Source organism: Candoia aspera, chromosome 3, assembly GCF_035149785.1.
Source record: "Candoia aspera isolate rCanAsp1 chromosome 3, rCanAsp1.hap2, whole genome shotgun sequence".
Taxonomy (NCBI): Eukaryota; Metazoa; Chordata; class Lepidosauria; order Squamata; family Boidae; genus Candoia; species Candoia aspera.
Genome location: NC_086155.1, coordinates 169,029,942 through 169,174,120, shown reverse-complemented (window position 1 = coordinate 169,174,120; position 144,179 = coordinate 169,029,942). Strand labels below are relative to the sequence as shown.

Sequence of the window (144,179 nt, the reverse complement as noted above, 5' to 3'; positions counted from 1 at the left end):
TATTCCTTTCTTCAGACAGCAAACTGTATTGGGCTAGGCCTGAAGAACAGGCACAAATTCTTCCATTGTAAAAAAACAGTTGCAAAAAATTGCTGGTTTTTATGTTGGCTAGACTGGGAAGATGAAAAGCAGGACAATATAACATAATGACAAATCATTTCCATTACACTGTCAAGAAAATTGCATGGTTACAGTCACCAAAAATTGAAGTATAATGGAGGAAGCAGATTTTGTTCTCAAGTCTCACTTGCAGGTTTCTTATGGGAGTCAGGCTGATGGTTATGAGAAACAGGATGCTTGACTAGGTAATTTCTGGTCTAATCCAGCAGGGATCTTTATATCTAGCCTAAAGAAGAGTCTTAGAGCACAAAACATCTTGGGATGTTTTATTAAGGGCTATTAAGCATCTGGTGGTCTTCTCTTCTCTTCTCTTCTCTTCTCTTCTCTTCTCTTCTCTTCTCTTCTCTTCTCTTCTCTTCTCTCATGACATTTTCATATTTTTATGATATTTCTGTGCATCAAATATTTCTTTGAAATATTTCCAGATTTGGAGAATTGATTATCAATTGAAAATCTTGTAAATCTCAGAAAAGGCATGAAGTTAAAAAGAGTATGTTGGATATAAGATGGAAGAAGTTACAATTGTCATTGTTAGGGAGAATTTCTGTGATTAAGATAAATGTTTTGCCCAGAATGTTATTTTTGTTTCAGACAATACCTGTTTTGACAACTGATGTACCAATTAAACAATGGCAGAAAGATATATCTAAATTTGTGTGGCAGGGGAAAAAAGCATGAGTTAAATATAAGGTGTTACAAGATGTAAAAGAAAAAGGATTTGGTTTACCTGATTTGAAATTACATTTTGTAGTTTGTTGTTTAGTTTGGATGAAAGACTTGATGTTGCTGAGAAATAGAAGGCTTTTGGAGCTAGAAGGACATGACTTTAGATTTGGGTGGCATGGGTATTTATGGTATGACAAAGCTTAGGTTAATATAGATTTTAAAAATCTTTTTGTGCCATACTGAGAATATGGAATAGATAAAAACCCAGGTTGTGGCCAAGAGTACCTTTGTGGCTCTCAGCACAAGAAGCGTATTATAGAAGAGAAATCATACGTAAACACAAATGGCTAACTTATTGTGACAAATTAGATTTTTGTCAAGGGGTGTAAAATAAAATCAAGAGAAGACCTGGTGGCAGAAGGATATGGTTCTCTTATGTACAATTATTAGAAAGATTTTAAGTAGATAAAAGAACTTTTAGTTTTGAGCACTGTAAGACTGAGTTTGAAATAGAATTGTGTTCAAATTAATAATTTGGTACTGCTACAATGTACAAACTTTTATTGAAATTTGAAACAGAAAAAGAACAAGTGAAAGAATGTATGATAAAATAGGCTAAAATTTTTGGTTACAATATACAAATGGAACAGTGGGAGAATATGTGATTGAAAGGACTGAAATTTACATTATGTTATAATCTTAAAGAGAATTTTTATAAAATGATGTATGATTGGTATATATCACCAATGATTGTCTAGAAGTTGTCTAGAATGTATAAAGGTACTTCAAATTTATGTTAGAAATGTGAACAACAAGAGGGGACATTTTACCATGCTTGGTGGATGTGCAAAAAAGCCAGAAAATTTTGGACTGAACTGCATGCACTAATTCTGACGATTTTAAAGATTAATATAGAATTGAAACCAGAAGCTTTTCTTTTGGGACTGATTGATAAACAGTTGGAAAAAAGTCATGGAATTTTGTTTTTATACATGGTAACTGCAGCAAGATTATTATATGCACAAAGGTGGAAAGATTTGACATTATCCACAATGGAGGAATGGATGGTGAAGATGATCGAACTTGCTGAGATGGGCAGATTGACTTCTTTGATAAAAGACATTATCTAAGTTTAATGCTGACTGGAAACCCCTTATAGACTTGTTGCATGAAACAGAAAAAAATGAACCTGTGAAATATGATTTTGATGATTAGAAAAAAAATAAATTATAGAAAAAAATGAAAGTCATGCTGTAACCGTAGAGTAAGAGGTTAATTTACATCTCTAATTATAACTGCTGTAACGGAAATCGGAAACTACTTCTTTATATTTTATTTTTTTCCCCCTGCACTTTGGGCTTGTCTTTTCTTTCTTCTTTCCTTTCTTTATTCTAAATACTAGTTTCAGTTATTTTTTATCTTTCTTCTTCAAAATTTTAATAAAGTTATATTTAAAAAAAAGAAAAGGCAAATTTGGCTATCCTGGGATTTTCTCACTGACATGATTTTAGTATTTTCATAGAATTAATTTAGTTGCCCAGGTTTGGAATGTTGGCATACAGCTTACAAGTGGTTTAGGACTAAAGCTAGTTGATTTTTTTAAAAAAGACATATTTGAACGAAGTTCTCAGAATGCTGCCAATGGTTGTTCACACCAGTTCTATGTGTCTCAGGGGCAAATTGCACAGTATGTTAAATATGATTATGTTGAATATACAAAATTCACCCACATGTCACGTTCAGAAAACACAAACACACATATGTTGAGTTATTTAAAAAAAATACTCAATTGAAGCATGATTTAAAGAAAATGTGTATGCAGATATGAGTATGCGTATCTTTATTTTCTTAAACAAGAAGTATGTGAGGATAATTAGACATCCCTGCTTGTACATAATGGTCTTGATATAGATCAGGCTACCTTTTTAACATTTTAAAGCTGAATAATGTTGAGTGGCCTTATACATTTATTTAATAAAATAAATAATGAATGTATTTGCTGCTGCAGGGGCAGGGTGTCTATTGTGTTTTTATGGTTTTTAATTTTGTAAGCTGCCCGGAGTCACCATGTGTGAGTTGGGTGGCCTTATAAATTTGTAAAACAAACAAACAAATCAGAATAAGAGTTGGCAACTACATATTTAAAGCACTGTGTGGCTTTCCTTTGGAATCCCACCTATTGTCCTATCAGCCATCTAGAGAAGGAGGTAAGGGACATGTGTACCAGAAGACAGGACTCTGTGGTATCCCAGCACTTTGGAACACTTAGCCCCAGAGGGGCACCTGACTCTCCTGTTACTGATGTTTTGCAAGGCTGAAAACACTTTTATTCATGTGGGCTTGTGAGGATTAATGGTGATTAGGCTGCTACTGTTACTTCGTATGTATGTACATATGTGTGTGTGTGTGTATGTGTGTGTGTATAAAGATATAAGATCGGTGGAGATACATATACATGCATGCATGCATACATACATACATATCTATATATATATATATATATATAAAATTAAATTTATATTAAATTTAGAGTTGAAACACAACTTTGAGTAGCTTACAACAATAAAAATGTACTCTGTGTTGAAGGGGATAGCTTTTATGATGTTTTATAGATTGATTTTATGGTTTTATATACTGCCTGGAGTCTGATGATAAGTGTGGTGAATGAATGAATGAATAAATAAATAAATAAATACAAACATAGAGACCTCAACAAGATATTGCCATCAGCAATGACTAAACACTTATAGGCACTCTTCCTGCCTTATCACTTCCTGATGTCTCTGATCTAAGCATATGTTACATCAAAGCCTTATTTATAGCTTTTGTAAACCTTATGCTTCCAAATAGACACTATTTCTTTGGTTTCAGGTTTCTGCTTGGACTTGCTGTTGCTTCTATTGCTTGGATTCCAGGTTTGATCTCAGAGAGCCTAGCAATGGGATCTGGGATCATTTGGGTGCTAGCTGTCAGGCTCTGCCTGCTACCCAGTAAAACCACAGGCACTAGTGTAGGCTTAGGTTCTGGTTTTATCTGAGTATAGAATGCATGCCCTTAGAAAGCTGAGAGTGAGGGGAGCGCACCGGAACGGGATTTAAATAGCCCGCGCCGGTCAGCACTCCACCCCCCCTCACCCCAGGTGCGCCCCACGAGCCCCAACAGTTCGTACTTGCCAGGTGAGAGGTCGTCCAGCCCCCTGCGCCCCAGGCATTGCCTCGATCGCCTTCCTGTGCGGTGATGATCCACTGCCGGGCGATCAGGCTTCTAATTCTTCGAAGACCAGGCGCGCCTCTCCTGTTTGGTTGTCATTCAATTTCTTGTCAGTTACCTTTTATTGTTGCTTCCTGGGTTGCCGGCCTTGGTCGTTACATTGTTTCTTTAGACCCATTACTGCTTTTTGTGTTTCTCTATTGCCCTTGCCTTATCAGCCAGGGACCCATATTCTTGTATTGTCATGCGAGCCGTTGCGATGTCACAAACATCGCAACGGCGATCATGACACTAGCATCCATAAATCTGTGGCCTCCTCAGGCAAGTCATCTCAGTGGTTTCAGAGTCCCTAGAAGGAGAAACTTCCACCCGTTGTGGGATTTTGAAGGGAAATACTATGACATTATTTTTTAAAAAATGTAAATGCTGGATTCCAGGCTAGTAGGATTTGTTTGCCTTGGAAAGGAGTCTGTTCTTTAAACGTGAAAATGTAGTGACATGATTCCAGTAGTGAGGGAAAGGTGCTTTGTACATGGTTATGGATAATGTTTCAGTATAAATTTTTCATGATTTCATGATTTTAAAGAAGTAATTGGAACATAGATAGATTGGATATTTATGGATTAGAAAGAGGAGATCAAGATGCAAAACTCTGGCCCTTTAGTTTTCCTTCTGTTAATTGCTGATAGATGACACTAGAATATCTACTCAAAAATAGGTCCAATTGGGTACAGTGTTTTTTTCTTTAAAAAAATGGGTAAAAGAGTGTAACTGTAGTTAATATTTGCTTCATTATTACCTGTGAAACCACAAAGCTAACTCATTACAGTTAGGATAGGCAGTGTCATTAACATACCCTGTCCCTCAATTTTTCGTTAAAATTATAACGAGGATTTCCACGCTAGCAATTTATAGCGTCACCTAGCCATTGCTGTAGTAATACTGTACATTGGTAACACAAATAGGATTTACTACTGCTACAGTAATGCTTGAGTGAGACTTTAAATCACTAATGCAGAAGTTCTAAAATGAAAAACAAAGCAGGATCAATTGGGAACTTGCCAAATAACTTTTCTATATTTTTTAATCAACAGTGCCAAAACCAGATTTTTTCCTAAATCATATTGCCTGAAATAGCCATGAATGTTGACTGGTAAATTTCCAAATGAATATCAAAATGGGGAGATCATCACTCAGGTTTGTTTTTCCAAGCAGAAGGTCTCATGTTCAGTCTGATTACAAGGATTAGGTAACAGGTTGTTTGAAAGTTGTAGCTAAGATCCTGGAACTGAAGGGAGATTTCTGAGATAAATGTACATATGGTCAGACGAACTTAATAGATTTCTCTGAAATAAACCACAGACTCTTTTATATTTAGCTGAGGTGTCATTTGGTTGTGGTCTCTTAGGAGAAAATGTTTGTTAATGGGTCATAGAAATCACAAAACCATAGATTTGGAAGGGCTATTCAGGTCACAGAATTCACGGCCTCCCTCAGTACAGGAATTCATATTTAAGCATCCACAATAGATGGTTGTACAATCTCTGACTGGATATATCCTGGGAAGTGGGGCCCACTGCCCTTCTGGGTACTGCTTTCCACATGAATGTGCTCCTACTGTTAAGATAAATGTCTTATTTTTTTAACTGGCATCTGCCTTCCACAATTTAAATCCATTATGCCATATCCTGCCATCCCAGATGGACAGAACAGATCTCTGTCTTCTTCTGTTGATATTATTTCAGGCACTTGAATAATACTATCATATACCATCTCAGTGTCTTTTTCTCAGTGAAGTAGACTGCCTCAGGAATCTGGTGGAATCTCAGTACATTCTGTAGGAATACATTCCTGCACTGGCGAGCAGATTGGACTAGGAGATCACCAAGGTCACTTGCAACCCTTACATTCTACCACTCTCAAGGCTAAACATTTCCAGATTCTTCAGTCCCTTTTCCAAGGGCTTGTTCTATTCCCCAGATATCCTCATTCTTGGAACCTGTTTCTCTGAATCTTTCTTAGTGCAAGAGCAGAATTGACACAATAATCAAGGCAATGTCTGACCTATATAGAATAATATGGAATAATCACTCCCCATGATTTAGATACTATAGATTATTTGCTTTTACCCATTTTTGTAGTTGCAACACAGTACTGACTCATATTCTGTTTGTAATCCACTACTACTTCAAGATTTTTTTCACACGTATTATTGCTGAACCAAGTATCCCCACTTTGTATTTGATTTCTGTTTTTTTAAATTCATAATTGAGATTAAATCTTGACTAGATGGCATTTTTGTAAGCCAATGATTCCCAGGTATAGCATATGTAAAATGTATCTGTTCTTGGTGAGTTTGCACTTATACCTAGACTCATCAATGTGTAATCACCAAAGCTGGTAATAGGTGCTTCTGGCCAAAGAAATCACTTGGATTTCTAATGACCAAGTGCTATCTCTGGTTAGAAGCACCTCTTACCAGCTTTGGTGATTAGACCAACTGTGCCCCTTTTTGGACTATTAACTACAGCTACTATTGTCCATGCACTGATAGCTTCACACATAGATTACTATAATGGACTTTATCTAGGGTTACCCTTGTACGTTGTCCAGAAGCTACAGCTGCTCCAGAATGTAGCATCCAGTTTGCTAACAAGGGTATATGGCTGTACAGACATTATACATTTGTTTAAGCAATGGCTCTGGCTACCCATTAGCTACCAAGCCAGGTTGAAGGATTTCTTTATGACATGTAAGACACTGAAGAATATTGGATAGGATACTTGATGGATTGCTTTCCCTGTTACAGGCCTGGTCGCTTAGTAAGATTGTTGGGAGAAATGCTTCTGTGGTGTCTATATCCATATCTTGTAGTTACATTAAGGCAGATTTTCTCACTGGTGATGCTTATACTCTGGAATATTCCCTTTCTTGAAATTCCTGAGACACAACTCATTTGTTTTTTTGGGGGGAGGGGCACCTGCTGAATATCTAGCTCTTCAAGTCCTTTTCTGTATGAATGGCTTTGTTTGCTTGTTTGCCTTTCCCCTCCTTTTTAGTATGTGCATGTCTGTATGCTATATCATTGTGTATCTTACACAAGAGTACAATACTGTATATTGTGTATTTTGCTTTAAAAATATCTTATATTGGGTACAATATAAATATATGATAATTATAAATAATTATAACTTCATATTTGTCTTTCTTTCATGCTGGTATTTTAAGTCCATTTCTCTAATCATTTTTCTGTCATTTAGGGTGGTAGCTATTCCACTCAATTTTGTATAACCTACAGATTTGAAGAATATTCCCTCCCTTTCTTCAGTTGAGTAATTAATAACAATGTTGAGGACTATAGGACTCTTAATGGACAAGATGGCCATTAAGTAGATAGGTGGAGTGAATGGCCTTCCAACTCAAAGTAAGTAGAGATTATGCTCTAGCCAATATGCAAATTGATATCAAGGACATATTATATTAATTCTGTACTGGCCCTCTCCAAACCTTATGAAATGAAGTACTGGACAAAAAAGCTATAGTGTGAAAGATCTAATTCAATGCCTTTTTTTGCCAAGAGTAGAACTATTGTAAAGGAACAAGGAGGCAAAACAAAAACAATAAACCCTAGTTTAATATCAATTTTGTCAAAGGTGATCAAGCCTCATGTATCGAGGCAAGTCTTAAATTGAATATTGAATATTGAAGCAACACAGGATTGAAAAGTAATTCTCATATACTTTAGTGCCTTGGTTTCTTCTGCAGCAATATTATTTATTTTCCAGCAGGGAATGTGACCGGCAAACCTTTTGGAGAAAACCACTTTTGTTGTTTATTCGTTTAGTCGCTTCCAACTCTTCGTGACTTCATGGACCAGCCCACGCCAGAGCTTCCTGTCGGTCGTCAACACCCCCAGCTCCCCCAGGGACGAGTCCATCACCTCTAGAATATCATCCATCCACCTTGCCCTTGGTCGGCTCCTCTTCCTTTTGCCCTCCACTCTCCCTAGCATCAGCATCTTGTCCAGGGTGTCCTGTCTTCTCATTATGTGGCCAAAGTATTTCAGTTTTGCCTTTAATATCATTCCCTCAAGTGAGCAGTCTGGCTTTATTTCCTGGAGGATGGACTGGTTGGATCTTCTTGCAGTCCAAGGCACTGTCAGAATTTTCCTCCAACACCACAGTTCAAAAGCATCGATCTTCCTTCTCTCAGCCTTCCTTATGGTCCAGCTCTCGCAGCCATATGTTACTATGGGGAACACCATTCCTTTAACTATGCGGGCCTTTGTTGTCAGTGTGATGCCTCTGCTCTTAACTATTTTATCGAGATTTGTCATTGCTCTTCTCCCAAGGATTAAGCGTCTTCTGATTTCCTGACTGCAGTCAGCATCTGCAGTAATCTTCGCACCTAGAAATACAAAGTCTTTCACTGCTTCGACATTTTCTCCCTCTATTTGCCGGTTATCAATCAAGCTGGCAATATAGAACAGCCTTTCTCAACCTTTTGACTCTGGAGGAACCCTCGCAATATTTTTCTAATCTCAGAGAACCCCTGCACATTCAGACTCAAATATAGGCCAGAACTTACAAAATTATTATATTTGTTTCATGTGTCGGCCTATATAGATGCATCAACTGTAGTCTTAAACTAAAAATAAAGAATGAAACTTATCTCTTTAATGTGGAGTTGCCCAAATTTGAAGTAATTTTTTAAATAAATTGTGATGCCCCAGGGAACCCCTAATGACCTCTCATGGAAACCTAGGGGTCCACAGAACCCTGGTTGAGAAACCCTGATGTAGAAGAAAACTAAAATAGATTTATTAGCCAGTTTGGGAGAAAGCAATTCATAGTTTTCCAAAGTTTGGGTTATGGAATTAATACTGAAGTTAAAAAGGAGAGGTGCTAGAACACAATCTTGCTTCATTGCTTTTCAGATAGGAATTAGTACAGAGAAAGACATTCCAGTATATTTCTAACTTGTGTTGAAGAGGTTTTCATAACGTTTCATGGTCTAAAATAGGTGTTTTAGGGTTACTGACTAGATGTTAGCTCTGCTCCAAGCCTATCCCTGGGAATTAAATCAAAATGCTATATTTTAAATCAATAAAGGTGACATGTAAAGCACCTCTTGGATAGCTAGTATATTTGTCCACTAAATGATACAGTACTACATAGGGGTCAAATGTGGGTCAACTGGGCTAAATCTAGCCTGTGTTGTATACAGTTTAGTAAGTATCCTTAGAAACTTAGAACTATCCTTATTAGTATCCTTAGAAGAGTAACTGCATAAGTAGCCAGATCAAATTTAGGGTTATATTTAAAGGAACTGCTATTGACTAGGACCAGTTCAGCAGAATTACTTATCAGTAGAATTACTTTTTAAAAATTCACATCCATCCCAACTGTAACAATTTCCTGCTCACTGAAAAATGTTCAGGTCTGTTCCCCAGAATGTAACTACCTGTCCCAAACCCTGAAGTCAAAAAATTGTTTGGGACTTAGCACTTCTGTGTCTTATTCAGTAATGGGTTAAATGACTCAATTTTTCCTGAGTTGTCTAAATTACCTTCCAGATTCCCCCTGCCCCCAGCCCACTCCATCTGGGTCAGCTGGAAAAAGAAAGGCATTGGGAAAGGATTTGGTTTCAGCTGAACTACTGAAGATAAATTCTGACTGGTGGGACCCTATTTTGCCTCCTTACTCATACTGACTATGCTTGCCTGATACTTGAAAACAGGGACTATCAAGTTCAGGCTTTAATTCTGCTCTTTCATCTTGGTCTTCTTAATTACCTGGGAAAACATATATCTGTCTTTTCTTTGTTTCCTGGTAGTACTTTACCATCCTCACTGGCCAATTGATTTTCTTTTCTCTTCCTTTTATTTTGAATATGGTATATTTAAGAGAAGAAGACCATTTTGCTATTATTAAGGATCTTTTGCAAACCTCAGCTTATCCCAAGCTTTAGCTTTTCTGACACTATCTCTATAGTTCCAGGCTACTTCTTCCATAAAATAATAAAATAATAAAATAATAAAATAAAAATAAACCATTAGTTTAAAAATTATTGGAATGGAGGAAAGAGTATGTTATGACAAATACTGCCAAGCAATACCAACTCTGCATCCAACACAGGAACTGTGAAGGATATACCTCAGTTATTCTGCATGATGTACTCAGTGACAACATTGCAGTATGTTATTAAACTTAGATTAAGAAATTGCTAGACATTTAACTGGATGTTATTATTTCCAACCCAGTGGAAATGTTTACACAAAGTAAACTGTGTAAAAGGGCTTAAGACTTGTCTGTCTCTGTAATCTGTCTCTGTCCATCAGCAAGATAACTCTGCAAACTCAACAGAACTGGACAAATTTTGGGGGCAGGGGCACAGACAAGCCAGAAAAAGAAAGAATAAGTTTAAAAATGACCAGATCAGGATGGGGCCTATGGAGAAAAAAAGTCAAGGAAATATATCTCCCAGTACACCCTTATAAAAAAGAGAGTTGGATGTTGACTCAGAATGTATCTGACACCTCCATTCTATGGTTTCCTTTCTCCTTCTTGTTTACATGCCTTGGAGCACAGTTATTATCAAGGAGTTGAAAAGAATTCCAGAAGCCATGATCTGCATGTTTTCCATAACTTGTTTATTCCTTCTAACCCAATGGGATTTTTGAAAGAAGTTGGGTCAATGGGTTCTGGACTCTGTCTGTACATCAACATGATAACTCTCCAACCGCTGAACAAAATGGGGCCAAATTCCTTGTGGAGTTAAAAAACAGCAAAAGAAATTTTGAATTAAAAATGGGTCATATCTAGCTGGGGACTGCAGAGAAAAAAGTCCAGGAAAAAAATCCAGTGCATCCGATGAGAGACGCTGTTGGGCAGTGGCTTGTAATATATCTGACTCCTCCATTCTAAGCCTCCTTCTTTTGTCCTTCCTGCTTATATCACCCAGAGCACAGCTCTTAAAAGCTTCAAAAGACTACCAAAAGCCTTGATCTGCACACCTTTCCTACATTTGTTTTCTTTATTTTGAACATCTCCTAAAAATGCAGTTATTGAAATAATGTTTTGATAAAAAGGTAATGTTACTGGCTTCTAAGATAACTACTGAAAATATTCTTACAGAACTATTCCTTTATGGTTTTGTTTTGTAATAATTATTTTCTAATACTTTAAACTGTAACTCATTTTGAATACCTTAACAGAAGGTCTGGATTTTTGTATGTTGTTGTTTATTCGTTTAGTCGCTTCCGACTCTTCGTGACTTCATGGACCAGCCCACGCCAGAGCTTCCTGTCGGTTGTCACCATCCCCAGCTCCCCCAAGGATGAGTCTATCACCTCTAGAATATCATCTATCCATCTTGCCCTTGGTCGGCCCCTCTTCCTTTTGCCTTCCACTCTCCCTAGCATCAGCATCTTCTCCAAGGTGTCCTGTTTTCTCATTATGTGGCCAAAGTATTTCAGTTTTGACTTTAATATCATTCCCTCAAGTGAGCAGTCTGGCTTTATTTCCTGGAGTATGGACTGGTTTGATCTTCTTGCAGTCTAAGGCACTCTCCGAATTTTCCTCCAGCACCACAGTTCCAAAGCATCTATCTTCCTTCTCTCAGCCTTCCTTATGGTCCAGCTCTCTCAGCCATATGTTACTATGGGGAACACCATTGCTTTAACTATGCGGACCTTTGTTGTCAATATGATGTCTCTGCTCTTAACTATTTTATCAAGATTTGTCATTGCTCTTCTCCCAAGGATTAAACGTCTTCTGATTTCCTGCCTGCAGTCAGCATCTGCAGTAATCTTTGCACCTAGGAATACAAAGTCTTTCACTGCTTCTACATTTTCTCCCTCTATTTGCCAGTTATCAATCAAGCTGGTTGCCATAATCTTGGTTTTTTTGAGGTTTAGTTGCAAGCCAGCTTTTGCACTTTCTTCTTTCACCTTCATCATAAGGCTCCTCAGTTCCTCTTCACTTTCAGCCATCAAAGTGGTATCATCTGCATATCTGAGATTGTTAATGTTTCTTCCAGCAATTTTAACCCCAGCCTTGGATTCCTCAAGCCCAGCACATCGCATGATGTGTTCTGCATACAAGTTGAATAGGTAGCGTGAGAGTATACAGCCCTGCCATACTCCGTTCCCAATCTTAAACCAGTCCGTTGTTCTGTGGTCTGTTCTTACCGTTGCTACTTGGTTATTATACAGATTCTTCAGGAGGCAGACAAGATGACTTGGTATTCCCATACCACTAAGAACTTGCCACAATTTGTTATGGTCCAATAATAAATAATGGCTTTGAACCAGTGGAAGCCTTCTATCAGTGGAAGGGATCATACAATATTCTTTGGGACTCTGATCCATATAAATATTTTGTGTGGTATACAGGCTTAAAAAATTAATTCATTGCTTGTCTTAAGTCAAAGGTGGGCAACCTGCAGCCTTCAATTATGGCTTTTAGCTTAATTTCATGGCAGAATGGAAATAATGCAGATATCTTTCCCTTTCACTGCTCTGCCCCCTCACTTTCCATAATCTGAAGCTGAGAAATAAAATTTATTTGCTGAATTGCATTTGTCAGTTCTAAATGGAGCATGCTGACATCATGAAATACTGTATTTTCAACAATTGAGAGAGTTGGGGAAAATGAATTCTAAATTGTTTATGTTTGTGTGTGTGTGTGTGTGTGTGTGTGAATGATATAACTAAAATGTAAAGTAATCCACTTTTCTGGATAAATTACAAGATTTTTTCATTCATGACAATCAATTGTCAGAGGATTAAGTCTTTGAGCTTTAGTCTATTTGCTTTTGAAATAATATATTATTTCTATTAATTTTCTTTCTTTTCAAATTCTGTTCCATGTCTGATATATTGTACACATCAAATTAGTCCTGACTGTATATGGCACATGGTATAGGTCAAAATCATATCCACTGGTCCAGTTTGTATGTTCTGTTTAATATTGCCATCTTATATTTTATATTTATATTTAAGAAGTATGGGTTTGTAGTGTATTTTAATCTATTTATTTTTAGTTTATTGTAAACTGCCCAGAGTCGCTTTGAGTGAGATGAGTGTTGACGAAATTTGAAATATAAATAAATAAATGAATGAATGAATAAATGAATGAATGAATTAATGAATCCTTGGTTGGATTCCAGGGTTGGAGCTAGATGGCATGCAAACACACACACACACACACACAAACCCATTGAGAGAGGAGAGGTTCAGTTTTAACCCCAAACAGCATTTTTTTTGATAACTTATCCTTATCTGAAACAAAAAAGATTAGACAGGATCATCTCTCTCCTCTGCCTACTGGACAAAAAACCAAAAACGTGGAGTAGTCGGGCAAAATATGATTTTTTGAGGAACTCTATAGTTCTTTTTTTCCCCCCAACATTCTCTCTCCTTTTCCCCACCCACAAATTCCAACCAATCTGTGGTGACTCTGACCTGCTCAAATCACAAAAGATTCTTTCTTCATTAAAAACAAAAAGTATAAAAAAGAGGCAGCTGTTCATTTGCTGAAATTGAAACTAGGATGCTGGCAACAGTGACTACTCCTCATTTAACAAGAACAGCTTTGCTTTTCACTAATCATTTGCAAGATAAAATTAACATTCTTGGGATATTGTGGAACCACTTCTACCATTTCATAGGAATCCAGGTATTGAGTCCGCCAATCCACCTCCATGCATTTGTTGGTAATTATGAAGATGGACACATACATACATTCCACACTACATATGGAATGTTAAATGAATTCACAGAAGTTGGGAATGGGATCAAGGAATGCAGTCCTGATGTCTCTTACACATACTTCATTTTACAATGTTGGCCATCCTCAAAGGCTTATTGCAATTCTGGAGCTTGGTACCTCAGGAGTGCAATAAGCGAGATATAAAATTATGCATGAAGTAGAAACAATAGACAAAGAGAAATCATTTTCTTCTTCTCATTGTATGAGAACTCAAGTTCAACCAATGAATAGTGTGGGATTCTGGTAGATAAAAGACAACACATAGTTTTAAACTATGAAATCTGCTATCTCAGAAATGTGGTGTGTATCACCAGCTTAGATGTCTTTCAGTGGGATTAAACAATTCAAGGAGGCTGAAACTATTAAGGGATACTTGATATGTTGGCTTTTTTAAAACATAAGATTTTTAAATTGCTTCATTTAAATAGGTTCTTAATAATCTACAAATTAAATTAACAGTTCAGTACAATAATAATACAGTGACTACTTTCTGCCCCTGATATAGGGAACATTACTAATACAAGAAAATGTTTGTGGCCATTCCCATAATGCCTGTTATAATAATAAAATTCCTGGCTTTTCCATTCTGAGGGCAGGGGGTCAAAGGTCTTGAAGATGCATGGCTATTGAACACGGACTGGGAACCATTCAAAGTTATTTCAGAGAAGCAACCCATACCATTTTTCCATTCTGACCCTGTTTCAAATATGAGAAACATGTATGTATGCATGTATTCATTCATTCAATTTGCATAGCTACCAATTTCACACTGTGACTCGAGCTCACATTAAAACAACCACACACAACCACAAAATAAACAGAATACAGATAAAACAACAAGAACAAATAAAACCAAATTAAAAAGCGGTAAAACATAATCCGTGGGAAAGTACAAGTCATGCATCAGCCAAGTGGATCCCCAAGCACAAAGACACAGCCATGTCTTCAGAGCCTTCTGAAAGGGTCGAGGCAAATCTAACCATCAGGAGGAGGATGTTCCAAAGAGTGGATGCCATGGCAGAAAAGGCTCTCTTCCTGGGTCCTGCCAGATGACACCCCTTAATAGATAGGACCTGTAATATACCTCTTCTGCCAGACCTGATGGGATGGGTAGATGTAACCGGGGAGAGGCAGTCCCACAAACAAACACACACACATAAACATAAATATGCATATAAATAAATATATGGCTCCTAAGATAACTACTGCCCATATTCTTACAGAACTATTTATTTGGTTGTTGTTGTTGTTTTTGCTTTGTAATATTTATTTTCTAATACTTTAAACTGTAACTCATTTTGTAAATAACAACATGAATTTTAACAAGACTGTGATTTTGCCATCTTGGGTTTTATATTTTATATTTTAGAGTTTTTATTATATTTGTATATTTATATTTTTATAATGTATCTTTTAAATTGATATTTAATCCCTACTGTTTTAATTTCTTTGTAAACTGATGATGTAAAAATACGATAAATAAATAAATAAAGTCTTCAACCCTAAAAGCTTTTACTAAGGAGCAAGCACCATTCAACATAGCAGGGCTAATTCTAATCCATTGTAATTTAAACCCATTGTTTCTTGTCCTCTGTTCTAGAATAATTCTTGGGGACAGCTGGCACCCTAAAATGGCCCTCATATATACACCATAAATTCATACCTATTGACAGTGATCCAAATTTATGGTACTATTCAACTGAATATATACACTAAGACAAAATTCTCTTCAATCCCTCAGATGCTTAAGACTTTTCAAATTCCTTTTGTTCCATCCTGAAGGATCATACAGCAAAAGAAGCCTTTTTACCTAGTATGATAATTTCTGTATGTAGGATTAAACAGTATATATTTATCAAATATTACCCCAATAAGTTAAGATGTAATTCAGACTTGCTCACAGGACAACATAAATTAATTCTAGTCATGCTCACCAGGGTAGGATGAGGAGACAGACATGTCACCTTGCTGGCTCCATAACTGAGATCCAGGCCTTCAATTCATTAACTATCTGGCCAAAACTCCAGATGAAATTTCAGAGAATAAAAAAATGATATACCCCAAGCTCCTTTAAAAACAGAGAAATCAGTCTAAATCAGCCTTTTTCAACCTTCTGACCCTGGAGGAACCCTTAAAATATTTTTCAGGCCTTGGGGAACCCCTGCACATTCCGGCTGAAATATAGGACAGAAATAACAAGATTATATTTGTTTCATGTGTAGGTCTGCATATATGCACTAACAGTGTTCTTAAACTAAAAATAAAAAAATGACACCTCTTTAATGTGAAGTTGTCCACATTTGAAATAATTTTTTAAATAAATAAATCATGATCTCTCAGGGAACCCCTACTGACCTCTCATGGAACTCTAGGGTTCCATAGAACCCTGGTTGAGAAACCCTGCTCTATAGTAAAGGGAGACGGGACTGATCCTCAAATCAGCTGTGTCTGTGCAGGTGATCCAGTGAGAACCTCCAGACTCATCAGGTACCCACTCTTAGAAATTAATGTGATTCATAAAAAAAAAAAAAATAGTGGCACTTTTTTTCTCCAGGCTCAAGCATAAGCCTGAAAAAAGGCAGGCTATTTTAATAAATAGCAGAGAAGTGATATACTTGCTCAAGGTCTGAAGTACTTCTGAATAAAGTGTCACAGCCCTGATACGTGACCTTTTGCAGAACCCTAGGGTTCCCTGGAACCCTGGTTGAGAAACCCTGATCAAAATGTACAAGCACTAATCTGCCAAATTATAATGGAAAGAAGCTGAGGTTTCATTGCTGTACCCAGTAAGAAAAACCACAGCTCAAAGTTACACTACTCCATGCCAGCTGTCATATTCCCCCCTCCCACCTACCCACCCACCTACCCACCCACCTATCTATCAATCTTGGCAAAATATTCCAAAAACGATTAGATGACGAAAGTTTGCATCATATCAAGCATAGGTAAAAATGAAGGAAGAAAGGAGAACATTTGCCTTTCTCTTGGGATGGGATATTTGTCCGCTCCTGTCTCCCTGAAAATGCACATTTCACATGTATTTCCATTAAATGAAAGGGAGACTGTGGTTCTTTTTCTTTGTAAAACCTCTGCACAACAAATATCACCAGTGTTCTGTGTTTGTCCACAGCCTGAGTTTGAGCTGAGCACAGTGTAGTTCTGTGATGACAGGAACAGCTGACTCATTAGCAGAGAGCAGCGAAAGGTAATTAACCCTGGGAAAAGTACAGCTGCCATGCGAGCTGTTCCTTTCTGTAGGATCTGATTAGAAATTAGTGTTAAACCACTGATTCTTTTTAAAAATGTCATTGATGGTTCACTTTTGCTTTCAGGTGTGGCCCCCTAAAAAGGGGCCTCAAATGATATTTAGGTGCTTTTTTAAAGGTCTGCCTTAAAATGAAAAGGTTGCTTGAGTGAATGGTACACACCTGTTTGGCTCCCAACACAGTTTTCTCATTATGATTACTTGACTGTTTTGAGGACACCCTTAAACTCTGGAGAACAGTTGAAATAAACAAATAGGTAGATATTAAGTTAGGGGCTTTTTATCTGAAAAGAAGAAACGGGCACACTTTAAAAAATGTTGATTGTATATATTGATTTTTAGCATCCACTGAGATTCATTTGGATAGTTGTCATTGGCTTATCTGGACAAACAACCCAGATTTATTTTTGGGGGGTTGTGGTGGAAGAAATTGCTAAGAACAGTAAAGGTACATCATGGGGAAAAAAGACCTCAACTTGGAATGAGAAAGGTATATGTTTTTGATATGGCATCAAAATCTTAGGCCATATGACTTATGTAAAAGTTATCCTAGCTTCTAATAAAATGTAATATAACTGAAGGGCTGTGGAAATCCATTGAAAGAGAAGCTTTGGACTGCTTCTGCTAAATAAAGTACCTCTTTCTGAATCCTTAAAACATATCATGTCATTTCCCAGACTTTTGCAACTGCTTTGGAAGCTGATTTCAGGTCTCTCTTCATGCACACTTTTCAAGCATCTGGGTGGACTTGGGGGAAGAAAAACCCTGATTCCCAAGGGATTTAAAAAGAAGTTGTGAACTGTCTGGAGTATTTTGGAGGTCAGTGGTTTCTTCTTCATCATCATCCTCACCACTGCCATCTGCACTCAGGTGTGTTCCAAAGTACAAATTTTCCAAGATTTGCCCAGCCCTAATCACTTGCTCTTGAATTTTGATGTATGGTAGTTGAAAACATCAGGTACCACTTTCAAATAAACCAGATTACTTGCAGAATTGTTCTTAATCCACAGCTTCTAGAATAGCAAGAGAGTTCCTAAAGAAATTAGTGGTTTAAAGTCACTAAGCAAGTATTTTCAAAATTGGCAAAAATGTTCTTGAAATATCATCAAGGAGTGGATGACGTCTCAGACAAATCTTTCATATATTCAGCTGGCATAGCATGGTAACTTTGATGGTGACAAATGCTGTATGTATAGGTCACTGGGTGTTTAATGTGTTGACTGGTACCTCATAAACAATTGATAGAAAACATGTTCATTCTGAATTATGCCTAAATATGATGATCCTCAATCTCAGTATGAGACTGGCACTTCAAACTGGCCAGTCATGTTACTTTAAGGAAGTAGCTCAAAGTCATATGAAACTCTTATAGTGTTATTCCAGGATTGCATCTATAATAACGCACCCCTGCACAGGGTCAGCATTATCATCAGTGATTGTTCACAATCACAGTCCAGTAAGTAGCTTGTGGGTATAACTATTAGGGCGGTTGCAAATCTTTTAGAGGCAGCAGACTGCTTTTCACAAGGCCCTGTTGAATTTAATGAACATATGTGATTTGCATGCTCAAAGATGGCACACTTCTTTCTTTTGTGTGACTACCCCCCCCCTCCTTGGGGTATGTCTGTCATGCCTATTGAAGGGAGAATCCTTTGTTCATAAAGAAGAGAAAGACTGTGTCTGAGGGCTGAATGGAATAGCTCTTTCTTCATGTTGTAATTGTTGATTTGAAAGTACTTCTAGTGTGCAAAATGCTTTATCATGCTTATATTTTCTTTTAAGACATTTGCCTAGTAAGATCTAAAGTTGGAAGACAGAGTTAAAGCCCCCCTGAAATAATTTAAAAAAAAAAGAAGCAAAGAATTCTTTTAGACTGAGTGCAAATTCTGCTTTAACTTTCCTCCCCTATTTAAGCTGTAACAAACCAAGTTTCAAGTCTTTTCCTGAAGAAGTTGTGTCTTTCATGCTAATGGTGTGAGGATCAGTGTACAAAATACATTTACAACTTTTGCACACTGCAAAATGAAATGTACTTATCAGGATTTGGGACTCCCCTAAAATTTCTTACACTTTGCTTCTAAGTAAGTATATTGTCTTGTCTTTTAGAGGAAGAATATAGACTACACCATCCTATGCAGACACCATGGTTCAATGTAGAATTCCAGTGCAATTCTGGAACTGATAGTTCAGCATCATTTTCCCTCTTTTTCTTATTGAAGGTGTCACCTTCTTGCCCTGTTTTAGTGGCAATATCATAGCTGTAAGGGGTCACTGTGGTAAAGCTGTTATTAATGAGGAGGAACCCTCTTCTCCTTTCTTACATATGGTTGCAGAATGATAGTCCAAAAGACAGTAAAGCTTCTCCCTTTCCCCATCCCATCTTTCCCCCATCTCTGTAGAGGTAACTGGTGGTTACATAACTACCACAGTTACCTCTACAGAGTACAAGTTGCAGTTTGGCTAATTCTCTGCCCAGTCCATCATGATCAAGTGGGTATTGGCTCCAGTTCTGTTTTTGAGTGCTGCTTTATTTTGATGTATACCTGTATACATGCAGCTGATCTATATAACTGTCCATTTCAGTGATATTTGTACTGGGCAGACTTGGTGGGGTGGCCTCAGTCCCTTCTTACTGGTCTGTGCCAGGAATTTGTCTTAACCTTCTCCAGACTAATAGGACTGCATGAAAATTCGCATCTCTGCTATTTTATTTTTTGGGGAAAAAAATCATGAAAACTCCTAGTCTTCAGTTTTATTTTTTTAAAAGATTGTGTATTTTAACTAAAAAAAATCTATATTTTGTGAGCACTTCAACTAAAATATGAATTACATTTACATTTCCGTTTGAACGAAGTTTGGAAAGCACAAAAACTGTAAGAAATTCCAATCTGTCCTTTTTTCAGGAATGCACATCTGATTTGTTAATTCATAAATGAAAAACTGAACAAAATGTTTATCTCTGTTCTTGTTAGAGGAAGACTAGGAACTTTAAGGAGTCCTATGATATTATAGCTACTTATGAACAAATCACTTACCTATGTAGAATTTTTATACATGTATATGTATCTATGAATATTTGCCTTATATATCTCTATTTCTTTTCCTTTTTAGTTGTGTTAATATTCTTTTTCTTTTGTTTCTCCTTTTAATAGACAAAAATAATTTTGTCTATAGTCTATTTTTATTTGTTGTTGTAATCAATCAATAACAACAAATAATAGTAAGGCTATCAGATCTGGGTACAAAAAAGTATGGACTGTGTTACTGTGTTCTACTTAGTGGTTGTCCAGATTTTTGCAGCCCAGATCTGGTAGCCAGTTATCTGATACTTTCCAAAATATTATTTGTTTTGATAAAGGTGCTCAAACACTTGGAACTTATTTTCACTTACTTTGCTATAAAGGACACTTTGATTAAAAATGAACTTTGAATTTTTATATTTTGCTATTTAAAATAAATTGCTTTGAAATTATAAGGCTGTTGTGGCACAGCTGTATTACAAATATTGTATATAGTTCTAACCCAGGCCTTGAAGTTAAGTGGTTAATTCATTAGCACAGAGTTGCCATAGCTACCCTTGGAGAACAGACAACAACTTTTCTTTCTTTTATAGTATTCCTTTAAATTAGAGACAGAAAAACAAACAAGCATATCAAAGGGTGCATTTTTTTAAAAAAATGTGGCTTCATAAGAATTGACATGGAAATAACAGTCCTCAGATTTTGTCACATTAACATTTTAGCTCTGGTGTACTGAACCGGTTAAAAAATGTCAAAGTCTGCTTCAACTATTTGCTTCTTCAAAACATGACAGAAAATAACTTCTAAAAAAAGGTGTGTGTTTTAACATGCAATTAATAAAGTTCTTGAGGATATGAGTTATTCAACATACAATCAACAATAAGGAAAGGGAAAAAAAAAAAAGACAGACTTGATTATGCCTAACACCTCATCCACTCCAAGACCCAACTTTATTCATTACAAACATTCTCTTGAAAGGCCTGTTGGGAGTAAAATTCAATTAATCACCCCAAATATGTCTTCTAGCATAAGTATCACTAGGTTTCTTTTTCTTTTTTAAGCCTGTTTAGTATCGAGATGTATTCTCCCCAAAGTGTTAATGGAGGTCATTCCTGTTGCCTCCTTTTGCTGTGTACAGCCAAAAGAGTTTTTGCCTGGTTGATAGTTGCAGAGAGGGAAAAAAAATGATGCACTTCTGTCGATTTCACCTTCAGCTTGAAAGCAGCAGTGATTAACAGGACTTTTGCAAAGTTTCTGTGTAGTTACAAGGACAGCTTCAATCTTCTGTCATTTTTTTGCATTACCTATGATTATGCTTTTACCACCAAAATGCATTTATTTTAAAGGTAACAATACTGACTCGGAGAATAGCTTATGTTTCATCTATATTTATCAGCACTCACTGTACATTTGTGTCTTCATTACCAGGAAATATTAAGGCACATTGTGCCATCTATTCCTGTTTACAGTTTATTATGCAGAGATAGGAAACACTTAGCATGTAAAATGAATGTAGAAATTATTCCTGGATAGAAACACGGACATTTCCCACTCGTTGGCTCTTTCTCCTCCATCACCGGATCAGAGTGTAATTGTCAGTAATCAGGCCTGCTTGCTGCTGATAAAACCACTCTGAATGCTAGCAGCCTTCTTTGTGTGATGACTCAATTATTCCAGAAGTGCCTCATCAAATCTGCCCCATCAGCTGGGCTAATAAATAAGGAGAAGAAACTGGCCCCCCAAAGCAAATTATAAATCCATTTGCATTAACCATTTCGCTGGTCCATGATCTAGGCAGAAATAAGCATGGCAGATTGTGTTAAGCTTATTTGAATATGTTTATAATGTTTACAGCAGGCACCCCTCCCTCCCTCTCTTAAAGCACAAGGTATTGGAACTATCATCCATGAACAGTATCTAAATGCAGTTGTGTTAATTAACATAAGGAGTTGGGCATCTTTGTAACAGATTTTGTAGTTAAATCAGGTGAAAGTTAAACCTTTCTGCTAAGCAAATGAGCTTACACAAGGCAATACAGGCTACTGCTATATATTAGAAAAAGAAAAAGAAAGAAAGGAAGCGCAAAGGTGAGGTGAAGAGAACTATAGAGGTGAAAAGGCTTTTTGTACAGGCACCAGCTTACCTGTTCTCATTGTGCCATGCCAATAACTCAAGCAAAGTTAAACCAGGAATCTTAAAACCCCATGGATTATTGTATATTCAATTCAGTGTGTCTGTTACAGTGTAAAAGCTAGAAGGAAACATTTCTCTGCCTCCAGTGTTTTGGCTTGATCCCAAACTATGTTTCAAGACCCAATAACGTTTGACTCATTTGTGCTTTTGGTTTGCAGAGCCCTTTATGGCTGTGGGCCATAGTAGAATACTGGGTCTACTGGGAAGGTGATAGCATAAAGAGGCAAGTGTCAGTAATTGTGGAGGCAAAGCTTGATTGAGAAATGCCTATAAAAGAGACAGGAGGGAGAGCCACTTGGCATAGGAAGCCACTTTGCAAATAAAAGATTCAGTCTTGCCCTCACCAACATCATTTGGAAAGCAAAGAACAGAGAAGGTTGGTATATTTGCAGAGGTCCCTCTGCCACAAAGCTATTTGGGAGGTGGTGCAACAAGCATCTCAACTAGCTAACTGGCCCTTCAACAAGATGGACTATATTTAATTTGTACTGCTAGTTACTTACTAGAGTGACTAGTTGCTCTTAAAGAAAGGTTAAGATGTTAGTCATTTGGCCATGCACTCACTATGAGTCAAATACATTTTGATAGCATTCAAGGAACTGGTTACTTACAGCTAAGGTGGCCACAGAAGTAATGTATAGCTTCTGCCTGGCTGTTCTCAGAAGTGGACTACTATGGTCTGCATCTTACAGCAAGGATGGAAAGCCCATGGCCTTCCACTGTTGAACATCTTCCCCCAGCAGCCCTGGCCAGAATGCCCTATAAAATTGAGATTCTGACCGTATGTACATTCCCTATCCCATTTTAAGAGCTTGGTATATTGGGAAGTCCTATTCATATGCTATAGGCCATAAGGTAATCAAGGTTAGGTTAGCCAGGCCATTAGCCAGGCCAACCCCCTCCCCCGCCCCAGCAAATACAGTATCATGTTCATTTGGTAGATGTGCAAGCAGTTGCAGTTCATATAGACAGCTTCTTCCTGGTTTGTAGCAGCCAAATAGAAATGGATTCCTGTGCTACCTGCGGGTAGTGCAGTCCAGCATAGATTGCAGCAAGACTTTGCAAAGGTTTACAGTTTCCACTCAGGAGAGACAGATGGTGGCCTACAAATATTTAATGAACTGTAAATAGTAGAAATAAGTAGCTACGGATAGTCTAAAACTGGTGAATCAGAATACATACAAGCCACAAGTTAGAGGAGGTATGTAAATAATTTTGAAAGCAGAATGCTTTTAGGTAATATCTAGATCTGGTGTAGAAATGAAATGAGCCAACTGAAACTGCCCTGAGTGCACAAGTCACTCTATTTAGGAATAACTAATTAAGGCAGGGCTACTATATTGGGGCTGTAAAATTCAGACAACTGCTAGATGACAGCAAATAGTTTAATTTTTATGTATCTCCTCTCTGCTATCTAGTGATGTTGATATATTTTACAATTTAGATATAGTAGTCCTAAATCTAGAGAACAGTAAAATTGCAACTCCCTTGATGTGATGGCAGCAAATTAAAATCTTGCAAGACTTTTGGGAACTCCCTGGGCTGTGCAAGTCCTTTTCCTTTGTTCTGAGGGCATCAGATAACAATGCATGATTGTATGCCCCCCCATTCAACCTTTCAGAGGTCTTAGTAAAATGAAAGAAAACTAGCTTACCTGGGCTACAAAATTAGAATTTTCTATACTCTTTTGCTACCATCTAGTGGTCATCTGGATTTTTGCAACCCCAAATACGATAATCTTAGCCCAGCACAAATGAGTAGAACAGTTATAACAGTCACTGGTCCAGATTTCATCTTTCTGAAATATTTGAGATACTGAAATCCACTTCAGACTATTTTCTGATCATTTAAACATTTTGTTGTACTAAACTTTATAACAAGTTGTAAAATTCTTAATAAAAATAGAGTCAGAATAAACACTCTAAATCTGTGTACCAGCACTTCATTGATACTAATTATAATAGCATTACATGAGACCCAAACTTGATGATGATAATGATGATGATATAAACAGGAATTGTCCTAACACCCAGGAAACACACTGAGACAAGGAACTGGTCTCTAATATTTATTGCTAGTACTTAACAGGAATCCTAACAAACTGAGGAAGCGTGGGAAAACCCAGGCAGATAACCCCCAAGGGTTAAGGTGGTCCCGATCTGTGTCTCTTTGAATGGCTGCCCAATTCCTCAGTGCTACGCATGCGCTTGACAGTCTGGATGGGAGCCCCTTGCTCGCCATCCTTACTCATGACAGGAATATGCAATTTCTGTTTATGACCCCAAAGCTTTATAATGTTCAATAGTGAATTGGCCTTAACAGAAAACTAAAGAGGAAGTGGAATAATAATGCCATATATGCTATGTTATAACAATAATTTCTTCGAGAACATGTTGTATTACACTATCTGTAGCAGCCTCCTTGAACCTGCACCCTTCAGATGTGCTTATTTATTTACATTCCTCCTCTAACTTGCGGCTTGTATGTATTCTGATTCAGATGGGATGGAATTTCAACTCCTGGAAGTCCCCAAATCCCCAGCCAGCTTTGCCTTTGGTGTCATATTGTAAAGACCGCTACTGTGATAGCAACACTGTCATTTCCTAGCTACAGCTTAAAGCAGTGTTCCTCAACCTTGGAATGTTATGCTGGCTTGGGAATTCTGGGAATTGAAGTCCACACATCTTAAAGTTCCCAAGGTTGAGGAACAGTGGCTTAAAGAAATAAACATTCCATAATCTTGCAATTCATTTGCTTGTTTTTTAATTGATTTATATGCTACCTTTTCTCCAGGAGCTTAAGGTACTTTGAATAGCACTATTTCCTCTCATTTTATTTGCACCGTGACAACCCCATGGGGTAGGTTGAAATAAGAGACTGAACTAAGGCGAGCTTCCAGGGTAGGATGTGGATTTGAACCTGGGTCTCACTGGTTTTAGCCCAAACCCCAAAGGCTACCCTACATGGTTTCCTAACCAGTGGGGCATTGATGAGTTCACAGCAAAGCCAATACATTTAATTCTCTACAAAGTGCTATTGTACATAGTGAACTTTCAATGCAAGGGCATGCAGTTATGAGGCTGTTTTATTTCACGTTTAAAGCACCTGTACAGCACCAGTAATGAAGCATTGCTTTTCACTTATTATGCATTTGGTTGACCTAAAGGCACTGCTACAGATTATATATAGGCATATGAATTAAAGATGTTGAGTAGAGGTAGAGAAGGTCTGAGGAAGGATTCTTTCTTTAATTGCCAAAAGAGTGTCCTTTTTTTCATTGTGCTAAATAGTTATCAATAAATTAGAGATAAAGGTAAAAATAAACTTATCCTTGTGTGAGCATGGCTCCTGGTGACTGCATGGACACATCTATGTGGTTTTCTTGGCAACCAGCACTGTCCATGGATGTGTGTTGAGATCTGTAAGACAGCAGGTGTGATGTTGCAACCAAAGCCTCATCCTTTTCACGTATCTCATCATCTTGCAGATTTTGAATCCCCTTGCAGATATCCATGGTAGCAACTATACAGAAGTTATTTCTAACAACCCAGTAAATACTGTCCTGGTATTTCCTCATGGTCTCCCATCCAGGCCTACTCTATACTGTTCATAATTAAAAACTGAATGCTGAATATATGCCCATCACAGTTTGGGATGGAAAGACAACCACATAGGATAATTCCACCATTCCTGTTCAGACAAATGTGTTCACGGTAGTTCTGCAAAAACAAACTATATACATGTTCTTTAAAATAAACAGATCAGTTTTGAATGGGTTCCCACTACTCCACCAGACCACAGCTTTTTACCATTCTTTCTTCCCCATTCCTTTCCTTCCTTGGCTAAAATCCTGGCAAGCAATTAGGCCAGTTGTGGCTGATATAAGGTCTAAGCAGGAAAACTATAGTCCCCAAAAGGGATTTTTTTTTAAACTGCGTAAAAATACCTGGGATATCATATGGCAGTCATCAAGGGGTGGCATGCAGATGTGAACTCCACTTTTAATTAGGCTACAGCCTGAGATGCAGAGCTTTCCTAAAATGTTTACACACAGCTTGCAGACTTTATCAGCACACAATTTCCTCTGAGGGCTTTTGATCTAGATTTCTTTCTCATGGGCAAGCAGCAGTGCCATTCTGATTGTTTGTGCTGTACTCTGGCCAGCCCACTAACACCCAAGACAGCAATAAGAGAGTGCATGTTAAAGTGCTCTGTGAGATAGATATAAACAGCTTAGGAACATTTAGCAGTGAATAGTAGCCCAGATCAATTTGACTTTGACTCCTCTAATTGTAACTCAACTAATAGCCAATATACAGCCAGAGCACAAAGTGTAGCATTTCTTTATCAACTCATTCAGGGGAGGAATTTCGATGTCTCTCTCATTAATAGAAATATTTACATATAAGAAATTAACAAGTTGTAGAAGCTGATCCTAGGGTAACCTTCTTCTGATTATGTTGTTACATGCATTGCTTGTTTTCATTAGAGAGTATTCAAACATGTGATGCCCAACTGGAAGTTCATAGAAAACTTCCACGGGTAAAATATAAGAGCATGTGAGGAAAGTTATCTTGGGAGAAAGCTTTGTCTCCAAACTACATGATAGCATGTGAATTCCTATAAGCATTGGTAACGAACTGGTGCAAAGAGGTGTATGTTTGAACAAGAGCAGTAGACATCATATTATTTATTAGATTTTTATCCCACCTTTATTTTGGTCAACTCAAGGGGGCATACAAACACAACAACAACCCTGTCAGGTCTGTAGGACTGAAAGAGGGTGACTGGCCCAAAGTCAGCCAGCTTCATTTATGTCTAAGGAAGGTCTAGAGCTCTCCTGGTTTCTAGCCTGGTACCTTTAACCACTACACCAAGCTCTCTCTCTATTAATATATTAAAATATCAAACATCTAGTATCTAAAATATTTTCCTTCCTTCCATTATTACTACATCTAAAATCTTCACCTCATAATTCCTATTGTGAAAAATACAAGCATGAATCAGATGGCCAAGTTTCCCCCAGTGATCATAAATGTTTTCAATTACCACATGGTGGGAAAGAGCTGAACAGAATGAAGTTGTAGAAAAGATTCTGGAGAGAATTGGCTTATTAGGAGGAAAATAAATTTCAAGGGAAGGTATTCCCAAATTTTCATAGAGCAGCAAAAGAGCAATAGTGTAATGGACAACATGTGAATGAAAGCATAAAGAACCATCATTGGATATATACATAGTATGACTGGATCTTGAACAATCTAATATTGGTGAAATTATATGGAGTACAAGAAAGTATTGTAATAAACTTAAACTTAATTTATTCCAGTCTAAGCTTTTAACTGTTCAACTAGAGGCTGGTCATTCCATCAGTTTCACTGGAATATAATGATGATGATACATACAATAATAAAAGGATCCTGGTGTAGCTAGTTAATGGGTGAAATAAGTTGAATTTTTTTGGTAATTGAAGTTCAGTAATTATTCTGATCTATTGGGCAGTGTTGGGCTTCAGTGTTTAGTGACCGAGGTCTAGAGAACAGATTTCCTGACGTTTTGCCAGCAACTGTGGCTGGCATCATCAGAGGCAAAGTGATCTGCATAGCAACTGAGCAGGGACTGACTGAACTCTTCTCTCTATAAGACCAGTTCAGTTGCCTGTGGTCTGCATGAGTCTGAAGATGCCAGCCACAGTTGCTGGCAAAACATCAGGAAATCTGTTGTCTAGATCTCAGTCACTAAACCCTGAAGCCCATACCTGCCCAACAGATACCAGCCTTAAAAGCCTACACCAGTATATTCTGATCTACAGCAAAATAGTGATGACAAATCATTCATTTTCAAATTTTCCTACATTAGTTTTTTTTTTAAAAAATGCTCTAGTTATGCCCCATGTTGTATCCAGTTGTGTCCCACGTTGCATCTTCCTACCATCTAAAATGTTCAAGATGAGGAGCTTCTCAGAAATAGAAATGGCCACCCACATTTACCAGCACAGATGTGGCTAAAACACAGAGCACTCAGTGACTTGTGTGAGGATGGCTGAAACTAATAGTTTTTGCTTTCCACATGCTAGCGTTTTTACATCTCAAGTTCTTTCTGTACCATTGTTAAAAAAAAATGTGTGAAATTTGGTGAGCCCTTATTAAAAAAAAACAAGTTAAATGTAATTCTTATCCATCAATATTTTGAAAGAACTTTATCAGTCAGTCCTTCATTAATGAAAATAATCCACTGCGGCACCCTCCCTCCCTTCTGGATTATTTATAGTTTAGTAGTAGAATACATGCTTCACATACAGAAGATCTTAGGTTCAATCCTTGGCATTTTCAAATACAACTTTTGCCAGGCAGTATAGACAATAATTAAATAAATGGATTATTAGTCTAACCAGGTAGAGGCTAGATCCTTACGTTACTTTTTAAAATAAATGGATCAGTAGTTTGCAGTACATTAACATACCTACTTTAAAAATATTAATTAACTAAAACTAACCAGCTTGAAAGTCAGAGCACTTTTCCAGGGGTGTATTGCTAAAATGGCAAGAGAGGGGAAATTCCATCTTCTGCTAAACAAAGTTCCCCAACTCATTTCTTAACAAGTTTACTGCTGACAAGATATTGGTCCTTATGTCTCTGATAAGAAGCCAAACAATTTGAAATGGCTGAGACTTCTGATCTGTTTGAAACCCAACTCCTGATGTTTGGTGATGTATAGGGCTTAGAAAATCCCAGTAATTCCTTGATATTTTCCCAAGCTCTTTTTGCAACATCTCTACTTCAGTCAGACATCTAGTGCGTTGTGCAGGCAATCTGCAAAGTTGCACCCTCCCCAGTGCAGCTTCCTAAGTAGATCTCAGCTGTGCTGCCTTAACTCTTGGTCCCTTAGGAAGCAAGAGGCAGCAGATGGGATTAGGGCAGAGGGCTGATGCTTCTGACAGTAAACGGCCTGGTTCTTGAGTTGAAGCTGTGAGCGTTGGGAAGCACCTTGTCCCTGGAGGACCAGCCATTGAAGAAAGTTAAAAATGAGCCTTTTGAGAAATGCTATTAAAAGTAGTAAAATTCACAATTGTGCAGATGATGTGCTGCCATGTGGTTATTCGGATGCTAATGAGTTTGACATTAGGGAACTCCAAGGGTTTGGAGCTACTCCCTCATGTGATTTAGAGCTTTATTGGCAATCTTTGGGAAAATAAGTGGAAACTGTATTGCTAATAAATATAGAACTTGATGGAGCATTAGAGAGTAAGGAAGTGGGGTTGGGGGGGGAGCGGAAGACTGCTAAATTTGAGGATGTTGAAAGAGTTCCTTTCAGTAATCTTTTGTTTTAGGATAATGTATTACAAACAAAAGGACTGAGGCAGGTGCAAAGTGCCTCTTGTAAGAAACTAGATTAGTAAATTAAAATCTTATCAGGGTACACAACCTACTTTTCTAGTAGTGTGTCTTTTATAAGATTAACATGCTTTTAGTTATTGGGTTCATTTCTTTCCTGTCATCCATAATGGCATTTTCTTTCTTTGCTGTAAATACTTACTTTACTCTGTCTGACATAGTCAAATTTGGAAGCCTTAGAGAAGAAGGCCCTATGCCTCTGTCTGTGTGCCTCTACCTCTCAGCAATATAAATATTACAAACAGTATTTCAACAGGAGATACTCAATTTATTAAGAAGTGATATGCATTAAAATAATATGCATTAAAACTAATCATATACCATGAAGAAGTTGGTGGTAGGTTAGAGGTCTTCAGATGTGCCATAGGACAGTTTTCCAAAGTGATGGTAGTGCTGGGAGGGTTACTAATTTCCACCAGTTGTGCTTCCCCAGCTGCTGCCCTTATTGTAGCCCTGCCTTTCATTCAAGTTCAAAAGTATTCAAAAGTAGCTTTTCCAGAATAGATGAGGAGCTAAAATGGGATATGGATAGATAAAGGAATTAAATGCCTTCTCCTTCTCCTTCTCCTTCTGTTTGTTTGTTTGTTTTTAACAAAGGATTAAAGAAAAAATCATGGGTACCTAGATTTATAATTGGATATCTTGCCAAAAGATAACTTTGTTCATCGAAAATACCAAAATACCATTTCCAGATCAGATCTGAATATTCTTTCTAAATGGTGTGATAAAAGGCTTTTTGCAGACTAGGAAGTGCAAAGGCATAGAAGTGTTTTCATTTCTTTCAGTGAAGAGCAGTCAAAATACAGCTTAAGCATCTAAGGTATTTTGAAAATAAGAGTAAATGGACACAACCCATTACAAGCTTTTCTTGTACAGTTGAAATGTTCTAATGTTTCTCACTGAAGTTTTGGGAATGCCTGCAGGCCCTTGGATGCAGTGATACTCTCATCCAACCAAGATCACCCACAAAGTGTTTAAGAGAAGGAGGCAGTGGTTGAAGATTTATATTATCAAACTCCAATAATTTCAAGAAATCAATCAATGAGTGCACCTTTTCAGACTGTGGGAATCCCAGTAATACCTGAACAAGCATCTTTTGCTCTGTTTATGCATTAGGTAGCTACAGCAGTTTGGATGCAAAGAGAAAAACATGCTTTGGAGCTCTGGAAAGCAGCTGTGCCTTTTCCTTTCCACAACTGCCCTTGAATGGATTGCATATGGATGACTAAACTAATTCTATGAATCAACTTAAGTTGCAGTGACAGAAATACTGATGTATGGGAGAAGTAGGTAGGCAGGCCAACAGGCAGGCAGGCAGGCAGGACTGTCTCCTATTTCTGGGGAATGAGGCCACCTAGCTGGCCCTGACTATCCAACTATAATATTCCTCACTTTTCATCCCCTCTACATTCTTTCTCTCATGCTGAAACTGCAACTGTGTAGCAATCTAGACTACATACTGTTCAAGGCTGAGTAGCATTCAAGACTATACACTTGTTCCTGTGTAAATTGCCAAGACATATCAGACCAGTGTTTCTCAACTTTGGCAATTTTAAGATGTGTGGACTTCAACTCCCAGAATTCCCCAACCAACATCAGGAGATATATTTTTCTCATACACTTTTATTTCCACAAATAATAACGAACCAAGTAACACTCCAATGCAAACTCCACCCTTTTTTTACTTGCTTCATGATATCACATGCAAAAATTAAGGGGTGTACCCTGTATCATGACATAATGTCACATGTTTTGTTATTTTGACAAAAGCTTTATTTGCTATGGATGCCCATGTTTGTTTACTGAAGATAACTTTTTTATGATATGGCACATGATGTGCCTGAGAACATAAATATAACCCGGATTTGTTTTCAGTTGAATCCTCTTATCTTTAGTCCACACTCTCTATATTATGTTAGATTTTCTCAGTCTTAAGTGAAACTACAAATTCTAAAGGAAGATCTGTGTAATTCATCTCCAGATAAATTTGTCTATTTACTGCATTTATTTTCCTATATATTTATTATAGGAAAATGTTATAATTCATAACATATATTTGGTACAGTTTTATTTGAATTTTCAGTGCTAACACCAAATGATAAAAATATGTATTTTCGTTTTGAAAGAGCAAGTTTCTAACTTACTTTGGTATAAAGTTTCACTGACATGAAAGCCAACCCCATTAATAAGTGCAGGTGAGATTTTTCATAAGTAGCTTTGCTAACTGCAAAAGGGGAGCAGAGATATAGCTCAATTTCATCCTGTTGTCATCAGTGGGTTTTGCTCATTTACTTTGCATTCTTTCTTACAGAGAATGAATTTTGGGATTATCTGTTAAGTCAGACAAGACATTTTGGTCCCAGAGACGGATTTGGTCATTTGGAATTTGCACATAATTTTACTCCGAAGCAAACAAAGGTGGGATAATGATTTCAGTCTTTAGTTTTGAGTGGAAAGTATGTCATCCCATTATTTGTCAGACTTGTTTCATTTGGACATTTCATTTGGATATCAAAACTTTTGATTTATTTAGATAATACAATTAGATAGTTCCCAAAGCATCTTTTAAATGACAGACTGGTGCTCCCATTTCTTTTCCTTCCAGATGGGGCAAGCGGCAATGATATTTTCAGATCCACATGTATGCCTTCCTATTAAAAATAAATATTTCCATATACATCAGTATTGTGCAAAGCACGCATTTCACATTTCTATCACAGTACATGGAAGCTTTGATTCTATAAGACTAAAAGCACTTTTATTCTATTTATATTCTGCCATTGTATTAATAATCAGGTTTCATTCTCTTTATATTTTGTGGCTGTAATGAACTATCCAGAAAACTGATATCCTTGTAAAAGAAATCCCAAAGACATTTATTTCTTTAAAAAAAAATCAGTTTTTACTGACCTATCTTTTATATAGCATAATATTTGTGCATATTTATTCTGAAAATATAAAGTTGGCACCTGCCCCCATTTCATAAAGCTGCGACTTTACCCTCTGATGCCTTGGTAAAGCAGACTAATAGAAATCCTTGGCACACATGAGTTACCTAAGGGAATAATAGAACTATTTGCTGTAATCGTTTGGCAAAAGGACATAAACATATGGCTTTGGTTTATATTCAGCCCTGCCAGTTGTGCAAAGTTGCGTGGATGAGGTATACAACAGCAGTGACAACTCCAAAATCAGAAGTGAGAATCAGAATAAATCATCCTCATTAAAGAACCATCCAAGCTTGTCTCTGGTATAACATGTATTCCACAGTCACCCAGTTTTCAATATTAGAACCCTTTTCAAAAATAGACATACCATTTTACCATGCTATCATAGAATGGATTACATGGCGCGTAGTCTCAAATTGAAACTCTTTCTGATTTAGGTTTAGTATTAGACTCCTTTATTCTAGTTTGGGAGAACAGGAATATCAGTATAGTAGTCAGATTCACATCATTCATTTTTCATTTTGAGGGTGCAACAGCATTAATGATGCCATGGATAATACTGTGTGCAAAAGAAGCTTTCAAAATCCTGAAAGCTATAAAGCATCAGAGAAAAGATTCTAATTACAGCTTTGATGTTGTTGATACAAAGCTGATTCTTTAAAAAAAAAACACCTTAAAATATAGGTAATATTCCAAAATAACATTCAGTATTATTACTTTCTTTCATTATCAATAAGAATCTGCTGTCTTATGATATTATTCTTTTCTTAACCTCAAAACTGTTAAGTATTATCCACATTTTACAGTAATTCTATAACATGGTATGTATGTGTGTGTGTGTATATACTGTATATACTGTATATGAAATTTAATATTCATCCAATTTTAATTAGTTTAATTAGTTTAAGAGTTAAACAAATAAAATTTGTTTAATCAGCTTTATTCTTCTCTGCTGGTAATAATTTTCTTTCAATCTACATTTTATAAGCATAATGAAATTGACATCTTGGTTACAAACAAGACCAATAGGAGTCGGCAAATTTATTCACAACCTAGAAAGCTCCTAGGAATTTGATTTATACTGAGTTGCAGTGTGATCCTTGTGTGGACATGGACTTATTATTCTAATGTTATGATCTGCTGTAAACATAATCTAGGACCTTTGCAATTGCCTCCTTTGTGATCTGAAGAGTCATTCGAGATTGCTATTCATCAACTATCTGATTTTCTTCCTTTCCAAGTCCAAATGGATACCAGATTATCATCTTTCATATAGTAAAGTAGCAGGTAGAGCTATAATATCAAGTGAAAATATTATATGTGAAGGAGAAAAAAATCAAGAGAGGGATTGTGATCAGACATTTATTTATTAATTTCCTTCAGCAGTTTTATACATTTTCATATTTTTAGGTTACACAGAAGAGTAAGTTGCATTGTCCTTAAATAATTCTTATCTGCACCAGTCAGTCAAGTTACATGTTGTCTTTTCTTTCCTTCATTTTTTTTTCTTTTGCATAGGTGAATTAATCATCACATTAGTCACCACGCAAAAAATGTTGTATCATCTCAAACCCATTCAGGCACAAGATTTATTTTTAAAAAATGGAGCCCACATTTGAATGATGGTGAAACTAGATGATATATTAAATGCAAGCTTTTTAAGAAGCTACAGCCACCCCATCCAAATCAGCACCATAGTAGGGAACTTTACCCAAAGCTGCTTTTTCCCTTGGAGGAAAAATTACAGGTAACATTTTTATTCCCAGATCAAGTTGCAGCTATGCTCAGAGGTGGTAGAGGGAAAGATTAAAATCACTGCATTCAGACACACACACACACACACATATTCATAGAAAAGGGCATATTCTGTATTTCAGATCTGGAGAAAAGGAATGGAATCAGCAACTACCTGTTTTATTTTGCTGTTGTTCTCTTTTAAAAAAACTAAATTATTATGAAATATAGTTGAGGAACTTTCATAATGCCTCTGAAATCAAATGGAAGTTTCAGAAGGGAAAAGGTCCCTACTTTTGACTTTATTTAATTCTCTAGAAATATTTTGGGAGGCAATGCATTCTTCTACACTTAGTCCTCACTTAACAACTGCAATTGGGACTGGCAACTCTGTCACTAAGTGATGTGGTCATTAAGTGAAACATCACATGCCCATGCCTGATTTACAATGTCAATTCCACTGTAGTCATTAAGTGAATCACCCGCAGTCATTAAGTGCAACATCATGTGACCATGACTTGTAATGTACTGCTGGATTTCCCATTGACTTTGCTTGTTGGAAGCTGGCTGTGAAGGTTGCAAGTGGCAATTATGTGACCAAGGGATGCTGCAACTGTTATAAATGCATGCCTGGTGCCAAGCACCCAAAGAGCAATAGTGTGATGGTGGAGACACTGCGACCATCATAAGTTTGAAGATCAGTTGTAAGCCTACATTTTCAGTGCTGTTGTAAATTTGAATGGTCACTAAACAGGGCAGTTATTAACCAAGGACTACCTGGTATCATTAAAGATCCTCTATCTTTGTATGAAATCACTGAGCTGATCCAAACTTAGCAATATTTAGATTAAATCAACTTCAGTCAATGAAGCATTTATCATAATTACTTAATTCAATATATTTCAGGAGATCAGATTACTCAGTTATCCAGATGATGGTTTCTGAATTGTCTCAGATGATAATTTATGAGAATGCAGCAGATCCCAGATAGACTGAAATCAAACTGAAAAGCTAATGATATGAACTTTATCTCTATGTGGTTTCTGTGTTTTAGCTCCAACAAGCCTACATCTTTATAAAAATTATTAAAGTTGTCAGGATTACCCAAAGCTTCAAAATAGCTATATGTGAACTGAAGATTGAAAGCATTTTGGCCCAAGTACTGGGTAATAAAGAAAATCTGAGAAACCAAGTACCATTCCTACATACTAGTCCTAAACATATTCTGAACTTTATTTAAGGCCCTTTTATTCATGAAAGTTCTTCATTGCTAAGGAAACATGGGTTCCATTAGTTTTATCAATTAAAAACAAAGCCTTCAAGTTGCAAAATCCATTTTACAGCTCCCATCATAATCTTCATTTTATAAAATCAACCTATTTAAGTTGAGAACATGATGCAGGACAGGGGACAGTCTGAACTCCTTTGTTTTTAGACATGGAGAACAAAACATTCAGCTGAAATATGATGCTTGCAAAATCTCCTTAGAATGTCTAACAGCTACTCCAATAAGATTGGCATTACAGGATGGGAAAAAGTTTGGAGATTCACCTTCACTGCATCAATATCCCAGTCCCAATCATATATGTACTCACATACTATATGTGCTTCTATAAAATGCATATTAGAAATAGAAATCTAAACAAGAGCTCAATCATAGTGGGTAGTTTACTTGGGTTTTGATGATGCAGGTTAAAACTGAGACAGACAGAAAACTGGCAGGTGTTTTAGGATTTAAAAGTTGGACAATTAAATTCAGTGGTACCAAAATCATGTATATTTAATTCTGTTGAGTTAAAATGAATTTAGCATTGAAGTTTAAAAGGGGTATGTCAAAAGCTACTTGTAGACAAAACCGTGAGTGTATATATCTACTCATATACTCACACATACAGTATATACATAGAGAAACACTTAGTGTCTATTATGAAAATATTGGTTACTTTACAGAATTTATGGGGGGTTTGCTTTGCTATATACTTTTTGTACCCAAAGTCCTTAATTGCATATGATCTCATTGCATTTTACTCCAAAATATTACAAATGTTACTCCCAGAAACTAAGGGCAAAGCATAATATTTTCATTTTAAGATCACATAAAACACTGCCTGTCACTAGTGAATATAAAAGCTCTTTGAAGGCGTTATTAAAATGAAAATCATTAGTCAAATGAACTCTAATGCTCTATTGTGTGAACACGTACTTAGAGGAACTCTTGATTAAATCACATATTTTATGTCTGTGGGTGAAATATGCATCCCAATAAGTGTACTTAAGATGGCAGCTTTTAGTAGGATATTGGGAATTACAATGTAAACTCTGCATAAAAGTAATATATAAGCAATAGTGCTTCTTACTTATCTTTTAAGCTTAACAAAATTCCTTTCTCCCACAGTTCTACTTTTCAAATTTCAAGTTTGTTATTTTTAATGATCTGAAAAGCTTTTTTTAAAAAAAAAAATGGTAAAGTTCATGCCATTAAATTAGAAATAACAGATCTTTATCTTTTTTCAGCTTGTGGCTCAGATGACATAGTTCGGCTTATTTTAGCTTTTTTTTCCTACAATTTTTAACATGCAGTTCAAAAGAATGCAGATTCAAACTATTGCATATTCTACAACATTTGGTGTGATTGAGGAAATAGTCGGGACATTCGCTTCTTTACGAAACATTATTCCAACTCAGCATCCAGGACAGTCAGCAAAACATTACACTGACTTAGAAGATGAGTTTAATAAAGCAACTTTGCATTACAGGCACTTTACCTCATATAAGGACTACTCTGGTGAATGATTTCACATGTTAAAAAAGCATGTGGTAGGGCCATGAGGCAACCCATCCCATCACACCACAAATTTTCTTAAGCTGGCTTAAGAAAAGGCTTTATAAATATTTATCTGAAGAGCTGCTCTACTTAAGAATATATTCCGTACATACATTCACACACTTAACACTATTTCCTTTCAGGGTAAGCAACGTTGTGCCAAAAGAAGAAAAAGAACAAGCAGAAGCCAAAATAAATTAAAAGCAAGAAAAAGGATAAGAAAATAGGAAGCTAGACATTGTTTATGCCAACACCATTCATTTCTATCCGCATGACGGGGTGAGCTCCCGTTGCTAGTCCCAGCTGCTGCCAACCTAGCAGTTCGAAAACATGCAAATGTGAGTAGATGAATAGGTATTGCTTTGGTGGGCAGGTAATGGCGTTCTGTTTAGTCATGCCAGCCACATGACCACGGAAATGTCTATGGACAAACGCCGGCTCTTCGGCTTTGAAATGGAGATGAGCACAGCCCCCTAGAGTCGGACACGACTGGACTTAATGTCAAGGGAAAACTTTACCTTTACTATCTAAACTCAAGGACATTTAAGGGCTACAGGCAAGGAACACAATGGAGCAACAACTCTGCAAGTGTTTAGGTGGTGGATCTAAATGTGGATTTAGAATGCAGAATAAAGAAATCAGTAATTTGATACTATAGTATAAAATAAAACTTTATTGTGATTCCTGACTACATGACTGTATTCAGATTGTCTAAAGAAGGCATGCTGTCAAAAGACAATTTAGTCAAATGTTTTTTTGAAAATAGGAAATAAGAAAATAGGAAACTAGACATTGTTTATGCCAACACCATTCATTTCTTGCAAACTATCTTTCTGCTATGTCCATACACTGCTTTCATATATTGCCTTTTGTTTTTAAACTTCTCAGGTCTCCATTCTTGAGACTCTTATCAAGTCCCTCCAACCATACATTTGTTTTGTGATTCATTCCTAATTCATTCTCTCTATATGACCAAACTACCTCAGTGTGTTTCTTTCATGTTTGTTGGTCACTCTTGTATTTAATCTATATTCATTTAGGACCCATTCTTTTTTTAGTCTAGCTCTTTTTTTTTACCATACCAATGTCTGGGTAACCCATTCTTCCTGTATTCAACTTACTTTATGTTTCAACTGACATATCCAATGCACACTCCCATATAAAAAGTAGGCAGGAACCCACCTAATACGTGGACCATTTTTGTTCCTTTCAATGGACATTAATTCCATGCAAATTATATCTTTCTACCAACATTTGAATGTCTTAACTTCCCATTTTTCCATCTTTAGTAACTACCCAAGTGCACAAATGTATCTGTCTGCTATAGTTTTTAAACATTTGTGTATAACTTGAAACCATTTACTTTATTTACCCTGTCAAACACAACTACCTTGGTCTTTGACACATTAATATTACCGCAGATCATATGAATTTTCCCCAAACATAGCATTGTCTTCATGGAAAACTACAAACACCTTCACACCTGAACCAATACACCTCTAACTTCGCTGCAAGTATTCCTTGTATCTTTATCCCTAAATACATTAAACAACTGAAAGGACATCACATATCCTTTTCTTAATCCCTGATCATTGTTGATCAATTTGCAAAGCATTCCATTTATTCACAAACATGCTTTACTGCCATCATAGCAACCAACTGCCAGATTCAGCAATCAACCTTCAACTTCATATATGTGCAAAAATAAATAAATAAATTAACATCATTCAAACTATTGATCCCAAATTCTGCCCCAGATGGGGAAAAATGTGCATTTCTCAACAGATGGGCAGGGCCCGTTTTCAGGTTTTCTGAATGTAGGGATATACTGGCATGCATATCAGCAAAGGTAACCATGATCCTGTTTCCCCCTTACATTTGAGGGATGTTTGTTGGAAGACAATACTGAATAGCATCCCCCCAAGAGATTTAGATGACCCCAATCCTGTTAGCCTTTTGTAAGGAATTAAAGACCTGGCTGTTCCCTCAGGCATTTGGGCTGGATGGTTAGGTGAGCTGTGCTGTTAATGTTGTCTTTTTATGAGCTGGGATTGTAGTTGTGATCTTGGGTGTTATGGTTTGTTTCTAGCCTTTGTATGCCATTCAGAATCACTTTTGTGCAATGGGTAACCATATGCATTGTATGTATTTTTATTTATTTTATTATTCAAATTTCTATCACCACCCATCTCCCTGCAAACAGGGAAGAGATGGGTGTATGTACGTATGTATGTACAAAGCAGGCAGGCAAGCAAGCAAGCAAGCTTTCGATGGACTATTATATGGAGCAAAGAGGCATGAGAAAAACAAAGGATGGAATTGCACTGGCATAACTGTATAGCCTTATTGTCACCAAACTACTATACTTGTATCTTTGCAAACTGCAGGTGTTTGAAGTTCTCCCAGAGTGAATTAATCAAACACTCTGCACATGGAAAACTAAATACCAAGAATAGGAATAGGCTGCAACCTCACTAAATGAGTCCTTAATCTATACCATTGGTGTAGTACAGAAAGGGTATCTGTTCTCTAAGGTCTGATGAACTTAAAACATACACAGGGCATTTGTTGATCTGATGATATAAAAAAATTTAGGCAGGACTTTGGGGAAAGTATGAAAGAACTATTAAGAAGGGACTTGCAAAAAAGATTACATAGTCTAGAGCAGCCTTTCTCAACCTTTTGATCGTGGAGGAACCCTTGAAATATTTTTCAGGCCTCAAGGAACCCCTACACATTCAGGCTCAAATATAGGCCAGAAGTTATGAAAGTATTATATTTGTTTCATGTGTAGGCCTGTACGTTAACAGTGTTCTTAAAATAAAAATAAAGAATGAAAATTATCTCTTTAATGTGAAGTTGCCTGAATTTGAAATAATTTTTTAAATAAATCATGATCTCTCAGGGAACCCCTAGTGACCTCTTATGGTTCCACAGAACCCTGGTTGATAAACTCTGGTCTAGGGATTGAAGCAAATATAAGAAAGAAACTCAAATAATTCTGCCTTGATTTTGTTTTATATAAGGTGGGACAGAGAGAAACTTGGACAGGTTTTCATGATTTTGTTACAATAGCTATAACAATAAAATAGCATTGCTGGAATTCCTGCAGGGTCTCTCTGTGTGTGTCTGTGTGTCTGTGTGTCTGTGCGTCTGTGCATGGACACCTTTGAATCAGTTTCTGACTCCTAGTGACCACCTGGACAAGTCCCTGCAGTTTTCTTGGCAAGGTTTTTCAGAAGTGGTTTGCCATTGCCTCCTTCCTAGGGCTGAGAGAGAGTGACTGGCCCAAGGTCATCCAGCTGGCTTTGTGCCTAAGGCAGGACTAGAACACACAAACTCCTGGTCTCTAGCCTGGTGCCTTAATCCTTACACCAAACTGACTCTCTACTCAGGTCTGTTTGGCCTATCTCAAAGGGCTGACAGGTGGGTATTTGAGCATACTTACAATTTGCAGTTGAGAGCATGTTATACAAATCATTATAAAATGACTCCAGTGGAACTGAAGGAACTTATCTATTCACTAAATGGCTGCCATATTTGGTGTAGCCACTCACACCTACACTCCAGCATAGAAGGGAAACAGATGAGTTTGCATTCTGACAAGCCCCTCAAGATTTCTACTACCACTTTAGCTGGTCTTTGCCTTCTTTCTGGGTAATGAGCAGATTTCTGGCTGAAGGCACCCATCAGTCTTGCTCCTACAGCAAATGTTACAAGGCCTATGAGGATCTAAAGGCATTTTGGTAAATAAAGGCGAGGCTAGAAATGAGTTATTTGTTGTACAGCTTTCCATTATCATTTTTTAATTATAAATTTGAAAGTAAAGGTAGGGCAGGGGAACACAGACATTAAGGTGGGGTGTCTATGGGTACTATACTGCCTCCTGCTTCCAAGTTAAAGTCATATTGCAAAAGACAGCCAGTTTGGTCTAGTGGTTAAGGCAACGGGCTAGAAAGAAGGATACCGAGAGTTCTAGTCCTGCCTTAGGCATGAAAACCGGCTGGGTGACCTTGGGCCAGTCACTCCCTTCCAGCCCAACCCACCTCACAGGGTTGCTATTGTGGGGAAAATAGGAGGAGGAGGAAGGAGTATTAGGTATGTGCCCGCCTTGAGTTATTTATAAAAATAATAAAGGCAGGATAAAAATCTAAAAAAAAGAGATTTATTTATTTATTTATATAATTTATATGGTTGCCTGTCTCATGCAGGTGACTCTGGATGGTGTACAAGGATTAAAATTGAAAACTACAACGTACAATAACTGGCACCCAAGGATAAAACAATAATCTTACTCAACCCCCGCCCTCAAAAAAAAAAAAAAGGAAGAAAAAAAGAAAAGAAAACAAAGAAAACAAAAAAGAATCAATGCTTACTTAACCTCTTGACCCAGGTGTCTGGGGAAGCTAGGTCTTCAGTACCTTGCAAAAGGCTAACAAGGTTGGGACAGTCTGAATTTCCAGGGGTATGCTGTTCCATAGGACAGATGCTATTGCTGTTTCATTGGTCATTTTATCTGTACAATCAACATATAAATGTTATTATTTTTCTTACATTTACAGATCACTATTCTAGGTATGTCCATTTCAGTGGTGCTTCAAATTATTCTCTGAAAACTTAAAATATGTACAAGTTATGGAATGCAAAATTTATTTATTTTATTTATCAAACTTGTCACCGCCCATCTCCTCCCATCAGAGGGACTCTGGGCAGTTAAAGTTAAATAAAAATAATGAAATAATCCATTCAGATAATAGCATTTGTATTGCTATGAATAGAAACTGGTCATTTCTTCAGTATATACTATATTCTGAAGAAATTAAATGTTTTTCTATCTAGTAACGTCAATGCTGCTAGGGTTGACTGATTTCTCAATTGGTTGCTCTCCAGATTTGTTGTGACTTCTAAATTTCCAAACATCACACTGACTGGTGTTATTGTTGTTAAAATTTGTCTGATACCCCATGTAAGATTGGTTGTGAATGGCTTTACAAGAAAAGACAATGCATAATAATACTATAATGAAGGCACCACATTTCAGAGTAGTCCCAGAACATCTGGCTGGCCTCAGGTTGAGAAAGTTGAACTAGGTAGCTGTTGGCAAACAAGTAGAAATAAGCAAGGATTTGATAGTAATTATCTGTTAGTGGTCAGCGATTGAGAGAAAATGCATCTTTGGGTAATACCATCAGTGCTGGATTATGGTGGTATCCTGCTGCTTCTTATTTGTTGTTGCTGCATAATGAAAAAATTGGGTGTCTTTCAATGGAGGGAGGATGATATATTATTTTATATGCATATTTTAAAATGAAGTATTGCTTGAGTTAATGAAAGGCTGATGTGGCACTCAAGGTCCAAAGCAGGGGGGTCCACAAGGTGTGATTAAAAATGTCAAGATGGTGGCTGTGGTAAACTTTTGAAGATAATGGAAGTGATTGCCCAAGTTTGCATCACAGCTCTTTAAAATACATAACTGAATGAATGAAAACTGCACTGCATTGGGGCTATGTGAATAACTCCAGCTTTTTGAGGAAGTTGGGGGGAAGTGAAGGGTGATTTGAGTGTTCTGTGGGCTGCTCTATATGCAACAGACACCCTCAGCCCATGATGATGGGTTTACAGTGCTATGTTCATCATACTAAATAGGCCTAGCCAGATTAATCTTAATCTGTTTAAACATCTGTCATAAATTCAAATGATTTTCCTAAAGAAAGAAAATCAATAGAAAAAAAATCACCTATATTGATTTGGCTAGTGCTTTGCACCCACTGTGTGGTATTTAAATATTCATGACAAAATAAAAACTCAAATAACTGCTGCTTAAAAAGAGCCAGAATTCCCTCCACATTTTTGTTTGTCTGTTTGTTTCACAATTAAAAAAGAACCGCAGTGATTGGTGTGGCATTTATTATGAAATGATGAGGATGGAATTCTAACTGCTTAAAAAAAAAAAATAGTTTTAGCTTACAGGAGTGGCTGTTAATTTTTTCAGCAGAGTTGCAGGTGAAATAATGCACATTGGATAAATAGTCTGTATTGGTTTAACTGTGCATAATATATAGTGTGATCTGGAGTTGTTTGTCTCAATAGACTATAGTAATCAAAAGTAATGAACCTATTATGTGCAGGACCTTGGAGAGCATGGAATGGCAGTAAAAGTGTGGCACATAAAAGGTTTATTAAAGGAAATTAAAGTCCATCATTGCCACACCTGCTCCCCTATTATAAGTCTATGGCAGGTCAGTGCCTTCAATCACGACTCAGCATCAGAGAACAGAGCCACATTTCCCATTACTATTGCAATCACACTGCAACCCACCCCGTCTAAGGTTTGAATGGCAGCAAGCAACAGAGAAGTTTTCTTTCTGATCAAACACTTTATCTTTAATTATCTACATTGATAGCTGTTTTCTATGGAACATTTTCTATTATCCTCCATTGCTAAAACACACCCACACACATACCCACCCCCCATTTCTAATTTCAGATTATGCAAGACCAAAATAAAATAAACAGACTTATTTGAGTATTTGCATAACATTTACAAAAATCTGTTCAACCATTTGACTGCTTGTTTATTCCTATAAAGAGCTATTTAGGTCATATGTCATGTACCATATGTTACATGTCTCTTATAGCCTTCTGTAATATTAGCTGTCGGGGGAACAGAGAAGCTCACAATTTTTGGTTCATTTGAAGTTGGTTAAATTAACCCTCTTACCATTTTTAGTCATAGTACTGAAAAAGGCTGAATAATATTGATACATGTGGTTTAAATGACAAAAGTACCATGTAATTCTTTAATATTTGATTGAAGAAAATATACACTTAAAAAAAGATTGGTAGAAATGGAAATACAGGAGCAAGATTAATGAGTAAATTCTGTTCACATTGTTTATTAGCTCAGCAGAAGTTACCTTCTTCTTGAGTTAATGGACTGAACCTGTTGTGAAACATTATCTATTTTGGATCATATAATGCTTTGACTCCCTCTCAAGTCCTGCTGTGTAGACTTCATCATGGCACTATGTGTGTGCATGTGTGTGTATGTTCCTGGGAAGGATAACAAAGAATGGTGGATTGTATGCCAAAAGCTTATAATCCCAACCAGGTCACCCAAGGCATGAAGGTCATCCTAGCTAAAGGAAGCTGGCACCTATATTGGGCAGCAGAAATATAGGAAGATGATGGAGGTGGATTTTCACTTGTGACATTGGCAAAGGCATCATTTCATGTGCTGGAGAAAGCAGTGGTCAATCACTTTCATACTTTACCAAGAAAAAAACACAAATATAATATAAAATTATTGATGATATAGTGCTGAATGATGGGCTCTCAACATACTATTGAGGAACTGTTGAGAATCTTTTGGAGTACTGTATTGGTGTTTATAACATAGCTACATTTGCTTTTGGGCTATATAATAGCTGCTGATGTCACCACACAGGAAAAGAAAATCCAAAGTTGCAAAGACAGAGAATTAGAGTTGGAGCATAGAATACAAGAAGCATGAATATAGGCAAGCTCAGCACTTCGAAAGATGAAATGGATTGACTACACTTTGACAACTTCACCATCAGAAAACTGAACTGACTGGAACTGGAGACTTTCAGTCAGAAAATCATACTGGTTACCATTCAGGACATGTTAAAGAAGGAATGGCATTGCTTTTATGGTCAGGAAGCGTTAGCAAGGGCAGTGCTTGACTACAATGCAAACAGTGACCAGATAATATCAATTATAACAGCAAAGGTATGGTCAGGAGCTGATTGTGGAACAGATCACAAATTGCTCATGTGCAGGTTCCAAGTCAAGCTAAAGAAGTTGGAAGAAGAAAGCCACTCAGTTCCCTCAATATGATTTTGAGCATACCATTTTTAAGAAGGCCATCAGGAATTGCTTTGAAGTCTTGAATTTCACTGATAGGGAATCAGAGGAAGTGTGGAATGAAATCAAAGACTTTGTTAAGGATGGATGTGAAAAGAAACTGCCAAAGACCAAGAAACAGAAGAAGGCAGACTGGACGTCAGAGCAAACTTTGGACATTTCCAAAATAAGAAGAGAAGCCAAAGCCAAGAAATACAAAGCTGTCAGAAAGGTACAGCAAAGAATTGTTAGGTCAGGTCACATGGCTATAAACACAGGAGCCCAATCAGTCCCTGATCAGCCGCCTGTGGTCTGCATAGCAGACCTCCTTGCCTCTGAAGATGCCAGCCACAATTGCCAGCAAAACATCAGGAAATCTGTTGTCAAGATTACAGTCACCAAACCCTGAAGCTCAACAGATACCGGCCGTGAAAGCATAATCAGAATAAGCCAATATATGCTCAAATGCTTATAGAAAAGCCTTCAACTGTGTTGACCATGTCAAGTCATGTACTGCGCTTAGGAAAATGGGAATCCCAGAACATCTCATTGTCCTCATATGAAATCTATTCACAGAACAGGAAGTTGCAGTCTGAATGAACATAGTAAAACAGACTGGCTCCAGGTCAACAAGGGAATGAGACAAGGCAGTATTCTCTCCCCTTATTTATTCAACCTATATGCTGAATATATGCTGAGGGAAGCTAGATTGGAAGATGAGTGTGATTTTAAAATTGGAAGAAGAAATATCAATAACCTGCACTACGCTGATGATACTACTGACAGCTGAAAATGCAAATGATCTGCAAGCTCTAGTAATGAGAGTCAAGGAATACACATGAAAAAAATGGGACTATGATTAAATGTAAAGAAGACCAAACTAATGACAACAGGTAAAGTAACCAACCTTTGAATTAACAATGAAGAAATTGAATGATGGATACCTTCTGCTTTTAAGAATCAAATAAAAGAAGTGGCAGTCAACTGGCACCACAGGCTAGTACTTGGTATAATAGCAATGAAGGTCTTGGAAAAATAACTGTATATGTCCATAAAAATCAGAATTGTGCAGGTATTGGTTTTCTCTGCAACACTCTATGAAAGTGAAAGTCAGACTTTGAAAAAGAAGAATAGAAAGATTGATGATTTTGAATTTTGGTGTTGGAGAACACTTCTGAGAATACCATGGATTGGAAAGGAAACAAATTAAAGCATCATGTAACAAATGAATCCAGAGTTCTCACTTAAGGCACAATTTACCATGCTCAAATTATTATGTTTAGGAGACATTATGCAAAGATCTAGCTCTCTTGAGAAATCTATAATGCTGGGAAAGGGAAAAAAGATGATGACCAGCAGCAGGGTGGATGGACTCAATTAGAGTGGCGATGGGTACATTATTGGAAAACCAGAAGAACTAGGTTGAGGACATATCATCCTGGAGAAAATCTATCTATATTGTCCCTAAGAGTTGATACCAACTTGATGGCATGTAATCATCAATACTTTGACTGTTCCAATGAAAGTGAAATGCACCGTCAATACTTAGATTAGAAATAATCTCACAACATTATCACAGTGTCTCATATTTCCGAAACAAATGATGACCATAGATTTGATTTGCTAGGAGTGTCTGTTGCTGAATGCTATAATTAGGGTGTTAGACACTCCACCATGGAACGTCACCTAGTTACTTTGGTCTAGTCATTATCTTTCAACCTTTTCTCAGGGCTGTATATGATGTTTTTAGGTCCTTAAAAAAACAAAACGAAACAGGATATACATCTAAAAAGAAATAAAGAATAGAGAAGATTTTGAATCTTCTTTTTCAGTCAGTGGCAATAAAAGCTAGGGTAGCACAGCAAATACAGGGCAACCTCCCAAATGCTAAATCAGATGGTTACTTCTGATAACTGACATAAGGCTAATCACCGGAAGTTAAACTCCTTCACTTCCAATGTGACTTCCAAGTCAGGGTAACAAATAATGGTATTATTACAGTCCAGAGTGGGAGTGGGGGAGGGGGTATAAAAAAATCAGAACCCCTGTCAAGCCCACTGATTCTGCTTCCTCTCTTTTAGACCTCATAGTGAACCTGGGAGTGAGAAGAAAAGACCCATATGTGATCTGCATGAAAGGGGGAGAGAGAAAAAACATTATGTGTATGTGTGCATCTGCATAAAACATTTTAGGAGACAGGAATGGAGGGGAGAGAAACTGGGGTGCATCACTGGAGCATGTGGGTCCTTCTCAAGGATACAATATTCAGGAGTCCCTTAATCCTAGAAGCATGACACCGTTCCCATTGTTATGGTCCCACAGAAAACTGTTTGTGCTTTGCATCTTTTACCATAGTTCGTGCCATAGTAAAACAGGTATTTTTCAGGCAAAATGGGAAACTCCAGGATGAGGTTTCACTTTTCCTCTGCTCAAGCATTAAAGTTAGCCAATTGGTACAGTAAATACTCATGATGGCTGGGAAAATCCAGCTTCAAGCCCACAACTGTCGAAACTCAGGGGTGGTTTTGGCCAGTCACTCTCTCTCAGTCCACCACACTTCACAGTGCTCTTGTTATGGGGATAAAATACAGGATAATACCCATGTAAACCACCTTGAGCTTCTGGAGAAAAGGTATGGGATAAAAATCAAATTGAATAATAACACATAATAAGAAATCCAAACTAGATAGTATGTATGATTTGGCTAGGTTTGGGCAATACCTAAGGTTGTTGTTGAAGTTAATGAGTCTTCTTCTTAAAAGAGACCAAGCAGTACACAAAGCACAATTATTCAAAATCAGGATTATCGCAAACTGCAATAGTTTTAAAATCCAAAACCCAAATTAACTCCCTTAGTTATGTTTAGTTGCAAACTTTATAGGCTACAATCCAATAATAATAAAATAAGTGAATAATTTGAGAACACAAAATCTCTTAGCTTTGGAATTATGACTCGGTGAAGAAGATAAATGTAAGAAGTTTCCTCCAACCTTTCACTTCTGTTGGGATTAAATTGAAGATTATAATCCCAACACATCTGGAGACACTAGCCTTCTCTTATAATCCAGAATACTTCATAACAAATAATATACAACACATAAATTCTAGAGCAAAATATCTGTCTGTGTTTCTAGAGTAGCAACATATCACAATGATCCACAGAGTAAAGAGAGGTTTCTGTGCTTCATGGCAGTATGTGGGCATAGTCATGTGGTCTTGGCAGGCTGGATGAGATCATAGGATTAAAGCTTCCAGCATCTTTATTCTATTCTACTAAATCCTCTTTATAAGTATAAAACTATTACTGGCAAACTAAAAAAGTGCTTAGTTCTAAATGAAACATCATGAAAATTGTGCAGAATTTTATTTTTACCAAGGGAACAATGAACAGGGTGGTTGCCCTTGAGATATTCTGAGTTTTTCAAAGAAAAAAAATTGTCATAGTGAATAAATCAGTCACGTATGTGCCTAATTTACTGATTTCAAAATTTATACCCTCAGATCTTAATTCAATAAGCAAACTATCATTTCATCACCTCAAAAATGTAGTTCCTTTATATTTTTCAGAGGGTTTAATTAGCTCTCTTGCTGAAAACCTGCCACTACCGTTTTGTCTCTTCCTCTGTTTAAGACCCAGGATCAAAGCTATCACATTTTTCCTCCTCTTGTTTGAATGGAACACACACACACACAGACAAAATTTAAGAACATCTGCTCCTCTTGTTTCCCACATTGTCAGCCTGAAATTTTGTTTATCACCATTAATGATGGAGGAAAGATCTTCCATTCCTAGCTGGATAGTGGATTTCTTCACTATAAAAGCTAATGATTTTATTTTACAGAACAATGTTGTTAAGAGTTTTCAAATTTAATGAAATGGTAATACAGATAATTGACAGAGTGATTTTATGTATAACTTCATGGGTAACTTTGGGAAGGCAGTAGGAACAAAACCTGCCCTATTTGGTTGTGGTTTCGTTGTCGTTCCATCCAAAAAAATTGCTAGCAGATAATATGTTGAATTATATAGCTTGAATATATTTGTTTTAGTTGGAGCTATGATTCTTAAAACTATATTGATGAGATGCCACAAGAAGCCTGACCAATTTCATGGCATAATTCTACTATCAGATACAATGCTTTGTTAGAATTTTGTGTACAAATCATAGAAAAGAAAGTCATGATGGATTTAATGCTTATATTCTATGTGTAATAAGAGTGTCAAGATGTGTTCCAAATTCACAACATACCACCAGAATGTTAATAGTGATTGTAACAATAGTGGCCTCAGAGATTTAGCATCTCTCCCACAAGGCAAGTCCAAAATCTATGACATGTAGTAGCTAAAGTGGTGGTCTAGGACCTAGGTTCAAGTCCATACCCATGAAAGAACACTGGATGATTAGGAGCCAATCACGATCTTGTTTATTTTGCAGGGTTGTTATTGCGGGAATAAAAGGAACTAGAACGTCATACAATATCTTGAATTCCTAGAGAAAAAAAGCAGGACATAAATTTAGTATATAAATGATAGAGTAGTCTTGAAAAAAAAGGAGAAGATGAAAGAGCTTATAAAACTGTGTGCATTACATAGCGGTTTAAGTTACTTTCTCAAATTTCATTCTTTAAAAGGTTTATTTAAAATACTTGTTTACTCTTTGTCAGCTCAGTATTCCCAGAGGGTATACAGTAATACAAAAATGAATTAATTACAATATGATAAATATTAAAACATAACAACATAAAATAATTAATCAATGGTTTATCTAGTAGTATGGACAAGATTTTCATATGCTGTGTTAAATTTACAAACTTTTCAGCATGTTTCCAAACTGTAATAACAGACAGTACATGTTTCTAGGGAGAAGATGTGCCAGACAGTAGCTGCTGCATCTCATAAAGCCCTTTTCCTAGTTGATACCAAGAACATATCGAACAATACACAGCACAGCTGGGAAAGACTCTTATTATTTTTTTCTCCTTTAACTTTAAACTTAAAATTGATAGGCAGTAAATTTAGGGCAGACATAAGAATGGCCTTCTCCAGACAACAGAAATGTATGGAATTTGTTGCTGCACAATTAATCCCTGCATGAATTTAAAAGGACATTGGACAAATTCATGTAGTGATACATCTCTTAGTAATAATGACTATGACAGATAAATGGAACTTCAATATATGCAGGCTGTTTGTTACTGTATGCCAGTTCCTGGAAGGCATCAATAGAGGGAAGCAATTGCCTTCATGCCCTGCTTGGATCTTCATGGAAACATTTGGTGGGGAAGGAAGGAAGGCTAGATAGGGCTTTTATCTGAATACATACACATATATGCACAATTTCTTAATTGGGAGTAGAATGGAAATCCCTAAATCACTAGTCACTTGTAGATCATTGGCAGTTATTCTGAGAGCATATTAAGGAAATACCATTTTTGTTAGAAAAAGCTTCTGAACTGTCACTGAAAGTCATTCATGGATGGCTTTTTAACTCAGTTACATCAGATTAATAAATTCTTCGTTTGTGGAATTTGTAAGACATAAAAAATGTCTTCAGTGGTGAATAGATTTAATTGAATGCTTCCTGTTTTCTTGCAGATGGATGCCGATGGAGAAGATAAAAAGCTATGTACTCGTTCAAGAGGAATCAAGGGTGAGTCAGCTTAAAAGACCCCTTTCTCTGACCCTGTACCCATCATACCATGAAGCATAATGATCTCTGCACATGCTCCCAAATGTGTCGTCACTGCGTCGACACCTTCCTTAGGGCTCATTTTAATCAAGCCAGGACACAGACTGCAGGCATTATGAGGTGAAATGTTATTACATACATTGGGGAATGAAAGAGGAAAGACAATCTTTCTAATGCATGATAAATTTCACATAGACAATTTAAAAAATCCCAACAGAAGCTCTCCGATGTTTTGACATTAAATGGCTTTTGCCGTGCAAGCAATGATTTTGGAACAGAATCTAAACTCCTCAGTGAGAATGATCCTTTTCAAATTATATGCTAACTTTGTTAAACCAGGGACATGCATTTTAGTGAATTTCTGCTTCCTGTTGAACAAACTCTGCTGTAAGCATTTTTAAAAAAATCCTTTCCAATTGGATCTATGTCTACCTGAAAACACTGCTATGTTGCTAAGCTTTTTTAAAAAATCTTTTCAAATGTTTGCTAGAAAATTCCACTTTCTGATTCTCATTGGGTAAGGATTGGAACAGATGGCAATGCAATATTGAGATTAAAAGGCCCCTTAATGATCTAAACATCTGGAAAACATGATTGACTAGTAAAACAACCCCTTAAGGAAAATAACTTTTTATTATAATTGGTAATGTTCTTTGTGACCCTTCATTGAGAATGGGATATGGGCATATATAAAAGTAAATAAATGGGGATATTTTACTTTCATTTGAAGCAGATTTTAGTTGAAAAGTTTGTGGCAGAACTTCAGTGACTAAATGTAATGCTAATAAATCTAATTTGCTACAATCCATTACTTTAAGGGCACTTTAAGGGTACTTTGACACATGACTCTATGAAGGACCTTTGAAGCATCTGTTTATTTATATCATGTTTGAATATGCTGGTGCAAGGAGATTACGCATATAATGAACAATTCAGAGCAGATAATCTGATTCAAGCATTAGTTGTTGAAATGCCCTAAAAGCTTGTAACATACAGCTAGAAGACACCTTTTTCTTCCTGTTAGATACCATCCCACTACCACTGCTGTTACAGCTACATGGGAGACCACCAGAGACTAGAAATATTGAAATACGTAGAATATGGTTTAAAGTCCCACCCAAGCAGTCTCTGCCTTGATTCTTCTTACTGTTCTCTTGAAGGTGCAGAAAGAATCTCCCTTACAGTAAGGGATAGAAGATAGAGAAGGCTTCCAGTAGCAAAAAGAGAAGCAAAAAAGTATCAGCTGTTCCTGTGATGGGAATGGATTACAAGCTCTATTATCCCCAGTGGAAAATGATCCTCTAACCAATTCTAGCCAAAGGTAGTGGCCTAACTGGGGGGTGGCCTCTAGATTTGAGTATTCAAGCACCCAAGGTTCCAAATATTTTGTCTGAAAGCTGAGAGAACTGCTTTCAGTTTCTGAACAACAGCCTGCTTGTCCATCTCTGATTTGAATGTATTTCCATAATGCACTGAATTCAAAATAAGCTCAGTGTCAACATGTATACCCGCAATAAAGTATTTTATTAAAGACTGACCATATGGCAATTTTCTTCTTTCTCATTGCAAGCAAGGATTTTGAAATATTAAGGCTGTGAAAAGCATTTGAAATATGTAATCTGCAATGCAAGGGAGTGGGTATGAAACATCCCTTTTTGAATCATTAAAGCAGCTACATCATCTGCAAGGTTTTGGTGCTGCTCTGAGGCTGCTCCCTACTGTCTCCACATGCATATGCACATATGACTACTTCACATTTGTCAAGATGGCCAAAAGCAGCTTCTCTAATAGCCACCTGAGGCTTGTAACCAATGCAGCTGCTTTAACAATTCAAATAGATTTGCTTCATATTTGTTTTCTAGCATTGTGGGACCTCTTGTTTCCATGCTTTGCATAGCCCTATAAAATATTTGATTTGTTTTAAAAGATGCAGAGCTGCTTAACTCAGGAATCAGCAGTTATCAAATTTTGTGGAGCTGGGACCCTCTAAAAAGATAACTTTCACGTTCACCTAACTAATGAGCTCTTCTCTGAACTTGCTTTTCTTCTTACAGATATTTAATAACCAGGCTAGGTAACTTCATCAATGTGTAGAGGAGTGAAGTTTTCTAACTGTTTAAAAATGGTAGCTTGTCCCATCAGCCTTGACTGCAGCATTGTTTTCATTGACTGCTCTTTGAATGGGGTATTGTTTCTTCCTTGATTGTTCCTGTTTATCTGGTGCTGGTTCCTGTTTATCTGGATGTGGGTTAATAGGTGTGTGATGAGGAACAATGTGCTTAAGGCTGTTTGCTCCTTTCTGTGACCTTTGATTGCTTCCTTTTTTGAATGTTTCTAGATAGAGCTTATCTGTGTTTCTGTTAATGGCTGATTTGTCAGAGTGCCAAGTTGCTAGGAATTCTCATGTATTTTTGGATCTGCCTTGATTAAGTCTACAATTTTCCAGTTGAAATTGTGCTTGAACTCGTCAGTGTGTTGTGAAATTAAGGAGTTTTCATTATGTCTTCTGACTGCCATGTTCATGGATATGTTCTGCCAGTTTACTACCTGCCAGTCTTCTACCTGTTTGCAATCAAGAGAGTAATCAAGGAAGAAATAATACCCCAATCAAGACTGCTAGGACATTCTGCCATATATAAACAGCCAGAAAATTTTACTCTCCTATGCACTGATGCTGTTATCTGGCCAGTAATGAAATGTCTGCAAAATGAAAAGCAAGTGTAGAAAAATCAAGAACCAAACAATTCAAATTTGAGCTACATATATTTTCCATCATGGTCATGAGCTCTTTCCTGATAGTACTGAGAGTGCCAGCTAGCTTCAAATGTGTTCCTAATTGAAGTGCTATAGCCCTGTGCATGTACAAAGTCAGAGCCCGGTAGGAACTCAGTTTCACTGCTGACTTGTCCAGGGAGAGTGGGAATGAGTTCTCACAGGCTCCAGGAACACTGAATAGAGCTTTTGGGTGCTGTATTCCCCAGAAGTAGATGCAGATATGCATCAGCAGACCAAAATAATGTGTACACATAGGTGTGTAATGATGAATTAATGGAGAAAAATAGATTGGAGGAGAAGACTGGTTCCTGGAAGCCCATATGGAGTTTGGGAGAAGTCCATGTAGAAACATCTGGAACCTACCTAGCTTTTTTTTTAACTAATAAAACAAAAATTCCTTCCTGACCTTCCTGCCATGGGATCAGGGCTTCTTGACTACAGTTCTGCTACCTTGTGAGAAGTCTAACAGAGTAAGAAAAGCTGTAAAAAAGGGTTATTACTCCATCAATATCCAGCCTTTCAAGCCTTCAGCCTTGCTATCAAGCTGCTTCATAGCTTTTGTTTGGTTCCTGCTCCAAACTTCAGCTAAAAGGACCTCAGGGATGACAATATTTAATATTGTTATTTTATGATTTGATTGTATGCTGTCCAGAGTCATGTTCTGTGAGATGGGCAGTAATATAAATATGATGGATGGATGGATGGATGGATGGATGGATGGATGGATCTGGAAAAGAGCCCCCTCCTGAACACTGATCAAGAGCTTCTGGCTCTTTTGGAAGGTGTTCAGTTTGGCCCAGTTGATAGAAAATGGAGAGAAAAGCTACAAAGTGGAGGCAGAGCAGGACTGAGCCAAAGGAGAAGACCCAGCAGAAAAAGGCCAAGAATGCCCGGCATTAAGCCTGCTGGGTAGCTGGTCCATAATGGGAGGGAACAAAATTCTGGAAATGATCTGGTTTTGCCTAGCAGGGATTGCAAAGTTCAGGGGGATCCCATATCCTGTTCTGCCTGGGCAAGTCAGCAGTTGCATCATGGTATATCTTCCCATGGACTTGTAACTTTTTCCTGGTGTTCAGCTTGCTGGACAGAAGCAGCATTCCTGCAAGACATTTGGCAGCTCCAAAATTCTTCTTCAAGATCAGTTTCTGGAGTCTTCCTGTCCTGTTTTCCTCCATCTTACCCACAGACTCCTGCTCCTATTCCTAGGCCATGCGGTTGCTGCTAATTCTGGGTCTAATGACTGCCATTTCCAAGTCCTGCAACCCACACTCCTCTTGCTGACAGTGATCTGGCCTTCTCAAATTTATTTGTGAACCCCCAGGAGCACATAGCCCACCATTTGAGAACTGCTGCATTATAACAGTCCAATATGAAAGAGGTCCATGCATGTAGAAATTAATGTGCAAACCATGAGTTGATCCTCATCCCATAAAATTACCTTAAGTTCCTATTTCAGTCTAAGAAGTGACTCCTTGAGAAACAACTGTGTCCATAGATCACATGTTAATTATACAGTTATGCCTAATGTGTTTAAATTGTATAACTTATATTCTATTATTACAAATCCTAATAACATGGTAGATGTTCAGTTAGACAGTAGCAGTAGTCAGCAATAGCACCTAACACATTTTCCCTTGAAAAGTTTAGCCATTGGCAGAAACACAGTTTCTCATTCGATAAGAAAACAGAGTAAATGATACAATCCCAACATTTCCAATTTTAGGTTAGTCTTTTTTTAAGCAATACTGCCTGGAATTTTGTAAAGGACTTCGAAAAATTCCACACAAATTGCTACAAAACTAATCTCTGTATGTGTGCAAATGCTGGCATTCATTTTAGTGAGGGCAAAGAATAGGGTTATCATACAGTATCTGGGCTACACCAATCCAAACAACCAGTAGATGGTAGCAAAGAGATACAAACAAGTTTGACCACTTGCTGCCCTCTTGCAGTCACCCAGAGGTTATCAACCCATATATCTTAGCCCTTGCAAAACAACTAGTTAGAATTATATCAGTCTAGGTCTATACATTTCTTTAAAAAGCTGCCTTTACCCTCAGTTGAGATCAGTGACAGCAGTTCCATTTAGATCAGCAGGATGAAGACCAATCCCCAAATGAGGTGATTAATTGCAATGGCATAATGAAGCTACTGCTGCATATCTGAACATGGTTGTGAGCTTTCATTTGACTTAGTCTGCAGGGAGCTACAGGCTAACGGGCTAGGTTTCATTTAGTAGTTTCATTTAGTAGTTTATTACTCAGAGTTAATGCACTGCCATACTTCCTTTAAACATTTGAAAGGTGGTCTCTCTCATTTAGCAAGCTAGTTAAATGTATTTAGGACTCAAAATGCTTCTCTCTTGCACACAGACGCTTATAAGAGTAACAGCATTTCCCCCAAGGTGGGGTGAAAGATGTTATTGCCTTTGCTACTTGAGTAATCTTTGAAATCACCTGTTGGCTTTTCCAATAGACTACCTAGCCTTTTTCTGGCAGGTAATAAGTAAGTAAACACCAGAGTTCTTCATTCCCAAATCAAATTATCACTAGAAAAGTAATGGTTTTTCACTGTACAATCAGTACTGCAACTGTTATTAGTAGCAGTTGTATTTATTTTAAAAGGAAAAGTATGTGGTAAATTTTCTCCATTGTACAGTGGTTTTTCATCTTTCAGTATTGTAGAAAACCATCTGCATCTTTTTTTTTTAGTCATCATAGAAGTTGCTCATTCAGTTTAATAGTTACTACTCAGAGTAATAATCCTGTGGTTAGGGGGAAAATTAGACCAACCCTCCTTTTCCAAGGGTAACTTCTTTTATCAGAAGCAAGTAGGTTCAGAGAATAGCCAAGTAAGCTGACTCAGTCTTCCCTTCTTTTACAGCCCACGTGGATTCAATAGCGCAGGAGCTCAGGTAAGATTTTAAAGAGTACCTCTTGGCTTCGTCACCGGCCACCAATATGAGGCATTTATTACATCATGCTATCATAACAACCAGGACAAGTGGGTGTGTTCAAATGATTCTAGTTATTTCTTTAGAAGAAATGCTGGTGAAACAAACAAAGTTGGTTATTACAAACCACTCAGGACTTCTAGGTGTGTGAGAAACTTCCACTAGGTAGCTCTGGGGAGTAGAAAGATGGGCAGGCATTTCTTTTTCCTTTATGTTCCCCCCAACTTTTCCAATAATCTTACTATACTGTACATTATACCTTAATATATCCAGTGTAACAATATTCAGTTCAGATATAGAAACACTCTTCATTATCTTCTTAGATTCCAAAATTGTAGCTTTGTACCGTGGTCCTTCTTTCTTAATAAAGTTTGAGATGAATAAACGCTCAATAAACGCAAAAGTTATCTACATCTCATATTTTCTTGTCCTCTCTCTGTCACTACAAGTACAGTGGGTAGAGTTGCATGGAATTATACCTGGCAACATATATTTCCTGTTATCTTGCAAGGTGGCATTAGATCTAACAAAAACTCTGGAATGATCATGGCTTATGTAGCAATTAGGCCATGTGAAAAGAAGATGAGCAGGACTTCTGTTTTTCATTACTGGCACTGTTCAGCCTGTTTACTTCTTCCCCTATTTAGCATTTTACTGAAGCCAAAGGTGGAGATACATTCAATAATTGTAAAATTACTGCATATTTTTCTCTAATCACATTCTTATCGATCACTGAAATGTTAAGTAAATACTATATAAGCACATTGTGTAAATGAAAAAGGTCCAGCGGTTTTTCAATGGGGAAAAAATAAATTGAAAAGCCAATTTTTCATATTCTATCTCTAAATCATTAAATCAGTTGAACAGCAACTGAAGATAGTCTTTTTTCAAATATGGATATGACAAAGGTTTGAGGATTGTTTTTTTTTAAATAATCACCTACAATTCTAAAATAAGAGTATATTATCTCTGATATAAGGGACGTGGTGGCGCTGCAGGTTAAACCGCTGAGCTGCTGAGCTTGCCGATCAGAAGGTCGGCGGTTCGAATCCGCGTGACGGGGTGAGCTCCCGTTGCTAGTTTCAGCTCCTGCCAACCTAGCAGTTCAAAAACATGCAAATGTGAGTATATTAACAGGTACCGCTTCAGCGGGCAGGTAACGGCATTCCGTGTAGTCATGCCGGCCACATGACCACAGAAGTGTCTATAGACAAACGCCGGCTCTTCGGCTTTGAAACGGAGATGAGCACCGCCCCCTAGAGTCGGACACGACTGGACTTAATGTCAAGGGAAACCTTTACCCTTTACCTATCTCTGATATAAGATCAACAACCTTACATTTTTATTAAGTGGTATACCATACTATATCTAGTATAAAGATATTCAGTCCAACGATAGAAACACTTTTCATGTATCTTCTCAGATTCCAAATTCATAGCTTTTATTATGGTATTTCTTTATTAATAAAGTTTTCAATAGTAATAAAACCAGAAACCTAACACTTTGAAATGGTGAATGCTTAAGGTTATTTTTTTCCCCCCAAAGTTATTAGCTTCCATAATTGTGGCATACATAGTGCTGCTTCTTGTTTTATTTTGTGATATTTTTTTTAAAAAAGCATTAGGGTGATGTGAGGACATGAAGATATGTTTGCTTAAACCACAGGCACTTTTTTTCCCCCATCCAGTAGTTACCCTTTATCTATTTGAGGGGCTTCAAGGGCCACAGAAGGCATAACGATGCAGTGACATCTTTGAAGAATGCAGGAGTAACAATAGGTGAATGAGGAGAGAAGATTGGGTGATTTCACTCAAAATAGGCTATCAGAGGCTAAAGGTACCTATTCTGAAGAAAATCTGGATCCCAGTCCTTCCCCACAAAGCACCATAAACAATCAGTAATGTGCTGTGATTTTTAGCGGTAAATCTGTGGGGAAAAGTTCAGGGCCACAAAAATGGGGCTTAAGGCTGCATCTCGTTCTCATGCCACAGTAATATAAATAACTTGAATGGGATAATTCCTTTCTTAGGGCCATCTTTCAATTTGGCAAAACCTTCTACTGATTTTTAATTAAAGCCCCATACACAATGTACCAAACTGAATCTGTTTGATGATAAGGGTCACACTTTCTAGAATGATGGAGACTCTCCTTTAAACTCTCTTAATTTTTAAAAAAAGTTGGCATAATTATTGTACTACTAGATACAAAGTGAAAAAAAACTTGGATCAGATATCAAATGCAGACTAGTTAATGTGATTGTATTTCCAATAGCTACGTATGGTTGTGAAACTTGGACTTTGAGGAAGGCAGACAGGAGAAAGATAGATGCATTTGAATTGTGGTGCTGGAGACGACTACTATGCAACTCATGGACAGTGAAGATTACCAACAAGGAAGTCCTAGACAAGGTCAAACCAAAAATATTCCTGGAAGCCAAGATCACCAAACAAAAACTGTCATACTTCGGTCATGTTATGCGAGCCGACTCCCTCAAAAAGACAATTATGCTGGGACTGGTCAGTGGTAAAAGAAGAAGGGGCCGCCCTAGGACTCACTGGCTTGACACCATCAGAAGGGACACTGGAATGTCTTTGATGGAACTAAAGGAAGCTGTAAGAGATAGAAAGGCATGGAGAGCATTGATCCACAAAGTGACCAAGAGTCAGACTCGACTGAACAGATAGACAGACAGAGATACATTGAGGAGTAAAGTTTTCTCTATTTTGTGCATGTGATGGTGCAACATATAAGAATGTAGGGCTTTTAAAAACTTTTATAAAGCTAGAACAGATTTTATTGACTACCTCATCACATTTAGGAAGTAAATGCAATCCTAATTTACTCCTGTGGTAATTTTTTCTGAGTAAGGATGAAGTAACTAGTTTTCATTCTCCTAGGAGAATCCATGGTGGATTCTTTTCAGTCTCTGTCTCCATTAGCCAGCCAGATACCTCTGAAAAGTCCTAAAGATAACACCATCTTGATTGCGTTCCCCAATGATTGATATTTAGTAGTACTGTACATTGTCTCAAATCTTGCAGTCTTTATATAACATCACGATTAGCACCAATGATCATAAACATAGATATCAGTCATGCTATCACAGAATGTAATATAGTTCTGTAGCTTAAGTATGACATTAATTGAATCTCTCCACTCTAAGCTACTCAGTAAATTGTTTATAGTGTTGTTTTCTGCCCTATTGTCCTTTTCTACAGGATACATAGATTTATAAACTTCAATCAAGTCCACCAATACTTACTCTTTTTCTGAGATAAATAACCTCAGGTATAATCTTTCCTTCTAAAGGATTTGTTCAGTCTCCTTGCTTTGGAAGCCATATTTCAAAGAATATACACTTTGAAATATGGTTTCCAGAGCTGCACAAAATATTCCAAATATTATCATACCCATAAAACAACACACCAGTCAAATGAGTCAATAAAAAAGTGTAAAAAAATTGGCCATCAAACCAAGATTTATTTTCCAGTGTCCATAACAATTATAATAATTATATTTATATTTAAACCCCAAGTGCCCAGAGGAACAAAGCCATCTTCAGAGCCTTCCTGATGGGTGACAAAGCTAATGCTGTCTACACTTTTCCACAAGGTCATGAGAAGGCCTGCCTCCAAACTCCTATCCTCCCATCCCCTTCATAGGATCCCAGGTTGAATGCATGGGATGGTGCTAATTTTTTTGAGGCTGGCATACTCAGGAAACAGCAATAACTCAAACAACTCTGGAATGTTTTTTATTGTTAGTTAGATAATGTAACAGAATCTTGAGAGCCTGCCAGAGCAATTATCCAGATCAACTTAGATCTGGTGTAATTAAAGTGGAGTTACTCTGAAACTCCTTTTCATGCTTCCCCCTCCTCTGGAGTAAGAGATCTATTCTGTAATGGTCTTCCCTTCCCCCTCTCCCTAGGATCTGCAAGACATTCCATCACAGATGGACAGATTCAGTTTGAAGGTGATGGTCACAAAACATGTACAGTTTGATAAAACAAGCACTCTGAATTCTACTTGGAAAGCTATCTGTATCCAATGCAGCAACTGGAAAACCAATATTATATTGCTAAAGTGGCTCTAATACACCAGAAAGTAGACTGTTGCATTCTCCAGCAATTGCAATTTCTGGGTAGCCTTTAAAGGCAGCCCAAGTAAAGCAAGTTGTGGCAATCTAACTCTGAAGTGTTGATGGCATGAATAACTCTCCCAAAGCCTTTTGCAAGTGGTACACCAGGTGATGATGGACAAAGGTCTCTTGGCCAAGACTCCATCAGCTAGTCAAGCAATAGCCATGAATGCAGGATAAACCCCAGGTTGGAGACCTGGTCCTTTGGGGAAATGGAACCCTATCCTGTTTTGCTTTCTTTCTTTCCTATTAATACCTAAATGGAATTTGCCTTCTTGACAAATATTGGCTCAGTGTTTAATTTTACTTCCCAGGCAATACAGTTGCAAATTCTTTTTTAAACTTTCTCACAAGCAACTAAAAACGTATCAGTGAAATGAGAATTTATGCCCAGTATGGGCAATTTTGCACTTGCTACATTGAACATTACTATTTTAATGCCTTGCCATTCATTTGAAAGACCATTTTGAAACTCTTTCTTGACTCCTTATTTGATGTTATTAACAGATTTGACCATTTTAATGCCAGATCAGATGTAAACAATCTTAAAATTACCTGATCCCAAACAGCTGTTTAGGTGATTCTATTTATTTATTAATGTTTTCTTGATATTGGTTTTTACATTGCTTTTAATCTATTGTTAGCCACCCAGAGTTGCATCTGCAAGATAGGTGGCCATATAAATTGATTAAATAAATAAATGCACACATTCAGACAACATGTTCCTTTGTTAAAGAGAAGAGACTACAGACAGGTTCTATGACCATTCCTGGTAAAAGGAATGGAAAGAATTCCAGAAGTCATGCTCTGCATGCTTTCCCTACCTTGTTATTCTTTCCAATCCAACAGAATGTTGGAAACAAAGCATTAAAGGGACCTAGGACTTTGTTTGTACATCTGTCTGTCAGCATAACAGTCTAAAAGCTGAACAGAATGGGATCAAATTTGTTGTTTATTCATTCAGTCGCTTCCGACTCTTCGTGACTTCATGGACCAGCCCACGCCAGAGCTTCCTGTCGGTCGTCACCACCCCCAGCTCCCCCAAGGACGAGTCCGACACCTCTAGAATATCATCCATCCATCTTGTCCTTGGTCGACCCCTCTTCCTTTTGCCTTCCACTTTCCCTAGCATCAGCACCTTCTTCAGGGTATCAGGGACCAAATTTATTATGGAGAAAAAAGCCAGCAAAAGAAAAACTGTGTTAAAAATTGCTGGATCTGGATGGGGGCTTTGGAGGAAAAATCTCCCAGTGCTTCTCTAAGGGAAAGGAAGTTGGGCAATGGCTTGGAATGCTGCCATCCATTTTATTCTTAAGCTCCATCCTTCCTGGTCATATGACCCAGAGCAGAACTTTTGCACCCTGCCATGTACTTCCCATTGTAACATATACACAGAGAGAGATACAGTACAAAGGGACAGCACAAACATACAGAAAGATGTAACATGTTATTTTGTTATGCAGAAGAAGATACTGACACCTATGGCTACTGCTGATAAATAATTTGGAAACAATATAAGAAGCCATGCTCTGCTTGATTTCACTACACCATTCTCATGAAAAGGAAATACTGTATGCTGTTCTGTGATCTTGAAAAGTGTTGTTGAAATCTCGCTCTGCTTTTCTTGTTATTTGAATGCATTTATTTTGAATAAGTTCTTATTATTCTTTGGGCAAGACTTTTGTTTACTAAAAGAAGGCATCTTTTCTTTAATGTAATTGACACTGCTTGTTAGTAAGTATAGCAATGGTCTTGTGGGCTGGGCCACAAGATACATTCTAGCTGAGCACATTATGGTTTTGAGTAACCATACTCAATATTTGAATAACCAATGCAAATAACCGTATTTGTGTGTGCGTGTGCGTGTGTGCATTGAAGAAATATTGAGTAACACAGATATATTTGTCTCTTTTAAACTTTTCCTTTCATTTCTTTTTAAACCAAGTCTTTTATCTTTGGAAGATTTCTTCTTTTGAAAACTGATATAACTTTTTTAAATGGTGTTGTTTCACCTATTTCTTACGATCTCTCCATCTTTTAGAAGTTGGCCTTTAAAAAGAAAACATATTTTTTCAGAATTACATGGTGTCAGAGGAAAGTGTCTGTGATAGGTATAGTAATCTTTCAGATCGATCCATCTGCTTTGCAGCTACCTAATGTCTGCGTATCATGAACACATTCATGAAAACTGATAAATGACAGGGTTTTTTTTTTTTTTGGAACTCTCAGGGTGAGGATGAGTAGTGTTTGCCTATTGCTCTTTGTACAATCAACCAAACAGAAGGAACAGGGCAACTGGCCAACAACTTCATCAGTCATGTTGAAGGATGCCAAGAGTTTTTCAGCACTAGCACGAACATCCAACCATATTCCACAGTTTTAGGGGGTAGATCTGAGAAATATTTTATCTCTGATACCAATATCTTAAATCACTTCCCTTTTTTCAAACATATAGACTACTTCTATGTAAAAGCTCTTGACTGGGAAGACATATGATTAGCACAGCCTACTGGTAACATGGAATGGTATGGCTCAGCAAAACCTTTACTGCTTGATTCTGTTGATTAGATAAATTGGTTTAATGTAGGTTGCAAGTGTTTCTTGCAAAAAGTAGGTCTACAAGTAATTTTAGTCACACTTGTGGAAAACAGATTTCATATGGGCTTGACACTAAAACTATTTTGTGATGGCTCAAGGGAAGAGAGGGGCTTACCAAAGTGTTGATGCAGGCTACATATTTTAAATGTCTTTTTTTTTATTCCACCTTTATTATTTTTATAAATAACTCAAGGTGGCGAACATATTTAATACTCCTTCCTCCTCCTATTTTTCCATTTGGGGACAATAAGTAAACAACAAACAGTAAACAACTTGCAATGTGGTTCAAAGTTGCCCCCTGTTGAGTGTTAACTCTGAGGACACATTTAGTTGGACTAATTGTTGCTTTAAAATATCGGGGGGACATGTAAAGAGTATGAGAAGAGCTCTGGCCAAGAAGACAAGCTTCCCGACAGTTATTAGGTAAAATCCAATTAGCATGCTTTATATACAGATTTAGAAAGAAGGAAATAGCTGGTGCAGTTGCAGGTGAGTTCCAGACTTTGGACATTATCAAACTTCTGTGCAAAAATATTTCTTCCCATTTCGCTGGTAGTAACAAAGGTAGAAGAGATGTCTCTCATTAGAAGCTCTTTTCTTGACTTCTTGGGATAAGACAATATTTACCAAGGTTGCCTGTGATTCAACTGCTGACCATTACAAGTACATTAGGGGGCTGAGTTTTAATCCAAAGTAGAGTAGAATCTTCTATGGAAATGCTGTTGCTCATAAAGCATTACAGTCTGGAGGGATTTCTATTAAAAATCAAGTAACTGCAGTTTGGGAATTCAGCAACCACTCAAAATAATTTTAATCTCTTACCAACAAGATAACTCAGTGTGTGTGTGTATACACATTTGCTTATTTATAGTACACTGAAATTATATCACTATAAAGCATGAGGCTAGCTTCTATATTGGATTATGCTGAAGTTCACTTACTATCATTATTACCTCCTGTCTGTCAAGCATTCACACACAGTTACATATTATAAATGTAAGCCATTATTAAAATAACTTTTATATGCTTATGGTCTTTAGGAGGCTTCAGTGTTTCTCCAATCTTTCAGAGCGCTCATTAATTAACTATATTTTAAACTCAGGGCTGCATCTCTTATAATGCCTGGTAATTCTAACAGTTATAACCTCATAAATTTTGCAAAGACTTCTTCTCCTGGTATTGTCAAAAGAATAGAATGCCATTCTGCTGGATTCTTTTATAAACAGATTTGGTTTATATGGAATAGGACTCTTCCAGACACAATGGCCACTTGTTTATACTGATGACACACTGTCACTACCATGAATAAAGATGCCTCTGTGACAGTAGCATAATCACTTTGAGTTTTTGGATGCTTCCAGATTCGCCCTTTATGTACAACTGCCCTTCCCTATTTACAGATGACAGTCCATTTGATGTTGTCTTCTACTTTTAGCTTCATAGTCTTGTGGGGGTTTAATTAATATACTACTAGATAGATCCTATATTCTCTTCAATTGAATATTAAAGTGCATGAAGCTCAGAGTTCAGTTCTGTGACGTTGGAATGGAGATGGATAACAAAACCAGATACTCGTCCTATCTCCTAAGTGAATGGAATAATGTGAAAGGATGTGAATACAATCAACACTGTTGTTTACTGTACATGCTGTTATCTAGGCTTGGATTCTAATAGTGTGAAAAGTAACATGGAGGTCATCCCAATAGTTTATCTATCAAAAACATTTCTGTATAAGGGTTGTATTTTGTTTATAATATTCCTTTATCTATTCTTTATGGTGTAACAAACCAAATATATATAATCTGTAGAGTTCTTTTATTCAGGGCTCTCTCTCCAGCTGTTTGTTGGTGGGGAGCCTGGTGATCACTGTAGCACATTCCAATAAATATACACTTGGTGGCATCTATCTCCAAACGTTTTGGTTTCTCACTTAATGTGAACATTTTCCCCAGTCTTTTCCAAGCACTGCTACCATAATTTTTATTTCCATTTTCAGCCCCCTTCCCCCCACAAAAGGAAAAATAAGGAAGGAAAGAGAATAGCTGTATAATTTCTGTTTACTGGTGATGCTAAGAGTCCTTTATCTGGAAGAACCTTAAACATACACATGGAAAGTTTCTGTTGAATTAATTTGTGCATCTGCTCAATAACTCTAGGTACAGTATGTCATGGCAGTGATGGTTTGGTACCAATCTATGCTGTAATTAACAATAAAGTGGAAAGAAAATGTATGAAGAATAGCCCTCTTACATCAATGGAGCAATTTGGGCTTTTTTTGAAATTCAGATTTTCCATACCATCAGACTTCATTTAGGATGATGATAATAAGGAGAAGGAAGAGTACTTCAAATATCAATAACAATAGGGCATCTTATAGCTGGGATAAGCCAGGAAGTATATCATTTAAGAATATAAACTTATTTTAAGGCAAGAAATAAACATTGCTAATATGTTCTCTTCAAAAAATGCAGTTCTTACTAAATATTTTTCATATCAGTTGGATTTTTCATGATTACAGACAACTTATGACTTCTCAGTTCAGCTTCTGCCTGCAAACTAAATACAACCTGAGTGAGTTCTGTCCAAAATATATTCTTCACTCATGACTTAAGTGATTCTGAAAGCTTCAGAAGCAGTCTTGATCTGTTCCTGGAAATTTCTGTTTAGTTTTACCATGTATCTGTCCCCTAATTAATTGTATCTTTAAAATCCTTATTTCTTAGGGATAAAAAAATCTGCTAATCTTTAATTATCAATATGCATAATACTTTACCTCTTTGGACTTTCACAACTTCCTGTAAAGAGCAGAAATATTTATATGGCATTATGTAATAGATAGCTGAGAGCCAGCTTGGTGTAGTGGTTAAGGCACCAGGCTAGAAACATGAAGACTGTGAGCTCTAGTCCTGCCTTAGGCACAAAGCCAGCTGGGTGACCTTGGGCCAGTCACTTTCTCTCAGTCCTAGGAAGGAGGCAATGGCAAACCACTTCTGAAAACCTTGCCAAGAAAACTGCAGGGATTTGTCCAGGCAGTCTCCAAGAATTGGACATGATTGAACAGATTTTAAAAAAAGATAGACCTAGATGTGTGGTAACCCTAGATTCATTAGACAGCTACTCTAAAGATCACTTTAAGTAATGCGTGTACAGATATCTTGACTAGTGTCAGGAAAAGGAAAGTTTGTTTAAATGAGCCTTTAGCTTGGTTCAAATCAAGTAAAACTATGAGGATTTCCCCACTAGTAATTATAGTGTCACCAGCTATCAATGTAGCAATACAATCTGTAATGCAGTAAGACTTTACATCACTAAAATAATGGCTGCATGACACTATAAATTAGGTGGAAATGCTTTTACTTTCTGAGAAGTTCTCCTCACTTTACAGTCATTTTAACTGAAATTAATTTAAAATAAGGAGGCAACATCAGTATGAAAATATTGCCATCTCTAAAGTGACATTCAATTTTCTTTACTATTTTAATAAACATGATTATCTCTTCCAATAGGAACTTAAAAAGGAAAAAAAAAAGCCTCAGGAGGAACTGGTGCCTTTGCTCCTTATGTAAAATGACCTTTCCCCCAAGAAACTATCAAGCTTGAACATAGTATTCCAAGTTTTATAAGCATAAGCAACGCTAAGGAGATGGTCAAAGATTTTAATTTGAGAAGTGGAAAAAATTGAGTTCCTGCCCCTTTGTTGTCTGTCCAAGGACATTTGGTCTCCTGCCCCCCACCCCTTTCAAAAAGACCTCAAGCACACACAGATGTCTTTACAGTTGCAGACCTTATCCAGGTTTATAATCAACTTTCTATCATTTTGGGCCTTTTTCACGTTCCTTTTGCATTTCCTGATGTCATTTCACAGTCCAATTGTTCATCTTAGTCAGGTGTCTTATAACATTAGTTTACTGTCTGAAAAATCTACAGCCTCCAAGCATGAGTCGACAGCACTATCCATTCCTCCCCAGGCTTATATCAGAAGAACTAATAAATTCCCTATCCCCAACAAGGCTACACCATCTTCTCTGCTCCTTATTTTATTTTCTTAAAGAAATTATCCTTTGATATTGAAATTGCACCCCGATTCCAGTTAAATCATAATGTATTTGTCTTTTAACTTATTATACATATCCTGGTCTCAGCACTATCTCACTTTCTTCTTTGCCAACCCACTTATTAGTATATTTGGACTTGCATACTTTAATAACTTCCATGTTATTTTTCTCTAAGACTGCTGCTCATCAATTCTGATTCTTCTTTTATCTTCATTGCCTGTTAAACCTTTTTGTGTACTGCTTTCATCTTTCTTTGGTCAGTATGCCTTTTTCTGACATCATAAAATGTAAATTAAATTGAACTCCACTTCTGAATTTTAATTAGTATTAGTAAGGGAATAGCATTCATATGTCTTATTGCGAAGAACACTATACATCCTTTCTGCCATGGATCCAGATCATTTTGTATAGCTCTGATGTATAATCTAGATAGCACAACTGATCAACTTATTCTGCTACTGAAGGAAGCTTGGTGCATCCACAGAAACAAAAATCACAGATGTCAACCCTAAAGATGACTTCATGTTGCTATAAGGAGAATAACAAGTAGAAAAACTTTAGTATTAAACACAGTATCCTGGGATCGGTATCTGAACATGCAATGTTATTGGCAAATCAATAATGTTATCAATAATTTTATTGTATATATATGACTGCTACTGTTTGATCTACAAGTCTTTATCTGGGAAAACCTGATTAGGAAAAGTAACATACAAATTTTAAAATCAACGTACAAAATGTTTAAATTTTAAAGTTTCAGCAGGGACTTTGGTAGAAAAATGTATGCATGTGAGGTTGAAATGGTTTGCTGTTATGCAGTTGTCTCACAGATTTCCCTGTGCTTCCACAAATGTTTTTTATACAAATAGTTAATGAGCAACAGCATAAGCAGGTGTGATATGAATCCTCCATAGTGGAATGAATGAATGAATGAACAAATATGTGTGTGTGTGTATGTGTGTGTGTGTGTGTGTCTGACAAGAAAAAAAAATAATGCAAAGATACAATATCAGTAAGTGGATGAAAAAATGGCAAAAGTTGTACAGTTGGTGCTCAGTATATTGTTGATGAACGATTAAGCATAAAAAGCAGAAGACATTGAGTTATTTTAAACAAAAATGGAAAGGATTTTAAAGGACTTTTTAAATTTCTGAGCTGAATGTCAATATCTCTGCTGTTTGATTATTTAAAGATAAATAAATTAACAAGAAAAAGCAAAAAAGGAAATCTACCTAAAACATGATTCAGTAAATATTTAACTTCTTGCCTTTTATTGTATTCTGATTGATATATAACTTTCATATATTTTTAACTTGGTTTCTTTAATCAATTCTTTTTCCCCTTAAACATCATATTCAAAATGCTTAAATTTGTTTTGCTGCAACACACACACACACACACAAACATACACACACACAAATACATACATACACATACACATACACACACACAAATACATACATACACAGACACAGACACAGACATACATACACACACACACATAGGATATATATGTGCCATTTTTGCTTGAATTTAGTTGAACTTCTGTTGTGAATATATGTTGTTAACGTTGTCATTAATGACCCTGCTGTGAAATCATCAAAACTGTAAGAACAAATGAACCTTTGGTTTGTATTTTGAGGGCAGGAAAAAAATGCTGTCTGATTTTTCTGTAGTCTTAAGTACACTTATATAAGTTTTTAGTCAGAATGTTTCCTTTTATGCGTATTTCATCAAAATTCCCATATCAGATACAGGAATGAAATTATAGTAGCTCCTAACTCATAAAAAAAAAATCCCTTCTATGAGTCTCAAATCATCCAGTAACCTTGACAGCTGAACCAGTGTTCCATGGCAACAAGTGGACCATTGATAAATAGCAACAAAACTATTCATGACTGAAACTATGACATGAGTAATAGAGATGTTAAATTACAGACTTATTCTTAGCAAACTACAATCTGACATAACTTTGCAAATGCATAGATGCATCACAGAAAGAAAAAAGAAACGTTATTGACATGCTGATTTGTTATATTGAGAAGAAGTCAAAAAGAAGCTTTCTATAGAAGTCTTCTACACCATATTTTTAAGGTTTAAGAATTTTCTAAGGAAAAAAGGGATTTGACTTATTATTTTAAAATTATGAGGAAAATACATTCTTAGTTTTCAGTGTTAGAAATGGTTTAATACATTTAAGGAGAATGAGAATTCATATCATAAGTGGTTGTGTATTGGTATTTTTTTTCTAAATTATTTGGCTAATAAAAATATAATTTGAATAGATGGGCCATTTACATGGAGAATTACTATAATGAGAGCTATACAGTTTGCATATTGAATAATCAGAATTTTGATTATGGTCAAAATTGTTCTAAATGTGGAAATTTCAGTTTTTAGAATAATGCTCAGTTTGGTTTATGAAACAAGAATTAAATGAATGCTGAAAGAACTGGGCTCACATGTAGATTGAAAATTTCTTCTGTAGTATCTTTGAGTAGAAAATTTTGAATTAATTTTTGATTAAACCTATTTCTATTATTCTAGAATTTTCAGATATAAATTTTGCTAAATGTTACCTTTTTGCCCCAGAATCTTGCCTTGCCTTGCCTTGCCTTATTACCTGCCATCAAGTTGTTGTCAACTCTTAGTGACCACATAGATTTTCTCCAGGATGATCTGTCCTTAACCTGGTCCTTCAGCACTTCCAATGGCACCCCCATCATCACTGTAACTGAGTCCCTCCATCTTGCTGCTGGTTCTCCTCTTTTCTCTTTCCTTCTACCTTTCCCAGCATTAGATGGTTCCTTTCCTTTCCTTTTTTTTTTTACCCTGTTCAGTCATGTCCAATTCTTGAAGACTACCTGGACAAGTCCCTGCAGTTTTCTTGGCAAGGTTTTTCAGAAGTGGTTTGCCATTGCCTCCTTTGTAGGGCTGAGAGAAAGTGACTGGCCCAGGGTCACCCAGCTGGCTTTGTGCCTAAAGCGGGACTAGAACTCCTGGTCTCCCAGTTTCTAGCCTGATGCCTTAACCACTATACCAAACTTAGTCTTATCTGAGACTCAGAAAGAATTCTGAAGAATTAGAAAAGTTACAGAAGGAATTAATCAGAATTATTCAAAGCAAAGGATCAATAAAGTACATAACACTGAAGTACATAACATTTGGGTTTTTTTTTAAAGCAATAAAATGGAGTCATGGTAGATTTTTGTAAAGTAATGTATGGAGTAGAAAATGTAGATTTAGAACTTGGAATCAACCAAGAAGTGAAAGGAGATTCAGGACAATTACAGATTGCCTGATTATCATAGCATTTGCAGCACATAATACATAAACCAGTTCTACCTGGTTTTAATGAGGGATGGTACCTGCTCAGAGGATTGTATCAATGGCTACTAATCTTGATAGTTAATTGAAACTTCTGGGTTCAGAAGAAAAAAAGCCATTTAAATCAGTTGTTTGTAAGCAACTTGGAGACCTAATGTCCTGTGTTTAGCAAGGATCTTCTTCATCATTTTGATACTTAAAGGCATTGAATGATATGCATCTTGCTTTCTTCAACAAATTTCTTTTGATGAAATGTGCTGTATTGACTAAAAAAATAAAATGGTACTTATAGAATGCAGCTAAAAGAAAGATGACCAATGTAACAGTTTTAAATCAGATGAAAAATATATCAACTAGACTCATACAGTTAGTCCTTGGTTAACGACCACTCGTTCAACAACCATTCAAAGTTACAACAGCACTGAACAAGTGGTGCTTATGACCGGTCCTTGAAGTTCTGACTGTCTCAGCACTGCTGTGGTCACATGATTGCAATCTGGGCACTTGGCAACCAGCTCACACTTTACCGTTGCAGCATCCCACGGTCATGTGATCGCCATTTGCAACCTTTCCTGCTGGCTTCAAACAAGTCAATGGGTAAGCTGGCAGGGAAAGTCACAAGTCACTCTGGTAAATCTCCCCCACCTGGTAGCAATCACCCCCAGCCCTGCTGTGCTTGCGCCATGCTGTGCCAGCCACCCCTGCACCCTTGTGTGCTCTCCCCCACCTGGAAGCAGCCACCCCCACTGCACTCACACTGCACCAGCCACCTGCACAACCTCCCCCATACAGCACCAGCCACTTACCTGCCCATTGGCCTGCTTGCAAGCCACCTGGGACTTGCAACTTCCTGCCGGCTTCTCTACTGACTTTGGTTGTTGGAAGCCAGCAGGAAGTTGTGAGGAGGTCCTCACTAAACGACCCACATTCCTCACTGAATGATGGAAATGGGGACTGCCAGGATTGCCATCACTAAGTATGTGGTTACATGATGTTTCACTTTATGACTGCATCACTTAGCGATGGAAATTCCGCATCCAATTACTATTGTTGACCGAGGACTACCTATATAACACAAAATTGTTATTTACTCTTTTATTTAATAAGTTATGAAGGCTGGATTTGCACTTTGTGTTAAGTCCTGAACAGTTTACAAACCACAGTGGTTGGATTCCAGCAGCATAGCAAGTCAAAACAAAACAAACCAGCCTTACAAGGTGGACCAGACAGGAAACATGCCCAGATGAGCTAATTCTACTTTATTGTAAGATTACATTAACAGAATCTTGCAAGTCTGAAAGTACTTATCTCTCCCCATCCCCTTTACAGTCCAAGAAACTAGGGAGGGTCCCTTCTGAGCCTCTTGCCCTGCACACATTCCTTCTGCAGGCTAAACTGCCTTTTATCTGACTGTTCCCTTGGCTGTGTCTCATTGCCCTGTCTCCCAAGGTCATTCCCACATTCCATTACATCAGGACATGGTAAAAGACAACATACAAACCTTCTAGCTGAGCTAGAAATTAATCAGTTCAGCTTATGAAGGCCTTTTAGCATTGTATCAATCAGACTGGCATAGGCTTGACTTTGTAAAGACGATTGAAAACAACTTCTGATACAACTTCAAATTCTTGACACTCTTAAAAAGCAGTGATGTGAGATAGCACAGTTCAAGCCATTCCCTGAAATAGCTTCAGCTATTAACTGCAAAGCTTAACTTCTTCTTCTTCCTCCTCCTCCTCCTTGTCCTGTCCCCACCTGTCTGGCATGTCCTTTTATGGAGAGCTTGGGGGAGATTCAGAAAAAGCATAAAAAATCTGAAAATAAATTGTAGTAAAATAGTTTTGATGTATATTCCAAGCTCTGGGAAAAGACAGTTTTGCTATGGATCAATTTGGACAAAGTTTCCTCTGCTATGCAGGAGGTATGGATATACGTCACTAAACCTCATAGACAAAGGGAGATACCCAAGGTAAGATCTCTTTATTGAAGTTAATTAATTAATTCCCTAGTAGAAGGCAACACTATGGCAGATTTTGTAGAAAGAGTACATTACAATCAGAAAATTTGGCATCATAATAAATATATTATATGACATGTTTGGTACTAACAGAATATACTGCAACATTTTTTAAATAAGCAAAGTATTGATTAAAAATTCTTTCATTCTTTTTGTATATGTATAGACTTAGACTTTATTCTCATTATGTTATTAATTACTACAGGAATGCAAATAAGAGTTACAAGAACAGCTGAAACAGCCATCTTTCTTTGAAAAGTATGAATACATATGGTTGGTTTCCCATTTTTTGTGTGTTCTTGGTAGGAAATGATCAAATGACAGTAGGAACATAAATGACTTCCCACTTCAAAGTAGAAAGATTAAATACATGTTTGTCATATGCTAGGTGAGGAATCACATATTGATAACTGGGTTATATGAAAGCAAGACCCAAAAGTATTTAATCCAGTTGCAGTTGGAAACCACAGCTTCAGATTTAAACTGACAGATTAGGATCAAACTAATTTGAAGGAATAAGATTGCATACGAAATCAAAAAGAATGGAAGAAACAGGAGGTGGGAAAGGAAAGGTCAGAAAATGGAAGCAAAATGGAAATCTCAAGGGTTGAATTCTAGATAAATATACAAGAAGCAAATCCACCTGTAGTATTTACACCATTCCTATAAACCTGTGATCTCATACCATTATTCCCACTGAAGAACTGAGCCAATTTACTTTTCAGCTCACCTACATTGCAAAAGGAACCACTTTGAAGCCAGTTTACAATTAGAAATGCTGCAGGCCGTATAGAGCTTGGAGAATGTGTGTTTTCCCATTGGTAGAAATTCTTGTCTTCCTTACTTCTGGGCTATTCGGCACTCCTTCCCACCTACAGAGTGATTTCATTATTTGACTGACACAGTTGGATGTGCCACATGATTAACACCCACACAAACAAACATGCATGCAAATTTCTTATCTATTACTGTATTGTGAAACATTTCCAACTTCTTTACCTTTGTTATTATCTTTATATCAATTAAAAAAAATAAAGGACATCTTAAAGGTTTCAGTTAGTTATCAAAAACACATTCAATCTTTTCCACCAGTTTAGGAAAAAAGATAATTTAGAATACTATATAGAACACTGTCACATCCTTACCAAGGTGGACTCCTGGTACCATCCAGCAGAGAGGAATTTGAAATTAATAGTCATATAATTCTTCCATCACCACCTGCTGCCCACCAGTCATCAGTATGAGATAGCTATAGTTTTGCCCGTGGAATATTAATCTGGATAAGCAAGAAAGTAGATCAAAGAGAACAAAAAGTAATTATTTCCAAGTTCTTGCAGTCATGCCTAGCATAAATGACAATATAAAACTAGTCTATTTTCCTTTGGATTGTAGAGATCCTTCTATTCATAAGAAAATTAACATGAGTAGGAACTAACATGTTCAAGCTTTCATAAATAGATCTAATATCAACGTTCATGGGCAGCCACATGGATGCATAAATGGGAGCCCAACAGATTTTTATGTTATTATAATAACAGTAGAATAAAGGATTAAAAACCATGAGATCATGAATTATAAATGCAGTGAATATTTCTCTTTTACTTTCCATTGAAAATAATATATTTGTTGTATATGCATACAGTCTGCATATGCAAGCTGAAAAAAGCTTTTTTTTAATTCCTAATCTAACTAGCAGAGCCTAATTGGGAAAAAAAAATTAAAGTTACATGAAGGGAAAAAAAAACAACTTGATGCACAATTTTAATTATTCCAATACACCCAGTTACAATTCTTCACATGTATGCTATGTACTCCTAGAATGATGTACACTGAAAACATCATTACAATTTTGTGGTATTTACTTTGCCGTGGCAGATAAATATGCCACATAAACCATAGTAATTTTAAATAGAGGGACTGGAATGTATCCATTATTTTGGTTTCTTGCTTTGTGCAGCATTGTGACAGACCAAAAGAATTTACAATTTAAGATGCATATTGGTTGTGCTTTAACTTTTGCCGCAGTGAAGATCTTCACATTTGTTTCCTTGTCCTTCATATTTGTAATGATGGGTTGCCAAGAAGAAGCCTTGCCAACTTGGATTTAAAAAAAAAAGTAAAAAGCTTAAGTTAGTCATATGTCACCATCCAAAACAATCCAAACTGGAGCCAGTTTAATGTACTAAGTTAAAGATGAATTTATGCTGTTGAGCCTTATAATATGTGTAACCAACAGGGAGCTGTCTAGAGACAGGGATTTTTGCAAATCTTTCTGCTAGATCAATGAGCCAACTGCAAAATCTAACAACCAGTGGTATCAGGTAGAATTGTGATACTCCCTAGGGGAGTTGGGGCCCAGCAACCAATGAGTGGATTACACTGATCCATAAATGCAATTTTTCATCTGTGACAGATATAATGCTATTATTCATATTGCATAACTGAGAAAGAACAACAGATAATGAATCTTGCTGCTTCTTTTTTTTAACAGAGTAAATGTAGAATTTTCAGCAGGTCACACTGGGCTTTTCAAAGAACATGTAAATCAAATTTGAATATTTTTTTTCCAAATCTTTTAATGGCCTCATAGACTGACAGATACTCATTTTCAGCCATTCAATTTTGTTAACATATAATAAAAGATTGTTACACTTTTGTAAAATGTAGTACATATGTTTTTTTAAAAAAATCAGTCCTGGGGAACACCCCCTTATGCTTCATTAGATGAGAAATGCATCTAACTCTTTTTGGAAGTTGCTGACTGAATTTGATCTTTGGATGGAGTGTCGTTACCACAATACAGAAAGTGAGGCCAAAATAAAGAAGCAAATGAGACCAAGATACATGTGGTTTCATTTTCATTTAAACTGAATAAAATTCAATTCAATTCAATTCCCATGTTTACTTCCTGCATATTGCTGTTAAGTTTTGAAAGAGTTGTGGGGGTTACTTCCAAATCTTTCATAGCAGCTTGTGACTCTGTGGCCTCAGGTTGTGTATTTCTACATTATAAAGACAGAGAAGGGACTCTGTAGCATATTATAATTGAATATGCAGAATAAATCTATTTAGTCCCCAAAACAATTCTCTTGAGATCTGATGTGTATAGCCATAATATAGATCAGAACAGGTCTAGAAAAGGATAGTCAGAACCCTAGAAACCCGAGCCTATGAAAAACAAATTGCAAGAACTGAGCATATTGAGCAAAGAAGAGGAGGTTAAGTAGATTGTTACACTGATCTTTAAATGTCTTAGAGAATGTCAAATATAAGATGGAATAGTGAGTGAGTATGTGTCTGTGTGTTAATTTCTTCTCTACGGGGCAGTGTTAGAACCCAGTGACTGAAAACTACAGGAAAGGAAACAAACTTTGGACAACTGTTTAGAGTGGTTTCCTAACCATGACAGTAAGACATCATGCCTTACAGGTATGGAATACAGCTCAGGAATGCTACAGCAGTATCTTGCATTCCAGATGTGTGCTGAGTGGACAATTGGTTCTATCTTCTGATTTAGATCAGAGTCCAAATGTATCTTTGCTATGAAGCTCTATCATTTCAACTCTTTGTCCATTTCTAAACCTTAGTACATTGATTCTCACATATGAGGAAAAGAACAAACCATTCAAACTGTTATATTTCAATTCTACTCATCTGAGTAAAACAAAGAAATTTGATGCATTCAGCTGGAAGCATAATTTTCATATTAGCTCTTTCTAGGGATTAGCAAATCATTACTGATCTCTCCTTATCTGCTCCTGGACAGATATAATCTAGTCAAGAGCTGAGATTATATCAACATATGTTCTATTCAGGATTAAAGATGGTTTAATATTATTTTTTCTTAAAACATATATATTATGCTTTTGTAGACTTTTGGTTGCATTAGAAAATAAAACATTCTGAAAAGATTCTTCATCTTTAGTTCCATCCATTAAACTAAGCATGCACACATATGTCCATGGAAATTCATGCACACGCTTGTACTCGACCCATTAGTTTACAACTTTAGTTATAATATATTCTCTTGTGCAATGTCTTTCATGTTGCTTTCTTCCATTATTAAAAGCTTTTGTATAAATGCAGTGCCTACAAAAGCTCCATGGCTAAGAAGAGAAAAGCTGAAGAGCAGATTTTGGAAGTTCCAGTCAATAAAAGGAAATCTCTGTTAATGAAGCCTCGTCACTACAATCCCAGTGTGGAAGGCAAAGGAGAGAATGAGGGCAAGACACACCTTCAGGACAATAGTAATGTCCTTCAAACAGGTATGAAGAAGCATGGACTCTAACTTAATCTAAACCTAACACTTCCCAAAGAACAGAAATGAAATCCTGTCACTAGGCAAATCTATCAGGTGGAAACTGATAGAATGATCTGGATTATATCAGGAAGCCAATGTGGTATGGTTCTTAGGATATAAGAGAATTGGCGACATAGCCAGATTTAAGTCCATCTTCAGCATAAAAGCTCACTAGGTGACCTTGGACCAGTCATTCATATTAGTCCAATTGACCTGACATGTGGAGGAAGGATGGTATGATGGTGATGGTGATAATGATAAATTTAGAAATGGATCAGGTTTAGGATTAGGGTGTTCAAAATGTTCTAAACTAGAACCATTCTGAGCTGAAAACAGCCATTCCAAGTGTTTGGTGCTCTAAGCAAAACATGCTGAGGGTTGCAAATACCAGTGTGGAATGTTCTAGACTCTACTTGTTTGTGATTAGGTTGTTGTTTAAAAATAAATATCCCAGCCCAGCCAGTAGAGCAGGAGTTATGGGTCATACCCATGGTACTATTGGCTTACTGAATGGGATGAAATGGTGGGTGGGGTGCCTGGTACAAATAGCAGTTACTGCATGCCTGAAGAACCACTCTAGGTTCTGTTTTTGCTGCCTGCCTGCCCGCCTGCATAAATAAATGTTGCTAATATGACTGAAATTGTAAGTTACAAAATGGGAAAACTGCTAAAATTATGTTGCCTTGAATTTGTGCGTTTATATGTGCTCATGCATGCTCATGTCTCCTGCTGATGTTGAGCTTTTAGTGTGCATTTAAAAAAGTAATATCTGGATGTTGGTTATGTTGTTTGCTGAACTTTGGTGCATATGTGCACTATATGCCCTATATGCATGCATTTGTGTCTTTCAGTATTTTTTGTTTTATTGAAAGTGTTAAGCATCAGCATCCCCTCTCTTTTTTTTTTTTTTTGCATTCAAGTCCAACAAACACTTTTTTTTTTTTTTTTAACTGGCCTTGGGTTAGAGTTAAGCAGGCAGGCTACCAAAAGAAATGCTGAAATTGTTGTTTGACCTTGCTAAGAAAAAACTGTTACCTATTTGGATATTTAAAAAAAACATACATTTGGCCAAATTTTGTATAGGTTGGATGGCTGGTAGCAGTCACCATGGATTGCTGTCCCATCTAATTTTATAATGCTGGGGGAAAAATGGGAACATGGATTAGTTTCAAATTTCTGGAACACTCAAATATGCTTTGAGTTTTATTTCATTATTACATGGAACCCTCAAGTCATTTTTAGTTTGTTCTATCAGAACACTTCCAACTTAAACAACAGAACAGTTTGTGTAAAAGTGTTGCATTCCAAGTTCAAAACAAAGCATGTTTTCTGCTTTCAGTCTAACAACCTCACAGGGTTGTTGTTGTGGAAAATAGGAGGCAGGAGTATAAGGTATGTTCTCTGACTTGAGTTGATGATAGTTAGATAGATAGGTAGATAGAAATAATAATAATAATATAATATAGTTGTATTAGCACTCCATTAAGAAAAAGAGAGAGAGAGAGAGAAAGGCATAGGTTTATGCATACTACTAAATACAGAAAAAGGGGGGGAAGATACAGTAGTTTGTTTCATGGTTCATTTCATTTATTAAATTTATACTTTAGCGGTTATGATTTATGTGGGGGAATTCAAAGCAAAGAACAGAAGGCTGAAGCACAAGTTCTGTTCCTGGAGTAAACATTGTGGAATAAACTTGTTTCAAGAACAAACTGAATATGCATGGAATTAAAGATATGTTTCTGTATTGAAATCAGAAAAAAATGTTGCACATGTAGTTCACCTATTTGCAGAGAGCTTGTTAAGAAAAATGGGTGGGGGATCTACCCAGTCCCTACAACTGAAATAAAATATGAATTTTGAAAAGTCCAGGATATTTCCATTGTTATCAAATACATATCTAGAGAGGAAGGAGAAAAGGTATTCATTTGTCTGCTTGTCTCTGAACATTCCGTAAATTTAATTACATGCCCTCCCTCACTGGCACAAGTTAATAGTCTAGCTATAGTATTCTAAACCCAAATGGTATTGGATTTCTGAAACACTCTTCAGAGGTCACCCCATACAGAATTCAGATAAGATGTACATAAGGCACATGTACTCCTGGCTAAGTCTGACATAACAGTCTAAAACCTATATTATATGAGTAGTGTAGGACTGGCCAGCAAACTTTAGACTCATTCAGGGTCATTACTGACAACTGCATATCAAGGGTCATGGCAGATTCCAAGAATAAGTCCAAACTGTAAAAGTAAGACACACTGGTTTTTTTTCCTCTGATCTATCTTTTAACTGATCATCTCTGTCTTACATGGATTAAACTTCTGTCCCCCCCCCCCCCACCACACACATACTATTGTCTTCAAATATGGTTTGGACCTTAAAGTTCTCCTTGGATTTGAATAATAGACAGTATCTGAATTAGGTGTCATGAACATCCTAGTATACTATCAAGATCAAGACCTCAGGAACAGGCAAATAACTCTTTCTCCTATGTGATTCTACCATACTGATCTGTCTGAAGAGGCATATTCATGGCAGAACAGAGGTGTAGCCATTGGCAGACCTTTTGGCCTCAGTTCCAGAATTCTCTGTGAGCCTTAGAATGAAGAATTGCATCAGTTCATAAGTGAGAAGGCTTCTCTGAAGTCATTATCATTCTATATGTAGGCTAACATTTATAGGATTAATCAACTTTTCTTCTGGCTCTGTCACTAACATTTCATCTGACTGACTCATCTTTTCAGGCACCTAGCACAGGTCTGAAGGGAGGTAATTTACACTCATGCTAGTTCTACATAACAGTGATCCTGTTTTATTGTAAACTGCCCAGAGTACCCCTTTCTTGGGGGAGGTGAGCGGTAATAGAAGTTCGAATAATAATAATAAAAAAAATCCTGTGCAGGCAGATTTTTTGGATGTACTGAGGAGATTCCATGAAATAAGCTGGCATCCCATTCTCAAATAAAATTGGAATGATGCAAGGGGTATCATTCAGTTCCCTTTAATTCATACAGTAGTACTTCACGTAGAGCTTTTATCTGACTATTGATGGTCAAGTCATAATGTTATTCTGCCTGTTTACAGGAGTGTGTGGGTGTGAATGCATGTGTTCATGCTCAGAACTTACTGATGACTGTATTTGCCCATCTGGATAAATCATCTTTGGATATGGTTCAGAGTCCATTCTAGAAACAGATTTAAGCAATGCCAATGCTAGGAGACTGCCTTACATAAGTCTCATGAATGTAATGGGCATTTGTAGACCAAAAGGTGATATCATATTGGTATCTAGCAAGTTTCATGTTGTCTAAGCCCCTCAGTCATAAATTCTGGTGATTATTAGTGACATACTTCCTCCTTCTATAGGAGAAGACGAGTGTCTTGCTAGAATAAATCATATACCGGCTTCCTATTTCTGAATAGCTATTAGAGTAGTTATGATCCTTTCTGAATAACCTCAGATTGGTTTCAAATGACAGAAACTGCAATTCATACATCTCTCTACAAAGAAAGTAGCTCCATAGGAGAACATTTCTGTACTATTGACTCATGAAGGTTAGTTTGACTTTTGGAATATTTCGTGCTAAAATGTACAACATTTAATACAGTTTCGGTAACCATTTTTCTCTATTTATTATAATTTGATTATTTTAAATGGAGAAAAAGAGGGAAATTATGAACCTTATTCAGACTTTATTTGTCTGTACTTGATTATACCATCCATTAATAAGTCTTTGGATATTTGTTACCTTGCCTGCTGCTCTTGATTGTTTGCTTTTAGCTCCTTCTATCCCATCAGGGTAAAACATCTACAAATAAAGTTGCTCTGGAGTTTCCAAGTCAGGCAATAACGGCAACAATAACAGCAGCAGCAACAACAAATGCCTGAGAAATAGTTCAAAAAGGGCCCCATCTTTTGGTATGGGGCCCGGTTTCTGGAAGAAAATGTGTAAGAAACAATTAATAAATATTTTTCTTTTAATGTATAACAAACAGTTGAACCAAACAATTATGTAAACTGGAAATGACCCAACATGCTAACAGTTTGGCAGCTATAAAGTGAAATGCATTGTAGAGGCACATGTGCACTTCTATCCTCCTCCCCCCTTTCACAATAATCTGCACTTAATAGGAATATTTTAAACTATGTAGCTAAGCAACAGAGGTAATTGTTGCTTTCTAGAGCTTTTGTTAGGCACTCCACCATAGCCCAAATATGCATAATTAGGTATAATGTCTATAAATCATTATTGTACACATGTGGGTAGTTAAGTGGCTTGAGAGAATAGTTCAATGAATTGGACATATTCACCGAAAATGCTTTTTATTTGTTTTCAGTAGTTGATAATACTTTGAAATTATGATAACCCTTTATACTTTCTCTTAATAGCTCACTGTTGCTGAGACAAAACTTGATTTGCATTTCTGGATGATATTTAATTTAATATTTAAACCCAGAGTTGGTTTGACATGGATTCTGCAAAGATCCAGTCTGTCTTATTTTTTATTATGCACTTGTTTATCTCATTTTTTTTCTCTTCTAGGAAGTAAAATGCAAAACGTTCCAGTTTATGTTGAATACATCCCAACAAAAGAATGCACCCTATAATCAGCATTATTGAAGGGGCTAGTGTTGTGGCTAAATTCTTCCCTTCATCCAAAAATGCTTTTAGTTACTATGGTAATATTTACTTGATCCTGGCAGACCAGTGTTGATTTTAGGCAGATAATTACCAGAAAGGAAGATGATGGAGATATATTTTGGAGTGTCCTTGTCAGGAAAAAAAATGTTTAGAAAAAAAAATAGATGAAACACAAAGGATTTATTGTCTTTTGGTATTTGAGTTTCTTTTTCTTGTAGCTACTACCAATTGTTTTGTCATGTAATCTCAAAGAAGAAGTGCTTCTCAATACAAGACATGTTTATATTGAAATTCTTTAGGGAATCCAACACATCACCTTTTTAAAATATAATCAGTTGGAAATATAATCAATGGGGAAGAACTAACATTGTCAAAGAAGATTAAGAAAAAAAAAATGTTTTCATCAATGTGAGAAAAGTCTCAACTGCAAGTTCCTGTACTACATTTGTGTGACATTTTTCCAAGCAATATTGCTTCAAACCAAAAAGTAAATACACCCATAGTAAGAGAGGTACTTTTCCCACTGCTTAGCATAACCATGTTCACATTGATAGTAACTAATTTAGCACACCATACTTCAATGATTTCATTTTGAGTTCACTTGTAAAGTTGCCCCTAGTTTTACTTTATATCTATGGATCATCTTTCTATGAGCTTTGTAAGCCATGTATAAATATATTTTTACATAGTGTTGCATACAAAGCAAGTCTCTTTCTGATAATCTTTAAATAAAGAAGAAATATAGATATATTTCTTAATCTACCTACCTACCTACCTACCTACCTTAACATATTAAGCAGTTGTATGATAGTTACAATTGAAATCACACTTCACATTACTATAATGGTTTTATATTAGTAGACCAATCACATAATTTTATCATAGATTCACATCATGGTTTGGTCATTTGGTCTACTTTCTGTTTATTTCTTTAAAGGAGTGTTTTGCTCAATATGATTTTATACTAATCATAAAAGAAACCTGAAAAGGTATAAACCAGAATACTTGATCTTGGAGGATTATCACTGATACCGACTGATTGATTTTGTGCCATCAAGTTGGTGTTAATTCTTAGCAACCACAAAGATAGAATTTCCCAGGATCTCACTGATATAGGTAGATTAATTTATAATTAATAGATTTGTGGATTGTGGCTAAAACAGAAGTACTTTAACTCTGTCTTCTCTTTTTCTCTCTATCTAGAAGACACCACTTTAACATCAGCAAAAAGTATCTCGTATTTCAATATGCAAGAGAATGATCATCAAAAGAAGGACAGTTTCACTAACTGCCAGGATGTAATGACCAACACTTTAATTGACTTTGAAAAAATAGCAAAAGATGCACCAAATTCCCTAGAGAATGATAAACTAAGTGATAGTGACAACCAGCCCCCCAAAACAGAGAAAAAGAACATTGCTGTATGTTATGGAATTAATTCTTCAGTAAGAAAGGACAGAATTAGTGTTCCACACTCACAGTACTGTTCCTCTGAAGATAATGAAAGTAGCTCTGAAATTCTGGACAATGAATGGGATAGTTCTTCAAATTTTTCTGAAGAGATAAGTATAAAACTGCCCTTAAATAAAACATATGTTATAGGATGTAATCAGCAAGAGGTCCTAAAAACACCAGGAGTCAAAGCTGAAGAAAGAGATGTTGACAATTCTGAAACTTTTTGTAGTTTGAGATCAGAGCTGCAAGAATCACAGGACTCACATGTTGACACTTGCAGCAATAGAATTCAGAATCCATTCCCAGATAGTGAAGAAGATGAATGTCTATCAGAAAATACAGAACAGTCATATGACTTGGACAAAACAAAACAGAACTTAAATTTGCTGGAACAAGCTATAGCTCTTCAGGCAGAGCAGGGTCATGTCTTTCATAGCACTTACAAAGAATTGGACAGGTTCCTACTGGAGCACCTTGCAAGTGAAAGAAGACAAGCCAAAATAGTTGACCTTGGTGGTAGACCAGTCTATAACCACAAGCGTAAGTCCACTTTCTTTGTTCGCAGTGGATTGCACATTCAGTTAAATAGTTGTTAATCCTGATCCCCATTCCCTGATCCCAGAGCAGCAGTGTTTTGCATTTTAGCTAGTATGTTGGCTTTTTAAGCATTCCACTGGGTTTTTCACCCATGTTTAATATGATATAAGATTTCAGATAAGGAATTTCATTCCTTTTCTCTCCCACTGGCTATAGCAAAAATTAAACAGATGAATGGGAAGGGATTTTCTCCAGGGCTTCATCAACATGTCTGAGAGAAAGTTCTGCTTCCTCTCCCTGCGCCGCACTGCCCCTCTGGGTGTGTTGGACAGTACTGTTTGAATTGTTATTCACACTATTTACATATGACTTCCATATATGAAAGATTTCATCTCATCATATCAACAACCAGTGGCTTACATCCATATCACTTGTTTACAATGATACAATAATCCTCTTCTTGCAAACATCTAATTATTGTGTATACACAGTACATAGTAAAGAAAACACATCTGTGAGTGTGTATTTCTGGTGTAAAATTAGATCTTAAAAAATTAAAAACTTTTTTTAGAGGAAATATTACCATACCACATAGATATGTGTAACTAAATCATGTCTGTGTATAACACATATCATTGCATATTTTTACTGGGTTTGTTAAATGATAAGTTTCTAGTAAGAGCTGAGTCATTCACAGATACGATGAATTTCGAAGTGTTCTTATACTGTTATTTTAGAATCATCACTGCCATAATTTTCAATAAGTAAGTCTTGATGAACTACTTGCGTTATTAATGTTGAATTGTTTGATCAATGGAAGATCTTTAGGAGGAAAATAACAAGTAAATTAATGAATGTACTTTTACATTGAACTGTACTATATATTGTATCTATTCATTATATTCTATCTGAAACTATTGTATTAAAGAAGACTATAAAATGTGTGAGTTCCCAGATATGCAGGCTATATTAAAGGACAGTTTCTTTGCAAACTCTTATCAGCCCTTCTGGCTTTTATCTAATGGAGCAATATGCTATTGTTACTTCTCTTTATTTCTACTAAGTGATATGTTCCAAGTCTATTCTCATGTTTTCTTGTGATAGTAGCATAGGCCTTGTTCACTCAGAACATGAGATAGAGAATCCACATTCATCGAACCTGAGCAATCTATGTGGTCAGGGTCCCAGTAATGTCATACAGTGCCTGAAATGGCATCATTAGAGCATTCCATCAAGTCAACATAGATCTATCATATCTTACTGGAATATATCAATGTATGATAACAGGAAACATCCCTAAAGTCAAAAGTCCATGATGGTAGTATGTAAAATACAAGATGTTGGGAATCTGGTACCTAGTAGAATTCAGCAAGAGTTTTGAGATGGAACCTCTTCACTGGATTCATTTAATTTTGACTGGAGAGCTACCAAAGGTGGAATTCTTGAGAGAGGCCATGGGCTTCTTCAGTAATATGTTGTGAAGGGCACATTATGGAGAAAACTTAAATAATAGCCATTAAATTAACTGTATGGAAAAAAATAGGACAGGAAGCCATAACTGTATACTTACTGATTGTTTCATTATAAATGCATGTATTCGCAAACCATTTGCCTTACCATTGTAATTTGAAAATAACATGGAAGCAAGCAGATTTTTTGGTGGGGTGGTGGTGGTGGTTAAAGATATTAAAATGTACTGTATGTATGCCAAATATGCAACCAACTAATATAGAAGATACTATAAATTGTTTCATTTTGATAAACTGATCATCTGTTCTCCAACTATACCTACTTAATGGCCACAGTCCTTTTTAATGATATGCATCTGTAGAAGAACACTTCTCATTTGATTTCAGACTGCCATTTTATTGAAGATGTAAAGGTGACTCCTGAAAGTAACTTGTATTGAATTCAGTGGAGTTTGCTTATTTTGAAGAAAAATACATACAACTCTATTTAAGACTTTAGAAGTTACATCTTTCTAAGGATGGGGCAGATACATCCAGAGAGTCTTGTTTTTAATCTGCCTGCATAAAATTTAAAAAAAAAAGTCAAATGATAATGCTGTTTCAGTTTTCTGTGTCCCTTTTGCAGAGAGAGAAAGAGAGATGTATATCCTAAATAACAAAAATAATTGTTTTTGTTAAAAATCATGTTATTGTATAGCAGAAATAAATAATGTTAAAATTAAACATTATACTACTTACTTTCAAAATACAAATGTGTATATGGTCATTATGCTAACTATCCTTTTTCAGAAGTAAGAAAGGTCCATTTATTGTGGAATAAATGAATGCAATATATGAGGCAGACAGAACTTTTTACAGTATTTAATGGAGAGATTAGCATATTTTGCACAATTATTTTTGCTGCACAAATAGGAGCATCACATGACATACAAATGAAATATTGTATAGCTATTGCTTTAGCTTGTCAACAAATTCTGCAGTATACTTTTAGCCATGCTAGTATATGGATTATGTGTAGTTCCTTGTATAAATTCCTTAATAAAGTATCTTGATAACAATTTTCCAACATAAAGATCTAAGACATTGTTAAGGTTCTATGTTTTTGGGTGGTTGTACAATTCCTTCACAGTGATCTAACTTTCCCAAAGCCTGATAGCTGGTTCTTTAGTCTTTAGTCTGGATTTTTCCACTCATAGATAGTTCCACATTTTTGGCACATGACACAAATGTCATTGCAAATTCTAATGCCATATGTCTTAGTAAAAAATAACAAGTCATTATTTAAAGTAGAATGTTAAATGTTGTCTAGCATTTCAGCATTTATTAACACCTTGAAAGAAAATAGCTTTCTATCCTATTACTTAAAACTGCTCAGCTTAATATATATACTTTACAGTGTTCCAGCCAGACCGTCCATTCTGTTTTATTCGCAGATGTACCCAGGCCTGAAAAAAGAGAGACCAAATGTCCCATTCCAGGATGTGATGGAACAGGGCATGTGACTGGATTGTATCCTCACCATCGCAGTCTTTCGGGTTGTCCACATAAAGTCAGAGTGCCACTTGAAAGTAAGTAGATATTCTTTAATACAGAAAACTCTATGTCACACCACTGGCATGATGACATGTAACATAGCCTTTTATAAGGGTCATAACTGTATTAACGAACAGCAAGGATCTGCATTATAACAGTGGTATAATTTCATGTCCATTTTCAGTGATGAAGATGCATTATTATTTATGGGATGAGAGTCACTAAAGCACCTGAAATTAATATTCCAGAAAAATCTCAGATCCAGAAGGGTGTTGCTTAAGCTGAACACAGTCCATTGCTGAGCAAAACTAGCCTGGCCTAAGGGACCAGATCATATAAAAATCATGCCCTCATAAGTAATTGATAATCTTATATCTACTTGACCCTACTCCTGCTGGGTAATATTCCATGGGTAAAACTCCAGAACAAAAGGTCAGAAATATGAAACTTAATTGGATAAGTATCCTTCAACTTCTAGGTATCTCATAGTGTTTACCAGAGTGCTCTATTTTGAGTGCCCAGACTCCCAGATCAAGTAAATGAGTGCCAAGATTTTACAAATAAATATGTAAAGTCAAGTCTCTTTTGAGTCAAACTGGAAGTCTGGTAATGGATATGTCCATGGAGACTTATTGGTATCCATACAGAAGTGGTTTGACTTTTACAACTTCTTTGATGTTTTTTCAACTTCCTAGTCTGCCATATAGCTCTGATATTTCTAGGTAGTCTTTCATACAAGTGCTAACCAGGTGTGACCCTGCTTAGCTTTTAGATAAGCCAAAGGCAACAAACAGATTCACTGAGTATCTTTCAACAGCAGCAAACACTGCAGTTTGCCAAAGCTTTAACATTTGGTCCATTTTCCTCTTATTCATAGGGAAATTCTGCAGGTGTTATGTATAGGTTTTGCTTCTTTTGTTAGCACAGTCGATAGGCTTTTTCTTCCCCTCATTTTCTTCCCCTCATTTGTAGGGAATGTCTTTTTAAAAAAATCTCTCTTTTTTAATCGCTCTGGAGCAGTGCTTCTGAACCTTGATGACTTTAAAAAGTGTGGACTTCAACTTCCCGAATTCCCCAGCCAGAATTCTGGGAGTTGAAGTCCACACATTGCCAAAGATGAGAAACACTGCTCTGGAGGGTAGTGAGCCATATCGATTGGTGGTAAGAAGGGAGACCTCTGGACAGCCTCACAAGTGTACCATCTGAGAGAAAGGGAAGGGGGAGGGAGTACTCACCATGTAGGTTATAGCATGGACACCTAGACTTTTAAGCTGGTCCAGTGCCAGATTTTTTTATATAAGAATTTTATTAAGTTTCAAGCAAAGATAAAAGCTACAGAAAAGCAACAAAAAAATTACAAAGAAAAAAAACTAAAAGAGTGTAGAAACACAAGAGAAAATTTTTCAAAATTACAAAAAGAGGTGACTTCTGACTTTTAACAGCCAGGATATACAACAATTTTCCATAAGCAATCCCTTACTCTATATTAAACCAAAATCACATCATTTCTATAAATCATTCCATTGGCACATTATAAAAATCACTAAATACAGTTGCTCCCTCCCCTTATATTAAAAGATAGATAGGTAGACAGACAGACAGACAGACCTCCTCCTAAACAACTTTCCCCCAAAGGTAACATGTATTTAATTATTTCCTTCCTACTACTATTCTATACATTCCTGTCTACTATAATAAAGATCAAACTAAAAAAAAAACATATAAATTGTCTGCCATTGTACCTAATACAACAATTTTAATAATCTTAATCATATTAAACCCCAAACCAGACATTTATTATTTTTTATTATACCTTAATAATCTTAAACCAAGTCATTAAAGATAAATGAAATCAGCCAAAACCTAAAAGCAATCCAGATAAATATTCTTAAACCCTTATCCCACCTCAAAATAAACCAAAGCATTTACATAGCCCCACAATGCGCACAGAGCTTTTCTCTTAAAAAAATCAAACAGCCCAACTGCCCCCCTCAAAAACTATGACTTCTCTTCAGGAGACCTCCCATACATAATAACCCCTTCTTTTCCATGGCGTTCCATCAGAAGATCAGTTTCACTTATGGCTTGCAATTCAATCTCTTCCTTTAATTTCTTCAACTTGACTATCCAATCTTCATCCAACATTTCAACAGAAGTCCCAATTTCACTCTTAGAAGAGTTGTTTCTGTCACTGTTAAATTCCTCAGTTTCATCCACGGCATCCCCAACCAGATGACACATTTTAGACCTCATATTTTCCACAATGTCCTGAATGCCTTGCATAAAAACTTGGTAGGAATCAGAAAGAATCTGTTTAAAATCTTGTTGGAAGTCAGAGAAAGTCTGTTTAAAATCCTCCATGTCTCAAGCAGTAGATTATGGTGCCCCCTAAGAGCTTAAGCAGTAAAAGTCGAAGATATGAAAGAATTCCAGAATGTGTTTACACAAGCAAAAGTGAGATATGCAGTCAGTTCCCCAGGGAAAGTAGAAGCATAAAACTGAAAGTTCAAAACAGCCGATTCAACGCGTAGGAAAATGCTAATATCTTCAAATTTAGTACAAAAATAATAACAGGGAGACAATTATTTATTCTCAATCCTCCTTAATATTTGGATGGAAAACAAAGTCCAAAACTTAAAAAGATTTTTTTAAAAAAAATTGATCCCCAAAATAACAATAAGCACCAAGAGAACCCGCTTATTCTTGCTGTAGAAAGCCTCTCTTAGGGTACGCATATTAAAAGAAATATAAATTGGGGGATTTAGAAATGGGGTGGCCAGTCTTAGTGTCCCTTTCAGGCTACAGTGCAGCTTGGAAAATGATGATGTCCCAGCCTCCTGGCTAGCTCTTACCAGTTGAACGCAAACATTGTTTGCAATCTGCTGGCTGCAAGCAGCCATCCAGAGGACAGATGGGATGATTCCAGGTGTTTTCCTTTTTCTGGAAAAACACTCCTGGGCTTCAGGAAAAATCTGCCTGAGCCCGAAAAAACTGCTGCATTGTCAGTTCTGCCCTCTGAGCCACCGAGCACAGCTGTTCAGTCCTCCATGTCCCCACAGGAAGTCTGTCCAGTGCCAGGTTTATATAGTACATTTTCTATCCAACTTGGGGATTGGAGCCTGAAGGTTCCTTGCTGTTACAAATCCTTAATATTGGTCCCCTCCTTTTTTTTTTTTAATGAATGCCATTGGCCATCCTTGGGATTATTTATCTGCGTACCTGTATCTATAATTCAAGGAGGTTAGATAAATCAGAATAGTCTCAAGAGTTCAAGCCATACCAAGTTAAATCAAAAGGTGGGCAAAGCAGAACTTTATTATTCATTAGGCACAATAGGCACATTTGGAGGCCTTCAGAAATGTTTTAAATTAATAATTTCTGAAAGTAAGAAAAGTAACAGTAAAATCAAAATTAGCATATTCTAAAATTAAATATATTTAAGATAGTATTACTTTGTGATGCATACACAGGTAGTCATCACTTAACAACCACTCATTTAAGGATGGTTCAGAGTTACAATGGAGCTAAAAAAAGTTACATATGACCCGTAGTTGAAGTTACAACCATTATACCACCCCACAGTCACGTGATCATGATTTGGGTGCTTGGCAACCAGCTCGCACTTATGACCAGTTGCAGCATCCTGCGGTCATGTGATTGCAATTTGCGACCTTTCCCGCTGACTTCCGACAAGGGAAGGGAATCAATAGGGAACCATTGTTTCACTTAATGACCATGTGACCCACTTAATGACAATGGTGATTCGCTTAATGGCCATGATAAAATGGTCGTAAAATCAGGTTCGGTCATGTGATGCCTCACGACTGCATTGCTTAGCGACCAAAATTCCAGTCCCAATTGTATTCATTAAGTGAGGACTACCTGTATTTATTACAATAATAAGTAAATGTCTTAGTTCAGAACTGAGTGAACGTAGCATGATAATCAGATATTACCAGAATGGAATCTGATTTTGGACTTGAAATTGATTTTTCACACTGAAAATAAAAAATAAATTGGATGATATTTTGCTTCTCAAATGCAAGAACCAATCAGGTTCAGTATCAGTGCACACACACACACATGCACTTACCTACTAGGAAATAAGGAAATCAGTGAAGTAAACTTCCACCTTGCAATCACGCTTGGAAATAAATATAAGTGGGCACTTGAAAGGAAAATATTGCCCTGTGCTCTTGGACACAATAAAATTCCCTGTGATGTATTGAAGATTATATACACAAAAGGAATACCTTCCTAAGCCCTTTGCCTCTCTAGGCAGATTAATTTTTATAGCTTCTCATTGTACTAATAAGAGTTGCTACACTGATAGACTATGAAAATAATGTGCTTGAAGCCTACAAAGGTCTTACTGCGGTCCTGAGGGAAAGTGCAATATATTTGGCTACTTATTTATGATTCTGTAAAAATATAAAATTGGTATGTTATACTTATGGGGAGGGGCAAAAATCTGTTATTTCTTGTATTTTTTACCTAATTCATGATTGATTGAACAGAATGGAACAAGAAAATTCCCAAGCAATCCTGCAAAGGGTGATAATTTAATTCTGCCTTGTTTCTGAAAGCAGAAATAAACTTTAGGAAGAGTATTATTTATTAAATTTCTACAATCCCTTTCTACTTATGTGAATAGGCACTGTGCCTTGGAATGGTAAGTGTGCTGCCTTTGGTGTTTTCACTTCACTGGATATAATGAAGACAATTCTACTGAGTGACAGTCAGAGAAGCAATTATGTGGTTTGTGGTTTCCTCAGGACTGTATGATGACTCAGAAAAAGTGGCATCGACCTCCAGAGCTTTTCAATGGCACAGCTACACTCTTCTGTGAATTTAAGCAAAGATTGAGGCCAGTAATAGCCTTGTAATTAAAGGGATATCTATTACACTTAGAGCTGCCATTGCTATGCTCTGCTATTCTCTGACTAGCAACAGATAACCCGATCCAGAATTAATCTACACCGCAGATGCAACCACTTAAATTTAAGTATTTAAGAGATGTTAATATCAAAGCTTTGGTGATACATTTGGTATTATTTATAGAAGAAAAATCGCTTTGGTATGATTGGAACTTAATGCCAAGAAAAAAAAATATTTTAGTTATGTCTCCCATGGCTGTTTACAAAGTGCCTTAATTATGTCTACACTTTGAATAGTTTTATTTTATCAGGAATTTCACAAGTAAACTACTTAATCATTGGAGATGCAAATGCATGAAACGAACAAAAGTAGTTTAGTAGTTCATACAGTTTGAGAGGGTAACACAGCTATTATTAGGAGAAGCTAAAACAACCTCCTACCTTCTAATACCACTGGAGCTTATGAGAGTTAAATCCAGTACATGTATACCAGCTTTCAGATGCACTAGCACTCAGATGATGAGGGATTTTCAAGAGTAGACACAGATCTCTATTCTTTAAAAAAAAGGGCAACTACATAGAAAATGTCAGGTTTGTTATCTTGGGAGATATATGGTGGCTCAAACACCCTCAAATTTCCTGCTTTGTGAAATTTTGTAATAACTGAGACAGTGTCTTGTTTGTTTGTTTGTTCGTTCATTCATTTAATCAATTTATATAGCCACCTGTTTTGCACTTGTGACTGGCCTTAACATTTATTGGTTGAAATTTCACTACTGTAAACTTTAGTGTGTAAACCTCCCCTCAAATGCCAACTTTGAACCACTTCTGTAAAGTTAGCATGGATATCAGGAATTTTTGTTTGTTTGTTTTTTCTTTTTATGTAGTACTTGCCATGCATGAAAATGTTTTAAAGTGCCCCACTCCTGGATGTACAGGAAGAGGACATGTCAATAGCAACCGCAACACTCACAGAAGGTAATTCAAGCCTGTTTCCATTGGTGATAATTTAGTGCCCTCAGAAAGGGAATATATTCTTTAACATCTGTCACGTCATATAAAGCAACAATACAGGTAGTCCTTGGTTAACAACCATTTGTTCACCAACTTTTTGAAGTTATGACAGTGCTGAACAAGGAGACTTACAGCAGGTCCTTGAAGTTGCGGCCGTCGCAGCATCCCAACAGTCATATGATTGCGATTTGGGCTAGGTCACAATTACAATGGTTGCAGTGTCCCGGGGTCACATGATCATCATTTGTGACCTTCACTGCCAGCTTCTGACATGCAAATTCAGTGGAGAAGCCAGCAGGAGGTCACAAATGGTCATCACATGACATCACACCTAATGATCACATGGGATTCACCTAACGACCACAACTGGGATTGCTGGAACTGCCTTTGTAAGTCAGCAGTCATGTGATACCACACTTTACGACCACATCACTTAGCAATGGCATTCCTAATTTCTGTAGTTAACTGAGGACTACCTGTATAAACTTTTAACTCCTGCAAGAAAACTTCCTTACACAAACATTAGGGGTATATGCCATTCAACTGTGCATAAATTTAAGACTGTCCAGCCAAAGTGAAGTACTTTTAGATCCCATGTTTTTTTACTGAAAGACAATGAAGCATATACTTAATTCTCCTGTTGAAATCATTGGGACAGAAATGTACATAACTGTGGTGAAATTATGATGTTACCTTTTACAGTACTAAGAAATGTTAGAATTAAATTAAATATATGCATTCCTAGGTATTGACAACTCTGCTGTAAGAGAGCCAGAATACCAATATGAACACATGCTATCCAATCTCAGATATTCTATGCCCCCACTTTTGCTTTCAATTACGTATTTATATATAATTTATACAGGCATGTGGCTTCATCTTCATTTCATGTGAAATCCTAAGTATAAACTTGATATTAAAATGTTTATAAAAGGTAAAGGTAAAGGTTTCCCTTGACGTAAAGTCCAGTCGTGTCCGACTCTAGGGGGCGGTGCTCATCTCCGTTTCTAAGCCTTGGAGCCGGCGTTGTCATAGACACTTCCGGGTCATGTGGCCAGCATGACTCACGGAACGCCGTTACCTTCCCGCCGAAGCGGTACCAATTAATCTACTCACATTTGCATGTTTTCGAACTGCTAGGTGAGCAGGAGCTGGGACGAGCAACGGGAGCTCACCCCGCCGCACGGTTTCGAACCGCCGACCTTCCGATCGGCAGCTCAGCGGTTTAACCCGCAGCGCCACCGCGTCCCACTAAAATGTTTATGACCACAAAGAAATTAAAATGACTTACAAAGAACTTAAAGACTGATGTGGTCAGTTCTGTATAGTGAAAGTATCTGATTTGATTCAAACCTTGATATACTTTGGTGTGCTGATTTAATCTTCCAACAAATCCAATTTATGATCAATTTATGATAAATCATGATTTGATCTAATACATTAAAATCATTGATAGGGTTGACTTGACTAATTCCCCAGGGAAGAAACTGAGAAGGAAACAAGTATTATATGACAAAACGTTCAAGGCCAACATTGCTACTAGAGAGGTCTAAGATCTTAGAAATCTAAAGAGATAATGATGTTATGGAGGTAATGAAATAATTGTGTAAGCAACAGTCAGGTGAAAAGAATTGATGGCCTTCTAGTATGTGAATGGGCATGGCAACTTAGCTGAATTAAAATCATCAGGGGCTGTATGGGAGAGGAAGGTCTAGCAGGCACAATAGTTTGAGACAACAATGAAAAGAAGATATAGTTGGACTTTCAAAGGCTATAATAGCAAATAACATGATAAGCAGAAGGAAAAGGAGGGCAACAGGCTGAATATTTTTCTTATGATGCCAAATGCATATTAGAAATCCTAATGCTTTGGAGGGACAGAATATAAACTGTTAATTACTTTTATGTGACAAATCTTTTCAAATAGTCTTTCTGGATGTCCAATTGCTGCAGCTGAGAAAATGGCAATGTCTCAGGAAAAAAATCAACATGAATCACTCAAAACAGGGCAGTGCCATGATCAGGTCCACAGGTAAGAATCTTGAATCATATTTATAGTAGATGCATGTTGGAGAAAGACATTTATAACTCATATTATACCTTGTAATATTCTGAAACATTCAACTTTTGAATTGGTAGTGCAAGTACAAGTTTACAGATATTAAGTTAATGCATTGTAGAATGCCATGTAAAAGGTGCAGGTGAGTCCTCATCATGCATTATCACAGAAGTAGGCAATCTAAAGTCCTAATGCACCCCCAATCACCTGAGGATTTTGCCACTGAAATTCAGTGGAAACATGGCTGATCTCAGCACCATAATGTTTGCACTGCTTACATCTACATTCTAATGACCTCCCACCTGAAAAATCACCACAACCCATCAATTGGCCATGGTCACTATATAGCTGAATTTCAGCAGCAGGAAATTGGGACTTTGTTATCATTTCATTTACGTATGTATTTCATTAACCTGTTTATATCCTGCTTCCCATAACACTTCTATCTTATTTTATTTTTAAAAACCCAATAATAAAAATATATGATACATTAAAATGTATGAAGGGGAAAAAAAAACAAACCCTTTACTGTTTACACAAAGAAGACGTGGATGAAAGATGGGTCTTCAGTAGGCACCTAAATGTTGCAATAGGAGACAACCCACTAATTTCAGGGGAAAGCATTCCAAAGAGTAGTTGCCACCCCTAGGAGACTGGAATGACTAGAAGATGACAATTCCCAGTTCATGGCATCAGCAGTAAGACCTCCCCAAAGGATCATAGTGATTGTATAGATTTATTAAAGGAAAGATTGCCACGTTGGGATTCTGATTCCAGGTTGTTCAGAGCTTTATAAAGGAGTAAAGTCTCCCTGCAGTTGAATTCAATTCCTGGTGACATTATGGATATGTCTTGTCATACCTTTCTTCCAGATTTTTTTTTTTTTTTGACATCTCAGATTCATCCACAGCCCTGTGCTTTTGTGGTGATCTTCCATTCAAATACAAAGCAGGTCCAACCCTGCTTAGCTTTTTCAAAATCAGCCAAGGTCATTTAGGAGATGCCATCTGTTATAACTCAGGGCATTATAAGCCAGTACTAATTGGCATGGTAGCTAATGGATAGCCAGTGCTGTTGCTTCAGCATATGAATACTATGAGTATGGCTAAGTGCCCACTCAGAAGACTGGCCACTGTGTCTGCACCTTCCAGGACAGAAACAAAGAAGCCCCACATATAATTTATTTCAATGATCCAAATGTGAGGTCACCTGCCCATGGACAACAGTCACCAGACTATTCCTGTCCAGGAAAGGGACTGGTCTTTTTCAGAAGTATGGGCAACCATGAAGGATTCAGAATGATAGATGGACTGTGACAAAAAATAACAATACTGGCAATAGCATCTCTGCCATCTCCAACACCAAAGAAAGAGAAATTCAAAAGAAACCTTGAGACTTCCTGACAAAATTAAAAAATGCAAAGGCCTTTCTTGTCAGGTATCTGGTAGCATGATCCCTCTTGTTTGATAAATGCCTGGTTGGTTCACAATATAACTACTCTAATCCATTACTTGATCAGGGATAGGGAGCTGACCTAGTATTCATTCATTCATTCATTCACGAAGCCTCAGTAGGTAAGCAGGGAAGAGTAAATTCAACTCTTGTGGGGAATTGAAAAGGCATACAGTAACTGATGAATCAGTCAAAGCTGGTAGTAGGTATTCCTAACCAGAAAACCCACTACATTTGTCTGCCTCAACTGTGAGAGGTTTTATGGTGAGAAATACAATTCCATAGACCAGTGTTTTTCAAGACTGGCAGCTTTAAGCACACTGGCTGAGGAATTCTAGGAGTTGAAGTCTGCACATCTCAAATTTGCCAAGGTTGAGACACACTGCTATAGATTGTAAGTCTCTCCCCAGCCCCCCGGTTTTGGCTGTTGTTCTGGGAAACCGCAATAGCAAAGAGTTAAATGTACTTTTACCTGCTATCAAGTCTTGGATAGGGCTAGTCTTATTATGAATTGACCTGGCATTTATTAGAAAAATCACCAGGCAAAAGGGATCAAAAGACCTGCTTAACAGCTAACCAAAAAGGTCTCTATTTTTCAACTTAACTTTCAGGAAGTATGAGAATTGCTTTGGAACTTCTCCCTGATAGTGACTGACCGAGAATTTTTGAACCTGCAGTCCCCTCACAACTGAGGAAGTCTGGCATCAGATGTTCTCACCCAGACCCAGACCCAGACCCAGACATTTGTACAGATGTTTACATGAATGTTTGGAGACTGGAAGAAGGAAGACTCAACATTTCCTCTTACATGCATTGTTTTGACTTGATATGTTTTCTATAAAAATCTTATATCTTCATATACAAGAAAGGAACTTCAGGGAAATATAAGAATAACATTAGTTTTGGCATCCTACTATTTTGTGTTTCCTAGTTCTAAACTTTGCGTGCCAGCCTGCATTTCTAACATATTACTATGTTAGGTGTATCTCTTCTAGAGAATGAATCTAATAATAATAGTCATTATTCTGATACTTTTTGTCTTAATTGTGAAGGACAAACTTGGTGAAACATTTTGAGTTATCTCAGTACAGCTGCCGATCTGCCCAAGCAACCCCTTCCTCCAGAACCACTTTTACAAGAGAGCAAGAGAAATGTGGGAAAGTACCTTTTGACTATGCTAGCTTTGATGCCCAAGTCTTTGGCAAATGCACAGTGGTGCCAACTATGCAAGGACAAAAACCCACACAATCCTTTGAATGTAAGTAAGAGACAGACAAAATTAAACCATATATTTTGTTTTATCTCCCAGAGAGTATGTAACAAGCAACACATGCAACTAGCATAGTTAAAAGCTTGACCATTGTAAAAATATATAGTTCCTTCTGAGAAATCATGGATGGCTGTGCATATTTTGCGATGCATATTTTACTGTACTTACAAGTAAACAGTGCTTGATGCCTTTAACATACACTGGGTGCACGTGTATATAACTTTTGTTATTATTGTGGTCCCAACTCTTGCAAATAGCAAATAGTATATTGTATAGGTAAGACTCACACCCAAACCAATATGCAACATCCACTGATGAGTGTAAAAAGATGTACCTATACAAAACTGATGATCTCTTGCAGAGAGGCTAGTGGCATCCAAGTAGCTTGAGTTATAACAGAGGATAAAATCTTGGTATTTTTATAAGGCCAGAGTGATTGCTCTGATATTTGTATTGTGGTCCCCAGGCCTTTATCTGATGTACAGAAACTAACTGGTTGCCTCTTGCATTTGTCTGTACAACTCTGTGGCTAAACTGTTCATCTGTGCCTCCCTTTTGCTCAGAGTCCTCTTGCTAGAGAAGCTTCAGTGCAGCTTCTTAAAATATATAGTTGAGTGGTTCAAGAAAAAAGGAGATTACTTTGAGATGGAAGCTATTTTAGCTGTCTGCCAGAGAGTAGCTCAACGTAATCGAAGTGGATATCTAAAATGATTCATAAAGCAGATTGCTAATGATTAAATATGCACTGCTTGTGTTGCAGTGTTCAGAGTATAAATTTTACTCCCTCTGAATTTAAAACCTTATTTTAAATCTATCAGAGTGGTAAGAATATTGTTGAGAACCTCCCATTAAGTATGTTTGCTGCCTTGAGTTGATCAAAATATATATATTTTAAGAAGGATAAAAATATTATAATAATAATAATAATAATAATAATAATAATAATAATTTGCCTTTGGCTTCATATTTCTTGAGAGTACCCAATGCTTTGGCAAAATTATTTCCAGAGCATGGTTGCGGAAGTGACTGATAAACTTCTAGCCATACACATTTTGAAAACTCATCTTCTAGGGCATTATTAACTGGCAATTTCAACAGAATATTTTGTTTCCCTCTCTGGATCCAGTAATAAACCAGCAGAAATATTCTGTTGATTCCTCACATGAATTGTCATTTTAGAAATATCCACTTTAAAATTCTCAGTTAAAGATACAATGACATATGAACATAACTCGCAGTACACTCAACTGCACTTAGTAATAACTGGAATTCATTTCTAGAATTGCAGTATGAGTGGATATGCACTTTTGTAGGAAAATGGTGATCCATTCCAAGACCCTGGAGATTCAATTCAAGAACCAAAATGAGTGCATGCGTGGAATGTTGAATTCAGGTAGAATCACTGAATGTATATAACAAATCAATACAACATTTTTTTAAGAAACAAAACTGTACCAAAAGGCAGGAATGCCCACGGGGGAGGGCTTCAAAATTTGCAAGATGGCAGGCATGGCATCATGATCAAGCCCCTAAAAAATTCCCTGCATATGTCATGAAAACATCTTAAGAAATGGATCCACAGTTTTGTCCTCTACTGATTTTGGAAGCCCTTGAACGTTTATATGGCAACACAATCTAATGTCTTAAATCTATTAATTTCTGAAGCTCTTTTTAAAAAAAGAAAAACAGAAATGTTGAGTTTTGAGTCCAGAGGAGCTTTTATTTCATGTATTCTTTGCCTATTTTATTGTATGAAATGATTGCCTTTTTAAATGTCCCTTTAATAGGAGGACAGTTGCATACAACTACTTCTAATCAAATCTCTCTTCAACAGCAAAGCATTTTTCAAATCCAGGGAAATTTTCTAATCGGCAGCCTAGTGCTAGCGCCCACACACAGAGCCCTTGCCATGCCAGCTCGTATCGCTACGGTCAATGTAGTGAAGACACCCACATAGCAGCAGCTGCTGCAATTCTGAACCTTTCCACCCACTGCAGGGAAGCAACAGAGATCCTCTCCAGCAAACCACAGAGTCTGTCTGCCAAGGTAGGCAAATCCAGAAACCTGGAGGGTGTCTTAGCTACTGAACTGTGTGAATAAACTGTCTTTCGTATTAGTGATTGCATTCAATTCCTCCCCCTTCCTACCCCACAAAAGAGCAGCTCCATTCTGAATATTCCTTTGAAGAGTGATAGGACTATGTTGTAGACAGTTGTCATAACAGGCTTCAAAGTAGAAAAGAAGCATGGTGCAAAACTGGTTTAAAAGAGGCCTCTTTTCACATGAAATAAAGGCTACTGTAAAATTAATGGAGATGATGGGAGAATCAAGTTTTGATAAATTGGAGACATATAAATGCTTTGGTAAGATGGTGGTTGCTGAAAATGTGGGTGCTTATTTACTCATAGCTGTAAACTTTTCATTTTAATTAGGCTTCGCTTTCACCGTTTATAAGACAACAAATGTTTTTGTTGTTACTGCTGTTGTTACTTAATAAGATAGGATTCTCAACCAGTGTCTTCCAGATATTCTGGACTTCAGCTTTGCTAAGGGAATCTCAGATATCTTTAACAATACAGCCTTGCTGGTAGGCAAATAAGGCTGTATTAGTACCATTCACTACCACTGTAGTAGCAAGAACACCATTAGAAACCATGTTGGTAGAGCCTTGAACAAGCACACTGAGCTGTTCTTGTAGAAAAGACAGTAGGCAAAGATGTGTGGAGCTGGGTGGGTTAATAAAAAGTATTATACAGTGACATGTACAATGCTTATCTTTGCACTGCAGGACAGAGCTTACTATTTCACAGTCCTTCTACTAAACATTTTAGTAGTAGGTCCTCAGTTCTGATATGTGGGAAATCATTATTCTGGTGGAGGAGAAGCTTCTTCAGTGAGATTGCATCCTTCTGGCAAATGTATCATTTTTACAGTATTTCAAATATGGAAAATCAAATCAACTAACAAAGCCTGCAGATGTTGAATGAGTACGTTCTGCTTTGCCTTTTCTGACAGCCATTATGACAGCCAGCTTCTTGAAAGCCAACAGGCTGACAGTCTTGTTTTCCAAGCCCAACTATCCAGGCAATTTCTTTTTAAGGTATAGGATTTGTAACAAGTTTTCTCTGGGTCCACAGCTTTATTTACTATCTTGGACAGAGAAAGTATTCTAGCACTAGCTATGGCAATCCCCACTCTCATCCCCCTGCGCTGAAAAAGAGGCCTATGCCAGAGGCAATATTGAATTGCTTCCCCTACCTTTGGCTGACCTTAGAAACAGACCTTTCTTGCCAAAGAACAGTAATAAAGGGACCATAGTTAATATATATTTTTCAGTTATACACCTGCTTTGCATTTGCCAAAGAAGGGAATGCAATTGTAGCAACTCATAGTCACAACTGGGGCACATAGTAAGAATGATTTGCATACAAAAATGTTTTTTTTAAATACATTTTTTAAAGAAATTTGTCATGTATTGTCCTCTGCCAGCTTTTACTTTTGCCAAACTTCCAGCAGGGCAAAATGACAACTAGGGTTACAGAATAGCCGACAGAAGAAACAAAATTAGTTTTTGGCCAAGGCAAAGGGATGCAAGGCTGAAAGAGATGGATTCGCCAAAATCACAGATATTCTCTTTATTTGGTTTGAATGATGATTCCTTTTAGGAAATGAAAATTTTAAACAGGATAATATATATTATGATATTTTCTTGTTGCTTGTGCCTGAAATAAAAGAAATTATCATGATCTGAAACTTGTCCTAAAACTGTATAGTTTTAGTTTGGTGTGATGATCACTCTGATTTTCTTTCTTGCTTCCCAACAATATTTCTTAATTTAATTTTTAATTGTGCATTTAATTTTCTCAGAAGGAATTGTCATTTCATTTAATATAAAGCAAGGAATTTGAAATTCTGTGGCTCCCTCTCCACTTCAGCTGTGTACATGAGAAAATGCACTGGGAACATTTTCTATGAAATAAAGAATGAAAAATGAATTTGCGCAAATTATCTTTCCCCCCCCAATCTCTTGGCAGAGAAAAAGTTCTGATCAAACAGCCCATGAGCCTTCTCAAGAACGATAGGAGGAAAATGACTCAGTAGACTACATAACTTGTAAGGTCTATTTAAGTCTAGTAAAAGAGAGAGAGAGAGAGAGAGAGAAGCAGACAGAGAGAGATATAACCAAGCAAAATCATTTAGATTTTTAATTATTTTTTTCTATTGTATATTTTCTGCTCTCCATCATCCAATAAAATATTACCTGGATGTGGAAAACTATATGGGGGAAAAAAAATAACCATCCACTTTCAAACTTAACATCAAGAATGAGAATAGACTCAGTGAGGCTTATATTAATAGCTTAGTTGTAATGCTTTCATATTGTCGTATAGTTAATTTCTAGCTTGGTTTTAATGCATTTGGAAATACAGCATCAGTTTTTTTTAAAAAAAATGTGTTTTGATTAATTTATCAAAACAACAAAATAAAATATTCCAAAGTTTAACTGAAATCTTAAGTCTGTTTTTATAGCAGATATTTTTAAGGGATTTTTTTTCTGGTATTTCCAAGTTATAGAAAGAAAAGAAGTGATCTATAATCACACTGTATATTTATTTAATAACATAGGTTTCCGTAACTATTGGTTTTCTGTATGAAATGAAGCAAGAAAAAAATCAACAAATGGTAGTAATATCAATGAAATACAATATATTTAAAAGAATAGTTATGAATTCCTACAAAGAATCCTCTGGATCAGTCTGAATAACCAAAATAAATTAAATCAAACTGTACTCAAAAATAAGATATTTTCAATCAGCCACATGAAAAAGATGTGGCAATTTTCCAGCATTGTTTTTAATGGTTCCAATACATTTGAATAACTACAGGCAATTCAGTATAAATATTTCATATTATAGATTCCACAGTGGAATATGAGCTTGGATCACCTGTATTTATCCAGACTGTAGGAAACTGATTATTCAATTTCCATTAGAGAGTGTTCAGAAAAGGTTTTAGGAAATGATGAAGCTCTTAACTTCCTTTTTAGTGTAAGTTCTTGTGAAATATACCCTGCTGTAATATCACTTCATACCACAGTTTTCCCTTATTTGATCTCATACCTTGTGTAACTGCCGTTCAAAGAAGGAGACAAATGCAGTATATTCTATCTTTATCCTTTCTATTGTGTTTTGCCAAGAAATCAACTTAATGTTTGGGTGTCCCCCCCCCCCAGGTTTAGACAGAGTGGCATATGTGTACTGCATCTTGAAAGAAAACACAACAGGAAAACAAACAGCATGAAATATTCAGCAGACAAGCATATCTGATGTCTCTCAATTATTCCTGGTGCTGAAGTTGATGAATAGATAACAAAATACAACCCAGGAATTTGGATTGTGGTACTTAAGGATATATTTAAGTATATGTCAGGGGCACTAGTGCAGAGAATATATTTAAAGCTATTACATCTTAGTATTAAATGCTAAACAGAATAATTTATTTTAATATATTTGAAAACAAGTGCTTATTGCAATTTACTTCTTGATTTTTTTTTAAATCCACTTTTAATTAAGTGGAATAGCATCAGACCCACTGGATGGATTTTGAGTAAATCTACTTGGTTAAATTTGTCCCCTGTTCTTAATTTCTTTTCTTGGTATTTTATTCTGTCTAAGCCAAGGATTTCTTTGTGGTGGTATCTGATCTAAAGGTTTCCCTCCATTGCAATACTAATTTTGTTATTATTTAAATGTTTTAAGTAACTATTTTGGAAGCAGCTTTCTATCCAGACAAATAAAGCCAGCACTGCCTACTCATCAGATTCTGGCAAACACATTCATAAAACATTCTGATCTTTTGAACAGTAGATGCAAAGACTTGAATCCAAATTCTTTTCATGCAATGCCTATGCACTTGCTCTATCTGGAGAGATATGGTGGGCATACAGTATATGTACATGAATTTGCAAGCCAGCATGCGTTATTGGTTAAGTTGCTTTATATTTTTAAAGTTATTTTTTTATTTGTTTTTCCATCATGTAATTTTGTATAGAAGATAGATAGAGATAGAGAGATATATAGAGTGCCTTTGAGTTATTGTTGACTCCCGGCAACTGTTGGGACTAGTCCCTGCAGTTTTCTTGGCAATATTTCAGAAGTAGCTTGCCTTTGCCTCCTTCCTAGGGCTGAGACAGAGTGACAGGCCCAAGGTCACCCAGCTGGCTTCGTGTCTAAGGCAAGACTAGCACTCACAGTCTCCTGGTTTCTAGCTTGGTGCCTTAACCAGTACACCAAACTGGCTGTCTGGTTACATATACAGGGTTTCTTTTATAAAAACGAAATAGTATAACTATTTACTTTATATATACATTTTCCATCATATGTGGTAAAAAAAACCTTATCATCATCTTCTTCTTCTTCTTCTTCTTCTTCTTCTTCTTCTTCTTCTTCTTCTTCTTCTTCTTCTTCTTCTTCTTCTTCTTCTTCTTCTTCTTCTAAACGCTGCCTGACTCCCAGTAACTGGGAAGCTATGTAAAGTGGGGTGGGAGTGAAAAAAAAAAGTTGAAAAACAAAAAAGCAACTATCCAAAATTTTAAAATAACCCAAAACACACCTAAATGCTGAAAAAAAAAGGTTTTAAAAAAACTAGCAATCAGTAGTTCCTTGATAATCCTTGATAATTCTTTGATAATCCTTGATAATGATAATCCTTGATAATCAAGGAACTACCAACTCAGACAAACGATCAAGCAGTAAACAACAGCCTAATCAAGGAACTACCAGAACAACACCCCCATCAACACTGTCAGGGCAAGCTACTGTATATAAAGAGAGAGCAAACCCCACTTCCTTCTCGCACTGAAGATGTTGATTAGTCGGGCAATGAAACATCTGCAAGAAAACAACCAAGCTCAGAGAGCACCAAGAACTCCACAACTCAATGATTGGAAATTATTATAACATTTAAAAAGAACCTCCATGTTCATAGCATTATACCCCGTGGTATTCAATTTCTGATGGAAGGAAACAAAAACATTTCTGATGAAATGCAATTGCTGATAGTACAGAAGCAAGAAATTGATTTTGCCTGATTCCTGTTGTAAAGTTTGTTGAAACATTGGAAGCTCACTGTAGGAAATAGGATACTGGACTAGGCAAGTCCTTGACTTAGTTTAGCATAACTCTTGTGTGCGCCAGGAGATTTGTGATTCCATACTGAGATTATGGGATTGAGTAGGTTTAAGAATACTCATGATCTTTTAGATTATCAGCTGCATTAGTGTTGGGATCCCCAGATATTATTCTCTATAATTCCCATCATACCATGCCTAATATTCAAGGATGATGAGGATTGTAAACCAGTAATACCTGATGTGTCTTAAATTTGGTAATCACTGCTGTAGTTAATCTTCATATTCCAGACATGTTATGGTTCAGCTCTCATAGGACTATGTGACTTCAGAGTGACAGTGAGACAACATTCTTAATCAGATCAGGTAAAACTAGTTGCACAACTTACTAAGCAGCTTAGTGTTAACCTTAGTTAGGTGTTTTTGTTTGTTTCTTTGTTTGTGACCCACCATGTGAACCCAATCATTTATATCAGTGTTTCTCAACCTTAACAACTTTAAGATGGGTGGACTTCAACTCCCAGAATGGTGGCTGGGGAATTCTGGGAATTGAAGTCCACACATCTTAAAGTTGCCAAGGTTGAGAAACACTGATTTACTGTATCTTATAGTCCAATATGTTAAATGAACTCAGAAAATGAATTAATATCGTAACCAGGTGAAGTATGTTGTGTGAACACTGCCAATACATGGAGCATTCAACTGTTCTGTCAACCATTCTACCTATCAAATCCTAACATGACAGATAAGTATCTTTACCTAGCCATTTCCCTTAGATGTTGGTTTTCTATGCATTAAATTTATTGGTTAGGGAGACATCAAAGAGTTGCCCCAGGTGATTTTTTTTTTCAGAGTTTACCTTCCAGAGCCATCCCAGCACACCTTTATTTTGGCAGGATGAAAATAAAAACTACAACAAAACCAGGCATTCTTATTCTTTTGAATAAGTGTCCATCCTCTTCTAGTAATCAGTGTTTAAAATATCTTGACAATATGATTAAAAGATCAATTCATGAGAAAGAAATATGAGTCCTATAGTAGTAATCCTTTGGCATTTGCTATGACTGTATGTAGAAGAAGTTAGATGAATGGAATAATGTTATAAATAAAGAATAATGATGTAAACATGGGGTCTATCCTCTTACAAACACAAGACCCATTTCTCCATTTGATCACTGTGTTCAACTGGAGGCTTACTAAAATGCCAATTGCCCTCTTTTGCAAATGCACAACTTTCTGGTCAGAATTAGGTTTGTGTTCACCAATGCTTACACATTCAGAAGAAAGCCCTTGCTACTTTATTTATTTTATTTACTTAAAAAGATTTATATGCCCGCCCATCTTGTGGCTCACAACTCTGGCTGGCTAACAACTATAATAAAAACACAAGCAATAAAACCAATATAAAAAAGGGGGGAAATCAAGAATTTTCACATCTCTGAGTATGAATTGTCTTCCAACCAGACCTTTTTGGTTCAGTTAAATACGGCTTGGTTCCCAATCGTCAGATGTGCTTCCTAACATATTTGGATCTGTGATTTAATTTGAGAAGACTTTGACTGTTTTATGGAATTTGTTTGCTGTTGTCTCTGCCTTCTCTATAGCTGGTATTTTATTTAGTGACAGAAAATCTGCACTATTTATGGATTTTTTTTTTACTATAAAACTACGGCAGCCCTATCACATGGCATCTTCTCCTAAGCCATCTGTCACAGAGGTCTGGCATTTTATGTGAATGTTGGTCAGGCAGACTTAACCCAAGTTTTTTATTATGAAAAATGTTTGCAACTACAATATTTAGCATTTTACTTTACAGTGGTTATTAAACTTGATTACTTGTAGCTCTGTTTCATGGCTTCACTTATATATCAACCATGAAGCCAAAGAAACACAAGGGTAATTATGGCAATGCAGTCAGGCCCTGGAAAGTTCAGCTGGCAATGATACAGTTAATATCTTGGATTTTTGTAAGTAAGGTTTATTAATCTGATATAAAACTGTATTTGATTTTATACAGATGGCATAAGATGTGGTTACTAAGTTATTATCTGGGATAAGCTGTACTGGCAAATTCAGGGCTTAAAACTATCACAGGAGATTAAATTATTTACTAAAAAGGGACAGAAAGATATAGTGAAAGCATCTTAGTATGAACATATTATAAGTATATTTACTTCCCATAAATATAATGAAGTATATCTCTCTTTAAAATGAGGGATTACAAATGTGAATGTTGTCATAGAAGAGTTTCTCATTTGTACATGGAGAAGTAATTGGCCTGATTGTTTGCAGCTTTTTCCAAGGAAGGCAAGAGAGCTGATATTTCTAAAACTTTACCCAAGTATCATGAAAATTTTACATTTTCTGGCTTATTTTCTAACAACATATTATATGAACAGCATGCTCTGAAAATGGTTGATAGTTTAACAACTACACAAAAATTGTTTATTATTTTGTAACTTTTTTCAGGATTTATCCTGTTTGGTTGTCTCTGAGGTGAAGCTATATTTAGCATTTGAAATCCAAGTTTGCAGTGGAGATTCACTGATCAGTGGGATATTCACTGATGTTCTTTGCAAAAGAGAAGAATGTGGGGCCACTTTTTACTTGGTTCAAAATCCTATTTTCTCAGTAACCAACCTGCTGAATTGGTGGCCAAGCATGTGTGGTGGAGCAACTAATCATACAGAATATACATCTAACAAACAGGATTTATAGTATAACTGTGTTTATAATAACAATTCCAGTAAGGATCCAGTAAGGATCCACAAAGACTGATCAGATTAGGCAATACGAGATTCACAGGTTAAGGAAGATGCCACCAAGCAGCAAGGTAATCATACCAGAGAAGTAGTTTGCAGATGGATTAACTGACTTTCCAGTTTCAGATGTTTGTTGATTATTTTTTACCTCACTTCCTGTACTTTCCTATTACCTAGGAGAAATTCAGGATAACTCAAGATATTGTATGCCTGATAAGTAACTAAAAGAACTTAGCATTGGATTCAGTCAAAAGCTGAATTTTAAGATGTATTGAGATAATTTGGGATAGATTGTTAAGTACAGAGGTAGAATGTATTCCTCTAACCTGCTTGGTGCCAATTAAAACATTTCCACAATGCATTTGGCCAAATTTGTTGTTCCAAATTTATGTTCCAGGTTGGTGCTAGGAAGGAGAAGAAAGATTAAACTGAATGAATGATCAGACCACCATTGGTTACACCAACTGCAGCATCTTTGGAGGGTTACAGAGATCTTGGAAGGAGATATTTATTTTACCATTTGCTTTACCTCATTATTTCCTATTCTGTTATGATATTTATGAGCTGTCTTAGATGTCTAATTGATATTTTATTGAAAAGATTATTGAGGCATTTTATACATTGTTCTACCCTCAACTCCTGTTAAACAACATAACATATTTGTGAAGGACATCATCATTATTTCTTACCACCATCCCTTGCGTTTAAGTAAAGCCCCTTACCCTTCTGTTGACCCCAAATTCCTTCAATCTACCCATCTAAAATTTGCCAAGAATATTCTTTCCCATAAGAGCCCCCTTGACTACAAACTTCATGATATTCTTTCTCAGAATATAAATGCTACCAATTTTCTTAAAACATAATTATGTAAGGCATCATAGCTCAAAAATTTCTGCAAAGATTTTTATGCAAGCTTCTTATAATGGTCTAAGGTTCCTGAAGATACTAAAACTGTTTTGGTATATATGTGTTTCCAACACTAGATCATGGGAGGGAGGAATTCTGCTTTATCTGAATATGTTTTGGATCCAGGGAGTGAGTGTAATAGACTATCCATAGAGTGACCTATATTCCAGCCCACTGAGTGGGTCTAACAATTTCTGCATACTGGAGTAACTAAAACATTTTCAGTGTTTTGCAATATTATATAAAGGGAATATATAAAGCAAAAGCACTGTTCCTTTTCTCATTCATCTATCTTTTAAAAAGTTGCCTGTCTACTGGAATCCCCCTTCTCAACTCTACAACTCTGCAATTTGTATTGTATTTTGTATTGTGTTGACTTTGTATTATCCTAGAAATAATGGTTGTTCTCCACATTCTTCTTGTGTAGTTATTGTTTGAGTTTTAATTTATCAAAATCTGTTTTACTTCTTAGTTTGCCAAAATCCATTAAAAAAACACAGTGGCAATTGCATGGCTGTTTGCTCCTGAATTTTGGTAGCGTAGTTCCTGGGCCTACCTTGGCCACAGAAAAGAGGCAGAGAACCTTTGCAATAGGTTGAGTACCCCTGAATTAGAGAATGCATTGAAATTTCCCATTCTTCCTCTGCACCACGGGATACTGAGATGAATGTAAGGTTTGGCATGTAGACTTGCCTTCTCCAACTTGGAGATGTATTATATTTTAACTCCCCCAAATTTTCAGTCCGAAGGGCCCACAGGAATTGTGGCAGTTAGCTTACCCATCTGGGGAGCATCAGATTAAAAAATCCTATTTGAACCTAAGTAGGTCAGAACCTTTCAACAGTCCAGTTAAGATAGTTTTGTGGATATCAAACATGCACAGGGTATCCTACAGAGAAACACACATAATTTGGCTGTAATGCAAGCTACAGAACAACATGAATATCTTATATCTGATTTTGTTCTTCATAATTCCCAATGCCATATGATATTTAAGAGAGGGATACCGCCCACGTTTATTACCCTTATAACCCTTTAACATGATCTTATAAGTCAGAGTGTATTTTAGATCAAGTGGGACTCTCACTCCTATGTAAAGGACAACTATTTTTGCATTTCTTTACCCTCCTCCTCTGATGCAAATGTAGTATCTCTAGGAAATGGGGAGGGAAGGAATGAAAAAATAAGATTGATAAGCAATGAATTAATGCTTTGATCCAAAAGAGATCATAATTCTTTGTAAATGAAATGAGCAAGATTTAAAGCTAAACTTTAAAAATATCCTCTGGTTTAGTATATACAGTTTATATTTAGGCAGCCTCTTTTCCAGTTCTGCTTGCAGTATATAAGCATTCAAACACAGAAAGAGCATTATTGGGGTATCACTTAAGTCTGCCTAAGAATTAAATATTAATGGGTGTAAACTGAAAAGCTGGTTTTAGATTTAGATATATTTAAATGATAGCAGGCATTTTCACTTATCCCTTGAAAGCGCCACATGTCTTAGGGTGCTTCTGCCAACAGCTCTTTAAACATTTCTCTCTTATGTTTCAGGGAACAGAAATAGAAGTAGATGAAAATGGCACTTTGGATTTGAGCATGAAAAAGAACCGAAGTCAAGAAAGGATGACATCTCTAAGTTCGTCCAGTGCAAGTATCCCCACTCCTTCCTCCTCTCCCTTCAAAACAGGAAGCATTCTGGTCAATGCCACTTTCTACCAAGCTCTGAATGAAAAGGAAGGTTGGGATACACCAATCAATTATAGCAAGAGCCAGGGCAAAAAAGAGGAGGAGAAAGAGGTATTTTGCTTTATTTTGTTTGCTTGACAATACCCAGGGGTGATGGGAATCATCTCTAGTTTTTGATTGTTTATTTCCCAGTGCACAGCTTGAGTCAATAGCAGATACTGCTCCACTCCTAAATAGAAACAGAAACAAAGGCAAATCGACTAGACATTGGTCTACTGTCTTAAGGACTAATCAAGGTTGTTTCTGTCTGTCTGATGCAGGCAGAAGGAGGGAGTTAGAAAGATGTGCCTTGTAACTGTTACGTCATGTTCATTTCTGAAAGTGTGGCGGTATTCCTAGAAAGAAGCATCAGATTTTGGCTGCCAGTTTCTGTGAGAAGTAAGAGAAAACATTCAACTCCTAGACCCATATCTGTATTTTATTATTGATTTATCTATTTGATAAATTTATATGGCTGCCCAACTTACACGCAGCAGCTATATGAACATCACTGCCAGAGATTTTTCCAGTTGCACCGTTACATCGTCTCTATATAACACATTTAGTGAAATGGTAAATTTTGCCGTTTTTAGATATTTTATAGAAAACATCAGTTTTTTGAAGGCCTTTTGTGCTTTGTAATCTAAAATTAAATCTTAACATTTACATCATTGTGATTCAGTTGCATTCATTTGACTATACCTGTCTTACCCAGAATAAATACTATATATAATGGTTTCTGCAGTCCTTGATCAAACATTTTGGAACTAAATTTGATTGTGGTTTCAGTATTGCTCACTATTGCTCATAGTGACTATGGCTGATGGAGTTGTAGTTTAGCAACTTCTGAAGGACCAGGTCAATAAGTTACTCAGCCCTATTTTAGGTAGGTGGATAAGTGTTTTAAAATATTTTTAGGAAGGTGGCCATGTCTAAAATTTAGACAGCATGTTGTGAGTGTCCTTAAAATGGCTGCTACAGGACAATTTGTTCATTCACCAAAAAAATAAATGGGGATGCTTCTGGTCTTCACTTATGTCACTGCCCAGGACATTCCCTACATTTGTCTTTTTTGAGGAGTAGATGGAGATTTTTCCAAACTAAGCAGCCACCCCCCCCTTTTTTTTAATTTTCTAAGATTGTTTATGAACCCTATGTGGAACCTAATAGCATTCTTGTACAGAAAGATAACTCTGATGGCTGGTGTTCTATTTTGCAGCATGCTAGCTTCCTGATCAATTTTGTTCTTAAAGTCAGGTGTGAAAATTTCCTGGCAGGTCTCAAGAGAGACATTTATGGCCACATTCTTCTGTTCCTGGTACTCTCCATCTCATTGTTATTCATCATACAGAAGCCAAGACCCATCTTGGTCTAATATTTGTGGTATTTAAGCCTCTGACTTAAAGCCATACTATGGTATACAACACAATAACAGATCTTTAAATACAGACTTGTCCCAGCCCTAAGTCAAATAAAATGGAAGGACAATTTAAAGATAAAAAGAGGTATGCAGGTCAGAGATCCTAAATATCCATCTACTGCTCTCCATGGTTTATACTTTCAGCTCCTGGAAATTAACCAAGATTAGTGTGGGGAGGGAAACCAGACAGGAATGCAATAGATATGTGAGGATTCAATACAGCTTGGCCATGTACCTCTTTAAATTTGAAATCTCAATTGCCAGCAATATATAAATCATATAGAGATTGGCCCTCGGGCAACAATCATCAAAGAAATCAATCAGTACTTAAAATATAAGCCATATCTCATTTGTTTCTCTGTATTCTTCATCAAGGCATTCACAGAAAGGGAACATCAATATGCACATCAGTATGGTGTGTCAATTTGGTTTACAATAGAAGCTGAACAGGAAACAAAAATGCAGCTGTGGGCTGATACTCTCTCTCACATAAATAAGACAAATATTTACATAAAGGGAATCATCATTTGAAACAGATACTGTACTAAATTATAATTTAAAACCTGATGATTTCCTTGATTTTTGTTATGCCCTTTTCATTTATATGTTTATTGACTGTTGATAGTACATTTCTTGTTTGTTTTCTCCCTTCCCCCAACTTTTTGCCCGTGTTTTCTATACGAATATTGTTGCCAGAATTAAGCAAAGTAGAGTATTATTTAGACTTGCTCTTATGATGAATAATCAGCATCAGATTCTTATAATGCCAGTTGAGTGACACTTTGATAAATTAACAGGAATCAGCACTGTTTATTCAGATTTATCTTTGTGTACAACATAAGAACAGTGCATGTATAATGACTGCCAGGTGGAGACCATATTAATTACATGAAAATTAGTGCAGAAAGTGGGAGATTTATTTCCATGTCATTTCAATCTTTGGGGAAAGAAGGACCACAGTTGCCACCCCAATCTCTTGCTCACTGCAGTTAAACAGCTGCTTTAAAGCTTTATGATCAGCATTCTGTGTTTTACTTCAATGAAACCCACAGGAACAGAATGGCACAATTTGATGTCCCAGGACCTCAAGTGGCCCTTCTAGCTTTAGGAAGGAAAACAAAGTCAAATTGTTGTGTCTCTACCCTGTTTTCTGCCTATGGGAGCCGTTGGACATCCATTTGCTTTTGGTAAAAACAAAAAAGGCAAAAAAATTACTCACCCCTCTCCCATACTAAAATTTCAAGTAATGTTGAAGAACTTTCTCCAAGTCAACTGGAGATTGGATTGATTTTGGACAAGATCAATGAACCTCACAGAGAGATGGAACCTATTGCTGAAAGAAGGCTATGATTTCTCAGATGTAACTAAACCTTAGGAAGTATACACAGGGGTATTCAAATAGATTTCAACAATTCTAGCATTTTTGTAAATCAAACAAATATATCTGAGTACACAAAAGTTAAATGGAAACATTACATAAAAATGCTGTCAAGTATTACATTTTGAGCATGTTCTCAGTTCAAAAACTGCACTGATTGTTTTGTATCAATGATTTTTAGTTAAAAACAAAGGAGGATGCAATAATTACATAACATTTTTGATTGATAGCACTGCAGCTATCTGTTCGGAAGAATCCTTGCTCTTACACCAATAAATCCACTCTCATAAAGATACCTTATTTTCTTTGTCTTCTTACCAGAAGAGTATGCTAATTACATGGGTTGCAAGAGCAAGCTTTTCTCTTGCTGGAGGAGATGAAGGACCAAAGTGGAGTCTTTTTCTTTAAGACTCATCAAGGAAGATAATGAGTGTACAGGTATTACACAGTAACATTCTCCATGATATAGGCCAGCAGAAGAACATCTCAAGGAGGACCAGGCACAGGAGCAAAAGAGACCCCAAGGAGGAAGAAGGCAGTCCCATGGGAATAGTGAGTTCTTAGAAGCATATAAGAAAACCAAGAGAAGCTCATGTTTCTGGAGCTGACCAGCCAATCTGAAGATCTGGACATGAAGGGCAAGCTCCAACTTTCTAAGATATTTCTTTCCTCTGAATGTCTCCAGAACAATGGATTTTTACCAGCTCAGGGGTTAACAAAACAAAAGCTCTCTACTGGGGAGAAAAAGAAGTGTAATAGAGGTAGGAAACTCATGACTGCACAGTACAGAAGCAGTTGTACAAAAAAGTGTGCTGTCCTTCTGGCACATGAATCCTGGATGTAATGGAACACTGACAAAGTTTTATAAAATCAACTATCAAGTTAATATACATGACTTCTTCCCAGAATATAGCAGTTTTAGGACATTGCAAAAATATGTATGAATGAAACATTATTCTCACTATGTCTTAAACAATATGAATACTCATTCCTTTTCAGTAAAAATACAATGGATCCAATATTATTTTTAATTACATATGGCATAATCTAAGAACTATTCAATTTTTTATATGGAAATTGACAGAGAAAATGGGGACTCCAATTCTTTGTTCTATTTACTTTTTAACATTTGCATATTGAATTAATTCATTGACAATTAATTGTGGGGTCTTTTACTCTTACAATTTTGGTAATCACTTCTAATAATTTAACAGTCTCTGAAGCTGAAAGTGCTGCAGGTCCAAATTGAGGTGTCACTAGAGGTTGTAATTGTAAATACTGCCTATGAAATATTTACGAAATATTTCATAGGGGCATACAGAAATGAATTGAATAATTGGTTAAAAGTAAAAATCCCAGCATCCCTTCAAATAACAGTTTTTAACAATCTGTATTACCTCATAATGTCAATTTAGCATGAGCAAAGGATCAAAATGCAATATTCTAATAATAATATACCACAATATTCAAACTGATTTGTTAGTGGAATGATTTATATCTAATCTATTACATTTTAAATCTTAAACAGTCCAATTAACTAAACATGCTATATGTGAATATTTCAAAAGACTGCAGGAAGGAGAGTTTATGCTGAATGAAGACATCAAAAATTTGGTGGTTTGTTGTTTATTCATTCAGTCGCTACTGAATCTTCGTGGCTTCATGGACCAGCCCACGCCAGAGCTTCCTGTCAGTCGTCACCCCCAGCTCCCCCAAGGACGAGTCCGACACCTCTAGAATATAATCTATCCATCTTGCCCTTGAAGAGGCCCTCTTCCTTTTGCCTTCCATTTTCCCTAGCATCATCATCTTTTCCAGGGTGTCCTGTCTTCTCATTATGTGGCCAAAGTACTTCAATTTTGCCTTTAATATCATTCCCTCAAGTGAGCAGTCTGGCTTTATTTCCTGGAGGATGGACTGGTTTGATTTTCTTGCAGTCCAAGGCACTCTCAGAATTTTCCTCCAACACCACAGTTCAAAAGCATCTATCTTCCTTCTTTCAGCCTTCCTTATGGTCCAGCTCTCACAGCCATATGTTACTACGGGGAACACCATTGCTTTAACTATGCGGATCTTTGTTGTCAGTATGATGTCTTTGCTCTTAACTATTTTATTAAGATTTGTCATTGCTCTCCTCTCAAGAATTAAGCATCTTCTGATTTCCTGGCTGCAGTGAGTGTATGCAGTAATCTTTGCACCTAGAAATACAAAGTCTGTCACTGCCTCTATGTTTTCTCCCTCTATTTGCCAGTTATCAATTAAGCTGGTTGCCATAATCTTGGGGGTTTTTTTTGAGGTTTAACTGCAGGCCAGCTTTTGCACTTTCTTCTTTCACCTTCATCATAAGGCTCCTCAGTTCCTCTTCACTTTCAGCCATCAGAGTGGTATCATCTGCATATCTGAGATAGTTAATGTTTCTTCCAGCAATTTTAACTCCAGCCTTGGATTCCTCAAGCCCAGCCCAGATGTGTTCTGCATACAAGTTGAATAGGTAGGGTGAGAGTATACAACCCTGCCACACTCCTTTCCCAAACCAGTCTGTTGTTCCGTGGTCTGTTCTTACCATTGCTACTTGGTCATTATACAGATTTTTCAGGAGGCAGACAAGATGACTTGGCATCCCCATACCACCAAGAACTTGCCACAATTTGTTATGGACCACACAGTCAAAGGCTTTAGAATAGTCAATAAAACAGAAATAGATCTTTTTCTGAAACTCCCTGGCTTTTTCCATTATCCAGCGGATATTGGCAATTTGGTCCCTAGTTCCTCTGCCTTTTCTAAACCCAGCTTGTACATCTGGCAATTCTCGCTCCATGAATTGCTGAAGTCTACCTTGCAGGATCTTGAGCATTACCTTACTGGCATGTGAAATGAGTGCCACTGTTCGATAGTTTGAACATTCTTTAGTGTTCCCCTTTTTTTGGTATGAGGATATAAGTGGATTTTTTTCCGATCTGATGGCCATTCTTGTGTTTTCCAAATTTGCTGGTATATGGCATGCATCACCTTGACAGCATCATCTTGCAAGATTTTGAACAGTTCAGCTGGGATGCCGTCATCTCCTGCTGCCTTGTTATTAGCAATGCTTCTTAAGGCCCAATCCACCCCACTCTTCAGGATGTCTGGCTCTAACTCACTGACCATACTGTCAAAGCTACCCACAATATTGTTATCCTTCCTATACAGGTCTTCCATATATTCTTGCCACCTTTTCTTGATCTCTTCTTCTTCTCTTAGGTCCTTGCCATCTTTGTTTTTGATCATACCCATTTTGGCCTGGAATTTACCTCCGATGTTTCTAATTTTCTGGAAGAGGTCTCTTGTCCCTCCTATTCTATTGTCTTCTTCCACTTCCGCGCATTGCTTGTTTAAAAATAATTCCTTATCTCTTCTAGCTAACCTCTGGAATTTTGCATTTAATTGGGCATATCTCCCCCTATCACTGTTGCCTTTTGCTTTCCTTCTTTCTTGGGCTACTTCTAGTGTCTCAGCAGACAGCCATTTTGCCTTCTTGGTTTTCTCTTTCTTTGGGACGTATTTTGTTGCCGCCTCCTGAACAATGTTGCGAACTTCTGTCCATAGTTCTTCCAGGACCCTATCTACTAAATCTAATCCCTTAAATCTATTCTTCACCTCCACTGCATATTCCTTAGGAATATTAGTGAGCTCATATCTAACTGATCTGTGGGTCTTCCCTAATCTCTTTAGACTGATCCTAAATTGTGTAATAAGAAGTTCATGATCTGAACTACAGTCAGCTCCAGGTCTTGTTTTTACCGACTGTATAGATGTCCACCACCTTTGGCTGCAGAGGATGTAGTCAATCTGATTTCGGTGTTGTCCATCTGGTGAAGTCATGTATAAAGCCGTCTCTTAGGTTGTTGGAAGAGAGTGTTTGTTATGCAGAGTGAGTTGTCTTGGCAAAATTCTATCAGCCTATGTCCTGCTTCATTTTTGTTCTCCCAGGCCATGCTTACCGGTAATTCCAGGTGTCATTTGACTACCTACCTTAGCATTCCAGTCTCCTGTAATGAAAATAACATCTCTTTTTGGCGTATTGTCCAATAGGTGCTGCAGATCCTCATAGAGCTGATTTACTTCAGCTTCTTCAGCATCTGTGGTTGGGGCATGTAACTGGATCACTGTGCTGTTAGATGGCTTGCCTTGAATTCAAATTGAGATCATTCTATCTTTTTTTTGGATTGTATCCAAGCACTGCTTTAGCCACTTTACTATTAATTATGAAGGCTACTCCATTTCTTCTGTGGTCCTCTTGTCCACAGTAGTAGATCTGGTGGTCATCTGATGTGAAGTGGCCCATTCCAGTCCATTTCAGTTCACTGACACCCAACATGTCTATCTTTCATCTTGACATGTCACCAATAACCACATCCAGTTTGCCCTGGCTCATAGATATCACATTCCAGGTTCCAATGTTGTGTTGATCCTTAGAACATCGGATTCGCCGTTCACCAGCACCATCAGCCACTAGCCGTCCTTTCAGCTTTGAGCTAGCTGTGTCATCACTTCTGGGGCTAGTTGAACATATCCACTTTTCCTCCCCAGTAGCATTTTGACCATCTTCTGACCTGGGAGTCTCATCTTCCGATGGTATAGTGACATGGTATCTCTGGTTGTACTGATACATTTATTTTTCATGGCAAGAATACTGGGGTGGGTTGCCATTACCTTCCCCAGGGTTCTCATTTAGCCTGACCTCTCTGTCATGACCTTCCCGTCTTGGGTGGCCCTTCACAGTTTAGCTCATGGCATCATTGAGGTGCTCAAGCTCCAGCACCATGACAAGGTAATGATCCTTTGCTGGAGAAAAATTTGGTAATAGTAAAAAAAAAAAAAGAGTATAATAGTATAATTTAAGGTACAGAATACCGCCACCACCTCTCATCTTCAACTGAAAACTACATTTTTTAAAATATATATTTGGAATTGAAGAGGCCTATAATATATTGAGATTTTGAAAATGTTTTCCATATATATATGTATACACACACACACACATACATACACACACAGTATTTAGAAATTTCACACAAAGTATAAAATACCCTGGGAATTACAACTGATTGCTATCTATTTCTGCTTTCCCACATGGAGACAACACTACTAAAAGAAATAAATACCTCAGAGGATGATAAGCAGCTTAAAGGCAAGTGTAGGAGAGTGAAGAAGCTAAAAAGTATAAATCCATCCACTGATGGTCAAGGGACAAGAATGGAAAGCAAAATAAATCCTGGAATTGAACAATTGGCTAAGAAGATGATAGCATCCAGATTCCTAGATTGTGACTTATATCACCAGTAAAGGGGACTCTCGGGCAGAGATGGGCTACACCTCACACAAATAGGGAACATGTAATGGCAAGAATCTTGCCAACCTTATCAAGAAGGGTCCTGAGGAACAGACTCAGAAAAGTTCTAGACATTAGGCATTAAAAGGAGTAAGAAATAAGTGATACCACTGTGGAAGTTTACTACACATCTATCTAGGTAGAGGATGTGGTCAAAATCAATTCACCATTCTCAACTATAGTGGTAATGGGAATATTTATCTGCAAACAGATAAAAACATAATTATTTAGGAGTGAGGATCCAAGAGATTTCTCATCTCTCCTGCTGACAAGGTAGTTAGCTACTCTGGACCCAATCCTGACCAACAGAGAGAAATGCTGAAGGAGACAGGCAACTTGGACAAAAGCAGCAGCAACAACAACAATCTTTCTGAGTTCTAGATAATCAGGAAAGGAAAAGCTGGGTGAAATGAGTCATGCATCTTGGACTTGAGGAAGGCAGATTTTACTGCCAGAACTGAAATGAAAGGTGGGCAGCACACCAGGGCCTCAAACTGTTAAAGATATGTGAGTAAATTTAAAAGATCCTGAAAAACAAGAAGCTGAAATCAGGCACAAATGATGCGCATCACAAGGAAAAAGGGGAAGGCTTAAGATGAATATAGAGTTCACTGACAAGATTATAGGGGGGAAAATAGAAAGTGATAATAGTGGTTGATAATTAAGGAAGAGTACAAGTCAGTAGCTCAAACCTTAAAGAACAGGGTCAGGAAGACTAGAGCTCAGAATAAGATGAGGCTGGTAAAGAATGCAAAATACTATGAGATGGGGTTGGGGATGTTGAAAATAAATGAGGAGACAGTTGGTCTATTGTGTAGGAAAGTTAATAATGGAAATAAGAAGAAGCTGGAGCTGCTTAACATCTTCTTTGAATCTGTTTTCTCTCAGAGGAGAAAAGCTATTAAAAGCACCCACATAGCTAAGCTAATTTAACTTTCCAAAGTCAGTTGGATGATATTCCAGAGTATTTTTTTTAAGCATTGATATTGATTTTAGTATACAGAAAATAGGAACTGAGAAACAAAAAAACAACTAAAATGTAACAAAATCAAAAGTAAAAATAGCAAACAAAAGAAAAGAAATCCCAGACTATTGAACAAGTGATCTCGGAACCGTTGATTAAAAATCCTGGAGAATTGGTGAGGTGCTAGAAGATTGGAGAACAGCAAACATAGTCTTAGTATTCAACAGGTGGGGGGAGGAGGCCCTGGGAAACTACAGACCAGTTGGTTTTATATCTGTCCTGGGCAAGGTACTAGAACTTACTATCAAATGTCATCTCTGTGAACATTAAAAAAAAAACAAAACACTATCATGACCAACAGCCAGCATCATTTTCAGAAGAACAAGTTCTGCTCAAGTAAACATTTCTCTTCTTACAACAGAGCAACTAGTTTGGTAGATGAATGTTGTGGATGTAGTAAATTTACTTTATTTGATCTTAATAATCATTTGATATAGTCTCTCTTTATCTTTATAGACAAGATGAATAAATCTTGTCAGTCTGAATAGCCAAATACAAAGGATACACAAAAGGGTGCTCGTTAAATGGTTCTCCATCATTTTGGAAAAAAAGTATCATGGGCTCCATCATTGGCCAGGTACCATTCAACATCTTTATAAGTATCCTTACAAGACAGAATGGAAGGGATGCTTATCAAATATGTAGCTGACACCAGGCTAGGAAGCTAGCTAATATGTTGACAGGTTTGAACACTAGGCCAACTAGCTGTGCTTCTGGTTAGGAAGAAAATTAAATACATAAGTACAGGATTTTGAAGACCTGACTTGGCAGAAGTGTTTGTCTGAAGGCTGTAGAACAACTAGTAGACCATTAGCTAAACATGAACAAGCAGGATAAAGCATCAGTTAAAAAGACAAATGAAGTATTGGACTGTATTAATGGAAGCATTACATCCAGATCATGCAATTTAAAAGAGATATGGAGAAGCTGAAGCAGGTTCAGAGAAGAGGTACTAGAATGGTAAGGGTTCTGGAAAACAATCCTTATAAGGAATGGTTCACATTTTAGTTGCAAGAGAGATTAAGAGAAATATGCCACTGGTATACAAATACCTAAAAGGCTGTTATATGCAAGATGGGGTATATCTGTTCTCTGTTGAAACCGAAAGCTGGACAAAGACTTTGTTGTTTATTCATTTAGTCACTTCTGACTCTTTGTGACTTCATGGACCAGCCCATGCCAGAGCTTCCTGTCGGTCGCCAACACCCCCAGCTGCCCCAGGGACGAGTCCGTCACCTCTAGAATATCATCCATCCACCTTGCCCTTGGTCGGCCCCTCTTCCTTTTGCCTTCCACTCTCCCTAGCATCAGCATCTTCTCCAGGGTGTCCTGTCTTCTCATTATGTGGCTAAAGTATTTCAGTTTTGCCTTTAATATCATTCCCTCAAGTGAGCAGTCTGGCTTTATTTCCTGGAGGATGGACTGGTTTGATCTTCTGGCAGTCCAAGGCACTCTCAGAATTTTCCTCCAACACCACAGTTCAAAAGCATCTATCTTCCTTCTCTCAGCCTTCCTTATGGTCCAGCTCTCGCAGCCATATGTTACTACGGGGAACACCATTGCTTTAACTATGTGGGCCTTTGTTGTCAGTGTGATGTCTCTGCTCTTGACTATTTTATCGAGATTTGTCATTGCTCTTCCCCCAAGGATTAAGTGTCTTCTGATTTCCTGACTGCAGTCAGCATCTGCAGTAATCTTCGCACCTAGAAATACAAAGTCTTTCACTGCTTCTACATTTTCTCCCTCTATATGCCAGTTATCAATCAAGCTGGTTGCCATAATCTTGGGGTTTTTTTTGAGGTTTAGCTGCAAGCCAGCTTTTGCACTTTCTGGACAAAGACTAAGGAATTGAAATTAAAAGAAAAGGTGAATATTAGGAGGAATTTCCTAATGGTAAGGACTGTCAAGCTCTAAGCAGGACTTGAAGTAAATTGCCTAAGGTCCCATTCAATGCATATATTCTGTGATTCTATGATTCTTTCTGATAATATTTATCTCTATCCTCAAGGATAAGTTTCTAGGTAAGTAAAGTTTCCAACAGCTGGAACAGCTTAAAATGTTGTAAACCAAAACTAAAGATTTACAGAAAACATTAGTCAAATAGAGATGTTTATATTAGCATTCTAGAGGCAATTATAAAGGCAAAAGAATGGTAGCATACCTGGGTCATGCATGAATCAAAGGAATTGTCCTAATGGGCCTTGGGAATACATGAGGGAGGGGGAAAAAACTATCCTTTGATGTGAATTATTTTGTATCTGATCCATGTCTGAAATGTATTAGCTGCAAATAATGCTGGATATAGATAAAAGTCTTAGGTAATGCAGGGAATTATAAAGGTACTATATTAGGTGCAGCAAATAATCATTATTATATCTAGTTTTATTATTTTGATATATATACACAACTGATTTTCAACTTGAAGGTCATTTCTAGAAGGTTTTTTCCCCCCCTTAACAAACTAAGAAATAGCCTGGTGGTCCAGATGCCCTTCTCAAAAATAAATAAATAAATAAATAAATAATAAAATCCTGAATTGGAAAAAGCTGATACTCCCCCTGCAAGCAAGCAAAATGCTGAGAAATAACTGGAGCTTTTAGTTTAGTTCAACTGTCAGTTTTCCAAAGATTTCAGGGCTTAAAATGTTAAAAGTGCCAGATGCTATTATCTGTTATTTGTGTTGTCATTATGTTCTGGTCTTTGCAGAAATCAATATAAATGTCCATCTGTACATTAATGGAATTTCATTTGGGTTTTTCCCCCTCCCCCTGAATGGGTAGGAATATGGAGGCTGGCAAGGATCCAAAGAACTATGTAACTATGTGAGCTTCCCAAATAAGACGACACACATATACCCACACATACAGACAGCATAAGAGATCACGTTAGAAACAGAATAGGGAAAAGCTGATTAAAAGAAAAAACAAACAACCCATGCCTGGGTACAGTAAGTCCCTTAGCTTACTTTATATTAGCTGTCCCACCACTCTCTGTCTAATATACTTTGTATTAAATAACAAGGGTATATATGCTAGGGGGATTGCCTCTACAGTAGTTTTTGGGTTTAAAGACAGATTGTACAAGCATACAGATAAGGTCACATTAATACACTTATTTCCAATAGTTATCTCTTGTATTTGAGCTCAAAAATAGTGAGTACAGTCTTTGATTTAAGGTGACAGTTGATCTAAGGTGACCCTGAAATCATTATTTGGTATTGAACTTCTCCAATGGTGAACATGCTGATTACTTTTTCTGCCCAGATAGTATGGTTGGATTCATACAACTTGTTAAGCCATAGTTTGTAAAACAAATCATAGTGGCATGCAACATACAAGACAGAAGCTGAATCACATTGGCTGCAATCATACATCTTGCTAAACCAAAGTCCAATAGACCACATTATGGCTTACCACAATCTAGGAACCAGCTTATAAAATCAGACATTCCATTATTTTGACTAACTTCCGTTGGTAAGGTAATTCTTCGGACAAAGTAAACAGAATAAGGGATAATAAAACAAATGAAAAGCATCACTTTTTGTTTATAATTTGTGCACAATTTGACATTTCCCCCTGAGACCTAACCAAGGATCTGTTTCAATGAGTACACATGAAAAAGTCAAAATTTCCATGCATTTTTCCCACTACATTTTAAGACGATTTGTGTTAAATAGCACTAAACTAGAAATACATTTCTTTTCAGCAGTTCCTGTCTTCCCTGAGTTAGCTGACTAGATTAGTTAGCTGAAAATGTGTAGTCCACAACTTCGGGGGGGGGGGCATCAGGTTGGAGAAAAATGGATTAAAAGATGGCAGTGCTTCAAAATAACAGTCTCTACTATTATTTCAGAAAGATCCTGCAACCTGTCCTGAAGGCCTGGAGGAAAAAAAATCTTCAGATATCTCAGAACCTAGTTCAAAACTCAAGCTTCATTCAAGAGATCTCAAAAAGGAACTGATCACGTGAGTAGATAGATAGATTTTTTTTTTCTGCTCATGTTCTGCTCATGTTAAAAACTCGCGAATACTCCTGATTTTTCAGACTTCAGAAAATATAGACATATAGACACGTTGGTTCATACTTGTGTCCTTTGCAATATGATCCTGAAAGACATTTTGAATTTGGGGTTATTATGAATGCTGCTTTGCCAAATCCTGCTCTATCATTTCATTCATTTGAGCTCTGACATCACTCCTATACTGGATATTTGCTTGAGGGATTGAGGAACCCTAAATGAGCTGCCTTCAGACAATAAAGTGACTATGAGCCAAATTCGCACAGACTTGAATGCTTATACCTAAATGTAATAGTTGCTGGCCATGTTGCATCTTCATTTTCAGATCACTTATGGCTTAGTTTTCCTGTATAAAGAAAACACTGATAAAATTTATAGGAGAAAAAAAAATATTTTTCCATTGAATGATTCAAGAACTCCAGTTACAGGATGTTAATTCCCAGGATCCCCACAACTGTTTAACACATTAATCACTAAATATATTTTTTTTCTGTCTATATTGTAATAACCTTGTAAGCATTGTATGAGATTTTAAAGCATCTGTAATGGTTGTTTTGCATCCTGATGTGCATCCAAAATGTGCTTGGCTGTGCAATTTAACTCAAACATGTTTAAATACAAATATTTAATAGGTCTAAAGGTAACACCGAGGGCAAGGAACATTTACCAAATATTTGCTGGCAGAATTGGTAGTACAAATGGCTCCATCATGAGGAAGTACCTAGAATGACAACAGCAATTATAAAGAAGAATCTCTTCAATGATTATATTATACCAGAGCAGTTGTATTCTGCAGAATGAACTAGGTTGTTTATGTGGTATACTGCTACTTAAAAGAAAACTGTACATTGCCTATTTCTGAAATATTGTTTAACAGCTAAAATGGGGTGATTCAATGATGCTTCAAGGACATCACTGAAAGCTATAGTCAGTTAAAATACCTCATAAGAAAAAAAAGGATTTTTAAAAAAAGAAAATTGTTAGACGGTTCAAGTCATTAGTGGATAACTGACTGAAATAGTTGAATGGTTTAGAAACTTTATGAGAAAACAACACAGTTTCATCTCTACAATCTTCTGGCTGTGGCTTTGCAACTTCCATCTTCATTGTCCCCATATGAAAAAGAAACACAGACCATCTCAGAGAGAATTCTTAGAGTGTTATAATCCCTGGTTTGTTAAATTAAAGCAGTATTTTTCCATGCAATCTACTCTCTTTCCCTCCTCCTCTTGGGACCCCAGTGTAACTGTTCTTGTTATACAATTAGTAATAATTATAATGTCACTAGTATATCCATTAAGTAAGGCAGATATGATGAAAGAAAGGAAGACAGTCACAAGAAGTTATTTTACTGAATTAAAACTAAATGCACCTCCAGTTCAAAGCACTATAAAAATAAACAGTAATATTAGAGGACTTCTCAGCAAACCTATACTTTTCCTTTCACATACACATTTCTCCATCATACATATACAACTTTCTATGTTTGCTCTCCTTTCCCCCCCATCCCTTTCCTTCATACATATACAGTATATGGGATTTTGGGGTCTTTAGGGCAGCTCATGTTAGCATCAGCTATCCCAGTACTGAACTTTCTTTTTCTTGTTTAACTAGCAGTGGAAGCCACTGAAAGGAGTTTCAAAAAAGGCTTGGAAGCTTGCCCCAGGCTCAGCTATTTCTTTTGTCTTGTGCATTTCCTTTCTGCTCCACAATCCTCTGCATTTAACTCAGGGGATCTAGTCTCATCCTATAGGACATGGAGTGGAGAACTACCATATTTGGCTGCTGCAAAAATATGGACAACCACTAGATGGGAGCAAAGAGATACAAAAAGCTCTAACTGTAGTGGTCAGCCAGATTATTGCAGCTCAGACAGAAAAGTTCTACTGGAGAAGCAGAACAGACAAAAAAAGGGAAATAAAAGGTGTGTCAGCCAGACGGTAGAGGTGAACAAAGGGGGGGGGGGGAGGAAGGACTACTAAAGTTCCAGATGTCTGATGCCTGGATATCACTGTTTCCATTGCGTGTAAAAAGCAGAGGTTTAATTTATCTACAAACCAGGATATGAAGTAAGGTTCAGATCCTGATAAAGAGGAATTAAACCAAGTGCCTGGTATGCATACAAAGAGAAACTATTCTCCCCCTTGTGTGATTTCAGAACATACTATTGAAAAGATTGCTTATGTGAGCTTGCTTAGCCCTAAATCAGACTTTGCCAAAGTCCATCACAAGGACAGGGAGAAGACAGACAGTGTTATCAATCCTCATTGATAACACATAGTACTATATAAAGCATTTGAAGGAACACTTCACAAAGCATGGTGGCTTGAATAGAGTGCCTCTCCTCAAAGCACAGAGGCAGGAAGATCCTCCAGGACAGTGTTTCTCAACCTTAGCAACTTTAAGATGTGTGGACTTCAGCTAGCTGGCTGAGGAATTCTGGGAGTTGAAGTCCAGACACCTTAAAGTTGCTGAGGTTGAAAAACACTGACACAGGCAGCCCTCAAAGCAACTGTGCCAACCCTACCGGAGTATGTGGCTACCCCAATACATCAAATATTTTGCACAACCCAGTGACCATGGATAACAGCAGAACATGGTTCTCCAGCAGAACATGGTTATTCCCCCTTATGTTTTTTTTTTTTTCAAAGAGAAACAAAAATGCTTCTCTCACCCCCACCCAGTTAATTTGTGTCTGACTGGTTCACTTTATTTCTTTAGGTGTCCAACTCCAGGATGTGATGGCAGTGGTCATGTGACAGGAAACTATGCATCTCACCGCAGGTAAAGAAATGAAATGTGAGAGCATTTAATAACAAAATACAGGGATACAGGATTGCAGTTTATAATTAATAGTAATAGCTATGTATTTTCCATGACCAATATACATTTCTAGGCCCAATTAAAAAAAAACCAAACCTCTAAAACCCCAAATAGTTTGGATTTGGGTAATCCACAAGACTGCCTTCACCTGCATGTACTTACTGAATTTAAGATACAAAAAATACTGCAGCCTTAGATTTGGTGAGTCTTACTTTGGTTAAGCTTTTAGTTTACTTTTTTAAAAGAAAACATGTAATCATCATTATTATTATTTTGTTACAGCAACCTTAAGAAACTCTTTTACATTTGATTTTCTTAGTGTCTCTGGATGTCCCTTGGCTGACAAGACGTTAAAATCCTTAATGGCTGCCAGTTCTCAAGAGCTTAAGTATGTATTTGTTCCAAAGAAAGGGGAAGTATTGACTGATACATTCCTTTACAGATTCTGCTTGCATCAAAATCCATTATTTAATAAAAGCAGCAAGTAAGGCTATTTGTACTCAATGTTTCAAATATCATAAATCATTGTTTTCAGGAATATTTTCTTTCTTTAGCTTTCTTTGGCCATTCCAATCCCATGCAATTAAAACTACATGATGGAGTGTTAGGATGAATGTGCTAGCTCCAGTACATGGGTAAGAAAGGATCCAGTTAGATAAGCATTGTGCTAAACCTCTTGTCCTCCATGGTGGAATTGGGGACTTATCCCCCACCCCCACTTTTCTGACGAGTTTCTAATAGAATAAGAATTAGAATGATGCAGTCCTACCAGGTTGATTGCATGGAGAACAGGCTGATCCAAAGGTCCTCTAAACTGGATGCTGCCATGAGTGCAATAAAGCAAAGAAAAATAATTCTATTAGGACCATTAATAATAGTTGAATCTTAATGTCTTTTTAAAACCTGGAAGGAAATCCCACAGACAAAGAATGAGAAGACAACGAAGAGGATGGGCAAACTCGGCTATTGACATTTGGCATGTTTTCTATTTACCTGGTCACCTGCTGCTGGGGGAGTGGCCCTGTGCTGAGGAATAAGGCTTTGGCCCAAGGTTCAGGTCAGAGCTCATGGGAGAAGTGCATAAGTATGCCTGCTGCAGAACGCTTTCAGGAATAGCCCCTTTTGAAAATGAACGGCTGGAAATTTTGTTCTAGTGTGACACTCCAATCTTGACTCTAGACAATGTTCTGAGTCTCATAGACCTGCCCCACAACTTTACTTCAGGGAGAGTTGACCTGTTCAGTGCATTCAGTCCCGAGGAATATGTTAAGAGCCTCTTCCCAGATGAGATCAAAAGAGAGCGAGCACAGTGCATTGCTCTGCAAGTTATTTCCCTCTCCTATGGAACACCTTACCTTCAGAGGTCCAGACAATGTCCCTTTTACAGTTTTCTATAGGGCAGTCAAGTCTGAGCATTTTCACATGTTTGAAGAGTGTAGGAATTGCTCTGGTGCCAGGGCTTGTTTTTTTGTGTGTGGCAGAGTGATGTGCTTTATGTTTTATCAATAGTTTTATGTGATTGTAAACTACTGGGAGTGAAATTGGCAGTATAAAAATACATAAATATTAAAATATGTACATACAGATACAGATACATTCCTATTGTACCTTCAGCTTTTTCACTCAAAGTAACTGATTGCCCATCAAGGTATATATCAGAAGTAGGTTACTTGTGGGCAATATGCTTTACAGCACCAATCAAAGCCTCCTTCTAAATTGCTAACAGTTGGAGCAATTTGTAAGAAAAGTTGCAGCTTGAATTATATTTTGTTGGCTGCTAAAATGCAGTGTGCACACACACCCTCTCTCACAGAGAGCATCACAGCTTGTTTTCAGGATGCCTGTGAATTTCAGTAGTGGCGGAATCTCCTTGAACGAGGAGTCCCTGCCTAAGCTATCTATCTATCTATCTATCTATCTATCTATCTATCTATCTATCTATCTATCTATCTATCTATCTATCTTTTCCACAGAGTAAAAACAATATAAAATTTAAGTTAAAGATAAGAGAAATAGAGAAAAGTAATAGAAAAGTGAAAAAGAGATAAAGAAAAAGAGATAGAAACAAAGGAAAAAGAAAGAATAAAAAGAAGTGGCTTCTGATCTCCTTAAGAGCAGTTATACGTACATTTATATTTTACCCTCCCTAAGTTTACATCAAAGTTTCCTTATTTTCATAATCTACCCTTTCTAATCATCAAATCCATAAATCATCAGTTCATCTTTTTCTTTTTTCAGCAAAAAGTCCATAAGGGGTTTCCAGTCACTAATAAATGTAATAATTGATATTTCTCTAAGCAAACAAGTTAATTTTGCCATCTCTGCTAGAGCCGTCATCTTCACCAACCATTCCTCCACTGTGGATATTTCAGGATCTTTCCATTTTTGTGCATATAGTTTTCTCACAGCAGTGATTATATATAAAAATGATCTTCCATGGCTTGACTAAGTTACTTCTGAGATGTTCCATCCACCATATGCAAGCACACATTTAGAAACCAAGGCTGTTTCAACACAGCCAGTATACTATACTGGGCATAACAACACTGAAGTACAGGCTTTTCTAGAAATTGTGGTTTGAGGAGAGCTAGATAAAAAGGTAGTTGATCCAAAAATGGTGAGTGAGGGGAAGAGAAAAAGAAAGGTAGTTCTGTATACATACAGTATGTCATCTCAGTTCTTCCTATGCAAGATAATCAAAGTAGATAAAAATGTATAAAGAAATAATAATGCCTTTTTTTAAAAAAAAGACCTACTTGTTTTTGTTTAAAACAATCCTGAGGGTGGTATTACTCCAGCATTTAGCTCCTCAACAGAATAAAACCATTTTTTCCACTCAGCTTCCCCTTACACCATGCAGTTCTTAGGAGTTACTTGCTTGACTTAGCAGATGAGTCTGTGCCAAGCTTTCCCAAGATGTGTTGGACTACAGCTCTTCTAAATGCCAGTCAGCATGCCCACTGGCATGCTGATTCAGCATATCAGATGCAAGGTAAATTACCTCCCATCCAGTATCTAAATATCCAATCAGAAAAATTATGGAGGTTGTCCTAGTAGATGAGTCTACAGAACATTACCTTCCCTCAGAAACTGCTGTTTTTCCTAGACATTTTTTGTATTTTTAAAGCATTTTCTGTATTTCCACTGTGAAGTACCAAAAGAGGAATGCAAGGAAGTCCTATGCAAACTTTTCTTAAGTTCTCTATTTAATAAGGTAGGATTCATTTAAATAGTTCATCTTTTTCTCTATATTTTATTTCATAGGTGTCCCACTCCTGGATGTGATGGCTCTGGTCATGTGACAGGAAATTATGCCTCTCACAGAAGGTACAGACCCTTTACTTATATAGAGATAAAATACTAGGAAGTCAGGAAGGGAAATAAACTGCTTTGCATACTTTTCTTTAGTTTATCTGGCTGTCCTCGGGCCAGGAAAGGTGGTCTGAAAGTGACTCCTACAAAGGAAGAGAAAGAAGATCCTGAACTTAAGTAAGTAATCATAAAGCACATCCCAGCTGGTCTCACTAACTTATGCATACATAATAACAAATTGAAATAAACTATGTTATTCCTGATGTAGCCAAAAAGATGTTATGCAGGAAAGTTTCTAAGCCTTCACCTGTTTATGGTCTCAGCAAATCTTCTTTTTCCTACCCTGATTTTATGATTGGTAATTTTCCATGCAGATAAATTGGCTGATAAATGTAACAATTGTCCAGTCTTCATGACGAACCTTACTGAATATTTTAAATCTTTTAAAGTGGCTGTGATAGTAATGATTAGGTTAACTTTGGCTTGTTCACTAAATGCAATGGGTGGGTTAACACAAAAGTTAAGTTCACAGAAAATGCCAAGATATAATGTGGCTTAACACAGGACACTAACCCCAAATCAACCCATATTATAGCTCTAGTGATTTATGTCACTTGTGGGATCAAATATGCTAAGAGCTTTCCATTAAAAAACCTGGACATGCATGTTATTTTGCTAATTTGAATATATTTTTATGAGCCCTTAGAGTTGTTAGAGAGATCTTTAGACAAACATCAGTTTTGCTGTGCTCCTATAGATGTCCAGTGCTAGGCTGTGATGGCCAAGGTCATGTATCAGGTAAATACACTTCCCATCGCACAGCATCAGGTTGTCCTATGGCTGCCAAGAGACAGAAGGAAAGTCCTCTCAATGGATCTTCACTGCCATGGAAGTTGAACAAGCAAGAGCTGCCACACTGCCCTTTGCCAGGCTGCAATGGGCTGGGTCACGTTAATAATGTTTTTGTCACCCACAGAAGGTATCATTTTGTCTTTATTCCCTTTTTCCCTTCTCCTAGAAAATATCAGCAAATCAATGCAATTTTGTTAATTTAACAACCCTATTCAACTGATAGGAAAAATCTTGTTAGGATTTTGCATGCGTTTTGAATAACTCATCTTTTTTGGATGAACGAGTCCTAGGACCTTTAAAGAACACTTATACATACTATATAACAGTAAATTATTCCTAGGACTGAGTCGCTGAACAAATATTTTGTAGACCTTTGAAAATGAACATTATGAGCTGTTCATACTGTAAATTGTTCTGTTGAGCTTCTAATGTAACTTCGGGATCATAGATTTCACAGCATGAATGTAGCTGCTTTGGCCATTACCAAAACAGTAGTGCAAATGTATCAGATTTGGTGCTTTGGAGCAATTGCTATCAAGGTACATCCATAACACAACTGAACAATGAGTTGAAAGAGGTAACAGCTGTGTAGGCATGTCACTGGAAATCATACACAATGAATAATATTGTATTAACATGATTACAAGAGTGAAGCATAATAAGCAGTGCAGCAAAACGGACTTGTACTGACAAGACCTTGGAAGCTGAATTGTGGCAATCAAAATATGTTTCAACTTTCATATAGGTCCCCTTTCCTACTCTTTTTAGTTTGTCTGGATGTCCTCTGAATGCACAAGCCTTAAAAAAAGGCAAAATATCTGAAGAACTAATGACTGTTAAATTGAAAGCAAGTGGAGGTAAGGCGATTAGATTGTATGAATGTAGCATCAACCCACTGATTTACTGAGAATTATAAGAACCATTGTGTTGCATTACAGCAGTGTTATTGCAAAAGGTTTGACTATGTATTCTTTTCCCACTGTATCTATGGGATACATCTTGCTCTCTGTCCTCCAACAATAGATATTGACTATAAGTAACATATAGTCATTACGATTAGCCACTATTGATAATCTTCTGCTCTCTGAATCCCTTTTCAAAACTATTAAAGTTTATGACTATACAATGTGCATAAATATACTTGCATTCATTCTAAATCTAAATTTCTCACCTTACCGCTTTATATTACTGATATGCCAGCAATTTCTATCCCTATATAATATAACACATGTAGCTTGACCTTTGGACCTGTTCCATATAGTTGAAACTGATATATAAATATAGCTGAAATTGGTGTATAAATTGCATATGAACATTGCATTCCTTTTAGACTCCAGATATAAAACTTACTCAGGATCAGGCATAGGAATAAATAGTATAGCAGGAAGACAAGGAAAATATTGAGAAATGTAGTGACATGCATGAGCCTTTTGAGAGTCCTTCATTGTGCTTGATATGTTACAATGGAGAGTTTGATTCTGATTCTGATAGGTGTAGAATGAAATTGCAAATATATAGTTTTGATTTCAGTTAAATGGGCAGGTATTTAACCAATTTAAGCCCCAGAAACTATTTCACAATGTTCCTAAAGATGGATGTTAATACTTTCAGGAAGACATCATTTTATACTTGACTTGAGCTAGTAAATCTTGTGCAGGTTTAGAGAATGAAGAGGAAATCAGACATTTGGATGAAGAAATTAAAGAACTAAATGAATCCAACCTTAAAATTGAAGCTGATATGATGAAACTTCAGACACAGGTAAGAATGAAACTACCTCACTGAGACATAGCAATAATACATATTTTGCCCCAGCCACCCCTTTTAGTGATTGAAGGATCAGGTCCCCTGCTAAATTAGCTTTGTTTAGAAGAAAATGAAGGCCATTGCTGGTGAAGGAAGCAATACTGGTGACCAGGTCAGCTCAAGCATTCTCTATGTGTAGCTCATTCTCAGAAGAATAGGAAAAGGGGCCATAGTGACAGATGGCAACAGCATGAACAACACATGAACACTTCCCTGTGTGCTATTTGCCAGTTGGCACATGTTCTGCCTCTTCCTGGTTGGACCACACAAAGGCCTTGGCTGCTGCTGAGCACTACCAGCTGAGTTTTAGAATGCTGACTATCTTGACATGGCAAATGGTTCATATTGCTTGAGGCTGAGTCTAGGAATGTTTGCCAGATCTATTGGAAATAAAGGAAGAAGAAAAATGAAAGATTTTTATATTAGTAAAGTGATATGTTGTGAAAGAGCAGGTAAAGAGAAGGAAAGGATTGGAGAAAGGAATTAAGAGAGCTAATATATCATTGTACCATCATCTCAACCCACCCACTGTGGTTGGTGGTTGAGACACCTGGGTTGATGGTATAGGCGATCTCAACCAGCCATCCCTGAGGAGGTGTTGTTCTGAGGCAGTCTGGGATTTCATAGTCATCATGACAACTATGGGCTTGTCACAAATTATCATAGTCTCATGAATAGGAAACCACATATTAGACCTGATTTATACCTTGGAGCAATTGGGGCATGATCTGGTGGTGGTAAATATAAAACTACTCCATTGTCATAGACAGATCACTTTTTAATGAATGACCATGGAGTTGACTGGCATTACTGACCTCCGCAAGGAGATAAATCCAATTAGATTAGTCCATCCCAGGCATATAATAGATCATACTGGCTGGCAGATGGTTTCATCAATATGTGGTAGAAGTCTTAACCCAGGGTCTGGAGGCTAAGGCTGCGGGTTCAGAAGCTGGCTGATTCCAGAATAATACCAACTGCAGTTTGACTGTCCTAGAAAGAGCTGGTGAGCAATCTCAAAGTCCTGTACTCTCATTTCCTAGAAGAACAGAAGTTGGAAGCTATGGCCAGGAGGGCCTTTGCCCAGATATGACTGGTGTGTCAGTTATGGCCAATCCTAGAGAAGAAGACTGTGGCTATGTCACTCACATCCTCATCACTTCAGGGTAGAATATGGTAATGAGCTCTACATGAGACTGCACTTGACAGTCATCAAGAACTATGGCACAGTGTAGTATCCTGCATGTTAACAGGACCTACTCTGATGTAAGACTAATACAGGAGGACCTGCATAGGTTACAAGTTTATTCCTGGCTGAAATTCAAAGTGCTGTTTATAACTTTTAAAATCCTATCTGGCTTGTGGCCTGGTTATCTGCAGACCACTAATTCTAAATAGAAGCTGCCTGCAGAGCCCCCATTCCAGTGAAATATGGTGAGAAGGAACTGTAGGCAACTTGCAGGGGCTCTGCTCCATGGAATCCCTTCTTTTCTTCCTGAGCACAGAAGAGTTACTTAGATGTTTCCATTTTACCAAACAGTTACCACCTTCGCAAGAAGTGACTAAATCTCTATCTTTGGAATGATGAATATGTACTGCATATTCCCTAAATATAGATTTGGTTGTAATGCATAGCATGCAGTCCTATAATTGCACCCATAAATCTGGCATTGTAGCAGCATGCAAATAGTGATGAGAACTGCAAAGTGATGAGGAACTCATGGAAAATGTGCAGCTTATTATGATGGCCAATGAAGCCTGAACAAAATAGACTGACCTGCCAGAGTCTTTGCTTTGTTCTTACTTGACTCATATCATCTGAAATATTTTGAATGTATAGGTTTCATTGGTCCACTTAGCCTAGGACTATTTACTCTGATGGAAAGTCAGGCCTTTCAAGATCATATTTGTGTCGGCCTTGCTTGGTGAAGAGTGTGCCTCTATTTTCTATTCTGTTTCTTTTATATTTCACCCTTTCCATTCAGAAATGCTTATAATCTCAGTCATCCTACATCATAGCCTTACCTAGTTCTAGTGCTAATACCAGGGTTGTTGCTATTGTGGTGAGTCAGCAGGGATGCTGTAAGAAAAAATCAGCAGTACAAACAGCAGTTTGCTTGCTTCTTTTTTTCTGTGCCTAATAGCAAAACTCTTTTTTTACCAGGCATTTTTAACCAACCACTAAGCCTCCTCCTGTTTTGTCAGATTGGGGCCTTTCATCCACTTGTGAACTCCCACAAAACAAGCAGCCAACCAAACAAATACTTGTTCTTTTCATCCTGCAGGGTTGCTGCTGCTGTCTAGAGTGGAGATGGGCAAATTTCCACAATTTGGAGCTGTGGGGAAAGGTTGGTGGGGGGAGCACATTAGGTGGAAATTGAAGCAGGAGGCAAACAACTTCAATTTCTACACTTTTTTAAAAAACAACAACAACATGCTGCTAAACTTGGCCATTTTTCTGATGAAAATCGGTAACATGATTTTGTGGGCCTCAGGATTGCATCTTCTCTGCTTGGTCCTGTGTCTTCTGAGCAAGTTCTTGTACGTAGTTGTAGTTTTGTATCAAGAGCCTAAATATTCATCCTGCCATCTCTCATTTTTCTTCATGGATTCAGATCACATCAATGGAGAGCAATCTGAAAACCATAGAAGAAGAGAATAAACTGATAGAGCAGAATAATGAGAGCCTATTAAAGGAGCTAGCTGGCCTAAGCCAAGCCCTCATCTCCAGTCTTGCCGACATTCAACTTCCACAAATGGTATGTTTGTGACTAAGGATTCTGCAGTTTCTCTAAGAGTCCAAGAATAGAGAAGTATATGGTGGCATCTAGCAGGGCTGTCAAATGGACAGTTATGATGCAGAATCCATTAATCGCACTGTGAAATTACAAAAAAGGTATATTATCAATTCTGGATAGAATAATGGTAATACCTTAAATACAAAAAACTAATATTTTTGGAATGGGGCAACTCATCTGGTAGAGAGATAAGAGATAACTTACACTGTCTTTCACAACTAACATGAAGATGGATAATTATTTTCTTCTCAGGTGTCTAATCCAAGGGCTGAACAAACTGTGAATTCATAGACATATATGCAGTGACATTGCCAATGACATACTGTGGACTGTTTTTACTTGCCAACATTACCAATGGGAAACCAGCATCTGGTCCCTGCCAGCCCCATGAGCAGGGGACCAATATAGACCAAGTTACTTGGTCTCCTTCCATTAATGGCAGCAGGGAAATAAAATTCCACTTCTGCTGCAAAGCAGATGACAATCATCAGCAAGAGGGAAAAGTGAGTAAAGTAACAATGGGGCTCCCCATTGTTATATAGCCACAATATCTGTGGCCAAGGACCACATGTTGAGACACTGAAGTAGATACGTCACCCATATATATTCAGAGGCTGAAACACTCACACACACAGCCCCTAGGCAAAAAGTCACTTGCCTCTGCCTTGAATCATATTGTGACTCCATCAAGCCTCCATATGTCTGTGTTTTTAAGACCAAAAAAAAAAAAAAAAAGTGGTATCTGGATAGACCTCCTTGTGATGTGCCACAGATGATGAAGAATTGCAAATATCTGCCAGCAGCAACTTCTGGGTCATCTGGGGCAGATGGTACAGACAAGTCTTTTACTTGTTAGTAATATGGTGAGTATATTAGCATTACAAGTTAATGCACTTAAAGTAAAAAGGGGAGGGAGAGAGAGAAAAGGGGTGTCCATTCAACATGATTCCAACAGATTTTGACATGCTTTCACCAGAAAACAAAGTTCTGACTTAAATTTTAAAAGCTCAGTTCTCATGTATCTCAGCCAGATTCATGTCTGCAGTTAACAGATAAGGAATCTTCTGTCTCTCTCTAATGTTCTGCTGATCTTTGATTCCTTTGTTTTGGGTCATGCCTTTGTCTTTCTTTAGGGCCCAATCAGTGAGCAGAATTTTGAAGCCTATGTGAATACACTCACAGATATGTACAGCAATCTGGAAAGGGACTATTCCCCAGACTGCAAGGCTCTGCTGGAAAGTATCAAGCAAGCAGTGAAGGGTATTCATGTGTAGGATGGAAGAACTGCTGGGCACAAGAAGGTCTCGGCAGCTGCAAATTCCAGATGAATCCATGAAGAGCACCTGGACTGCTTAGAAATATTGGTTGCTGTGCTGCATTTTTAATTACAACATTGCACTATTTTTTTCCAGCTGACATAAAAAGGACATTAAACATAACAGACTATTGTATTAACAGCAATGAGTTAGATCATCAAACATATTTATTTCTGTACAAATCCTTTTTGTTGCCATTGTTGTTTTGCACTTGTTTCATTTTTGTAAAGTGAATGTACAAAGTGTGTGTAACTATTTTTTTACATTTTTAATTTATTCTCAATCAAAGAGTTGTATGGCTTTTTTTTTAAAGAAAAGATTGTTTAACAGCATTTCTTGCAGCCTGCCATATTTTTACAAATGTGTTTGTTAATTTATTTTCCAATGGGATTTTAAATAGACTGAAAGTTATAGTGTAAATTAAATAATGTGCTGGGTTTGTACAGGAAGAAGAAAATACTATGAAAGAAAGAAGTAACAGAACTGTGATTCTAGTTTATTTTCACCACATCCTGCTTTTTATAACTGTTTTTTTAATGAAATAAATGGGCTTGCAATAGCGTGAGAGGCAAAGACCCAGGGATAGCAAGCTGAATGGTGCCCTCTAGTGGGGAACATAATCTCCTTGAGCACAGCATGCCGTAAGAGTTCAAGAATTTTCGTAGCAATAATGAAATACAGCAATCAGCAAAGCATTGGGCCCGGCTACAGCCTTAGCCTGCACAAAACGATTGTTTGAAACCATTCAGGGAAGACTGGATTGATTGAAGGATCCTTTCCCGCTGCCCCAATTTCATGTTCATTCATGAAGGAAGATAAAACTGTTTAATCTCTCAAATAAGTATAGAAGTATATTTGAAGTATAGAAGCTGGGAAAAAAACATGGTTCAGTTCACCACTATCAATATACTTTCATATTGGAAAAGTGCTTCCCAAGTTGATGATTTTGTACATATCATGAAGCAAGGACATTTCCCCTGATATAGCAGTTGTTGTTCTAGGGTGATTGAAAGAAATTCCACAGGTACAGTACTTTTCTAGTTTGACTTTGTGGGGGCAAGGCCTCCTGCAGCAGTCATGTGTTACAATTAGTCCTCTCCATTGCCCTAAGAGACTGATGTTGATTATAATCCTATTATAAACTACTGTAAGCAGTATTTATCTTCCAGCTCAATACTGTCAACATCGACTGGTAGTGAATCTTAGGAGTGGCTCATTCCTGTATCTTCAATAGAACTGATTTTTACACTGAAGAAAATAGGGAATGTACAGAAGTGATTAGTGTACATACCAGAGTCTTGTGTAACTTTGGATCAGGTGGTAGCAAGTTTTAGTTTCCACTGATTATGGAAAGGGAGATCTCCAAATGCTGCAGTCCATAAGCCCTCATTGAGACACGCATTCAAACTTGTCCAAAGTGGACCCTTTGATCATCTGTATTCAGTCCCTGTTTTGTAACTGCTCTAAACAGAGATCCAACTTCTGTTTTAGGGAGTTTAAAAATAATAAAGCCTTTCCCCCACCCCAGAATCTTACCATTGATTTTCAGAAAGAAAATACAGGCCACCAGCTGAACTGCCTTTGCCCGTTCGTACATGTCTCACGTGCATATGTGCCTCAGTTGAAAGTGTATACATGGCTACAGTACGGGCTTTACTTTTTCGGTGCTACAATGACCGTGATTAGTTTTCTTTGCCAACATTGTATCTCAACTGGGTATGACCCTCCTCCCAGTCTTCATTCATGCAATTATATGATAGCGTTCCTCTCCACAGGTTGCCTCTCAATCATTCTTCAATTTTCATATGCTGTGATTGCTCTTTGGCATTAGGTGGGTTCGCTGTTTGTGTGTGGAGGGGCTGGTTTGGCCCTCAGACCTTAGTTTAGACAGGAGAGGTGTATGTTCTTAGAAGCTGTGCTTATTTTTTAAAGAAAACAATTTGACAAAGCTACAGTACGTGCTAATATAAAATAGAACACCAAATTGCTATTAAATTATTGTACTTGTTGATTTTTTTGTTTGTTTGTTTGTTATAAGACACTTGCTGACGCCTGTTTAAGGCATACAAAGGCATTCACCCTTGACAAAAAGTAAGAGGTAATGTACTAAATATTTTAAGAAAGTAATTCTATATTTTATTTAAATTAAATTAAGCAATCTCTTTTTAATCTATTTATTATTATTATTATTATTATTATTATTATTATTTACTATGGCTTTAAGTTAATTTATCTGTGTTCAGATTTTCGCTCAAGATGTACCTTCCTATTTATTTGCCTTCTTTGTACTTGATGTTTTGTAATGTGAGCTGTGATTCTTCCCTTCCTCTGTCCTCCCATTCTTCCTTTTTTCCCTTTCCTTTCTCTGGGTTAATTTGCGTTGATGAGCTATCCTGTAAATTAGACCTTTTGTAAAGGGCAATGATGTATGCATTTTTTTTTAATTTTCGGGTAGTTCGTATACTGTTTCTTCATACAGTTAATATTTCTTACATCAAAGCAACAAAACTGTGTTCTGTGCTGTACATTTGGTGTATGGTAGGAAATAAAAACTGATACTGGAACGGCTTCCACAAGTTATTTGGCATTTTTTAATCCACATGTTGCATGATGCTTTTTAAACTACTCCCAGGAACTCCCACTCAGAGAGGTGTATTACTTGCTTTCTGCAAAAGGTGTGTCACTCCTCTAAATGTTAACTAATTTCTAATATTATACCCAGGAACAAAGAAAGAGACATTGTAAAGATTTTGAATAGCTGCTAGATGATATTTAAACCAAAAGAACAAAACAAAATAACATAGCCAAAGTTTCCTGCTATTAAAAATCACCCACTATTTCAGACTCTCTATTAGTGGTATACACCTTCCTTATCTGAGCTCTTGGACTAGAGCAGGGTTTCTCAGCCAGGGTTCTGTGGAACCCTAGAATTCCATGGAGGTCACTAGGGGTTCCCTGGGAGATCATGATTTATTTTAAAAAATTATTTCAAATTTAGGCAACTTCACATTAAAGAGGTACGTTTCATTCTTTAGTTTAAGAACACTGTTAATGCATATATACAGGCCTACAATGAACATAATAATTTGGTAACGTCTGGCCTATATTTGAGCCTGAATGTGCAGGGGTTCCCTGAGGCCTGAAAAAATATTTCAAGGGTTCCTCCAGGGTCAAAAGGTTGAGAAAGGCTGGACAAGAGGAATAGAGCTGTTACCTAATGCCATGCCCTCATACAAGAGGCTTCATGACCCCCCTCCACTGAGGGACTATTCCAGTATATATTCTAGTGTATATTTTTGAAGTGCTTCTGAGGTATTGGAGTCATGGAATCTCTTGTATGAGGGCATGACATTTTGTCCTTATTGGAATCATCACACTGAAATATGTCTGCTGTATGACCTGGGGTTGGTCTTTAACAAATTGCAATGCTTACACATGTTCATCCTCTGATGCTTTCCTACAAATGGTGAATTGCTTGGGAGCCTTATTTTAAACTTTTTTTTCCTTAGTCCTTTTCAGCCTATCTCTATGCAAGTTGATATTTTTAAATACCTCTTTCAGAGAAACAGGACTTCCTATTGCAGATGTTATGTTGCTTCACCTTGTTCTTCTACATATTTAATGGACTGGGTCATCCTAGAGGCAGTTTGACCTGACTCTCCAGGTCCAAATAAGATTGGGGGAAAAAACAGAGTTGGACACTTGTAGGACAAAAGCACAAATGTGTATAACTTTTTCCCCATCAGAGTAAAATGAAATTTGGAAGCAAGCTGAGGAATGAAATTTATCAGATTTTGTAGGAATAGGTACAGATATGTTCCTTTCTTATCTTTCTTGTAAGTGACCTCTCAGATGATGAACTGTGGTGAAATATGGGTTGGAATATCCATGCAAAGTTCAAACAAAACTTTAGGAAGAGTTGCACAAAAATAAAGGATATTCATAGAGAGTTATTGTGTCCTCCTCATGAATGCAGGAGAGCAGTTGTCAAGGGCTGCTGAGAAAGTATGAAGGAGTTAACTCAGTGTGTATCTGTGGGTGTATTTCCCATGAAATAAATCATAGGCACAGTGAGTTAATTTATGGGGCAAAAAGACCATCATACAATCACAGTGGCAAATGTCTGGTAATAATGAGATAGAACCACACAAGGGATCTATGCCCCCCCCCCCACTACTATGATTGGGTGATAATGGTAGTGTTATGACAAAAAACAGCCTGAGTTAAGAGAAGAAACGATGATGCTATTTGTTCAATTGTGTCTGATTCTTGGTGATTCTATGGACCAGCTCTCCACATTTTCTGATCTTGTACAGCTTCTTTTAGTTGTTTCATGCTCTGGCTGGTGTCAGCTTTGATGGTGCCTAGCGACCGTGTTTTTTGATGGCCTCATTTCCTTTTACTGCTGGCCATTCCTAGCATAACTGCCTTTTTCCAGCAACAGGAAGATGTATCAGGAACTAAATTAAATACTTCTTTCTCCTGTTTTTGTGTTCCCTCCTCCTTCTCCTCCTTCACCATAGCCATCACAGTGTTCTATATCAGTGTTTCTCAACCTTGGCATCTTTAAGATGTGTGGACTTCAACCTCCAGAATTCCCCAGCCAGCATGCTGGGTATTGATGTCCACACATTTTAAAGATGCCAAGTTTGAGAAACACTGTTCTACACAAACAACAGGAGGAGTGAGATCACTTTTTATAGTGCTGCAGAGCATGACAGAAACAAACCAACCCCAAAGTTTGTCGGGTTCACAATCAGAATGGACTGGATTTACATATATCTGGCCCATCCATTCCAAGTTTATCCTGCTCCACCTCAGATTCTGCAGTTTGACCACATCTGATATAGAGATGTGTGGAAACCAGTAGATGAGCATTCCCAGAACAGTTTCCCTTTCACCCACAAACAACTGTGCGTAGATGAGAACAGAGGAGAAAAAAGCCTTCATCACGATAACTACAGTTTGTATTAGAGAGGAGGAAGAACTATAGATGCATGCAAGCAGCATACATTTCAGTTGCAGGATCATTATGCATCAAATGAAGTTCCTGACAAAATAGCAAAGCATTTAATCATATCTAGGTAAGGCAAAACAATTTATAAGTCTGCATTTAAAAAAAAGAAAAATAGAATTTAAATTTATAATTGATTTATAATGAGGTAATATAGCACAAAAGGATGAAATGATCTGAATAGCAATGCATCTATGAAAAGTTTTTCTTTATATTTGTGTCATTCACTTTTAAAAACTAACTTTAATACTTTGAAAATAAAATTCAGGGTCTACATGGTAATCTGTCATAATTAATAAGCATTAATATTGTGGCTAACCATACTTCCCAGCTGAATAGAGGAAATGCAAAACTCAGATTATAGTACAGAAGAAAGTGCTTCTGGTGTAACTCCAGAATTTTCTTCCCTGGTGAAAGAGTGATTCCGTAGGGGGAGATGGGCGGTAATAGAAATTCGAAAAATAAATAAATAAGTAAATAAAGCCAGATAGAGCATCATGATAATGAACTGGTGTTCCTCACTTCAACAAATAAAGAAGCTGATGACATTTTTAGTGTTGTTTGTGCCAGAGTAACATATCTGTAATCAGAGACTGAGGGAAATTATGAAGCAAACAAAAGATACTTTTATTTTTTTCTGTGGGTCATTATTTCTCTCTGGCAATTACAGGCTTCCACATCAAAATGACTGATGTGTGCAGGGATGGAATGACACAAATCCCACTGTTATTCACTCCCAACCTGATGTTGGAAATATGTAAGTAACGTAGGTTGCAAACACAAAAATAGTATTTGCATTATGTCACAATGCATATTTCTTCACTTGCTCCACAGGTGAGATCCTGCTTGGTAGTCAGGATACAATGCCAGCGATGCCAGTATGGGTGGAAGCTGAGAGTTCAGCGATCCAGAGCCAGAAGTCTAGAGTCCAGTCAGAGCTGTAGCCATAAGAGGCATGAAGCTAGGCTAGAAAGTGGGCAGTCAGTGGTGTATAAGTAAATTGGGCATGACAGCAGCAAAGAAACAGGAGTGTTCTATATCAGTCTAGGATTCAAATGCCAGAGGGTTCCACAAGCTAGTCCAAGTTGTAAAGCTTAGCATCCGAGAGCAGAGCAAGGACACAGGAATGCAGGTTTGATGTTGGAGAACTGTTTCCAATGAAGGGAGGGTCCTCCTTAACCATGGCCATGATTAAATTATGAATGTGGTCATCCTTGCTTCCTGAGTAGCCAGATTCCCCTTTCTTTGTCTTTTGAAGTTCCTGGCATGTCCTAGGGCTAGGTACCTGCCAGGATCTGGCCCCTCAAGATCTGAATCTGGTCTCACCTGCTCATTATCTTCCTGACCTGCTTCAGGTGATTCACAGAGGGGTCTGAGTAGACCATAACATAAGGATGGCTTAAGCCTGTCTTACTCATGGGCTAGTGATAGGATAAAACACAGAAGAATAAAGAGGTTAGCAAGGCATGTTCATATAATAATTAGAGGCAAGTAGGGAAAGACCCATGGCCTTGAAAGGAGGTATAAGGATTTGGAATTTAACCCCCCCCCCCCCCCCCCGTTTTCTAGGATTCAGAAACAACTGGTCAAATTGATTCTGCTTCCAGGCATATCAAAGAGGTAAGAAAGCGTACTGTATACCAAAACTTCATGTAAGATCTGAATCATTCTTCTGCCTTCCAAAGTTACTGAAGCTGCCTTCCTTCACCCTCATTCCTGCTCCTCCTCTTCCTCAGTCAGTTTGCTGAGGGTTTTGCATATCCATTTTTGCTTGATTCCAGCAACAAAGCATATTCCATTCAAGCTGTTGATAAGGTATCCACAAATTGGTCCTTGTCAGCTTATCATTGCTTTGAGTACAACTGGATGAATTCTTTTGAGTACAGATTCTAATGAACTGAAGAAGCTGTTGCTTCTGGATAAACAGCTGCATTTTCTCCCCATTTCTTGAAGAACTATTAAGAGATTGGAAGTTATTTGGATTGGATAGCTTTGTCCAGATATATTTGTTTTTTTCTATATGAGCACCAGTAAGTAAAGCTAGTAAGCACCGGTAATTAAAGCTAGCATATTGACCAATAATTTTCTTCTACCAATAAAATGATCTTCCTCTTCTAAATTTTATACTTGTGGCTTCAATAAATTAGTAAACTACTTACCACCAAATAAATAACACATCAATTTGCTCCTCTGGTTTTTAGTAAGCAGAATACACCATAATAGAAAACAAAACCACAGATATTACCTCTAGAAAAAGTTAGGAAAAAATAATCTTAAACTGGGGTTATATATAAAGCGTCAGATCATAAAATTTTCTTCTTCTGCATTTTTTTAAAGTTCTACCTCCATTGGTTGGAAAAAAAACAAAAAACGCTTTGGATCCAGCAGGTCAAATAGTCCTCTATCCTATCCCAGAATATTCCATGCAAAGCCTCCTGATTACTAATGCAACTGGGAGCGTGGCTACTAGTTGATTTATACACACAAAGCTTTCCACAGGCTTAAGTATGGTCTTTGAGGTGGATGTCCCTACTAGAAGAGTTCTCTGCAGGTGGAAAGGTAGCTCCATCCCATCCTATCACTTCACACAACTGTTCAATAGGCTCCTCCTCCTCCTCTTCCTTCTCCTCCTCCTCCCGTGGGGGTGGAGGAGATACTTCTAATAAGCTACAGTTCAAATTCAGTTTATTTATTAAGCAAAGGAAGATTTTCCAAAAGCCACAACAGCGTTCTTTCAAATGGTCACTGTAGAAAACCAGCAAATACATCATATGCTAGATGATAGAACCCAAAGATCATTTTTGTCAGAGAGTGGGTGTGACTTTCATTTAAATATCCAAAGCTTGCCAAATAATGTCTACTAAATTGGGGAGGTCCTATGCTTCAGCCTAGAAACATAACCAGTATTAAAAATAGTAATCTCTCTTTACAGTAACATATAATAAGTTTTACCTAGCACCTGTTTTCCTTGCTACTATGTAAGATGACTGAGTTCAACCATCCTGACTGATCCAAATGTAATTTCTGTGGAATTTTCCAATCCATCTCTGTTGTATTATAAAACTTTTCATCTGAGCAAAACAAGGGAGTTGAATTTAACATGGCCATTCTATTTGGAAAGATACTGGAGCTAAGGTTTAAGAATAGAGCAAAATAGTGATGAATCTGTTAACTATTTCATATAATGGGAAATCTCTGATGAAAATCATAACTTGGACTATAAACCTATACTCATTCATTTGAAGGTCCCACTGACTCCAGTTTAACTCTAAGAAGACATACTGAATATAGATTCTACTGCTATAAGAAAATGATGAATTCTTGTATTGTTTTGGAAGAAAAAT

The 144,179-nt window shown here is 37.0% G+C and overlaps 1 protein-coding gene across 1 annotated transcript; it reads left to right on the top strand.

Moving 5' to 3' along the window:
* Positions 1 to 76,653: 76,653 nt before the first annotated feature.
* ST18 (ST18 C2H2C-type zinc finger transcription factor) lies at positions 76,654 to 136,074 on the top strand. Its single transcript, XM_063299274.1, has 18 exons — positions 76,654 to 76,831; positions 82,716 to 83,507; positions 86,407 to 86,541; positions 92,271 to 92,361; positions 94,325 to 94,429; positions 96,961 to 97,166; positions 99,013 to 99,224; positions 109,530 to 109,775; positions 122,749 to 122,861; positions 125,636 to 125,698; positions 126,057 to 126,125; positions 129,002 to 129,064; positions 129,146 to 129,226; positions 129,807 to 130,028; positions 130,670 to 130,758; positions 131,559 to 131,662; positions 134,323 to 134,466; positions 135,639 to 136,074. Exons 1-18 carry the CDS (start codon positions 76,669 to 76,671, stop codon positions 135,777 to 135,779), a joined length of 3,039 nt encoding a protein of 1,012 aa, XP_063155344.1. The 5' UTR covers positions 76,654 to 76,668; the 3' UTR covers positions 135,780 to 136,074.
* Positions 136,075 to 144,179: the final 8,105 nt, after the last annotated feature.

Bases quoted from the DNA above. Each gene is read 5' to 3' on its own strand.
- ST18 (XM_063299274.1), top strand. From the start codon at position 76,669: ATGGCTAAGAAGAGAAAAGCTGAAGAGCAGATTTTGGAAGTTCCAGTC. The intron at 99,225-109,529 runs GTAGGCAAATCC...CTTATGTTTCAG, and splicing joins CACAGAGTCTGTCTGCCAAG to GGAACAGAAATAGAAGTAGA. The intron at 109,776-122,748 runs GTATTTTGCTTT...CTATTATTTCAG, and splicing joins AAAAAGAGGAGGAGAAAGAG to AAAGATCCTGCAACCTGTCC.